Raw genomic sequence first — 137,054 nt, 5'->3', positions numbered from 1 at the left:
TCTCCCCAAACGACTTCCGGAGGTAGAAGCTTCTATGGTTGGGCCCATTGTCCAGATGGGGAAAACTGAGGCCTAAAGAGGTGAATTCTGGATTGGAACTGGGGAGATTACAATTGAAGAAGCCAAACTTCCAAGGGAGGAAATGATGGGAGAGCCCAGGAAGGCGAATTTGGGTGGGCTGAGCCAAATAACTGGAGGCCCTCTTCACCCAACTGTCTGATTTGCACATTTACTTTGCATGCCCTTTCCTTCAGTGCTTGCCGCCCTGAAGGGCAGGCCTGGTATGATTCACCCAGGCTGTCATCCCCACTTGCATTTAGTGGCTGACTCAGATTTTGTGAAGGCTCTGCTCCCAGCCTCCAGAAAGATGAAGTGAAACCTGGGGGAGGAAAACCTGCGATAGGGTTCTGGGGTGGGTGGGGCAGGACGGGGTTTTGGAGGTAAGAGCCAGCTGCAAATAACGACAGTGGCAGCGAATATTTGGCTCATCTGACCAACATTTATTGAGTGCCTGCCAGGATTTTCCCAGGCAGTGGGGTGCAGTTGGAGGTGGAGGAGAGGGGAGTAGTGAGTGAGTCATCAAATAAGGAAGCAAGATAACAGGGCCAGGTGATGGGAGTGTCTCAGGAGAGGGACCTTTGGCCCAGGTGCCAGAGAGGCCTCTCTGAGGACCTGGTGTTGGAGCCAAGATCTGGAGGAAGAGAAGGAACTGGCTATGGAAAAGTAGGGTGGGCTGGGGCGGGGGGAGGGAGGGAGGGTGGGAAGGGAGGAAGGAGGAGTCTAGGAGAGGCAGGTCGTGTACAGCCTTGTGGCCTTGTGGGCTCCATGGAGGACTTGGATCCCGCTGCTCCCCACCCCCGACCCCACCAAGGGAGGTGGCAGCCCTGGAGAGCTGTGCGCTGAGAAGAGCCGGACCTGACAAAGGTGCTCACAGGCGCCCTCTGGGGGCTGCTGTGGGAAGGACAGATGGGGCCAGGGAGGCAGCTAGAGGACTAGGTCAGATGGGCTTATTTCATCCTCCCAACAGCCCCAGGAACCGGAGACTATCATTGTCCCCAATTTACAGATGAGGAGACAGGACCAGAGAGGTAAAGTTACTTGTACAAGGTCACACAGCACATAAGGAACCTTCAGGAGCAGGAGAAAGAGCCAGAGGTCTCTCTTAAATTCTAGCCCATACAGAAACCGAGCAGCCTGTTAGTTCATTGTGTTGATTTTTAAATTCTTTGAAATAATCTTGTTAATTTCATTATTTGTTAACTCACGGTTTCTCCACCACACTGCCCACTCTGAGAGGGCCGGGACAGATCTGTCTTGGTCACTGTGGTGATTTCAGAAGCCAGTACAGAGCATGGTACATATCAAATGGGTGGTAATTTTGATAGTTATTGAGCACCTGCTGAGTGTGAGCCTGTGGGGGACTATGGGTACACAGACCTGTTACCTGCAGTGAGGGAGGAGAATGTTGATTCATCTGTCCACTTAGCCAACCAACATGTATTGGGGTCCTACTTGTGCAGGCCCTGTGGGCACAGTGATGACTGAGTGGTCACCCTGGAGGTGACCCGGGACAATGCTATTCCGTCTGTTCAGCGCATATGGCCCAATGCCAGAGACAGAGACTGTTATGGGGTAATGGGGGCTGTGATGGGGAAATGTAGAGGGCTGTTGGAGCCCAAAAGGGGACCTTGGTCAGCCTCGGGGAATTGAGAAGCTTCTGGAAGGAGGAAGTTAGCTAAGACCTTAGGAATGGGCCGTGGGTTGGGAAAAGAGCACAGCAAAAGCCTGCAGGGGCGGCCATGTAGAATATGGCGACTCCAATCAGGAAGGCCACGTTTCCCAGAGTTGGGGGCTCAGCTATAATCCCTGTTGCACCAGCGCCCCCTGGTGGCCACCATGGCCTGGGTGTTTCCTGGGGACATCCTATGTCCCCTCTAGGCCAAACAGCCTTAAAGAAAAATAGGGAAATTCTCTTGAAATTTTTCCCCTTTAAAAACTGTGAAATGTGAATAAATAACAGATATTTGGTTTTGGAGGTCAGTACTGTGTCCCTGCTTGGAACCATGTCTTTCTGAGATGGTTAGATAGTTTACAGATGTTCTCCCACCTCTGGGCCACAGAAGCTAGTGCTTTACCCAGTGTCAGCACATGCGCAGCTGTGGCTTGGCTTAGGCAGAACCGGGGTGGCGGGGGCTGGGAGGGGGGAGACAGGAGGTGGGCTGCATCTGAATCTCACAAATTTACATATTCAAGTCTGGGTTGTCCCACTGCCTGGTGAGACACAGAGGAGGTGACAGACCTCCCCCCACCTCCCCAATCATCAATGTAGCACTACACACAAATGCACAATCAACAGATGTGTATCTAAGTTTACATTCTGTTGAACAAGGAATACATTCTCATGGTTCAAAATTCAAAAGGCACCAAAGAGGAATCTGGATAAAGTTGCCCTCTCTTCCCTGTCCCCAGCCACCCACTTTCCCATTTCGGAGGCTCTGTTGATTTGTATTCAGCCCCTGCCCTAGCAGTGTGTTCTCCCTGCAGCAGCACCCTCTGAGTACCCAAGTCCGGTCATTTCTCCCCTCTGCCCACAGCAGGGACTCCAGCTCCCTCCCTCAGGATACAAGCCCAAACCTTGCCCTGGCTGATTCGGCTCCGTGGATAGAGCATCAGCCTGCGGACTGAAGGGTCCCAGGTTCAACTCTGGTCAAGGCCACATGCCTGGGTTGTGGGCCCAAACTCCAGTGTGGGGCGTGCAGGAGGCAGCTGGTCAATGATTCTCTCTCATCATTGATGTTTCTATCTCTCTCTCTCCCTTCCCCTCTGAGATAAATGAAAATATATTATTAAAAAAAAAAAAAAAGCCCAAACCTCCCCAGAGGCCCACGAGACCCTGCAGGACCTGCCCCCATCCCCTCCCTGCCCTTACTTTCTCCCTCTCTACCCCTCGCTCACTCCACTCCAGCCACACAGGCTTCCTCACTAATCCTTCAACCTGCAAGGCCTGGTCCTGCCCCAGGGCCTTTGCACAGGCTGTTCCCTCTGCTTGGAATGTCCTTCTGCCAGAAACCTCCATAGCTCCCTCCTCACCTCCTCCAGATCTTTGCTCAAATGCCACCCTCTCAATGGGGGCTTCTCTGAGCACCCCATTTAAAATTCATTTACAGTTGCACCCACCAGATCCCCCTGACTCTGCTCTATTTTTCCATAACACTTAGCACATTTGGACAAAATAAGTCACTTATTCATTGCCCACATTGTCACCTGCCTTCTCCATGAAGATGTGAATTTTGTCTGTTGACTGCACTGCTGGATCCCAGTGCCTGGCACACAGGAGGTGCTCAATAAATGAATGCGAATTATGTTTAAGTCTGTTTTTATCTTTAAAGCATCCTCTTGCTTCCATGTTTCCTTCCTGCCTGCTGGCAAGCAGTTCGTTCATTTATTTATTAAACAGTATATACTGAGCACCTACTGTATACCAGGCTGGTTTCAGATTCAGGGGATACAGTGTTGACTAAAGCAGACTCTGTTCCTGCCCTCTTGGGGCTCACAGCTCTGTGAGGGAGTCAGACATAAGACTAGGTGGTTACAACTTGGGTAGTCCTGGGTGTGATGGGGCACACAGAGGTTTCTGGGGGTGTCAGGGAGGGTTCCTGCAGGGGGCAGTCCAAAAGCCCTGTGGACGGAGAGGAGCCAGTGTGGTTGACCTGGGTACAGGACGTGCGTCTCCCTGACCCAGAGAACAGGATGCTTCCTTTGTGTGGAGTCAGTTGAGGCGATGAGCACTCGTTGCCACCAGGTGGCGCTGACGGCCAGTGTGTCCAGCCTCTCCTGCTCAGGGCTGGGGTGGGAGTATCCTCCCAAGAGAACCCTGAGGGACAGGGACCCCCAGAGAGTGCCCCCTCTCCTGGCTTACAGCCTCCTTAAGGCAGCAGCCCAGCCATATAAATCTCCCCACTAACTGGGTCTTTGGAAATCGTCAGTCTAATGCTGTTGGGGACCAGAGACCAGAGAGGGCAGACACATGCCTTAAGTCACAGAGCAGGTCCTACCCCTGCCCAGCCTACACAGTACCTCCACCCAGCCCAGAGTGCCCCTGGGTGGGGATCTTTTATTTTTAACTTGGTCAATGGACACGGCCTTATTATAGCCCTGGGAGGCGTCCAGGGTTTCCAATTTCCAAGGGAAGTTACTGGTAAAAAGATATTCTTCCCAAGAAAAGGAGCTGCCTGAGACCTCTCAGCTGCTCTGGCCCAACCACCTCTCCTCCAAGGCTTCCTTGGGGTCCCTCAGACCCCCTCACTGGGCTCTGTGCCCCCCCCCCCTGTAAACACTGTCTCTGTGCCTGACTCATCCCTGGGTGTCAGAGTCCCCTTTTGTCGTACGGAGTGTTGATGCTCTTTGGCATCCTCCTGCTGATCCCCAAACTTTGCTTACCTGTCTACTGTCCTCTTATTATTTTTTTTCTACTCCTTGAGTTGTTTGATAATTTTCTTTAAATGAATCTTCCCTCCCCCACCCCTAGAATTAGATAGTGGTGATGTTACACAACCTTGCAACTATACTAAAAGCCACTGAACTGTACACTTTACAATGGTAAATTTTATCTCAGTAAAAAAAATTGTATAAAATACAAACTCGCCTTTAGTTTTCTTTTTAAATATGTTTTCATTGATTTTTGAGAAAGAGGGAGAGAGAGAAACATTGATTGGCTGCCTTCTGCATGCCCCCCATTGGGGATCGAGCTTGCAACCCAGGCATGTGCACTGACCTGGAATGGAACCGTGACCTCCTGGTTCATAGGTGGACGCCCAACCACTAAGCTACTCCAGCTAAGCTCATCTTTATTTTTAAACTTGGGTCATTTGCAGTATTAACATCTGTGAACTCACATGTTGGGGGGAGCTAGCTATGCTTTGTTCCTTAAGACACATGCAAATAAACACATAACTATTTTGAAAATTTAAAACTTTGTCCATGTATTAATGTACAAATGGGTGTGCATATAGGTGCCCTATAACTAGGAGAGCGCTACTGGGTACTTATTGTGTGCCAGGACTTTTTCATGGGTAAACTCATTTAGTCCTTCATACAACGCCAGGAGGCAGCTGCTTACCATTACCCCCTTTTACACATGAGGAGACTGAGGCACAAGGAAGGGAAATGATGATACCAAGGTTATGTGGCCTGTGTACTAACCACTACTCCACACTGCCCAATGAGCATGCCCATTCTCTGAAAGAGGAAACAGCTAAACCAGAGAAATGATTGGTGGGCTGAGGACCAAATCTGGACCCCCACCCTCACCATGTGTTTCATTCAATTTAAACTTAAAAAAAGAAAAGAAAAGAAACGCCCTGGCAGAGTAGCTCATTTGGTTAGGGCCCCAAGGTTGTGGGTTTGGTCCCCAGTCAGGGCACATACAAGAAGCAACCAATGAATGCATAAAGAAGTGGAACAACAAATTGATGTTTTTTTCTTTCTCCCTTCTCTATTTCTCAAATCAATAAACAACTAAAAAAAAATTTAAGCAGCTTTTGGTTTCAATAAAACCTTATTTAAAAAGGATGCTGGATTTGGCCCAGGGACCAAAGCTTGCAGACTCCTGCCATAGATCATGGATTCTCCGTTTTCACTCTCTTCTAAGCATCCAGAGCCCATTTCTCTCTAGCACTGCTTCAGCTGCTGCAGTCCACACATTTCACGTGTTGAGTTTTATCTCAGTTCAAAATATTTTCTAGTTTTCTTTGTGTTTTCTTCTTTGACTGAAGCTGGGCCACAGGTGCCCACCCACCTGTGTTACCTTCCTGTCCCACATGACATCGGAGTTCGAGGTCCTTTAGAAGACAACGCTAAGCCACTTCAGCAACTCACAGGCCTACCTTCCCTGGACTGAGAGCCTCTTATTAGTCACCAAATACTGAGTGCCACTATGCACCAAGCACCATCCTGTGGTAAACAAGGCAGCTACAGGGGGCTCCCAGGAGGCCCTAGCGCCACCTCGGGTCCAGAACTCTGCTCCATTTCTCTCCAGCCCATTAAACAGCTCCACCATCCATCCACCTACTGGCTCTGGCTCAAAACCTAATTGATTTTGACTCCTCTCGATCCCTCTTCTCCATCCTAGATCATCAACAGCTCTTGCCAGCCAACTTCAAACATCTGTCAACCCAGGGCATGACTTGGTCCAGCCTTCTCCCCAGTGCTCACTGGGACACCTGCACAGCTCACCCTTCCACACCCCCGCCCCCCGCCCCTGGTCTCTAGATCCACCCCAAACGTTCCTCCAGCCTCACCCACAGGGATCTCAAAATTGAAAGCAGGTCACTCCTCTCCTTGGCTTGAAACTGCCACGGCTGCCTGTCTCCCTACGGATAACACCCAAACAGCTCCCTGGGGCCTAAAGGCCCTGCACCATCTGCCTGCACCCCCAGCTCCTCCTGCTCCCCCTCACTCACTCTGCTCTGGCCGCACAGGCCTCCTTGCTCTTCTTAGAATGAAGCATGTGAGTTCATTTATTCATTCAGCAAATATTTAAAGAGCTACTCTGTGTCAGGCCTTCTCTCACGCACTGGAACACAGCCCGGAGGAGCCTGTGTAGTGGACATTCCGGGGGAGGGACATGATGAACAAAGGAAGCTCGTAAAGAAAAGATGGTTCTAGGAGTTAAGGTTATAAGGGTTGAGAAGGAAATACTAGTACACGAGGGGGATGTGGTGGAAGATGGCTGGGGCTGTGCCTCTGACAACCGGGGAGGGCTTCATAGAGGAGGTGACGTTTTATCAAGATCATTGCTCAATGGGCTGTAGTAGAGGACATTAGGGCATAAGGCAGGGGGAGAGGGTTGACCTGGGGGATCTCAGATGTCTTCTTGTTCAAAGCCTAAGTTCAAAGTCTCTTCTGTGACCTACAAAAACCACAGGTGCTGGGCCCGGGGAGGGAACGCTTCTCCCCCAGCCCTGCAAGAGGGGTTGCTGCTTGAGTTTGGGCTGGGAATTGCCTAACACATGTTGTGACAACCGCTGGCTGGAACCACCTCTCTGTCCAGCCCTCACAGAATCTCCCACAGGAATCCACACCCCCACCCATTCTTTCTCTGGGCACATGTAGTGCCCTGCTGTGCCAGGGGCTGGTCATCTCACCTTTCCAGCCTGTGATGTGATTCGGAGCTGTGCTATCTTTAACTTCGGGCCAGGACGATCTGATCCCCTCCCCGCCCCTCCCCTCTGGTAAACACTGCTCAGATGACAGTGCTGGAATCCCATGGGGGTGGCGGGTTCTGTGCATGGCCAAGCCATCAGGGCCTGCCCCCTGTGTCCCCTGCTGCTGCCTCAAGTAGTCCAAGGACTGGAATTTCGGGAGTTGACAGGCATTCACCCATTTCCTTCCTCAACACATGGGTGCTGAGGGCATGGCAGTGACTAAGACAGACCCTCACAGGGATCTGGAAGGTCTGGGAAAGGCATTATTAAGCAAGTAAATGAGCAAATGAGCAGAATTTCAGTTCTGTGGAGGCAGGAAGTAAGGTGGGAAGTGACAGTGAGTGGGGGTAGTGGCTCCCACTGGTGAGGTGGGCTGCATGCTTCCTGGCTGAGTGAACTTGAGCAAATCCCTACCCCTCACTGAGCCTCAATTTGCTCAACTATCAGTGAAGTGGGTCATTATCCTGGCTGTGTGGCCTTGAGCAGGCCACTTGGCCTCTCTGAACTTGTTTCTTCACTGATAAATTACAGGTAATAATTTTATCATGTGCTTTCTTGTTTTGTTTTTTGCCTTCCTCCATGGAATCTGTTCCATTTTACAGAACCCCAATGTCACTTGGAGTACAGATGTTTTGGGGAGGCGGGCTCCTCCTCCATCCCCCATTTCTGGGCTGATTGTTCCAATCCAAGTGAACGTGAACGTTAGGCCTTTGGCTGGCAGAAAGATGCCTTCCATTCTGCTGGCTGCCACAGCAGGACACCCGGAGGAAGCAGGGCATCCCCATTTTGAGCTGCTGAAACAACCCTCACCTAACCCGGGGAAGGCTGTGACTGGGAAGTCTGTAAGGAGAGCATTTGGCACAGATCAGTTTTCCTTTTTGGTGAGCCTTCTAACACCCTTTATCACCTCAAAATAGAACGGGCTGTGGTGAGCAGTTAACGAGGCAGCCCACTAAAGCACGTAGAATGGTGCCAGCATACAGTCAGGGCTCAATAAATGCTTCTGCAGTTATGTGTCTCCCAGGACATGGCTTGGAGAGCACCTGTTATTTGAAATCCACTCCCTTAAGGCAAGGATATGTTCATGTTGTACCTGAGTGGGTATAGCTATTGAGGGCTGTTGGGCACCCAGTGAAATCAGGAGAGAGAGAACCCTCCAGCCCAATGAACTGCTGGAGGCAAAATGTCACCAGGGCATGGCATGGTCTTTCCTACAGCCACAGGAGGCGAGAACATGGAAATCATCAGCCTCAGGAATAACAGCTCAAGCCTTAGCCCTAAGGCAGTGGTCAGCAAACTGCAGCTCGGTTTGCCCCTCTGTTGACTAACGAGTTTGCCGACCACTGCCCTAAGGGAACTGGTGAACACTGGGTGCTCAGGAAAAACCCAAATACGCAGTGCTTTGGGTAGGAGTTTGACTGTGCTAATGTGGAAAAAAACAGAATTTCATAACTGAGAGGGCGGTAAAAAAAAAAAAAGAGGGGAGGCCTGGATTTTCCTAAGCTGGAAGCAGCTCCAGGAAACCCACCAAGTTCATGAACAGACCTCTTGGGCCACAGCACTCCACCGGTTCCATCTATGGGTCTCATTGAGTTGGCAGGCTTTCTTGTTTCCTCAGCCATTCCTCGCCTTTCAGAAGGGTCAAGCCCACCCTCTTTCCATGCAAAGTGAGGGGTTTGAACTAAGGCAGGTGGTGTTCACGTTTTCATTTTATGCAGTAATACTCCATTTCTGAATGAAATCTTACACAGAGCCCTAGCACATAAAGAAAAACTCCTGCATGGAGGCATGGAACAGACTGACATACTTTGGTGTGGGGATGGGGGGACGAGAAGAGAAAAACCAAAGAACTTATATACTTATATGCATAGCCCATGGGGACACAGGCAATAGGGTGGTGAAGACCTGGGGGGCTGAGTAGGGGCTGGGAGGAGAGAGGTAAGGGGCAGGGGTAAAATGGGAAGTATCTGTAATACTATCAACAATAAAATGTACATATATATATATATTTAAAAAAGAACTCGTTAGAGATGGCAGCCTGAGGGGATCTCCTTTAAGTGGACTGGCACCATGGCCTTTTACTCTCAGGGGCACCCTTTTCCTCCCTTCTCCCCCACCTACCCCAGCAAGGAACTGTTGGGTGGTTTTCTTCTAATGTTCTTTTTAATGACAAACACCAGCATCAGGACTCACAATTTAATGGCCTCATTTCTTTATTCTGTGCTGTTTCCCACCTGGTCTTGTGAATAAACAACATCCTTAGTAACACTGCAAATCCACACGAGGCCTAGTTTTCTCAGAGGGCAGAGTATCCATGGACCTGCTGTGGTGTCCAAAGCCTCCGTGTAGCTGCCACTTGACAAGGCTGCAGAGGTGTGGGGTAAGGATGCTGCTGTCCTGAATGTGACCTGAGCTTCTGTCCCCTTCTGCTATTCACTCTTGTTCAAATAGGCCAGGAAGAGTCCCCTTTGCCTGTCAGGGCATAAGCAGTACCACCCAAGAAAAACCTCCCTGCAGCAGGTTCTCTAACACAGGCACTTTAAACCCTGAGTGATGGAAAGCCAAGATTTTGTATCATCTCAGCTCTCAGCATTCACTGTCTCATCCAGCTGATTTATGGAGTTAATGCTGCACTTAGGATTTCCTTAGGAAGACCTGAGCGGTGCTAAGAGTAGCTGAGACACTTAGGGTGGCTATACCCACAATACTGTGCACTTGTATGATTTGTGGGGCTGACATGGCCTTCAGTTCTAACTCAGAATCTGTCAAAAACCAAGCCCCAAAACAACCTTGCTAGTTCTCACTCAGTGGGAAACACATCAAGCTCAGCTCCTTGGGCGTCTGGCCTGAACCTGTTTAGAAAAAATACTTCTCTAATGAGGATGGAAATACGAGAGGCTCAAGTAAAAGGCAAATGAGTGAAGTTTTAAGAAACATATAGCCACCTGCATTTTAGGAACCGATACTGCGGTCTTCTACCTCCTTCACCAAATTCTTCACACAATAAAGCTTGCTCCTGAGGGCCTTGGCAATCTCAGGCATGACAAAACCCTTGGTGCACAAAATTATCCTATCAAGTCTTAAAAGAAAATTTCAAATTCTTAAGAAAAAAAAATATGGCAGCAAAACCTCAGATCTCCTGTGATGCCTGTAGCCTGCCCACCTACTAAATAAACAGAACACCAAACCAGCCCAAGTTATGCAAGCAGCAGGCTACCCTAAACAGAGTCCTGCCTGTGTGGGACAACTATGGCAACGTGGGAGGGAGTGGGGTGCAACTGTGCTGTAAGAAGTGAGAAATGGTCTTGCTTCTTGAGTCTCCAACTTTCCACTTTGGGAGCCCCCATTCCTAACACTGCATTTTGTGGCTGGGTTTATCCAGCCACATAAGGGGCAAAGAAGGACAGACCCAATTTTCTGTTTCTTCTTGTTTCTAGTATAGGAAAACAATGGCTTTGATCCCTCTGCCTCTCAGGAAGCAAAATCTTCCTAGACCCAGGCAGATGGGATGTGTAGAGAGTAGTGCATCTTCTCCCAATTAAGGACGGGTGCATGTCCTCCTGGAGAAAGATAGTTCTCTGAGCACATGATCCTGAAGGCTTCTAGCACCAATAGCTAACTCCTTTCCCCACTTTCTGCTAGGTGAAAGGCCATGGAGTTGGGAGAGCCCTTCTTCCTGATTCATGCCACCTGAAGTGCTCACCAAGAGATGGCAAGGACTGGTGTGGGCACCTCTCCAGGTTTCTCCCCTCTCAGAATCCTATCAGTGCAGTTCAATGAAAGCCTCCAGCTCCTCAGGGATGAAGCCTTTGTAGGGGATTTTATTCTTGTCCAGGGTGCGGGCTGCAAGGCACTGCAAGGTTACATAGTTGAAGGGCTGGATGGTGCTCTTAGCCAGCAGCTTCTCATCCAGCAGTTCGTAGGCTGTTTTCTTGAAGGCATTGGTGGCATCCATGTGGGCCCCCGCTTCAATCAGGGCATTCATAATCCCTGGACAATTGTTCTGGGCAGCTATGTGCAACGGGGTGTTGTTGTCAAAGTCCCGACTGTCTGGGTCGGCCCCACAGTCAAGCAGTACCTTGACCACCTGGAGGGAGGGGAATCTGCCCACTGGGTATCGGCCCACGTTTGTGGTGTCCTTGTCCACGGCCATGTGCAAAGGAGTGAAGCCATTCTTGCCCCGGGGGGCACACTTCAACAGCCGGTAGACAGTCTGATGCTTCAGATGCTCCTGTTCGGGCGTGCATTCCACTTTCTCCAACAGATAGAGCAGGTGGAGGATGATGGCCAGGGCCTTGGTGAACTGGACAGAGTCCCCAGGCTCCTTGGGCAGTTGCAGGGCCCGTTCCACTTCCCGGACCCCCTTGCAGAGCACCCCCATGAGATCAGCAAAGCCAATTTGTGTGCCCAGGCTGCCCTTGGCTGCCCGGTCCTGAAGTACATAAGAGAAGAGTTCAGCAAATGAAAGGAAGCTGCTGGCAGTCATGGGGCTCAGAGGCTCCAAGTTGTTCTGTTGCATGTCTAGGGCATATTTCCACAAGCGGATACAGCGCTCAAAATTGCCTGAGTCGGCATACACGGCACCCCTATAACGGATATAATAAGAAGTGTCTGGGTGAGAGGGACCCAGAATGCGCTCTCGGATCAACAGGGCCTGCATGCGCATCTCATCTGGGTCGGTTATAAGTGCTTCCAATTCCTCGGCAGTGTTCACCTCCCTGGAATAATCATAGGCCAGAACCAGCTGGGGGGGCTCTGGTTTGGGCAGATACTCGCCCCCCTGGTGCCGCAGCTCCATAGCCCGTCTCCAATGTTTCAGGGCCCCAAGCAGATCACGCTTCTTATCCACATACGTGGCTCCCAGCAATTCCAAGGCTTCCACAGCAGCTTCCCGGCTGGTGGGGCAGCAGCTCTCATAAGTTTCACTGAGTGGTTCCTCTGGGGAGGAACTGCCACAGCTGGCCCCCTGGGACTTCACGCATCCCAGACTGGAGGGACCTTCTTGGGCCAGCCCTGGCTGCACCTCCATCCCAGCCGGCTGCTCCTGGATAAGGTATTCCACGATGTTGGTGTGGCCGGTCACACTGGCTGCCAGCAACGGGGTCATGCCGTAGCCATCGCGCTCCATGCGAGCGTTGCACCCGAGCAGCAGCTGCAGGATCTCCAGGCTGCCGGATTCGGCGCAGTCATGCAGGGCGGTGTTACCCTTGGCGCTGCGTCGGTTCACCTGGGCGCCCTGCTCCAGCAGGTAGCGGGCGATCTCACGGTGGCCCTTGTAACAGGAGATCATGAGGCACGTGTGCCCGTGCCGGTTAGCCACCTCCAGGTCGGCCTGGTGCTCGCCCACCAGGTAGCGCACTACTTCCAGGTGCCCATCGAAGCAGGCGGCGCGCAGGGGTGTGGAGTTGGTGCGCGTGGTGCGGTTCACCGAGGCCCCGCGGCGCAGCAGGCTCTGCACCACGTCCAGGTGGCCGGCGGCTGAGGCAGCCCACAGCGGCGGCGCACCCTCGATGGTCTCGCCATCGAAGTGCACCGAGCCGCTCGCCTCCACGCTCGCGCCGCACCGGTCCACCAGGTACTCGACCACGTCCAGGTGGCCGTAGCGGGAGGCGATGAGCAGCGGCGTCCCCTCGCCGGCCACCTCGCCCGTCAGCTCGTCCAGTTCCTCCCGGCTCCGGCCGCTGAGCAGCTTTTGAAGCAGCTGAAGCTTGCCGTCGCGGGCGGCATTGTACACGACGGTGCGGAGGTCCATGGTCCGGACCTCTGCCAGGCCATGGGCTGGCCGCCGGGAGACGGGGAGACGGCGGGCTAGAGCCCGGAGGGTCCAGCTGCAACCTTCACCGTCTCCCCCGCCGCCATCTTAGGGGCTCCTTGGGCGGAACAAAATGGTTGCCGGGGCCGGGAGCCGTGGTCTAATGGGAGCTCATAGAGAAATGTAGTCCTCGGAGCCGGCCTGCTCTGTAGGATAGGGAAGGAACTGTGAGGTTTGAGAACTACATCTCCCAGAAGTTCGCGGGCTAGCCCCAAGCGAACTTTTAGCACGGCGCATGGTGGGAATTGTCGTTCCATTTGCCGCCGATTGTAGCGGAAACTGTCAACGGAGGACTACAATTCCCGAGATGCAATGCCATCGCGATAGCTTATGAGACCTAAGGAAGTTTTGTGACTGTCTCAATGCCGAAGCCAACAGGAAACGCAAGCAAGAGCCAAAGACTACATTCCCCAGAAGTCATCGGGAGCAACTTGGCGCCTATTACCGAGAGGGAAAGCTGGCTAAGCCGACCTAGCAGTCTGATTTGGGCTGCTGACAGACAGGGGGCGCTCGGAAAGGCAGGAAAGCCAGCAGGGCGAGGATATTAGGGGTGCAGAAAGTACAGGTGGCCCTAAGGGTCAATCTCGTGCACTCAGTTCTCATGCATTTATTCTTTCACTCACCCTTTAATACTGTCAACTGAAGGTGGTGGCCACCAAGGGCAGTACCCCCAGAAATTCTCGGGGTACAGTAATGAGGGGAGGCTTTAGTGATACATCTTGTGTGTGGACCGGCTGGCTGTGAGACAGCTTAGGTGTGAGGACGCTCAGTCCAGACAGCTCCAGTGAGGGTCTCTCGCTGCTTCAGTGCTGGTGTCACAGGTCCTGCTGAGGGAACGCAGTCTTGGAGGGAAACTGAAAGGGAACTCTGTTGAGGCTGAGGTGAAGCTGGCACACTGAGCGGGCTCTCTCGTGTGTGTTTTTGTTTGTTTGTTTAATTGTTTTAAGGTTCTGAAGGAACTTTTTATCCAATTGGATTATAGGAAAGTCTTTTTCTCAATTTTGGGACTAATTATCCACTATTATCTGGGGAAGCCAGCCCCCATGAAAGAAGTCAAGACCGTCATGCTGGCTAGACCAGTGTAGACCCTCTTGTTCGCCTTACCACCAAGCTGAGCCCTGCCCAAATTCCTGACCTACCGACTCCATGACATGTAAGAAAATGATTGTTTTAAGATTGTATGTTCTGGAGTAGTTTGTGATGCAGCAATAGTAACTGGAACCGGGTTCAATGTAGCTTGTGGCTTTAATTTTACTGTCTATACTTACTAACCAAATCACACAGTTCCCTAAGAGTTTGTTTACTATGTCTGTTTCCCTCTGGGGGACTGCCTGCTCAACGGGAAAATATGCCTTGGCTTCGATTCTAAGAAACAGTCTCATTGTGTTCTTGAAGGGACCGGATAGATCTATGCTGCTTCCCTCAGCCTGAGGTATTGTTATATGTCTTTATATAATTAATTCAGCCTCGTTTATTGATATTCTAAGCACCGACTATGTTTTGGGTTCCTTGCCACAAGCTGGGGGTGTCTCAGTGAGCAGGCAGACAAGTGTTTGTTCTCAAGAACCCAGAATCTGATCGAGGGAGGGAGGCTAAGTCAGGGTGTGTAGTCAGGGATGTGGGAACCCACAGGAAGAATAGGTTAGACCTTGCTGGGGAGGGAAGGAAGTAGTTGGGAGATGTTTCATTGATAGGGAATTTTTCAGGTAAAGTTGTTGAAAGAAGCAGTGTTTCATATCATTCTAGTTATCTGTTTGGCTTAATACATTACCTCAGGCTTGGTGACTTCTGTGGGCTGAATTGCGTCCTCTCAAAATTCGTAGGTTGAAGCCCTAACTCCCAATGCGACCGCATTTGCAGACAGAGGCTTTAGGGGATGTCACCCAGCCTTGACAGTCATCCAGGGGCACTTCCACCTCATGCCATTTTCTGGAAGTAGCTCGCTAAGTCTGACCCACTTCAAGGGGGAGAGAATCAGACACCACTCTCTCAAGGGAAGGGAGTTAGATGTGGGAGAGATGTCAATAAGTTTGGAGATATGTTTTAAAACTATACACAGGCCATGGCTGGTGTTTCTCAGTGGTTAGAGCATCAGCCTGTGCACCAAAGGGTTGTGGGGTCAATTCCTGGACAAGGGCACGTACCTGGATTGCAGGTTTGATCCCTGGACCACTCAGGGTGCATGTGAGAGGCAGCCAATCGATGTGTCTCTCTCACATCAATGTTTCTCTCTCTCTCCTCCCCCTTTCCTCCCTTCCACTCTCTCTAAAAATTCAATGGAAAAAATATCCTTCCATGAAGATTGGCCAAAAAAACACACCCACAACAAACAAATAAAAAAGACCACACACAGAGCAAAGACCCAGGGATAGACCCTAGCATAGGCACGATGCATTCAGTACCTCATTGGATCTCTCACTCCATGCCTACAAGAGAGCCTTTTAGGGGAATTCTTTGACAGCAACGAGGGGACAATCCCTTCTCTTTAAAAGTGCCTAAAACAATTATGCAATTGGTTCTTTTTATAACATACTGGATAAAACATTCAGAGCTATACACATCTATCAAAAGGACATTTCATCAAGTCCTCTTGATTTTTTCTACAAGATAAGACATCACTGAATAAAAAACAGACATTGTCCACACTACTTTCTTAGCTGTCTATGGTGAGGTGTACTTTTTATTTTATTTTATAGCAGAAGTCTGACTTGTGAAGATACCCACGCACACATGAAGTTTGGGGAAAGAGGGAGGAGTCTACCATGGGGAAATTATGTGGGGGCATTTTATTCATTTATTTTTAATGTTTTTATTGATATCAGAGAGGAAGGGAGAGGGAGAGAGAGATAGGAACATAATGATGAGAGAGAATCATTGATCGGCTGCCTCCTGCACACCCACACTGGGGACTGAGCCCACAATCCGGGCATTTGCCCTGACTGGGAATTGAACCCTGACCTCCTGGTTCATAGGTTGACACTCAACCACTGATCCACACCGGCCTGGCTGTGGGGGGCATTTTAGTCACCACTTCTCAAGCAGAGATGACTGATATTGGTGGCATTCAATGATATGTATTTTTTCTTTCTCATTGAGGGCCTTAAAGGCGACCTTCGCTCATTTTTAATAGAAATGTTGTTGAGTAGCAGGAGTGCATGGTTCCCTGTGATAACAAGCAAGAGAGAAGCATTTCTTTGAGTATGTAATTTTAAAAATTGAAACGAGATTATCCCTGTTAACATGTGCAACTCAGTGCATTTAGGACATTCACAATGTTGTACAACCATCACCTCTGTCTAGTTCCAAAATACAGGGGTGGGCAAAAGTAGGTTTATAGTTGTGAGTATTCAAAACAGTTTATTTTTGTATTATTATTTATTGTATTATTTTTCCATATGAACAACTGTAAACCGACTTTTGCCCACCGCTGTATTTTTTTTTAAATATATTTTATTGATATTTTTACAGAGAGGAAGGGAGAGGGATAGAAAGCTAGAAACATCGATCAGCTGCCTCCTGCACACCCCCTACTGGGGATGTGCCCGCAGCCAAGGTACATGCCCTTGACCGGAATCGAACCCGGGACCCTTCGGTCCGCAGGCCGACGCTCTATCCACTGAGCCAAACCGGTTTTGGCCCACCGCTGTATTTTTGTTACCCCAAAAAGAAACCCCTTCCCCATGAGCAGTCACCCCCCAATCTATATATTTATTATATACTAGAGGCCCGGTGCATGAAATTCGTGCATGGGGGTGAAGGGGTCCTTCAGCCCAGCCTGCACCCTCTCCAATCTGGGACCCCTTGGGGGATGTCTGACTGCCTCTCACAATCCGGGAGTGCTGGCTCCTAACCGCTCGCCTGCCTGCCTGATTGCCCCTAACTGCTCCCCTGCTAGCCTGATTGCCTCTAACCGCCTCTGCCTTACCCCGCACCCGGGACCCAGGCTTCCCTCCCTCTGGCCGGCTGCAGGCACCCAGGACCCGGGCTGGCTTCACCCGGGCTGGCTGCAGCCGCAGGGGACCATGGGCGGGCATGCGGCTTGTCCTTCTCCCAGGCTGCAGACGCAGGCACTGGTGCCCGGGACTGTGGGACGAGTGGCTTGTCCCTCTCCTGGGCCGCAGCCTGCCTGGTCCCCATTCCTCCCTCACGAGCTCATTTGTGCCTGGCTGGTCCCCATTCCTCTCTTCCCATTGTTGAGTGTCTGAGCAGTTAAGGCGTGATGGCATGAGGGCGTGATGACCATTTGCATATTAGCTCTTTATTATATAGGATTATATATGTACATAAATGTGATACATAAGTATATATGATACATGTTTATATTATACTAGAGACCCGGTGCATGACATTCATGCATGGGTTATGGTCCCTGGCCAGCGATCAGGTCTAATCAGGTTCCCAGGTTCCCTGCCTCTCCACCTCTCCACCTCCCTGCCTCCTCCTTCCCTCATTTCCTCAGCACCCCGCCTCTGCCGCTGGTCACCTGCCATGTTCCACGCTGCCCCCTGGTGGTCAGCGCACATCATAGCAAGTGATCGAACTCCCAGTCTCCTGGTCAAACTCCCGAGGGGACACTTTGCATATTAGCCTTTTAGATAGATAGATAGATAGATAGATAGATAGATAGATAGATAGACAGACAGACAGACAGACAGACAGACTAGAGGCCCAGTGCACAAATTCGTGCACGGTTGGGGTCCGGCCGGCCTGCCCCGATGGGGGCTGATCAGGCCGGGCCAGTGGGAGGAAGGGGCCATAGGCAGTTGGTCAGCCGGCCCTACCCCCTGGTTGAACTCCCGGTTGAACTTCTGGTCGAGAGGACAATTTGCATATTAGCCTTTTATTATATAGGATAATGATATATCTATAATATAATTTATAACAGAATATAATGTATTATAAATATTACATACATGTATAAGATACATAAAATAAAATGTAATGCATATATATATATACACACACACACACAATGTATATAAAATGTTTTCTGAATAATTTGGGGAAGTAATGTAGAGTCTTTATAACCTTTACTCTTAAATACTTCAGTGAGCATTTCCAAAGAACAAGGACATTCTCTCATGGACCCACAGTTTAATGATCAAAATTGGAAATGTCACACTGATAAGCCCGATCATCTAATCCACCATCCAGATTCCGAGACTTTCCATTGTTCCAATAGTGTCCTTTATAGCTGCCCCCATGGAAGTCAGTGATGTTCACAACCCTTTCCTGCTTTCCTTCTCCTGACCCAGACTGGTTGTCACTGAGTCTGGGCCAGGTGGGATCAAACGAGGATGATTTTTTTCTCCAATTATTGCCTCCCCTGCTCTCTTGTCACATCTCCCTTCTCTGCCCTGAGGAGCACATTCTGTAACGTGACTGATCACTGTCAGTGAAAAAGTCTTGCCTTGTCCTATCCGGTCCTGTTAGCAATTTCCATCTCAGAGCTTTCTTCAACCCCTTGCTGATTCGTGATGTTACCGGGAAAACTTGGGGCAACTCCCCGCTCTGCCTAATCCCTTCTGCCTCACTTTGCACACGTGCCCGGTGTGTTCTGTTTCTGTCCATCCCTCTGCCGCTTGGCTGAGGCAGGGCTCGGGAGAGGGTCTCTGAGTGCACCAGCAGGTGTGAGCTCTGACCACCCACATAGCTGCTCTCTCTGGATCCAGAAAGGCAGGCATGGAGAGCACAGATTCCTGAGGCAGATATGGGTTGGGGGAGGAAACTCAGCTATCTCCTTGTGATGCTGCCTGCCTGTTGTCATGGAAACCCAAGCCACTCGCTTTTGAAGGACCCATTAAGGTGCAGGATATAATCAGCACCCTCTCTGGCAGACCCCCACCCTCCCTGGACAATGCAGCATCTGAGTTCTGCCCTCACCACCCCTCTCCAGCCCTGTCTGGGGATGACTCGCTATGTGATCACAAGTCTCCTTTCCTGTCCGCATCTTGGCCTCCTCCCCCGTGGAAATGACTGAGGGACATGTCGCAATTGCCACATTATCTGTGTGTATCAAACTATGAGAAGGATGTAAGATAGTGGCTGAAAATGCAGACACTGTATGCAAACTGCCAACAGTCAAGTCCTGGCTCTGCCACCCAGGAGCTGTGCAACCTTGAGGAACTTGCTTCAGCTCTCTGAGCCTCGGTTTCCTCTCCTAAAATGGGGAATGATAATGGTACCTACCTCATAGGAGCTAATATATCTACAGCTGTTAAAATAGTATCTGGGTTTTTTTAAAAACCCTAATATATCCATCTGATGTACTATTTTTCAGCTACACAAAAGGAATGAACCATGGACACAAGCTGTAGCATGATGAACCTTGAAAACATGCTGATCCGTGAAGGAAACCAGACACAAAAGGCCACATAGTGTGATTTCATTGATATGAAATGCCTAGAACAGGCAAACCCACAGAGACAGAAAACACATTAATGTTGCCAGGGGCTGCAGGAAGAGGGGCGTGGGGAGTGACTGCTTAACAGGAACTGTGTTCTTTTTGGGGCAATGGAATGTTCTGGAATTAATCAGGTAGTGGTGATGGTCGCAGGACTTTGTGAATGTCATGAAATTGTCACTTTAAAAAGGTTACATGCAAATTTTATACTCTGTGTATTTGCAAGGTTTAAATATTGTTCTGATGGGGGGACACAACACAGTGACACTCACATAGGAGAAAGGCAGAACCCTTTGTCACTTGGAGCTCCAAAGAAGAGGACATAAGGCTCACACCAGGGACAGGGTGACGGTAAACTGGAGCTGTAGGGGGCAGCTCATACAGGGCAAGCCAGTGGGGTTAGTTAGGTTTCCTGGGCTTCCTGAAATGGGCTCATTTGAATAATTTTCCAAATTCCAGGACAATAGGGCTGTCCCTAGTTGCCTGGTTCCTAGCTCTTGGACAATTGAAGGAGGTGTCTAGTGGCCCTTGAGTATGAGAGTGGATAAGGGAAATAGTCCAGATGTGGACTTAATCAATTGCTCAAGAGGACCTGATTGGCCTCTGAAATGGGTCCTTCCCTCTCTCCTTTCCTTCCTTCGTTCTGTGGAAGTAGATATTCATTTCTCTTCTGTGTAAGTCTAGGCATAGAATTGCTGAGTCAAAGGGAAGAAAATAAACTTCTCTTTTGTTTAAGCCACTGTTATTTTGAGTCTGTTAGAGTAATTGGACCATATCCCCATACATTGGCAATCCCTGCTTCTTTGCCTCACTCTCTGGCACCTTTGCTCCTGGAATCACCATCTTGTCTGAGACTCCACTTTCATGAAATCCCAAATGAAGATAATTGGACAGTGACCAGATGTAATAAAAAAGTTGAATGGGTTGTCCCTTCAGTTCAGATGCCCTCCGCTCCATTGCAAATGATGGCTCATCTTTATAGGTGCATGTGGCCTTCATATTTGTGTCTGACAAATGGGCTCAGACTCCAGCATTTATGTCAACTGAATACTTATCAGGTGCTAACACTGATCTGGGCATGGATGGGAGAAGGATGAAACTGGTGAGATTAAATGAGGTGCCCCCTCCCAGAGGTCTCTGGAAGAAATGAAAGGTTGGTGGGTTTTATGTACCTTTATTTTTATTATTTGCTAGAGGCCTGGTGCATGAATTCATGCACAGTGGGGTCTCTCAGGGTGGCCTGCAGGGATCAGGCCCCAGCTCACGACCCCAGGCTCGCAGCCCCACAGTTCCTGCCTGGCACCCCCGCTGTGGCCTGGCACCACCCCCTCACCTGCTCCACCATCCTGCTGCCGCCGTCCAACTGTCAAACTCTCGCCGTCCAGCTCTCCTTGGGGCCCATCAGGGCCAGCAGCACCTCCACTACCACCTACTGCCAGTGCCGCATCACAGACGCCCGCCATGTTCCACACTGCCCCCTGGTGGTCAGCGTACGTCATAGTGAGCGGTCAAACTACCGGTCAAACAATTTGTATATTAGGCTTTTATTATATAAGAAGATTGATTTCAGAGAGGAAGGGAGAGGGACAGAGAGATAGAAACATCAATGATAAGAGAGAATCATTGATCGGCTGCCTCCTGCACACCCCACACTGGGGACTGAGCTTTTAACCCGAGCATGTGCCCTGACCAGGAGTCGAACCATGACCTTCTGATTCATAGGTCGATGCTCAACCACTGAGCCACACCACCTGGGCCATTTTGTTTTTTAAATCTAAGGAAGGATTCCCCTAAATAAGAATCAGTGCGGCCATGGCCGGTGTGGATCAGTGGTTAGAGTGTCGGCCCACACATCACAGGATTGCAGGTTTGATTCCTGGTCAAGGGCACATGCCTGGGTTGGGGGTTCACTCCCTGCCTCCACTGGGGGCCCATACGGGAGGCAACCAGTTGATATGTCTCTCTCACATCGATGTCTCTCTCTCTTCCCTTCCCTCCCTCCCTTTCACTCTCTCTGAAGAGCAATGGAAAAAAATATCCTCAGGTGAGGATTAACAACAACAACAAAGCAGAATCAGTGGGGAAGCTCATCAAAATGCAGATGCTGGGGCCCGCCCACCCCCCTCTGGCTTATTGAAATTGGTAGGTCCTAGGAGTCTGCATTCTCTAGGAGCTTCCTAGAGGAATCCAAGATGCTCCTGGCTGGGCCAGTTGTTAAGGGCAGCTGGTGGGGAAATGACAGGCAATACTCTCAGCAGGATGAGCCAGGCTGTGTTTTGAAATTTGAATTTCATCCTTCAGTCAATGGGAGTCTTGGAAGGGTTAAAGGCAAAGGTGGGACTTGATCAGATTTGTGTTCTAGAACAACCCCTCACTGTATGTGAGAATAAACGGACAGTTGTGTGTGTTTGGAGGAGGGAAGAGACAACCACGCAGTGATTGCGGCAGAGGGCTGGGGAAGAGGCTGGATTTGCCCAGAATGACTTGCCTTGGCAAATACCGGGTTGGGGAAATGGATGAGGAGGGGAGGGACCCTGGGATGTGGAGAGGCTGCCACATTGATGGGGACACGGAAGGAGGGGAGGTGGGGGCTGGGTGGGTTAGGTGTTCAGTGTGAAATGATTAATGTAGAGTGGCTGTGAGAGACCCAGGGGGAGACATTTGTAGAAATACTGGGGCAGAAACTCCTCTTTCCTAGGGGTTCCTAAAAGGCAGTATCCGGATGCCTTTTTAAAAAATCCAAAAGCTCTTCCATTCCCAAAGGGAGATCTATATATAACACAAAAACTCTCACAATTAGCCTTGATCCAGACATTGAACCCTTCTCCCCACCCCATTCTCAAAGTGCCTCTGGCATGTAGGTGTCTTGTAATCATATTTTCTCTGCTTGTTAATGAACTCACTGAGGCAGTACTCCTCGAGAGAGAAAGATTTCATTTGTCTGGGGCTGAGAAGGGAGACGGGGTTGCCAGAGCTAATGAGGAATCAATGCCTCGTAATTGCTAATTAAATGAGCTTGGCTCTCTCCTGGGGCTATTAGTTGGCTGGCTGGCCCTTGATTGTCCACAAATTTAATTATACTCCCCAATAAACACCCGCAGCACCCACCACCCCCCGGTATCTCTGTGGGGGAAACCAAGGAGAAGCAGGATCTTCATGTGTGTGCTGAAACCATCAGTTCATTTATTAATACATTGATTTATTCTCTGATGCCTTTATTGATTCAACCAATGTTTATTGAGCACCTGCTGTGTGCCAGGCCCTGGTTAGGTGCTGGGGCCACAACAGTGAAAAATACAAGTGCAGTCTCTGCCCTCATGGAACTCACAGTGTAATGGGGGTGACAGACAGTCCTGCAAACAGTTAACAATAATGGAGTAAGTGCTGGAGAGAAGACATCCCAGGTCTATGAGAGTGTATAACACAGACTTGATAAGGTGGGTGGTGAGGCAACAAGGAAGGTTTCCCTTGATGCAATGAGGCTGGGATAAGGAGGGAGAGGGAGCTCGTGGGGTGCTCTGGGAGGCAGAGCATTCCAAGATGAGGGAGCAGCAAAGACCAAGGCTCTGAGGCTGGAATGACTTCAATGTAGTGTCCGTGACTTGATTAGGATGTTGCGGAGAACTGGGGGTGAGCCTCGCTGAGGCCACAACTCACCTACACAAGTTTACACCTGTCTTGTAGTTGGTCCATGGAACTGATGGTGAGGTGTGGGAGAAAATAAACTATTCCTGGAATTTTTATTGACAAATCTTAGTAGAATCCTGGTCTAGAGAGAACTTCAAACACCATCCCCTCATTGATTCCCAAGGCCCTGGGTTCAGTCAAATATTTTGTCTTTTCAGGCCTGTGGGGGGCATATGAGGGACATGGCCAACACCATGCATGGCACATTGCTATGTGATCATGGGGTGCATGCCCCTATTTTACTCCCTCCCTTGCTCTTGTCCCAGCTCACTCCCCTGGGTGGAAGTGATTCCTTCCTGGCCTCCCCTGCCCCATAGTTACTTGTCCATCTCAGGTGGAGGTTGATGGGAGTCCGCGCTATGAGGAAGCTGTGACTTGTTGTCATAGTACACCAGAACAACAAAATCACTAGTCTTCCACACAGCACTAGACCACAACTGCTCCAGTCTTCTTTGCCACCCTTTGTTTGCCCTGTGTCTGCGACCCCCCAACCCAGCTCTTTCCCTTCATCTGAGCCAAGTTGTAATATATGGGCTTCTTGCTTCTCCACCACCTCCTGTCTTCCATTCCTGGTCCTCCTGGGGAGAGGACAGGTCTGGTCTGGAAGGGCCCAACTCCCACCCACGAAACATGGAATTTGGAATTGAAAGATTCACCCTTGGCCTGAGACCCCCTTGACCTGTCCCTCTCTGGGTCTCAGTTTCCTCCACTGTCACCTGGATGTAATAAATCCCATGTCCTAAAGTTGAAGATGGCATGATATAATGTATGTAAAACGCCTGACACAATGTTTCTCAAAGAAGTCTGGAAAGAGCACAATAATGTCATCTTGGCAGGCCCCCTTATTCCCCCACAATCCTACAGATTGATCATCGTACCTGTTGGGAATTACAGACTTCTGTGTGTTGTTTCATCTCATCTGGAAAATAATGCATTGAAAAAAATCTGTTAAGTGAGGGGGTAAGTCTCCAGAAACGTCAGACACCCCAGACCACCCTCTGTTCCCCCATCAAGGTACAAGGCTCTCCCTTAACCTGGGGAGCTGTCCGTGTCCTGCTGCTGAAATGAAGTCGGCCGGGACCTGCTGGGAGCTGTCCGGAAGCGTGTGCTGAAGCAGGTCGCGGTTCCCTCCCTGGACCCCGAGAGGCGCTGTCCGGAGTCTCCGTGCTGAAATAAATAGCAATTTTCTTCCGTGGTCCTTGCAGCGCTGTCTCCAGCCTCGGTGCTGAAGAAAACTTAACTTTCCTCTCTTCCAGGCTCAACCCACTCCCTGCCTTCTCTGTTCCTCTGACATTGGGGAACCCGCCTTCCAAAAATTTCTTTCCTCTCCGATCCTCTTCCCTGGGCGCTTCAGAATGGCAAGGGGGGCACTTGGAGAGGTCGCAACTAGGACTCATACGGGCTCCTTACCTCATGGCACGTCCCCAGGACTTACCTCCCAGGTAGTCAGCCTGGTTGGTCTCTGCTTTCCAGACAGTTAAACTTTGCAGTCTTTGTCGCTTTCTGGGAAGATGTCCATGTGCTGACCTGCAAACCCGCCCCATCCCCGAGGTACCGGGTCCCCCAAACCACCCCTACTTCCACGCAGCTTAAGTCCTTCCCTTCCCCTGTGCGTCTCACCTGCTTCCAGTCTTGTAGGCAGATGCAGGTGTCCAGTGACTGCCGAGACGGTGACTGCGCTTTTATGGGCTTTGGGGAAGGCGGGGCACAGGCAACCCAGGGAGGGACTTTGCCAGCCAGCCAATGGGACTCCGCCTCGAATGCAGCTCCAAAGATTACCTCATAGATTGTGGCCTCAGCTTCAGAATAAAAGACTGGCATCTGCCCAAAATCTAGGTTGGGGTTTTCTGGAGGGGGACGGGCCACTCATTGTAGTCCCCAGGATCTACCCACTCGGCCCAACCCCCTCCTGGTTCTCTGAGCTCCCCACCAGTTTAGCAGCTCTGGCTCAGCCAGTACTTGTTTCTCCAGCTTGTGCTGTTGCTAGATCAGGAGAGATAAAGCTGGTAAATTGTGTTGGGGGAGCGTAGAGGGAATAGGGCAGGTTCAGAATATTGAAATCTAGTTTCAGATTGAGAAACTGAGGTCTGTGTGAATGTAGGGCTCAGAGGAGCCTGGAGCAGAGGTGGGACTCAAGCCTAGACCTTCTGATTCCTTGACCTAAAACCCAACTCATAACTTAGTTTATTGTTTTACTTTACTGAGTAGACTCTGAGCCAAAAAACACACAGACTTGGGTTCAAGTCCAGATTTTTCTCCTCCTTGCTGTGGGACTTTGGGCACAGTTGAACCTCTCTGGGCTTCAGTTTCCTCAACTGTAAAATGGTGATGATTGTAGTATTTTCTCAGAGCCTTGCGATGAGGCATTAATGCTATGGTGTGGATTGCATGTTGGAAATAAATAATCAGGGCTAGGACTAAGGTGAGGGAGGCACTTGCCTCAGGTACAAAATTTAAGGGGGCACCCAAAAAAAACCTCAGTAATCAAAGTAAATCATATTTCAATGCAATGTTTTTTAAAAAATCAAAATTAATGAAAAATCCACAATAAGCAAAATATCATTTTAAATAAACACAGAATCTGCATTCCTGATTTTTTTCCTTTAGCCTCAGGCTCCAATACAGCTTGGCATGACATTAGAAAAAATATCTGGACCTGGTAATTTTTCCAATAATGTAGCTATTGTTATTTCCCAAGATGTTCCATCCATTTTCTCAAAACACCTTTACTGTATTAGGCACAGCGTTGGGGGAGGGGCACATTCATGAATTCAGCAACTAACTTTCCTTTAGAGAGGGTGAAGACATGAAAAGGTAACTCTTCTCAAATATAGCATGCATGGCAATAAAGGGATTTGTGTTCTGGCCTGTGCTCTTCCCAGTTTGAAAGTCCCCTAAAAGAGCTGCTTATTTTGTGGAATGTGAGCTCACAAATGAGCTACTGCAGATCACCCATGGATCCAGGAATGTCAGGTAAGGTTTGTCAACAAAGATACCCAAACCAAGGTTTAACTCCATAGATGCACCAGGGGAAAGTTCGGTCAAACCCATGGGGAGTGGACACAGAAGCTGTTTGGAATTCTGACACATAGTAGGTACTCAACAAATTCACTGTCAAGTGCAATACTCATCTGAAACACTCTAACTTCTGCATTATGTCTCCACTCAGAGGCTCGTTCTGGCTTCACAGTTCCAAAAGAGGAGCAAGGAACTTGCTACCAAAGGAAGAAGAAGAAATGGGAATGTAGCCTAGAAATGGCTGCTTTGTCTATTTGCTTCCTTCCTTTCCCTTTTCACCTTTTTATTTTGGGGAAAAAAATTCAAACCCACAGGCAAATAGCAAGATAGTGCAATGCACTTCTGAACATAATCATCTTTACCTAGATTCACCCACCCATTGTTAACATTTTGCCACATTCACTTTATCTTTGTCTTTTTCTCTACATATATCTTTGTCTCTCTTCCAACCATATAAGTGGCAGACACAGTGGCCCCTTCATTCCTAAATAGTTCAGCATGCTTCCCCCATGGTCAAAGACAGTTTCCTATGTAACCATAATGTGATCATCACAACCACAAAGTTAAAATTGTGACAATACTATTGTCTAATATCTAGCCCACATTCCAGTTTGACCGATTGCCTCAATACTGTCCTTTATGACATTTATTTCCAAGTTGGGATCCAGTTCAGGATTGTGCAATGTATTTCATTGTCCTGTGTTTCCCATCTCTTTTGCAAATAGGTGAGCTTTGTAGTAGCTCTATCTTAGACCCCAGGGTTCTCCTCTCAACTCAGAGATCTGACTCGCTCACTGCCTTCAATGAGAGTGTGCCTGGCACCCCTCTGTTACAACACAGTTTTATTTAGAGGATTTTAAAAGTCACTTACTCTTTCAACATTCTAGAAAGACATGGCCAGAAATACACACCTCAAACCTACTTTATGCATTCACTTCACAATGAAAATATTTGCACTGGGGATTCAGCAGGGAACAAAGCCAATCTCATTCTTGTATTCCATTTAATGTAGAAGATGGACAGTAAACAAATATATAAAGGAACAAAATAACCTCACACAATAATGACAGCTAGAAGAAACAGACTTGGGGGGGCGGGTATGATAGAGCAGGAGTCTGCTAACTTTTCTGTAAAGGGCCAGAAAGTAAATATTTTCTGCTTTTCAGGCCAGCTGGTTTCTCTCCTGGCTACTCTATTCTGTTGTTGTAGCTCAAAGGCAGCCTTGGAGCATATATATGAGTGTGACTGTGTTCCAATAAAACTTCATTTACAAAAATAGTGGCAGCTTTGCCCTGGCTGATGTTGCTCAGTGGTTAGAGCATCCGCCCTTGCACCGAAGGGTTGCAGGTTTGATTCCCAGTTAAGGGCAAGTAGCAGGGTTGCAGGTTGGATCCGTGCCCCATGGGGTGTGTGCAGGAGGCAACTAATCAATGTGTCTCTCTTACATCGATGTGTTTCTCTCTCTCTCTTCCCCTACCTCCCTCCCTTCCACTCTCTCTAAAAATAAATGGGAAAAATATCCTGGGGTGAGGATTAGCAACAACAAAAAAATAGTGGTAGCTCTTTTGGCCCAAGGGCCATGTTTTCTAGTCCCTGCCTAATATGTGACTGGAGGGTGTAAGACACGTAGCTTTAGGCTGGGTGGTTGGGGCAGGGCTCTCTGGGGTGGACTCATTTGAGCTGAGACCTGAAAGGTGAGAAGAAGACAACCATGGGAAAATGTAAAGGACAATAGCAGACTGAACAGTGCGTTTGTTGAGTTACTGTTTGTAGGAACAGTTAGTTCCTAGAAACTGTGTGTGTGTGTATGTGTGTGTGTGTGGGTGTGTGTGTGTGTGTGAAAGAGAGAGAGAGAGAGAGAGAGAGAGAGAGAGAGAGAGAGAGAGAGAGAGAGAGAGAGAGGCCCTGAAGTGTGTCTTGGAGGGGACTTGCAGGAGTTACGCTCAGAAAGAGGTGGCCAGGCTTTGGTCATTCAGGCCAGGAGCAGATCATATAGGAAAACCTTCTCCCTTTCTTTCTCTCCCTTCTTGAGCTTTTACTTTGTGTTGGGCTTGGTGCCAAATACTTCACATGCCAACTATTCCGAAGGCTTCAAGACAACCCCATACAATTGCTATCATTGTTGTCCCCATTTTGCAGATGAGGAAACTGAGGATCTAAGGAACTAGTCCAAGGCCACCCAGAAAGCAAGAGACAGAGCTGGGATTTAAATACATCTTTTGCTTGGCTGGTGTGGTTAAGTGGTTGAGCGTTGACCTACGAACCATTGGGTCACAGTTATATTCTGTGTAGGGGCACATGCTTAAGTTGCGGCTTGATCCCCTGGTGTGGGTTGTGCAGGAGGCAGCTGTTTGGCGATTCTCTCTCATTATTGATGCTTCTATCTCTCTCCCTCTCCCTTCCTCTCTGAAATCAATAAAAATTAAAAATAAATAAATAAACACAGCCCTGTCTCTTGGCTCCAAAGCCCATGCTCCTCAGCACTCTCCCACCCCAACATTGCCTTCATTTGTGGTCTCCTTCATACCTTCTGGAGAACAGAGAAAGCCTTTACACCCGGGATTCTGAGATTTTTCAATTCTAAACTGCAGAGCAGATGTGAAATGCCCTGTTTTAAGGACATGGCAGAGGCAAACCCCTTCCCCCACAGACCACAATAATTGGAGGCTGGAGCTGGGATGGGGACCCCGTCTGCTGACTCCATGATCTAAATTCTTGTTAACTGTCCATTCCTTCACCTGTCCTCTTCTAGAGTCCTTATACATATATAACCTTATCCATTATTCTCCTCACGCACAATCTTTTATTTATTTATTTACTTTTTAAAGAATTCAGTTTTAAAGCCAGGTATATTGAGGTATAATTTCTATACAGTAACATTCATATTTTTAGGTGCACAGTTCTGTAAATGTTGATAATTGCAGTTATGTATCCAACACCATAGTCAAGAAACAGAACAGTTCCCTCACCCCGAAAACATTCTCTCCTGCCCCCTGAATAGTCTATCCCCACCCTGATCGCTAATCCCTGGAAAGTGCTGATCTGATCTCCATCATTATAGTTTTGCCTTTTCCAGAACATCATTTAAATGGAACCACATGGTGTGCAGCTTTCGGTGTCTGGCTTCTTTCATCTTCACAATGCATTGGAGATCCATCCATGTTGTTGTGTGTATCGGGAAGTAGCTTCTTCTCATTACTGAGTAGCATTCCATTGTGTGGGTGGAGTAGGGCTTGTTGAGTCACTAGTGCAGGGACCCTGGGTTCAAGGACATCTCTAGGTTTGGGGGATTATGAATAAAGCTGCTAGAAATGTTCACGTACAGGTGTTTGTGTGGACAATATGTTTTCATTTCTCTCTGAAAATACCTAGGAGTGGAATGTCTGGGCCATATGGTCAGGGTATTTTTGACTTTTAAGAAGCTGCCCAACTTTTTTCTCAAAGTGACCACACTATTTTGCATTCCCGTGAGCGGTGGATAAGCGTTTCTGTTGCTCCGCATCTTCATCGGCACTTGGTATTGTCAGGTGTTTTTCTGTTTTGTTTTTTAGCCACCTAAGTAGTGTGCAGTGTCTTTTTCTTTCTTCGGTGTCTTCTTTTAATACGTAAGGTAGCATTCTATATATTCCTTACAGAACGTGCTGTTTTTCACTTAACATTATATGTAGGAGAACACAATCCTATGTAATCATCAGCAAAAAGTCTAGTTGGAGAGACAGACATTCCCTGGTCATTACAGCTCAGAGTGGACAAAGCTGTGAGGGAAGAGACTCAGGGTACTGTGGGAACCCAAGGAAGTCACCTGCCCCAGTCCAGGAAGATGGGGGATAAACCAAAGAGGGCTTCCTGGAAGAGGCACCACTGTATACACTGAGACCTAAGTCTGAGAAGGAGTGAGCTGGGTGAAGTTGCAGGAGTGTGTTCCTGATAGAAGGAACATCATATACAAAGACCCAGGAGAAAACTCTGGATTTGGGCACGTTAGATTCAGGACCCACTTGGCTGCAGAGTCCTTCCTCCTCTTGCCTCTTCTGCCTACTTTGGGGTCTAACTGGACCATTTAAACAGAGGCAGCAACTTTCCCTTGCAAACACTGGCACCTTACAAGGCTCCATTCTGCCTTCCAGAATAATCATAGCTGGTGTTTTTTAATCACTTACTGTGCCCTTGCTAATTTTGGCTCTGCCCTTGTCATCTCCCTGGGAATCTCAGCTTCATGGACAGTCCCCTTTGACTGTTTTCTCCCCTTTGGGTCCCTAGGATCTGCAACATTTGCCTATGTCCCAGGAGACAGGCAGGTGCAGGTGGACAGAAATGAATGAGTCTCATTAGAGAATGTCCCCCACGAGGCTCCAGTTAGGAACAGTAGCTAATTATCTCCGGGGATAATAAGCCAACAATGAGTATTAATTAATAGCTCATCACAGTAGAAAAGAAGGTTTAGGAATAAGGGTCTCCGGTGATTCTTCCTCCCTGTTCCCTGCCTGATACACACACATGCACAGCCCCTTCCTCAACCGTTACTATAGAGACCTCTTTCCTGCCACCCTCATGAGCATTCATAAATCAAGACTGCACAGATGGTGGCCTCAGCAAGCCTGTTGTTCTCTCTTCTAAGGACAGTTTCTGGAGCCCTGAGGATTAAGGAAACAGGACTACTCTGGACAACATCTGCCTGGTTCTGAAACCTGACCCTCCAGCCCAGGCAGGAGGAGATTAATGGAGGCATTTACTTGGAAGGGGCAGAACACACAAACAGGACCACACATAGGCCAACCTCCTCACCTGAGGCCTCCAGGGAATCCCTAATGAAGGTCTCAGCCTCCCCCCAACCCGCCCCCAGTGAGAATCACCCCAGGCACTTTAACACTTCAGACCTGGGGAGAGAGGAGACTCTTGCAGTATCCTGGAATTATTGCAATAATACCAGCTAGTGTTTCCTGAGCATCTATTTTGTGCCCATCATTGCACATTTTATGTATAATAAGTGCACACTGAAACACTATATATAATAATTATAATGCTGATGCTCATTTATTTGTCTAAGAGGTTTATGTATCGTACAAGGGCAAGGATCTTGCCCATTTTAATCCCACTGTATTTCCCAATGCCTGGAATTGATAGTCACTGAATGAATGAATGATTTAATTTACTTCTCACAGCCACCCTGCAGCATAAGTAATAAATCCCATTTTTTGAGACGTGGGAACCAAAGCTCAGAGAAGTGGAGACATTCCCCCCAGGACACCCAGCAAGTATGGGGCAGAGAGGTATCTGAAAGGAGGTCTTCCTATTACAGAGCTCTCTAACCCTTGTTTGGATGAGGCCCAGAGAGGGAAAGTAACTTTCTGCAGTTCACAAAGCATGTCAGGGACCCAGCCAGGACTAGAATACAGCTTTCCCACCCCTCTCTCTGGCCCTCTTTTCCTTGGCTCTCCCCTATTCCCTTGCAGCCTTAGCAACAAGCACAACATCTCACAAACACTGGGTCTCAAAAGTAGATATTAGTGGATGATGCTGTGTGTACCAGAGTCAGGCCTTTCAGAGGCTTCTGGAACCCTTTTCAGGTTATCTGCTCCAATCTCACATCTGTATAAGAGGCCAAGACATAGAGTTTTGTCCCTGAGGGGAAAAGGGAAGCACACAGAGGTCAGATTGCTAGCTGATGATCACACCAAGAGAGGGTGGCTGGCTGGGACTGGATGTCCCCTCCCCCCATGCCATCCTGCTGCTCCCTTGAATGAATCCTCTCTCACACCTGCCAGTTTCCAAAACCAATTTTGTGGCTTTCATGTTGGTTCTCTGACCCTCACAACATCCTTTCAATAAAACCCTTTTCTGTTTAAGTAATACTGCCAGCTACCATTTATTGAGCACCTACTAGGTGAGGGCTCTCTCTGCCTCGTCTCATCCTTACATTAACTTCCCAAGCCTGATGCGATTAGCCCTATTTCTTGGAGTTGTAAGTGGGCACAGAGAGGTTGGGACACTTGCCCAGGCTCACACAGCAGGGAAGCGGTGAGAGCTGTTGTTGGAAACCAGAGCCCCCACTCGTAGCCACAGTGTGTGGTTGGTGTCTGTGTTCTGAGAGGGACCAGCTTCCAGTCTGCCAGGGGTGGTTCTCAGGCTGCAGAGTCTATGAGGAAAGCCACGCCTCTCGGGACCTGGTTTCCTGTCCAGCCCTGAGTACTGGAAGAACCGTGAATAAACACTGAACAATGTGTTCTCCTTTCTCATCTTTTGGAAGTGCTTCATGTATTGACAAAGTTCCTGGTACAACCCTCCCCAGCAACGGTCCTTCCTTTGACTGCACATCCTAGCAGTGGGGGATGGGACAGGAACAGAATTCTTGGCAGCCACAGTGGTGGAAGGGAATAAGATGGGTGTGTGTCAGGGAGGCCACTCAGAGGCTGTGCCATTTGTGTAGACAGGAAAGGTGAGAAAGAGCCAATCAGTGACTGGAACCTGCCAGGCAGAGGGAATAATAGGTGCAGAGGGAGCAGCAGTAGCAAAGGCCTGGAGGTGGGAAGCAGTTTTGGAGAACCTGAAAGAAGTCCAGGTCCACCCTCCTGTCCACTGAGACCCTGGGCCATTCACTGTGGTCAGTGATAAAGTTGGTCCTTGGAGCCTGTGTTCTCTTTAAGGAGGCTGAAGACTCAGACCCACCGCAAGCCAGGTACACAGTAGGTGCTCAATTAATGTTTGTTGATGAAAGAATGAACAAAGCAAAAAACTGGTAGGGATTTAAGAGATCAGACAGTCCAGGAATCAAGAACTCAAATTCAAGCAGGGGTGTTTCATGTTAACATTCCCAATTTGGGCTCTTTAAAAAAAATTTTTTTTAATTGCTGACAGTATTATAGATGTCTCCCATTTTCTCTCTTTTTGTCCCCCTCCACCCAATCTCCCCAATTTGGGCTCTTAAAAAAATCATGCGAGGAAACAAACCCCAGTGGCTGCCAGTCGGAATGCCTACCCAATCTCTTCATTTTACCTGTGGGAGAAACTGAGTTCAGAGCCATTACATGACACTTGAAAGTCTCACAGCTCAGAACTAAGAGCTGGGACCATGATGATAATGAGCTTCTATTTATCCAATGCTTACTGTATGCTTCACATACTTTCTCTCAATAAATACAACTCCTGTGAAAAAATACTGAGATCCCCTATTTGTTTGTTTAATTTTTACTTATTGACTTTAGAAAGAGGAGAGAGAGAGAGAGAGAAACTTGGATCTGTTGTTCTACTTATTTATGCCTTCATTGGTTGTTTCTTTTATGTACCCTGACAGGAGCTCGAACCCACAAGCTTGGTGTATGCAGACTACGCTCTAATCAGCCTGGCCAGGGCCTTTTTGTTTTGTGTTTGTTTGTTTGTTTAATATATTTTTATTGATTTCAGAGAGGAAGGGCGAGGGAGAGAGAGATAGAAACATCAATGATAACAGACAATCATTGATTGGCTGCCTCCTGCATGCCCCATATTGGGGATGGAGCCCGCAACCCGGGCATGTGCCCTGACCTGGAATCCAATGGTGACCTCCTGGTTCATAGGTCGATGCTCAACCACTGAGCAACACCGGTCAGCATCCCCCCCGACCCCCCCCTCGCTTTTTTTTTTAATTGATGAGGAATCAGAGTGCGCGCAAGGAGGGTAAAGGACTCATCTAGAATCCCAGGGCGGTAAATGGCAGAGACTGGATTCGAACCCAATCTGCTTAGAACTAAGTCTTTTTATATACTCCCTTCAAGAGCGCATTTCCCCTATATTTGTACAGGAGGAAACTGAGACAGTGGAATGTGGTGTGTGTGTGTGTGTGTGTGTGTGTGTGTGTGTGTGTGTGTGTGTGTGATTCAATACAGCCAACAGAGATTGAGCCAATCCTTTGAGACCCCAAAAGTTAAGAATTAACCAATTGATTTGAATCGCGCCCCCAACTCCAGATTTACCCAAGCCCGAGGCTGCAGTTTCCCACTCCCACAGCAAGTGCTCCAACCTTCCTCCCCTACAATAAGTGTACGCAATAGGCGCTTAATGAGCTCTTTGATGGAGGTTGTGGAAGCAGCGGCGAAGCTTCAGGAGGGAGAGGGTTCTGCTTCCCCGCCCTCCCCCGCTCAACTCCTGGGGTCTGCCCAGCCCCCAGCCCCAGCCCCAGCCCCAGCGCACCGGGAGCTCTCCCACTGCAATTACGGTAATTAGCTCCGAGCCTCCAGCCCGGGCGGGAGGAGGTAGGGAGGCGGACTTTGGCCCAGGCTGACCTGCTTCCAGGCGGGCCCTCGGATTGGTCCACTACGAGCACGTGATGCGCATGGTAGACTTGTTGCTGGGCATCCCGGCGTTGCCCAGGCAACGCCTGCCGCGCGTCCTCTCTGCCAAGTGCCTGAGAGAAGTGGCTGTGCAGAGGGTCTGGAGACTTGGCAGGAGAGAGAGGAGGGGGGATCGGGAGAGGGAGGCAAGCTGCTTTCCTTCCCTAGCTTTCCCAGGCCCCAGCCCCCCAAACCCCTAGCCACGAGGCCCCCATGGACTTGACATCCAGGTGGGTGCACACAGCAGGTTCAAGGTCACAGACCTGGCCAGGGGAAACGCAGCCCGCCAACACAGACCGGACCCATGCCAGGGACTATCCCATGCGCAGACAGGGTGTAGCGACAGAACACAGATATACAGATCTTGAATTAATAAGTAGTTGCTAAAAAGCCCACCAGGCTCAGAGCTTGTGTTCAGAAAGGTATGATCTTAAACAAGACAGAGATGAGACAGTCCCTGTCCCTGAAATCATCACCCTCATCACAGTTGCCCCTACACCTGACCACTTCCACATGCAGTGCCTCAGCCAAGCACTTTACCTGCATTTCATCTTCATTACATCCCATTTTACAGATGAGGAAACTGAGGCTCAGAGTGGGGCCAGCTAGGAGGCAGGGACCTAGCTAGAAGGCAGGGACTCCACCCTCCAGGAGTGTCTATTAAAGCCCACATTCTTATTCACTTTATAATACTTACTATAATAATCATAATAATGATAATAGTGCATTAGTTAGCTATTGCTGTGTAACAAATTACTCCAAAGCTTAGCGGCTTAAAAAGAACAATATTTAACATGTTAATATATACGCCTTGCTATTGTCACCTTAAGAGATACTGCCTCTAAAAAATAAAGGCTGGGTTTGTGTGTGTTTTTTTTTTAACATAATTAGAATACAACAAATGCATGAAATTGAACACTGATTCAATGTTATTATCCAATATATAAAACCTACTTAAATTTTGTTGACCATCCACATCATGTTCTTCATAGTACTTTTTTTTTTTTTTGATCTGGGATATAATCAGAATCATATGTTGCATTTGGTGTTCCTGTCTGAGTTCATTCTCTTTGACTTCCATACATTTGGAGAGAGCAGAGAAGTTGTTTCACAGATGCTTTTGGTTTGAGTTTGTCCTATGGCCTCTCTAATTCATTTCATTCATTCCACAAACACTTATTGAGCTCCTACTGCATGCCAGATGCTGGCATCCCAGCAGCTAAGAGGAATTCCTGGTTGCGTGATAAAGCCATCAAGTGGGTGGGTAGTAGTGATGTCTTGATATGTCCAGCCCTTCCTGGCCAAATATCCAGCTCTGTTATACACTGGCTGTGTGACCTTGCATTGGACACTTTCCCTCTCTGGGCTTTAGTTTTGTAACTTGGAAAATGTGGCCAATGCTGGTCTTTTTTTTTTATTGCATTTTTTACAGAGTGGAAGAGAGAGGGAAAGAGAGTCAGAAACATCAATGAGAGAGAAACATTGATCAGCTGCCTCCTGCACACCCCCTACTGGGGTGTACCCGCAACCAAGGTACATGCCCTTGACCGGAATCGAACCTGGGACCCTTCAGTCCACAGGCCAACGCTCCATCCACTGAGCCAAACCGATTAGGGCCAATGCTAGTCTTAACTAGTTATAGGGGTTCTGAAAATTGAGTGGCACCACACATGGCTAGACAGGTAAATACCGAATGCACAATAAACAAAGTTAACTCTTATGATTTTATTATTCTGTGAATCTAGTTCACAGTTTCGCCTTCTCCTTGGCTCTGCTGACATCGGGGCCAGATAGTTCTCTGTGGCGGGTCGTCCTGTGCATTGTAGGATGCTGAACACATCTCGACCCACTTTGTGCCAGTAGCAGACTCCCCTAAGTTGTGACAACCACAAATGTCCCCAGATTTTGCCTGGTGTCCCTGGGGGAACAGAATCACCCCTAGGTGAGGATATGTGATATATGATATATGGTATATGACTTTAAAGACGATAATTGAAGCAATGTAACTAGGAGATCAAGCACTTCATTCCCACACAACTAAGGGTTGCGAGATGCTAATGAGTCTAAAGTCCCTTTCTAAGCATCTTGGAACTTAAGATGTCTGGTTTCACAAGGGTAAGATTTCCCATGCTGTGGTCAGACACTTCATTTGCCACCCAGCCTGCCTGGGCCCCCGGAGCACCTCCCCTGGCCTATTCCCTGTGTCTCTGTGGATCTGGGTGCACCTACCCACCCAGCCATGAGAACAGGGACTCAGGTTTCGGCGTAGGACAGCTGCTGGGAGGCCCTTTTAGGCAGGTGAGGGGCTTGGGAGTGAGGCCTCTCTGATGAAGACTGAGCCTGATAATCCTTGTGTCACTCTTGCCCCCAATGTCAATAGTGCTGAGGTAGAGAAACCCTGGTTTATGTTAGGAAAGGGATCAGGACTACATCTCCACACACATACCCATCTTCATCCATGCACATACACACACAACCATTTACCACTGCATTCATTTCATCTTTTCAAAAACAATTTTATTTGTTGTCTTTTTTTTTCTACATGCGTGCATATTCCCTGCAGACAGTTTAAAAATTAGAGAAAAACACCAATGAAGATGAAAGTCACACACTACGTCCCCATGCAGAGAAAATTGCTGCTAACAGTTTTTAATATCCTCCCCCGCCTTTTCCCCAATGTGGCTGTGTTCTCATTCATATATTTACAACAATGGAATCATCCAGCACATTATTTCACTTAATAGATGGGAAACATTTTTTTCATGTTTTAAAATTCTCTCCTACGTTGTATTTCCTGATACAGCTGCCCCACATTTTTAGTAACAAGTGCCCCAACATTGGAATTCCTGGTTGTTCACAGTTTAGGGCTAAAGCAACTTTGTGGTAGAGCTCTTTAGGGTTAAATCTTTGTACATGTTTACATTTATTTCCTTAAGATAAGTGGTTGGAGGCAAAATTGCCATATCAACAAGTGAGCCATTTTAAAGTATTTTTTAATGACAACTAATGAAATTGCATTATCAACTACAATGCAATTTGAAAATGCAGTTTGTGAAAGAACTGAAAGAAGGACACGAAGAGGAAAAGTGTTTTATTTATTCCATCACTTAGTTCAATGTCTCTTGACAGTTTGGAGCACACCCTGCCAGAGGTTTTTCTATATGGACAAAACCTATGTTCATAAATTTCACTTTTCAAAATATGAGATCACCTGTTCTTAACCACAAAATCCTCTTTAAAATGACTAAGATCGCCCAGTTGGCGTGGCTCAGTGGTTGAGTGTTGACCTATGAACCAGGAGGTCATGGTTAGATTCCTGGTCAGGGCATATGCCCCATTGCAGGCTTGATCCCTGGTAAGGGGCATGCGGGAGGCAGCTGATCAATAGTTCTCTCTCATTGTTGATGTTTTTTTTAAAAAAAATATATTTTTATTGATCCCAGTGAGGAAGGGAGAAGGAGAGACAAAAACATCAATGATGAGAGAGAATCATTGATCGGCCGCCTCCTGCACGCCCCACACTGGGGACCAAGCCCGCAACCCAGGCATGTGCCCTGACCGGGAATCGAACCATGACCTGCCAGTTCAGAGGCTGATGCTAAACCACTGAGCCACGCCAGCCGGGCTCATCATTGATGTTTTGATTCTCCCTCTCCCTTCCTTTCTGAAATATATATAAAATGGGTAAGATCATCTCTGTTCCCTCCTTTTTTTCAGTTCTAATTACTTCAAAAGCCTGGACCCACCTGACTCATTTTTCTGTTGGTTATGTGACCTCAGGGTTGAAATGTCCTTATTCACTTGTTCATTCAGCACGTATTCATTGAACATCTGCTCTGTGTCATACATTTTTCTAGATGAGCGATGAAGAAGACAGACAGACATCCTTTTATGGAGTTTGTAACCTAAAAAGAAAGAAGGATAGACACTAACTAAACGAGGAAGCATTATAACACGGGGTGTTGGAGAAAAGCATAGGGCCACATGAGAGAACATATAGCAGGTGACCAGGGTAGGCTTTCCTACAAACATGTGAGCTGAGACCGAAGGATGGATTGGCACAACTAAGAGACACAGAGAGGAAAGAATGTTCCGGGAGGTGGGCACAGCATGTGCAAAGGCCCTGAGGTGCAAGGAAACACGGCCCATTCTAGGCACTAGGTCTGTGTGGAAAAAAGTGTGGGATGGGGTATCCTGGTTGGAGATGTCCCTGCAAGGGTCCTGATTCTGATGCTGGCTGGGACTAAGCTGGGTGTGAGGAGGTGGGATTTGGGTTAGGAGCAGAGAAAGTGTCAAGGAGACTCCCCAAAATTCTGGCCTGTAAGGCAGGATGGATGGTGTGAGGCTTGATGAGGGTCAGGTTTATAAGGGATGGATCATGAGTTCAGGTTTGGATGCATCAAGGTATCTGTTAGTGTTAGAGGTTTAGGGGGTGGTCAAGAAGTCAGGTGGGAAATAAGTGGGGGCAGGCACGGGTAAGGGGCAAGGTATCCCAATGGCCCAAGCACCTGCTATAGGACCCAGTAAGCCATCCCCAAGTTACCCTCCCCCACCACCAGGACCCCCTTCTCCAATACTAGAATAAGGCAGAGCCTGGGGAAGGGTCTGTGAGGGTTACAATTGCAGGCAGGCCTTGGCACAGCCTCCTTCCTCTCCCCCTCTAGAACTTTGAATATATTTCTATGATTATTAAATCCAAAGCCAGAAAAACTTATACCAATGTAAGCAGTGTTTTATTCAAACAGAGAGAGAGAAAAGTGTGGGGAAGGAAGGGGAGAAAGAGAGAGAGAAACTGGCAAGGGCAGACAACATCCTCCTGAAACCATGGTGACCAGCACGACTTAGGAGGGTGGTGCTGATGATATTAATAATAATCTATGTAGACTTTTCCAGCATGAATTATTATATGGGTAAGGCATCATGTGTGTGTGTGCACATGTAAGTGCATGCATGGGTGTGGCTGTGTGTGTGTGCATATTTGCAGAGGTGTCTGAATATGTGTGTGTGAGTGACCCGCATGCATGGGTTGCAGGTGTGATTCTGCATGTGTGTGTTGGGCGTGGGTGTGACTGCAGTTGTGTGCAGTTTTCCATACGAGTTTAAAGCTGCTTATGGGAAGATGGTGAGTCCCATGTGTGTCCCAAGTGTTGCTTTACATGCATTTGTGCAATCAGCTCTGTGCACCCGGGCATGTGCCCACATTCGTGCAGGTATTTGAGTCCACTTGTACATATATGTGCATGCAATGCCGGGTGTGAGCGACTTGTGCACTTGGATGCAGGTGAGTGCTCCCATGTGTGCATGTGTTGGTCATGTGTGTGTTATTCCATCCTTCGGTCTCAGCTCACATGTTTGTAGGAAAGCCTACCCTGGTCACCTGCTATATGTTCTCTCATGTGGCCCTATGCTTTTCTCCAACACCCTGTGTTATAATGCTCCTTGTTTAGTTAGTGTCTGTCCTTCTTTCTTTTTAGGTTACAAACTCCATAAAAGGATGTCTGTCTGTCTTCTTCATCGCTCATCTAGAAAAATGTATGACACACATGATGGGAGCTTAAGGTAAAAACTGGGAAATGAAGACCTATAATACTATTGTAACAATATTGATTTTTCTGATTTTGATAATATTTCTAGAGTTTCGTAACATGGGGAATTTGCAACTTCCTGTAAAACCTATAATTACTTTTAAAATATTTTAAAATCTGGAACTAAGAAACACCATTTTTACACATTTTTCTGTCTCCTCAAAACAAGCAGGAGAAAATGCAAAATATCTAGGCAGCCAACCTATGATTTTTAAAAAAGTAAGATTTCTAACTGAGAACATGATTGATTTTCTAAGTCTCCCAGGCTCCATGTGTGTTGTGAAACAGGGGGTGCAGGTGGGGGTGAGGAGACTCAGACCCAACCCAGGCAGGTGCAGCCATGTGGCCAACTGGTGACTCAGGAGGACCTGGGAGGGGACTGGGAACATATAGAGTGAAACACAGGATCAGGTGCATTAGCAAATGCACGGCACTTCACAGGTGATGACGAGGAAATTTAATCAAGGTGGAGTGGAAAAGCCAGTGGCATTAAATCTCTTGGGGTATCAGGGGAATGAGAGGCAGAGCAGCTAATCCCCAGAGGTGTCAGGTTGTCTGACCACCTGCTGCTATGGGGGTCCTCCCCAAATCCCAGGGTTTGGAGTTGAAAGGGGGTGGAGAGGCAGAGACACGGAGATGCAGAGAGAGAATAAGGCAGGGAGGGAGAGAGACAGAGGCCAAGGGAACTCACGCACACGCACGCGCACACACGCACACACACACACAGACGGAGACAGAAACAGTGAGAGACACAGAGGCAGACAGATAGAAAGACATAGAGAAACACACAGAGAGAGAGACAAAGGCAGACATAGAGACAGAAAGGGAGAGACATAAATGATTTAAACATTTGCTGCCTCTATTTTTTTTCTTTAATATATAACTTTATTTCTGGTTATAGAAACAAATGCTGAGAGGAGAATCAGGACTTCCCCATCCAAATACAATTTAATCGATAAAAGAACAGTTACAATAGCCCTAGCCGGCTTGGCTCAGTGGATAGAGTGTCAGTCTGCAGACCAAAGGGTCCCAGGTTCGATTCCAGCCAAGGGCATATGCCTGGGTTGCGGGCTCGATCCCCAGTGGGGGGCATGCAGGAGGCAGCCAATCAATGATTCTCTCTCATCATTGATGTTTCTATCTCTCTCTCCTTCTCCCTTCCTCTCTGAAATCAATAAAGAAATATTTTTTTTAAAAAAAAAGAACAGTTACAATAAATTGCTGCCTCTATTAAGCCACTGTCTGCTTGCTTAAAAGGATCGATCAATTAATGGTGCATTCAACAGTCTTCTCTCAGCAGGCCAGTAATGTATCAGTTACATATTGCTATGTGACAAAACACCCCAAAACTTAAAGGCTTAAACAACTTCTGTTTCCTCATAGTTCTGTGGTTTTGCTGAGCAGTACTAGCCTGGGCACATTCACACAGCTGCATACAAAGGATGACTGAGCTGGTCTAGAAGGTCAAAGATGGTCACATCTACATGTCTGGGGCCTTGAGCGGTGGCCTGAAGGTGGGAATCTCTCTCTATATGCTGTACTGCTGGGGCCAGAGGCCTCCAAACTGCATTTCCCAGAATTCCTTGCAGCTAAGCTCTGGATGCAGTCAAGTTCTATTAATGGATATCTATCTCTCTATATAAAAGCCTAAGCGACTGTCCAACCATTCAACCACCAGGGGGCAGATGCTCAACACATAGGCATGGAAACATGGAACAGACTGATGAATCTCAGAGGAAAGTGGGGAGGGCAGGAAGAGATTAACCAAAGATCTTATATGCATACTAGAGGCCCAGTGCACGGATTCTTGCACCAGTGGGGTCCCTTGGCCTGGCCTGCAGGGATCGGGCCGAAACCAGCTCTCTGACATTCCCCGAGGGGTCCTGGATTGCAAGAGCACACAGGCCAGGCTGAGGGACCCCACCAGTGCACGAATTCGTGCACTGGGCCTCTAGTATATATATAAAATCCTAAGTGGCCATTATGATTGGATGACCGGACAACTGGATGACCGGCCGGTAGCTATGTTGTGCACTGACCACCAGGGGGCAGAGGCTGGCGCTGCCCCCTGGTGGTCAGTGCACTCCCATAGCCAACCTTCCGTGGTCCCTTCCCCAGCAGCTGGCCCGATTGACCGGGAGGGACCCCACCTGTGCACGAATTCGTGCACTGGGCCTCTAGTAGTCATATAATGGTCTATGCAGAGGCTGTGTTTTTGGCACACCTGCTCTGTATTTCTTGGCAAGCACGGTGGTGATATGGTGTAAATAAAGGTGTGAGGGTATCATTTTTGGAGGGCATTAAAAGGCAGGGCATGGGGGATCCAGTTTTGTTGCTGTCCTCAGCAGTTGTCCACCAGTTAAATCTGTTTAACACCTGCTTTCTGCCACTTGCAATCCAAAGAGTCCTAGCTGAAGATAAAATATTCATGGATGGGTATTTTACGATGAAGAAAGCAGAGAATTTAGTTTAAGGAAAGGAATTTCTGTGAGGTGAGCTTCCCAGCTCAACCAAAGCAAAAAGGCAATAATGCTGGAGCCATGCCAGAGTAGCCCTCAGAAAAAACATTGCTTGAACCACAGTGCGGTAAACTGAGTCCAGCAGGCGCAGAAGCATTTGCCCAGCATCACACCATGGTTTCTGATGAAGCTCTTTTCCTCCCAGTGGCCAGGGGGAGGGGAAAAAGTGTGGGAGGGGTTGGGGGAAATTTCTGGGTGTTCAGGATTGCAACTAGAACAGAAATAAAAAATGAGTCATCAGCAAGACGGTGAAGCAGAGTCTTAAATTGTCACTGGTCTGAAAAGGGCCAACTCAAGAGAGGATGCAGAAATGTACAGACATCAGGGGACAATGTGGCACGGACGATGCTTTTTAAAAACCCTCAACTCAGTCTGAATTTCCGAACAAAGAACACACAGTGGCTGATTTTGCCAGGGTCATAGGGCACAAAAATTATCTCTGCTCAAATGTTTACTTTTCTGTGAGGCCTACTTTGGGCACATTAAGATTTTTTTTTACATCCTCTTACTCTATAGTCACCACCCCTTTTCTCTGCTTTATTTATCTCCTTAGTGTTTAACACCATCTAATATGATATAGTTTATGTACTGCTACTGTTTCCTAACTACCGCTCCACTACAGTGTGAACCCAGCAGGGCAGTGATTTTTTTTAAAAAAATATATATATTTTATTGATATTTCACAGAGAGGAAGGGAGAGGGATAGAGAGCTAGAAACATTGATGAGAGAGAAACATCGATCAGCTGCCTCCTGCACACCTCCCACTGAGGATGTGCCCGCAACCAAGGTACATGCCCTTGACCGGAATCGAACCCGGGACCTTTCAGTCCGCAGGCCGACGCTCTATCCACTGAGCCAAACCGGTTTCGGCAGGGCAGTGATTTTTAATTGCTTTGTGTACTGCTGTATCTCTATAACAGTACCTGGTACATGGCAGGCACTCAATAAATATTGATTAAATGAGTGAGTGGATTCTATATGTGTATATATATAATTACATAAATATCTATAACTAGAGGCCCGATGCACGAAATTCTTGCAAGGGGCTCAGCCCTTGCAGCCCCGGCAAGCCCTCACACCCCGGGCTTCGTCTGTAAGGTTGTCCGGAAGGATATCTGGAAGGTCATTTGGCTGTTTGGTCTAATTAGCATATTAGCTCTTTATTATATAGGATAATAAAAGCATAATATGCAAATCAACCAAACGACAGAACAGCAGAATGACCATCTGGATGACCATGCTATGACACGCACTGGCGCCAGGCCAGCCAAGGCGGGTGCAATCTGATTGGTCAGGGGGCCCACCATTGCCCCACGATCATCCCACAGAGGGAGGCCCAGACCACCCTCTGCAGGGTGATCAATGCGGGGGCTCCGCCATCGCCCCAAAGAGGGAGGCCCAGGCCACTGGCTGGCGGTGCTGCATTGGGTGGGCAGGGCCTCCCTCTGCAGGGCGATTGATTGTGGGGCCCCCAGATGGATCACCCCACAGAGGGAGGCCCAGGCCACTGGCCAGCGACGCTATGGCAGGTGTGCGGGGCCAGCCAGTGATTGCCCCGCAGAGGGAGGCCTGGGCCAGCCAAGCAATTACACCCCATGCCTGTCACCTGCAGAGGGAGGTGACTGGTGGCAGGGGAGGGGGGGGCAGCACCACACAGATGGCAAGCAGTGGCAGTGGCGGGGGCGGGGCCAGCTGCCGGGAGCGGGAGTAAGGAAAGCCCCAATAGGCCCTGATCGCCGGCCAGGCCTAGGGACCCTACCCGAGGGGTTCTGGATTGGGAAAGGGCACAGGCCGGGCTGAGGGACACCCCTCTCCCCCCATGCATGAATTTCATGGACTGGACCTCTAGTCCTATATAATAAAAGCCCAGTGACCATAACGGCAGAATGACTAGAACGACCGCTCAACCAGTAACCATGAGGTGCACTGACCACCTCTTGGTTTCTTTCCCCGGCCTGCAGGCTCCGGTTGCCTGATGGCAAACAGAGACTCAGGGGAGGGGATGTGGTCAGTGCCAGGCCAAGGCCCCCGCCCCGCCAGTAGCCCCACACACAGAGGGCGACTTGAGGTGGGGGTGGGGCCAGCAAGCAGGTGGGAATGGACAACTCTCTCGGTCCCTCCCCTGGCCATCAGGCTCTGACCACCCGATGGTGAATGGAGAACTGGGGTGGGTGGCGGCAGGCGGCAGGGCAGGCGAATGGGCAGAACAGCCAATCTCTTGGGGTCCCTATCCCCAGCCTGCAGGCTCTGATTGTCTGATGGCAAACAGGGAACCAGGGGTAGGTGGCAGGGGATGTAGGCAGGGCCAGACCAAGGCCCCTGCCTCACCACCACCTCCACACCGGTCACCCCCCACACAGAGGGTGACCCGTGGCAGGGGCGGGGCCACAAGCAGGTGGGACCGGCCAACCTCTTGGTCCCTCCCCCCAGCTGTCAGGCTCCAATCACCCAATGGCAAACTGAGAACCTGGTGGGTGGCAGTGGGGGGCAGCAGCCAGGGAAGATGGCCCTGATCACAGGCTAGGCCTAGGGACTGTACCCGTGCACAAATTTCATGCACTGGGCCTCTCTATATATAAAAGGCTAATATTCTAAGTGTCCCTCCTACCTTCCAACCAGTCTCTATGACACGCACTGACCACCAGGGGGCAGACGCTCAATGCAGGAGCTGCTGAGCTGCAGTGACTTGGCAGCGGCGGTTCTTGGGTGACGCACCCCAAAACCAGAGAGGAGGGAGTCCAATTCCTCATGGGGTCACATGATTCCACCTTCGGCTGTGGGTTATGTTGTTGCTGGGGCACTGTCGGCCCCAGATCTGGTGTACTGCACACTTGCATTTGCATTCCACACCCTGTACGACAGCAACTTTACCGAGCGCCTCTCGAACTCCAGGACCCCTCAGAGGATGTTGGAGAGCCGATTTCAGCCCGATCCCTGCAGGCCAGGCAGAGAGACCCCACCTGCTGGAGGGACCCTGTTCATTCTGCAGACACAAGGGAGGAACCACGGGAGGTTGGCTCCAGGGCATGTCCGGCCCAGTCCCACCCTAATGGCCACCTTCTAATTAATTTCCTTTCAATTTGCACAAATCCGTGCACTAGGTCAGCAGTATATATATAAAATTCAGCCATGAGAAAGAAAGAAAATCCTGCCATTTGTGACAACATGGGTGGACCTTCACAGCATTATGCTAAGTGAAATAAGACAGAGAGACAAACAATGTATCATCTCACTTTTATGTAGAATCTAAATGGGCTGAACCCAGGCCCTGGCTGGGTAGTTCAGTTGGTTAGAGCATCATCCCCATCCATCAGACTGTGGATTCAATCCCTGGTTAGGGCACATACAAGAATCAACCAATAAATGCATAAATAAGTAGAACAACAAGTCAATGTTTCTCTCCTCTCTCTTCTTTCCTCTCTAAAAATCAATACAATTTTTTAAAATAATGATTTTTCAACTTTAATATTTTTTAGTTGATTTGAGAGAGAGAGTAAGAGAGAGAGAGATATAGAAACATCAATGAGAGAGAAACATCCATCAATCGGCTGCCTAATGCACACCCCTACTGGCGATCAAGCCCAAAACCCAGGCATGTGCCCTGACTGGGAATCAAACCTGTGACCTTTTAAAAAAAAAAAAATTTAAGCACCTTTATTTATTTATTGTTTGTTTGTTTGTTTGTTTGTTTGTTTTTGTTAATCCTCACCTGAGGATATTTTTCCATTGATTTTTAGAGAGAATGGAAAAGAGAGGGAAAGACAGAGAAACATTAATGTGGGCGAAACACATCAATTGGTTGCCTCCTGCAGGAGCCCTGACCAGGGCCCTGGCCAGAGAGGAGCCTGCAACCAAGATATATGCCCTTGACCGGAGTCGAACCTGGGACCCTTTGGTCAGCAGGCTGATACTCTATCCACTGAGCCAAACCGGCTAGGGCAGTGGTCGGCAAACTGCGGCTCACAAGCCACATGCGGCTCTTTGGCCCCTTGAGTGTGGCTCTTCCACAAAATACCACGGCCTGGGCGAGTCTATTTTGAAGAAGTGGCATTAGAAGAAGTTTAAGTCTTAAAAATTTGGCTCTCAGAAGAAATTTCAATCGTTGTACTGTTAGTATTTGGCTCTGTTGACTAATGAGTTTGCCGACCACTGGGCTAGGGAAAACCTATGACCTTTTAGTTCATGGGTGGATGCTTAACTACTGAGCCACATAGGCTGGGCTAAAAATCAATAAATTTTTTAAAAATTTAAATTAGAAAACTGAACTCACAGAAACAGAATAGAATGGTGGTTACCAGGGCCTGGGGGGTGGAGGGGATTGGAGAGATGTTGTTTGAGGTCACAAACTTGCAGCCAGTAGCCACTAACTCCTGCAGATCTAATGCACGGGCGGCAGAGTGGGTACAGACAACAATGCTGTGCTGTAAACTTCAAAGTTGCGAAGAGACTAGATCTTAATTGTTCTCAGCACAAAAAAGAAATAGTAATGATGTGCCAGGGTGGAGGTGTTAGCTAACTATGGTGGTCATCATACTGCAATACTGTATATAAATGTATCAAATCAACACACTGTACACCTTAAACTTATACAATGTTACTTGTCAATTATATATCGCAATAAAAGTTTTTAAATATTGTTTATTCAACTTTCACTAACTGTCCTATTAATGTCTGGCACAATACCTTTCACCCCCACCCCCACCCCCGCCAGATAGGCAGGTTTTAACAGGTAAGGGAACTTATATACAAGGCTCACCTTGGGCAGCTGAAAGATGAGTAGATCTCTGCACCACCCACCAGAATTTTTTTTTTCCATTTTAAATTCTTTTTTTTTTTAAAATATATTTTATTGATATTTCACAGAGAGGAAGGGAGACGGATAGAGAGCTAGAAACATCGATGAGAGAGAAACATCGATCAGCTGCCTCCTGCACACCTCCCACTGAGGATGTGCCCGCAACCAAGGTACATGCCCTTGACCGGAATCGAACCCGGGACCTTTCAGTCCGCAGGCCGACGCTCTATCCACTGAGCCAAACCGGTTTCGGCCATTTTAAATTCTTTATTGTTGAAAGTATTACATATGTCTCCTTTTTTCCCCATTGACCTCTCCCCAGCCACTCCCACTCCCCAGCACATGCCCTTACCCCACCCCCACTGTCTGTGTCCATTGGTTATGCTTATGTGCATGCATACAATTCCTTTGGTTGTTCTCTTACCCCGCTACCCCCCTGCCTTCCCTCTGAGGTTGGACAGTCTGTTACATGTTTCTATGACTCTGGATCTATTTTTGTTCATCAGTTTATGTTGTTCATTATATTCCACAAATGAGTGAGATCATGTGATACTTATCTTTCTCTGACTGGTTTATTTTGCTTAGCATAATGCTCTCCAGGTCCATCCATGCTGTTGTGAATGGTAAGAGTTCCTTCTTTTTTACCGCAGCGTAGTATTCCATTGTGTAGATGTACCACAGGTTTTTAATCCACTCATTTGCTGATGAGCATTTAGGCTGTTTCCAAATCTTAGCTATTGTAAATTGTGCTGCTATGAACATAGGGGTGCATATATCCTTCCTGATTGGTGTTTCTGAGTTCTTGGGATATATTCCTAGGAGTGGGATTACTGGGTCAAATGGGAGTTCCATTTTTAGTTTTTTGAGGAAACTCCATACTGTTCTCCACAGTGGCTGCACCAGTCTGCATTCCCACCAGAGTGCATGAGGGTTCCTTTTTCTCCACATCCTCGCCAGCACTTGTCGTTTGTTGATTTGTTGATGATAGCCATTCTGACAGGTGTGAGATGGTACCGCACTGTCGTTTTGATTTGCATCTCTCAGATGGTTAGTGACTTTGAGCATGTTTTCATATGTCTCTCGCCCTTCTGTATGTCCACTTTTGAGAAGTGTCTATATAGATCCTTTGGCACAATACATTTTAACTATATACATTGAATTCAAATTTCACCTGTTTTTCCTCTTAATGAAATTAATAGTGTTAAATTATTAATCCTTTATTAAATTAAATTAAACTTATGAAATTAATCCTGTTACATATTAATAGGATTCTGGCCTAGGATCCCACAAAGCATTTAGTCTCCTCCAATCTGAGACAGTTCCTCAGTCTTTCCCTGTCTTTCATGACCTTGACACTTTTGAAGAGAACTGGTGAGATATTCCTCAATTTAGGTTTGTCTGCTATTTGCTCATAATTAGATGGAGGTTATGCATTTTTGGGAAGGAAACCATAGAAGTGATGTGTTTTCAGTGCATCGTATCAGGAGGTACATGATGTTAATATGTCTCATCATCGCTGATGTTAACCTTGATCCCTTGGGTAGGGTTGCAGATGGGGCACCTCCACTGGGAAGCTACCATTCCCCCCTTTGTTATTCATAACCAAGTATCTTGGGGAAGGTACTTCGAGACCATGCATGTGTGTGCATGATCAGACTTCTGCTCACTGAGTTGAGCCTATGATAGATTTGGAAGGTCCAGCCAACAGATGATTCTCACGTTTCTAATTTAGGTGCTGTGGGTGCCCCAGCCATGTCCCCTCAGACCACCGCAGAGGTCACCTGCTATCAGTCCTTGAATCTTGCAAGTAGAGGGTGTTCTCTGGTCAAGGTACTGAGCTTGGCTAGGATGTGTGTGTCTGGGGGAGCGGATGCCCCAGGAGGGACACAGCAACTGATGGATAAAGGGAGGGACAACTCCGAGAACCCACGATGCAGTCTTCCTGTTGCCCATGGTGGTCACGTCCTGCATCACCCCTTCCCTGCCTGGTCTCCTTCCCCACCTTCTCTTGGCGGGGAGATTCCTCTGCTCCCACATCAACTATTTGTCCCCAGACCTCTGTCTCAGGGGCTGCTGCAAAGGGCTGGTATTGAGGGCACGCTCATGAGTTCTAGCTTGGATTTGGGATTTTAAAAAAACAGCTTTATTGAGATATAATTCACATAGCATATAATTTACATCTTTAACGTACTGGTATTTTTTTCTGTCTGTTTTCAGTATGGTCACAGAGTTGTGCAACCATGGCCACAATCTAATTTACTTATTTTTTTAATGTAACATTTTAAAAATATTTTATTGATTTCAGAGAGGAAAGAAGAGGGAAAGAGAGATAGAAACATCAATGATGAGAAAGAACCATTGATTGGCTGCCTCCTGCACACCTTCTACTGGGGGTGGAGCCCACAACTCAGGCATGTGCCCTTGGCCGGAATCGAACCTGGGACCCTTCAGTCCACAGGCTGATGCTCTATCCACTGAGCCAAACCAGCTAGGGCGGCCACACTCTAATTTAGAACATTTCATCTTCCTGGAAGAGATCCCGTCCCCATTGGCAGTCACTTCCCATCCATCTCCCCCGGCCCCTGGCAACTACTAACTCACTTCCTGTCTCTGTGGACTTTTCTGTTCTGGACATTTCATGTAAATGGAACTACACACACACACTGTGTGGCCTTTGGTGTCTGGCTTCTCTCACTGAGCATAATGTGTTCAAGGTCCATCCACGCTGTAGTGAGTGTCAGTGCTTAGCTCCTTTTCTTGGGTGAGTGATATTCCAGTGTGTGGGTGGACCACATTCATGTGCTGATGGACATCTGGATTGCTCGCACTTTTTGGCTGTTGTGAATAGTGCTGCTATGAATATGGTTGTACACATTTTCATGTAGGCTAGGGCCATGGACACAGTCATCCCATGAGAAGTGCCTGAGGCCATGTGCAAGGTCTTTGCACAGGATCTGACACAGAAAAGCAACACCCATTTTCTTTTGTCTTGGATCTAGACAGGAGTGGAATTGCTGGATCACTTGGCAACTTCACATTTAATTCGTAGAGGAGGGAGATGCTCTGAGCCCCTCCCCCCCCTGCCTCCGGTTGTAACCACTGTCTCTCAGTATCTGTTTCTTGTAGAATTGCTGGTTCGCCTTTCCCACTAGAAGGTCAGCCCCAAGAAGGCAGGGACTTCTCTCTGTTTTTTCATTGCTGTGTCCCCTTTGTCTAGTGCTGTGCCCAGCAGGCAGCAGGTGCTGGATAAGTATTTCTTAAGTTAAAGAAAGGCAGTGAGGATGGCTGGCGTGGCTCAGTGATTGAGCGTTGACCCACTCAATTCCCATTCAATTCCTGGTCAGGGCACATGCCTGGGTTGCAGGCTCGATCCCCAGTAGGGGATGTGCAGGTAGCAGCCGATCAATTATTCTCTCTCATCATTGATGTTTCTATCTCTCTCTCCCTCTCTCTTCCTCTCTGAAATCAATAAAATATATATATTTTAAAAGTTTCTTTTTAAAGAAAGGACGCGAGACCTGTGGAGAGCTTAGCACAGTGCCTGGTACACCCTCTTAGACAGACATGAGCAGAGCACGGAGGATGGGCCAAGCACTGCAACTCACCAGGGCAGAAAGCCCCGGATGCCCAGCGAGGGACAAAACTGGGAAAATAAGAACCTCACCCCCAGGGTAACCTATCCTCCCCTCTAGTCATGTGGTTTAGACCCCCTGACCTCTTCCTCTCTAAAGATAGCATCTAGGCCTCAGTTGTATTTCAGCTCCAGGCCCAGAAGAGCAGCAAAACCAGAAAAGTGACACTGTGGCTGCCTCAGGGCTAGCTACATTGACTAACGACCCCCTGCCCTGGCACCCGCCCGTCAGTGGAGACCATAACCCTTAAGGAGCACACCTGGAAAGCTGATGAACATTCTATGGAGACTCTCCCTTGATACCTCCCCTAAGATTTCCACCTGCAAGAAAGAGGTAAATATGCTCAGAATGAAGGACCCAGGGCGTGCTCTTCCTCTAAGGCAGTGGCTCTCAACCTTCCTAATGCCGCGACCCTTTAATACGGTTCCTCATGTTGTGGTGACCCCCAACTGTAAAATTATTTTCGTTGCTACTTCATAACTGTAATTGTGCTACTGTTATGAATCGTAGTGTAAATATCTGTGTTTTCCGATGGTCTTAGGCTCTTCAGGTTGAGAACCGCTAGCAGGGTCGCCTAAGACCACCGGAAAACACAGATATTTACACTACGATTCCTAGCAGTAGCAAAATTACAGTTATGAAGTAGCAACGAAAATAATTTTACGGTTGGGGGTCACCACAACATAAGGAACTGTATTAAAGGGTCGTGGCATTAGGAAGGTTGAGAACCACCGCTCTAAGGAGCACCACCATGCCATTCCCTCCCCCACCTCCTTCCCCACAGGCACCTACCCCTAACCTCTAAGGGACCCCCTGAGACTTACAACCAGGGGAGCAATGGCAGCTAACCCCCTGAACCTATCTCCAGGGGCCCCTTCTCTCTGGCTTCGCAGTGAGCCAAACCAGCCAGCCCAGCCCAGCTTTCCTGTTGCTTCTCTCTGCCCTCCCTCGTTCCGATTCCAAGTATGTTTCTGCTGCCATCATGGACCCAGTGCCCCTCGGCTCAGTGCTGTGCAGCCCTCCCCTTGGGATATCCCCCACCCCACCCCCTTTCCTTAAATAAATTCCATTTTCTTTATTTACCGTCTGAGATGGCTCTGTAGCCTGCCCACACACCATGCACCACCGACTTTAACCTTTCACACGCAACACCTGTAACTGCTGATTTTACTGCCGATGCCCTGGGGGTTGGGAGGGTGGGGTGCCTGGGCCTGGGCCTGGGCCTGGGCCTGGGCTGGGCCTGGACCGCTTTCTCTTTGTAGCTTGGTTGTTTGGGTCTTTCTGTCTCTGTTTCCCTCCCTCTCCTTTCCCACTGCCACCTTCCTTTCTCTGTCTCAGCCTCTGTCTGGCGGCCTCTCTCTCTATTGCTGTCTCTGTCCTGTCTCAGTTCTCCCTGACTCCCTCTGGGCGACTCTGTGCCTACTCATTATCTGTTCAGTCTCTTTCCCTTTCTGTCTCATTTCCCTCTCTCCCTCCTCTCTTGAGGTTCTGTCTGTCTTGAGCTCGATTTTGTTCCCTCCGTCCTCCTTCTATGGCTAGCTCCCTTTCTGTCCCTTTCTGTCTCTGTCCCTTCAGATCTGTCTGTCTCTGCCTCTCAGGGGGCTCTCACTCTCCACTCCCTGCTCACCTCCAGGCCCCTTAAGTGCAAGCCGAGGGACCTGCAGCCTGCAGGTCTGGGGACACCCTCCACTCTCCACCCGCCTCTTGGTTGCCAGGACACTGGGGCCAGGGAGAAGCCTCGGGTTCATTACCCTAATGGTGTCTGCCAAGGGCACCCAGCTGGCCCAGGAAATGGGCCACTTAAGCCTTTTGGAGCTAATGGCAGTCCATGGCCATGTCTCCTGACCGCTTTTTGGGGTGTAAGAGGGGAGAGACGAGGGGAGGAGGAGGAAAGATGGGGGAGATGAGGGATAGGAAGTGAGATGGGGAGGGAGGAGGAGAAGCGAGGAAGGTAAAGTGGGAGGGGCTGCAGCTCCACTTCAGGACTGGGTGTCTTTGGAAAATGCAGAGATGGCTGGAGGGGCAGGAGGCTGGATCCTGGACCCCAGGATCAGGGCCCCCCCACACTTACACACCACAAATTCCCACTCAGAGGCACCTCAGAGCCACACAGGCCCTTAATCACAGGCAGTTCTTGGGACCTCCTAGGACACTGCCCCAGAGCCACACAGGTATACCCCCAGAGCCACAGAGATGCAGGCTGGGGCCATGGACACAGTGATCCTAGAGAAGCCCCTGAGGCTGCGTGCATAGGTCTTTGCAAGGATCCAACACAGAGAAGCAGTATACATGAGACAGCTCAGCCAAGCACACACATAGCACAGACAATGGACACGTATCCACACACGTGCACATACAATCACAGACACACAAAGTACAAGCAAATTGTGCGTCACGCACACACTGCCCAAGAGGCACGGAGAACTCCCAGGACACGCACTCACAGTAAATAACTGGTCGCACACACAGCCACACACTTACACTGCATATGCACCGGAAGCATGTAGCTACCAAACACCAGTGCATGTGGGCGGGGACGTCACCTTCACACACTTTCACACCCATGACCAGGTGCAACCTGTCATGAGGACATACACAGACTCAGATTCACAGACACGCAGACACATGCAGAAACAGACCCGGCAGCTCCAATGACACGCGAAACCGCAGCCAGCGGTATACCAGTCCTCTCAGCCGCCCTCAGGGACACACGCTGCCTGGCGGGAAAGCCAGCTCAGCACGGCCCGAGCCACCAATTTTTTCTGAAGAAGCGAGCCTTCTGGATGTTTATGTGAAATCAGTTATAGAAAGAAAGAAAGAAAGAAAGAAAGAAAGAAAGAAAGAAAGAAAGAAAGAAAGAAAGAGAAATTAACCAAGAAGTTATATGCATATATGCATAACCCATGAACACAGACAACAGTATATGGGTGAAGGCCTGGGTGGGTGTGGGGGTGGGCTAGGAGGGGTCATTGTGGGGGAAAAGGACATCTGTAATACTTTCAACAATAAAGATAAGTTATAAATAAATAAATAATAAAATTGTAATATGCTAATTAGACTGGACGTCCTTCCAGACGACCTTCTGGACGAAGCCAGGGCTGTGAGAGAAGCCCGGATCCCGGGTGCCAGCGGGAAGCCGGTGCCGGCAGCCAGGGGAAGGAAGGCCTACTCTTTTTTTTAAAAAAAAAATATTTTATTGCTTTTTTACAGAGAGGAAGGGAGAAGGATAGAGTTAGAAACATCAGTCAGCTGCCTCCTGCACACCTCCTACTGGGGATGTGCCCGCAACCAAGGTACATGCCCTTGACCGGAATCGAACCTGGGACCTTCCAGCCCGCAAGCAGACGCTCTATCCACTGAGCCAAATCGGTTAGGGCAGGAAGGCCTACTCTTGCATGAATTTCATGCATCGGGCCTCTAGTAAGTGAATAAATAAATAAATATAGTGTGTAGCCCAAACCAGCAGAACTGATGATCTAGATCCCAGCCTCCAATTTGCAAAGGAACTCCAGCCGCCAGTTGGACAACCTCTTGGCCTCTCTGAGCCTTCATCTTCTCTTCTAGGAAATTTTCATCATAGCAGGCCTATTTGGAGGGCTGTGGTATGATGCCAGCTCAGCTAGGGAACAGAGGTGGGGGGTGCTCCTGCCCTCCCCATCTCCCCATGTCTGCCTGCCTCTGTCCCTGGATTTCTCTGCCCTTCTTTGCTGTGGTCTTACCCCATCCCAGTCTTTCTGTCACATGCACACACACCAGCCAGGAGAAGGCAGGGAGGCCTCTTGGCTGAGCTGAGCTCTCACAGGTGCTTTGATTTTGAAGAATCAGAAGTGAAGTGTGTGTGTGTGTGTGTGTGTGTGTGTGTGTGTGTGTGCCTGTGTGTGTGCGCACCGGGTGGATCTGGGTTGGGGCGGGGAGGTTCTAGGTTTGAGACTAGCCTCCACTACCCCAGGAAACCGAACACTTCATTTCTCTAAGTGGCCTTTTGTGTTGAGCTAGAATAAAGGCCTCTTCATCCCTCTTCCACGTGTGGAACCCCCATGCAGGAGCCCCCACCCCCTTTCTTATCTTCTGTGGTTACATTGCCTTGACTTCCAGTCCTGGCTGCCACTTGTTCTTGTTCTGTGACTTTGGGCCAGTCACTACCCTCTCAGTGCCTCAGTTTCCTCATCTGTATTCTCCTAATAGTCCCTATCAGGCAGGGTGGTTCCCTTCCTCCCCGCTCCCCTTTCCCCCTCCTTCGTGGCCCACTCGGTCCCCTATCATCTGTAATTGACTTTTATGGTCCTGAATTCACTGGGCCTCTGCACAGCCCTGCAAGGTAGGACGGGCCACAGCTTCCCCCACCGCCTCCTGCCTAGCCAATCGGAGGGTTCCTTTGTGGAGAGGAGGCCCCCAGGCCCTGCCCCCTCCCTGCCCCTGCCAGCTCACTAGGCAGACAACCCCGGAGCCCATTGTCCTTAAGGGCCTCTGTAATTTTGTCTAATTCAGCCTGGGAGACAGCAATTAGAGCTAATAAACAGACCCCAGACCCCTGCTCCGCTGATTCTCCATCCCAACCCTGCTCCCCTCCCTGTCTCCCAGCTCCTCTACCTTCCTCCAAAACAGGGGAGGGCCGAAAGAGCAGAAAAGCCCTCCAAGCCTCAGTTTTGTCATCTAGGAAGTGATTATAGAATTGGTCCCCAGACTGTGCCCACCTGTCTGTCCTGCTCTATTGGGCTGGATGGCCTGCCGCTCAGATCAGCCTCTTTCCCCATGTTCTTGAGACACCAACAGGCCCCATCCTCCCTCTGGTCACCCTGCCTTCTCTCCCCCCAGCCCAGTCTCTCTTTACTCTGCCTCAAATTCAAGGTCAAGGTTTGTGATGAGGTCGGGGGTGTATTCCAGATGGGACAGGGTCCTGGCAGGAGAGATGGCATGTTCTAAATGGGGACTGGAAGAGAATGCCACACAGGGCTCATGGACTTAGCGGTGTGGGCAGGGCTAAGGGGAACCTACAGTCGGGTGGGGGTCATAGGAGTGAGGAGAGGGAGGGAGCAGATAACAAATATCCAGAGAGAAGCCTAGGAAAGGCCTGCATGCCACCGGGTGTCTGGGCATCCCGTGGCCCAGTCAAGCTGACACAAGATTAACCCTTACATCAAACCACTGTTCATGAGGACAGGCTCATTCAACTCTTCACAACACCCAGACTTCACCAATGAGAACCTGAGGTACAGAGAAGGCTAGTAGTTTATCTGATGTCGTACAGCTATTAAATGGCAAGCCTTAGATTTGAACCCAGGTGCCAGTGCCTGTATGCCTAACCACTAGGCTATAGTGTCTTACTTTTATAGTATGAACTGGAGTCCTGATGCATGAAATTCATGCAAGGGCCTTGGCCCCGGCCCCACCTGCTGCCTCCTCCGGGGCTTCTGCCACCTCTGCCTCGGCTCCCGCCTGCTGTGGCTTTGTCCAGAAGGAAGGAAGGACATCTGGTGTAATTAGCATATTACGTTTTTATTATTATATTTTCTAAAATATGTTTTTATTTATTTTTAGAGAGAGAGGAAGGGAGAGGGATAGAGAGATAGAAACATCATTAACCTGCTGCCTCCTGCATGCACCCCTACTGGGGATTGAGCCCCCAACCCAGGCATGTGCCCTGACCGGGAACCAAACCCACCACCTCTTGGTTCCTGGGTCGATGCTCAACCACTGAGCCACGCTGGCCCGGCTGGCATGAATAGTGAGCAAATGTAGTAGACTCTTAGGCAAGTCAGCCTTACGTCTTCAAACAGAGGAAAAGGATTTCTAGAAGGGAGTCGAGAAACTTCATTCATTCATTCATTCATTCATTCATACAATTAATGTCTTTCTTGAATACCACATTGTGTTCTGTGGACAGACTGATGGCTAAGGCACATGCGCCTGGCTTGGGAAAAAGCAGAAACAGCAAGAAGATTTCTGAAAGGAAGGCCATGGAACTTAGTGTTTCTCTGTCTGAGCGGGGACAAGTCGGGGGCACCTGGGGACAGGACCAGGCTGAGCAACAGGCGAAAGGGCACATCTTCAGCACCACTGCCTTGCTAGGCGCCAGGTGCCTGCCCTGGGCAACCCTCCTGGGCATCGTTGCCCATTTAGTGCTCACGACAACCCCAGAAGGAGGTGCTGTCCAAACCCCCACTTTGTAGACGAGAAAACGGAGGTCAGCACCAGACGCTGTGATGCAGTGGGGCCAGCTGTGATTGCTGGGATGTCCGTCCTCTTGATTTGCTACACGACTCCCCAGTGGAGTGGCAGGGGAAGGGGGCGAGCAGCAGTCTGGTGCACAGATATCCTGCAGCAAAGGAACTGGAAAATGGGGCTGGTGATTTAGAACGTGAGTTGGGGCATGACAGCTCAGCCTGGTCAGCGGTTTGGTGTCAGAGTCTTTTTCCTCGTGGACTCCAGGAGGGCATCAAGGGTGAGGATCCCCACATTGGATCTGAAGCACTGAGAAGTGTCTGTGGGTGACACAGTCAATGGCAGAACCCACTCTAGTGTCCTGACCCAGAGGGGCCCCGGTGCCAAATAAGACTCCCCAGGAGTGCTCTGTGTTGGGCCAAGCCCCAGGGTTAGCCCTTCTTTTGTTTAATCCTCCCACTACCCTCCATGAGATAGCACTGTGATCCCCATTTTACAGATGAGGAAGTTAAGGCTTAGAGGGGGACAGCTTCCTGCCCAGCACCACACAGTGAGGCTGAGTTTGCGAGGACAACCAAGAGAGAATGAGAGAGAGACCCAGTCCTGGGGAAACTCCAGTAGGTTGGGGGGTGGTGCATGGAAGGAGTGGGGGTGGATTCTGATGGGGAATAAGAAGAGTTTTCTCACCCTAACAGGTTTGGCTCAGTGGATAGAGCGTTGGCCTGTGGACTCAAGGGTCCTAGGTTCGATTCTGGTCAAGGGCATGTACCTTGGTTGTGGGCACATACCCAGTAGGGAGTGTGCAGGAGGCAACTGATCGATGTTTCTCTCTCATCGATGTTTCTAACTCTCTATCCCTCTCCATTTCTCTCTGTAAAAAATTAATAAAATATATCTTTTTAAAAAAAGGAAAACAAGAGTTTTCTCATGATGTCCCATCTCTCCCTACATTTAGCCTTCAGATGGGTGATGGTTGGATTGTGCAGAGCTAAGAATACAATGCAGAGTGGCCCTGAGATTCAGGGAGGTGAGCAGCTGAGAGAAGGAAGGAGGCAGGGAGGGAGGAAAGTCTCACCCCTCATGCATGCCCCCCCCCCCCCACAGACTCCCTTCTGTAGCTTCTGCCAACTGCCTGTCTGCTTTATCTACCATTCCTGCACCCCCACAGCAAAAATAACAAGACTACTTTGTTGCCATCTCTTGCTTGAGAAAGCCATTTCTGTATTTATAGGCCCCGGGTTACCTGTGGCCAGGTTTAGAAATGTGTGTTCCCGAGCCAGAATGCTAGCATTAAAATTCCCACTTGCCTGCCCTGGCCAGGTGGCTCGGTTGGTTAGAGCGTCCTCCCCATATACCCAGGTGGTGGGTTTGGTCCCTGGTCAGGGCACATACAAGAATCAACCAATAAATGTGTAAATGAGTGGAATGACAAATCTCTTTCTCTCTCTCTCTCTCTCTCTCTCTCTCTCTCTCTCTCTCTCCCAAATAAAAAGAAAAATCAATAAAATAAAAAAATAAGATTCTGGCTTGCCAGCTAGCCAATTGTGTGGCTTCACTTCTTTGGGCCTCAGTTTTACCATCTGTATAATGGAATTCATAATCACACCTCATAGGGTAGTTGTGAGGATAAAATACATTAGAAGAGTGCCCACTGTCCAGCAGGTCTTCAATAGATGTTATCTATGATTGTGGATATGGTGATTGAGGTGTGTGAGATAGAATTTAAGGATCTACAAATGGCAAGAATGGGGGCAGACTCCACATGGCCTCAGACACAAGGCATCGTTTTATAAGTCAATGAAAATGACCAAGATATGGTGGAGTTGGGAGTTCCCAGCTACTGCAAACCTCGCCTGGTAATCAATCAAAGAACTGTCACCATGGCATTGAGAATAAACATGATTATTGTCGTTTTGACACTAAGGAAACAAATTATTTAACTTAAAAGTAGTTGTCAATCGCAAAAAGTACTCTTAGTTGGCGTAGGGCTGTTGCAGAGGGCCAGTGAAGTGAATGAGATAGTTTACGGAATCTCTTGCTCTCGCTCTCTCCAGTACACAGCTCCTAGAGTAACTTAAATCTGAGCCTTAATTTCCCCAACTGCAAAATGGGCATAAGCATCTCAACCCCCATAGCGTCTGTTATAGTAAAGAAGTGATTGAAACACATAGTAGGGACCTGGCTCCTACTGTCATCATCTTACTACTACTTAACTAAACTCATTATCATTATTTTATATTTATTTGTTTGTTTATTTTTAATCCTCACCAGAGGTTATTTTCCCCCCATTGATTTTCAGAAAGAATGAGAGGAAGGAAGGAGGGGGAGAGAAAGAGAGAAACATCAACTTAAGAGAGACCATCTGCCTAGCTGACGTGGCTCAGTGGTTGAGTGTCGACCTATGAACCAGGAGGTCACGGTTTGATTCCCTGTCAGGGCACCTGTACCAGGGGATTGTTAGGAGGACTCAATGAGTTAAAAAAAAAAAAAAAGGGGACATTTTCTTAGAACAGTCCCAAGCATGCATTTCTAGTATTCCATGCATGTTATTCTCAGACACACACAGGGGTCTGAAGCAGCGAGCCTCTGAGAAAGCTCCCCAGACTGGAGTCATAGGCACTGACCTTCCTTCCTTCCTCTTTCCTCTTTCTCCCTCCAATGTTTGCTGAAGGCTCCTTGATTGGCTTGACACCTGCTAGGGAAGGCCAGCACCCCTGCCTGCTTGGGGACAGACACTTCTGCAAATACTGAGATGTGTGTTGGGGGAGGGAAGTGCCTGACTTTGAGATGCTGAGGTCTGGGCTCAGAGTGGAGATGGAAGGGAGGATGGAGTGGGCAGCAGAGAGGGGTTAGAGTTGGGGGTGAGAGCACTGGGTCATGCTTTGCCAGCTGTGCTCCTGCTGACACCTAGTGGCAAGACAGGATTATCATCGTTTTCATCCCAGCTACCTCTCTGAGTGTGTAGCCTCCGCCAGAATATCTAACTGACTTCATGAGCCACCACACTGTCCATCCGTGGGCTCTGGTGAATCGTGCTGCTGTGAATTCTATGGGAAAGTTTTTGTGGGAATGTATGCCTTCTATTTTCTTGGGTAGATAGGAGTGCACTTGCTGGGTCAGATGGTCATTCTACATGTAACCTTTTGAGGAATCGCAGGCTGTTTTGTTTTATTTTTTGGTCCTCACTCGAGGATATTTTTCCATCGATTTTTAGGGAGAGTGGAAGAGAGAGAGAAAGACAGAGAGAAACATCGATGTGAGAGAGACACATCGACTAGTTGCCTCCTGCATGAGCCCTGACCAGGGCCGGGGCTGGGGAGGAGCCTGAAACCGAGATATGTGCCCTTGACTAGAATCGAACCCAGGACCCGTCAGTCTACAGGCCGACACTCTGTCCACTAAGCCAAACCAGCTAGGGCCACAGGCTGTTTTTTACAACAGTTGCACAATCCTACATTCCTACCAGCCATGGATGAGGGTTCGTTTCTCCACATCCTCGTCAAAACTTGTCTGTCCTCTTTTTAAAAGTATATATATTTTTATTAGTTTCAAAGAGGAAGGGAGAGAGAGAGAGATAGAAACATCAATGATGAGAGAATCCTTGATTGGTTGCCTTCTGCACGACCTCCACTGGGGACCGAGCCCGCAACTTGGGCATGTGGCCTGACTAGGAATGGAACTGTGACCTCCTAGTTCATAGGTTGATGCTCAACCACTGAGCCACCATGGACTGGCTTGTCTGTTTTTGTTTTGTTGATCCTCACCCTTCGATATTTTTTTCCATTGATTTTTAGGGAGAGTGGAAGAGAGAGGGAAAGACAGAGAGAAACATCGATGTAAGATAAATACATCGATTGGTTGCCTCCTGCACAAGCCCCAACCAGGGCCTGGGCCAAGGAGGAAACTGCAACCAAGGTACGTGCCCTTGACCAGAATCGAACCTGGGACCCTTTGGTCCACTGGCCAACACTCTATCCACTGAGTCAAACCGGCTAGGGCTGTCTTCTTGATTCTACTTATCCAGGTGGGTGTGAAGTGGTAAGTCTGGTCAATATTAGGTTCTAAATAACCCTAAGAACAGTCCCCTCATCACTAGTCCCAGCTTGAACTTCTGCCCTTCTCGCCCCCTCTACCACTCCCAAGTTCACCAAGCATATGGTCAGTAAATGCTCGTTCATTGAACAAATGGATAGATGGGTGGATGGACAGATGGAATGTTACTTTAGCTGTCAAAAATAATGTTACAGAAGGATGTTTAATGAGGAGGGAAGTTGTGGTCGGCAGAATAATGCCACTTCCCCAAATCCACATCCTAATCTCCAGGACCTGTGACTATGCCTCTTTATATGGAAAAAAGACCTTTGCAGATGGGATGAAGTTTAGGACCTTGAGATGGGGAAAATTATTTTACATTATCTGGGTAAGCCTAATATAATCACAGGGGTCCTTGTAAGAGGAAGGCAAGAGAGTCAAAATCAAAGAATGAGATGTGACAGTAAGACCAGAAATTGGCAAGGTGCAGGACCATGAGCCAGGAATGCAGTGGCCTCTAGAAGCCAGAACAGGAGGGACCAGATGCTCCTCTGGAGCCTCCAGGAGGAGCCAGCCCTGCCCACACTTGGTCTGTAGCCCCCTAACGCCCATTTTTGGATTTCTGACCTCCAGAACTGCAAGATAACAAACTTGTGTTGTTTCCACACAGTATTTGTGGTAAATTGTCATAGCAGCAGTAGGAAATGAATACAGAAGGATTAGTATATATTCCTATGTGACTGCCCTGCTAGGTCGTACTGGGCTCTGAGACAAAAGGAAAAATGTGTGCCTGTCAACATATGTTTTATATAATTTTTAATTTCCCCCCAGAAGTAGATTTTGAACATGTTATAAAGTGTTAGCTTCCATTACACACAGGAAAGTAAAATTATAATAAGTTCTTAACATTGTGCATTTCAATATACCTACTTTTAAGTTTCAATCTATTTTTAATAATGTTCTGGGAGAAATAGCCATTAAAATACATAAAAAGAGTTATAAAGAGGCACACATTTTTGCACTGATTTCAGACTCCAACATATGGGTTGGCAAGACATTGCCAACACCTGTCTTGATGAAAACTTGATATTTTATTCATTATGGAGTTATTTTGCCATTAATTTGATATTTTATAGTAGTGCATTAAAATATTTATCTCGATTGAGTTTTTTGGAGTCCCCTTAATTTTTGCACCTGAGGCCAGTGTCTTACTCTCCTCACCCTAATTCTGGCCCTGTGGAGGGAGGGAGGGAGGATGGAAAGATTTTACAGCAGTCTGACCTTAAATTCTTGCCATAACCTCCCTCCCCTCTACTATCTTAAAAAAGAGAATGCAAACAAGATAGCTCTGGGTTATGACATGAAAAGTCACTTTAATTAACTCCTTTATATGTCTTTTTTTTTTTTCCTTCAAAATTTCCTGAACGTAGTGTGTAGACAATAAAAATACTTTACAGAAAGTTCTTGTAGAAAGTGGTTTGGGCTGAAGCAACATTGTAAATATCTGTAGACACTTAGGTGATATTTTCAATAAAGATTCGAACATTAGTTTCAGCATGGGTTTGTGAGCAATTTTTGTCTTTGTTTTAATGGGACGTGTGTTGATGATAAACTAATAAAGATGTGTTTATTGGATGTTTTCCTCTTCCCAGCTTCCATTGCATCAAGCAAGTGATGAGCATTTAGGAAAAGCGGAAATCATCTCCGACGACCGCGACCAAATGATACAGTATTCATTTCAGAAACTATAATGTAACAACTTTTGTAACATTGGCTCTGAATAATAATCATAAAAGGTCTTGCCCCCAATGGTTTCCGTATTGTAACTATTACCACGTTCGCCTCACACGCGAAAGATCTCCCAGGCGGAAACACGCTAATTTTGTTTCTTTATTAGAGAATTTTAAAATTTACTTCAAAGTAACTTCATGGAAATTCTGGTTCAGTAATTTTTTTTCTTCTGTATCCCTGTCTTTTTAGAAATGACAGTAGAATTCTAAAAATTATTTCAAAGTCAAAGCAATTGAAATTCTAGCTCGATTATTTTACCATCAAACTTTAGATGGCGAGTAAAGTGAAAAGAAAAAAAGTGATTGATAGGCTTGCGTTGGCCGGGAATCGAACCCGGGTCAACTGCTTGGAAGGCAGCTATGCTAACCACTATACCACCAACGCCCCGGCAAGCCAGCCTTCTCTAAGATCTTTAATAGGAAACGTACTGGATTGGCTGGGCGATACCAAATAATGGGATGTCTCTCCCACGCGTCCCTCCGCGCATCGGAGGACACCGCCCTCGGATGTTCCACGCCGCCATCCGCCCTGCCGCGCCGCACGTCCCCCCAGCGCCGCGGAAGCCTGGGTGCCGGCGCCGGCCGTGGCCAATCCCGGGCCGCCGCCTGGGCCGCTCGACTTCCGGGTCAAAGGGTCCCGAGCCTCGGAGTACCCCGTGCTCGCCTCCTCCGCTGTCCCCCGCGCCCGCCACTTCCGGGGCCGCAATCCCGGGCATGGAGCCGCGAGTCTGAGGCGCTCCGGCCCCGGGACGACCCGGCCAGCCCGGCCGCCGCCCGCGCCGGCCCCGAGCCCTGGTGAGCAGCGTCCCGCGCCCCATCCCGCTCGGCCGCGACCCTGAATCGCCGAGACCGGCCCGTACCCTCCGCCCCCGCCTCCCTGTTCTCGCCCTGCCGCGGACCGCACTCTTGGTCTCTCCAGCCCCTGGTCGGTTTTCTCTCCGCTCCGGCCTCTCCTTCCCCTTCATCCCCACCCGCCCCCTCCTCTGCTGGGCCCCCTCTCCGCCTCTGCCTGGCCAGCCTCCTCCCCACCCATCCCGGCGCTGCATGCCACCTGGCTCGGGCCCCTTCCGGGGGGCCGCACCCGAGCACGCCTCCTTTCCTCGCAGGCTCCGAAGGTCCCCACTTTCTCCATCTCCCACGCAAATATGAGATTGGAGGCCACCTCTCTGACCCGCGTGCTGCCCCTTGCCCAGCGCTGGGCCCTCCGCTTCCACATCCCCGCAGGGTCGAACCCCTCTTCTCAGCTCCTCCCCATCCCCATCCCCATCGCCAGGCCCGTCCGGCCGCCACCTTCCTCCCACACCTTCTCAGACCAGCCTGGACACTTCCCGACCTCGATGCTGCCGCTGAGCCCTCCGAAGCAGCCCTTCCCTTAGCCACCTCCCCTGTCAACCCTCCCTTCCCCCTCCGTGAGGAAGTCCCTGGCCTCCGTAAAAAAAAAAAAAAAAAAAAAAAAAGGCCTGCTTTCGAGGAGCTGGGACTAGAGCCCAGATGTGCACTGTGGTCACCAATCCCCGTCGTCCCTGGCTGAGTCCTAGGGGACTGGGCCCTGGGAGGACTTGTCTCCTAGGCGTGGTTCAGGACCACAGGGCTGTGAGGCTGGCTGGAAACAGCCCCGGTAGAGAGAATCAGGCAGACAATCGGGACTCCCCAGTGATTAGTCAGTCCCTCCGTTAACCCACTGTGTTCCTGACACATTCACTCTGTCAAGGTCTTGTGTCCCGCACCTGCAGCTGGAATGGAGGCTTTCTGGACCCTTTAGAAGGTCAGTTGTGCAGAGGTGGGGTGGCTAGGCAGGCTGGGTGTGGGCTAGTGGGATTCATCTGCCTGTTCCGGGATATAGAAGTTGGCAGGAAGTGGTTTTCTACAACCCTGGGGTAACTGGCCGCAAGGACAGTTGGCTGGGATCCAGGCCAGTAGCTGCGGTTTTGCGTGCTTTTGCTGGAGGCTTTTCTTCCCATCCAGCATCCCGGTCCAGCTGCCCCACCCTCCACCCCGTATGTACCCCCTGAAAGACCAGGGATGAGGAAGTGGAGAGTGCTGATTCCAGCGGAATTTGGCAGAGGTGTGGCTGCAGTCTCCCACACCTAACACAGTGCCTGGTATTTGGTCAGTGAATGGTGGGAACTCTGGCTCTGAAAGGGACTTCAGTCCAGTTCTCCCCTAGGTGTGATTTTAAATAACTTGCTTAGTCAACAATATTAGCTGTCATGTAGTTTCTACTATGCCAGGCCTTGCCCTGTGCAATCTCATTTAATCCTCACAGTAGCCCCACTGCAGTCCCATTTTATTGCTGGGGAAATTGGAGCCCAGAGAAGTTAAGTGACTACCCCAAGGTCACACAGCCTGGCTGTGGTAGAGCCAGGATTTGAACCCATACCTTTCTCATGCCCAGAGCCCACTCTTCACACTGCACTGAGAGTGAAACCAGTGCTTCTTGTGATGACATGTTGCTTCACCTCCTACATGATCTCTGTTCTGCTTTTTCTTTAAGTATTTGGGCACCTGCCTGTTGTCCTGGGACCCAGTTTGTTGAGAAGGTTGTTGGGTGGCAACCAAACCAGAGGTCCCTTCAACTTTAGATAGTGTTCAGGTGAGGACAGGGACAAGCTCACCCAACCCAAAATGCTTATTGAGTGCTTCCTATGTGCGAGGCATGGCTGGGATCAGGACACAGCAGGAATAGGACAGCTGTCCTGCCCTCTTGGAGCGGGCATCCCAGTAAGGAGTGCTCACTCACTCAGAGCAGGGGTTCTCAGCCTCAGACTAGTGATATTTGGGGCCAGGTCATTCTTTGTGGGATGGAGGGAGAGGGCCATCCTGTGCATCATGGAATTGTATCTCCACCAATCAGATTGCTAGTAGCATGCCTTCCAGCAGTGACAACCAAAAATGTCCCCTGGGGGCCAGAATTGGCCCTGGTTGAGACACCCTGGATTAGGGGATCCCATTTACCCCTCCCCCCAGGAGATACTGCGTTCTCTAGTCATTTGGTTTGCTGGGGTCTTAGAATGCTGCACACATTTAAATTCGTGAACTGAGTGGGGAGGGAGAGAGAGTGACTCACAGCCACTGGGGGTCATTCTGGTTTATATCATCAGGGATTTTATTTTATTTTATTTTTTCAAATATATTTTATTGATTTTTTACAGAGAAGAAGGGCGAGGGAGAGAGAGTTAGAAACATCAATGAGAGAGAAACATCAATCAGCTGCCTCCTGCACACCCTCTACTGGGGATGTGCCCGCAACCAAGGTACATGCCCTTGACCGGAATCGAACCTGGGACCCTTGAGTCTATCCACTGAGCCAAACCGGTTAGGGCAGGGATTTTATTCTGGTGTCTATTGTGAGCCTAAGGATCTAACTCAAACTTTTTCTCCAAATAATGAATGCAGAGTTTTCCCCTCAGCACTGCTGACACTGGGGGCAGATCATTCTCTGTTGTGGGGACAGTCCTGGGCATTGTGGGGTATTGAGTCTCATTCCTAACCTTCACCCCCTTGATACCAGTTGCACCCCCACCCCCATCAATGGTGACAACCAGAAAATGTCTCCAGACATCACCAAGGGTCCCCTCGTGAGGCAGAGTTGTCCCCTTTGTGAACCACTGTCCTAGAGCAAGTGCTGTGCAGGAAGACCAGGTGTTGTGATGGGGGTGACAAGTTAGCAACTTTGGATTCAGTGCCTAGAAAGACCTTTGAAGAGGTGATATTGAGACCTAAAGGATAAGAGCAAGCAGGTCATACAAAAAGGAGGGAAAGGGTATCCCAGGCAGAGGGACTGGCAAGTGCAAAGGGCCTGGAGTGGGAACGAGAGTGGTGTGTTTAGGGAAGAATAAGGCCAATGTGCTGGAGATCATGGTCAAGGGCAGGGGAGCAGGAGAGGTCAGGCGGGCCATCAGGGAGCATCCACAGTGGGGAATTTGGCTTTATTCCATTTCTGGCCAGTGTGTGAGTGGGATCCTCGGAGTCATTTGATACTCTCATCTTCTCAGGGACTTCTCACCTTGGGAGAGCTGCTAGGCAAAGAGATGCTGTTTTCTGGCAAATGTCAGGCACCCTCTCAAATTTCAGGCCAGGGCATTAGAATGGCCTTGGCATTGAGTGTTCCCCAGAGGCATGGAGGGCTGCCTGAGGAAGTGAGAAGTGGGAGAAGAAGGGGAGAGCTTGCACCCCTGGATTGCCTGCTAGGAGTTGCAGCCCTGTGGTCTCTCTCTTTGCAGGCTCCCCCACCTTCCTGATCAGCCAAGTGGTTAATGCGGACGGTTAAGAAGCTTCGCCTGGACAACAACTCAAACACAGGAAGTTGGAGGAGGTGAGGCGCATGGCTTTGGGAGCTCTGATTGCCAGAGATGTTGCAGAGTCTTAGGTCTGGGAAGATTCCTTTGCACCCTCACCCCCCTACGTTCCTGCATTTCTCTAAGGTGAAGTTCTGGCTGTTTTGCGTGAGGTGACAGTGTGGGCTAGCACAGGGTTTCTCAGCCCTGGCACTGCTGGCATTGGGGCCAAATCACTCTCTGTGAGGCTGTCCTGGGCAGTGTGGGTTGTTCAGCAGCATCCTGGCCCCCATCCACTTGATGTCAGGAACACCCCCAGTCACGACAACCACACAAGTCCCCAGAGATTGCCCAGTGTCCCCTGGGGACAGGATCAGCCCTAGTTGAGCACTGCTGGCCTGGTGGTTAGGATGTGAGTTTTGAGTCCAACAGACTTGGGCTCCCCTCCCCTGGGGGTGACATTGGTCAGGCCATTTGACCTCTTTGAGCCCACTTTGCAGGCTCTCAGATGGAGCTGAGCCTGAAACTCACCTCCCAAGCTTACAGTGAGGACTAAAGGTAATTACACACACAAGATTCTTGAGTTTGGTAAATTCCACGTGTGGGGCCTGGAGTGAATTGAAGAAACTATACGAATTTCTCGACCAAGTTGACCTATGTCAGTCTCAGTTATCTAACAATCTCAGGCTCATTTGCTTTTGGGGAGGCAGGAAGGTATCAAAGATGATTCTGGAAGACGCTAAACATGGTGATTGGTCCCAAGACACAGGCTCTGAGAACATGCAGTCCCCATGTCTGATGGGTGAACGTATCAGGTGTCAGATAGTGATGGGAACCCATGTCTCTCTTCTCGCGTGCCTTAGGTCCTGGGTGGGCACAGGCTGGACTGCAAACTGACTCTGTGTGAGACTGGTCCTAAGAGCTAGGGGCCTGGGCAGAGAGTAGCCTGCTGCTTCTGGGGACCCCCAGCTTCAGGGACATAGGGAGTGACCTGAACGCCACTCCCATGGGAGTATGCCCTGCCCCTGCTCCCGGCTCCTCACCTACCCTTGCCCAGCACCTGCCTCCCTTCCTGCCTTATCTGTGGTTGGCCTGAACTTTCCCAGAGCTCAGGATCCACGGTTTCTTCTTGCCTTCCACCTGCTTCCCTCATCACAGGCCCCACTCGGGTCTCTGGTTGATGCCAGGTGGTGGCCCCAGCTCTTGGAGCACCAGCTCAGGCAGAGATCATAGAGCTCCCGTCAGGCTGAACCGGATGTCCTGCCCTGTTTGCTGGTGGTGTCACAGGCTGTGAAGGCGCCCTACCGATTGGCCGAAAGAAAGTGGAGGTGGACATGACCTAAGAGGCTTGCAGTCCACTTTCATTTCCCAGCTGTGTAAACTCTTGACTCAAGAAGGCCAGCATAGGCTGGCGCTGGATGGTGAAGGGCCGGCACAGACTTGCTTCACCGGGGCCCCATTTCTTCCACCTGTCCCTCTTCCCCAGCCTCTTCCTGCACTCAGGGGAGAAGAGAGGCGAGTGGAGAGCCTGACTTAGCACCAAGCCTTCGCCTGTCTGGGAGCTCGGGCTGCCCCACTGCGTCTAGAAGATTCTTAGAAGTTTCTCCAATGTTTCATTTCATTTCTCATCTCCTGGATCGCATTTTCCCTCCTTGGACTCTCTGTAGCGATTGGAGGCAAGATCTTTTTTGTCACTCTTTGCTTTGGAGATAAGCCATTCGACTTTGTGAGTGCTTTCTCCAGGCTCTTTGCTTCTGGGGTTCCCTTTGGGGACCCTGGAGGTCACGATCTGTTTTCTGCTGTGAACAAGGCTTGAGTTGTGGTAGCAGAGTTTGGGAGGGCTGGATGGTGAGAGGAGTCGCCCTGGCTTGGCTTTCTGGGCTTGTTGCTGGTGGTGCTTGGGTCCATGTGGGTTCTGGAATGCTCAACCGGTCCCACCTATCACCCCTCAGTGAGTCTCCCGCCATCTCTGGGTTTGGTTTGTTTGACCCGAGGGCTCTGAAGGCTCTATGTCTTCAAAGCCAGTCTAGGAGGAGCTGAACTGACAGCTCCTTCTGACTAAGGGGCAGGACACCCCAGCTCATTGCGCTCGTTTTGGATGGCCTCATGAGATGGTCCTGGCTCTTCCACAACTGGGTCACCATGTTTGTGTTTAGATTTCTCTAAAACAAATATTTGCCTGGCCAGGCCAGTTTGGTCAAGAAGTGTGCTCAGCAGTGTGGGTGGGAGAGGGAGGGAGGGGGCCTCTGCACGGCCACAGCTGCTCTGGAGTGGAATGGCCTCTGAGGGGAGGGTGTGCACATGCACACTCTCACCGAGTTCTCACGGTCCCGGGGAATATCTGCCTGCTTCTCTGAGCGCCTCCGGTGAGGCACAAGTTTTTCCTGCTGGCCAGCAAGCTGATGGCACAGGTGATGAGGTTTGGCAATTAATTCTCTGTGCTCAGGCTTCTGTGCATGGGCCAGTGGTCTTCCATGGCTCTCTGTGGAATGCCCGCTGTGCCAGAGTCACGTGAGGTTCTGGGGACACAGCCATGAATAGGACAGACATGGGGGAGCCAGGCGCTTGACAGGCCATCATTGTGACGCATTCTCTGTGGGTGGCATGTGAAAGATTAACGGAGAGGCCAGCTTTGGTATGATGGTCATAGAAAGTTTCTAAGGACCTGACAGATATTTAAGCTGAGATCTGATTTGATGTTACTTGAGCAAAGAGAGGAGTTTAAAAAGTGTCCTGGCAGAAGGAACAGCATGAGCAAAGGCTCTGGGGTGGGAAGGAGTCTGGGCTGTTTGAGGAGCTGAGAGAAGGCCAGTTCGCCTGGGGCATAGTGATGACAGGCATTGAGGTTCGAGAGTGGCCGAGGCAGAGGACAGAGCTCTGAAGGCTAATATGAGGACTGGCTTTCACCGAAGGGAAAACCCCCAAGAAAGGGTTTTGAGTTGGTAGACAGTTACCATCATTCAGCTGAGAGGTGACGGTGGCTTGGATCTTAGCCGTCATGGTGTTGGAGAGAAGTGTAACGATTTAAGAAATATTTAGGGGACAGGGAAAGTTGCACAGTGTGGGGTTTGGCAGAGGGAATTGGAGTGTCTGATGAGGAGGCAGCTCGTATATGGAACTCGGGTACCACTTCCCTTCTCATTTTCTTCCCGCTTGTCCCTTCCTCCTCATAGCTTCTCGCTGAATTCTGAGGGGGCGGAGAGGATGGCCACTGGGGCGCCGATGTCCGACCCAGGCGACCCGGTCGAGATGGAGGACCCGGCAACCCACTTCCAGGTGCAGAAGCACTCATGGGAAGGGCTCCGGAACATCATCCATGGCAGCCGCAAGAACTCGGGCCTGATCGTCAACAAGGCTCCTCATGACTTCCAGTTTGTGCAGAAGACAGATGAGTCAAGCCCCCACTCCCACCGCCTCTACTACCTAGGTAAGCCTCCCATGTCCCTGCGGGCCCTCTAGCTCCTTTGGGCCCGGGGGCTGCCCTTGAGCAGGACAGTGATTCTGAGATGGCTGTTACTAAGGCCTCTAGTGTCCACAGGTCAGCTGGTCCTCGTAGTTAGAAGGTCCAAATAGATGGGCCTGGCCCTGCGCAAACTGCCATGCCCCCACAGACATCTGTTCACAATGAAGGTCTGGCCCAGGGTCCTCAAGTGGGTCAGCTGTGCAGGTGAGGGGGGCAGAGGCCAGTGGGCCCTGTCTGTGCTGCAGGGTGCTATGGTTCAGGCCTGGAACATGGGCCTGAGCCACTGAGATTGTTTCAGTACCAGTCAGTTGGGCCTGCCCCTGGCCTGGGCTTGGGAGCTGTGGGACTCCCTCTGCAGCGGGAGCCACAAGTAACTCCAGTAGGCTCTGGCTATGGAGTGAAGTGTTAAGAAGGCCCATGGAAAGCCCTGGCCAGGTGGCTCAGCTGGCTGGAGCATCATCCCATACACCAAAAAGGTTTCCAGTTTGATTCTTACATTCCTAGGTTGTGGGTTCGGTCCCCGGTCAGGGAGAGTATGAGAGGCAAACAATCGATGTCTGTGTCTCTCCCTTTCTAAAAATCAGTAAAACCATATCCTTGGCTGGATAGTTAAATAAATAAATAAGGCTCATGAAAGCTCCGTGATTGCACAGTCGTACGCCCTGTGGTCTTAACAACAGAGGATGGCCTGCCACATTTTTGCGCGGCTGCCCCAGATACCTGGATAAGCATGTTAACAACTAATCACTTCCTTCTCCTCCGGGTGTGCGCCTGTGGAGCAGCATTCTACACATCTGCAGTTGTTCACGTGTGTGTGTTCCCCACCAGGCCAGGTGGGAAGCTTCAGGGTACCCTCGGCAGCCAAGCCCTAGCCTGGCTCCCAGGAGGCAGACAGTTAATATCTGCTGAGCAAGTGAATGTTGCCCTACTTTACCTAAAGGTGTCACGGAGCAAATGCAGTTCCAAGTGTGTTTGAAAGCAGTATGACACATGATTGTTGACCCAAGGCAGGTTTCCGTGCTCAGCACTCTCAGCTTCCGGGGCCCAGATCAGTCTCTCTGTATCCTCAGCTCCTGGGACAGTGCCCATTCCTGGTCATGCCCTCCGCCCTCAGTCAGTATCGGAGTGAGTGATGGAATGAATGAATGAATGAAGGTCATTCTGCCTGAGGTTAACCCCATGCTAATGATTGTGACTGTGACCTAGATGGACAGCAGATGGCTCGCTGCTTCCCACAGTCAATGCAGGCCCTCCTCATAGAGACCCACGTGGAACCCAATGGCGGTTGGGCAAGCACAGGGTCAGAAAGGGGAATGAACTAGCATGGGGGTCATCAAGCGACAGCCGGCTGCTTTTGGAAATCTAGTTTTACTGATGCCCAGCATGCCCACTCGTTTATTTCTGTCGATGGCTGCTTTTGAATATAGGTGTAACAAAGGTCAGATGGCCTGCAAAGTTGAAAATATTTACTGTACGGCCCTTTACAGAAAACAGTTTGCCAGGTCTAGCCTAGGAGAAATTAGGGTTGGATGTGTGTGCTTCAAGCTTCATTTAGCCAAGGAATTAGCTTGGCTGTTAGGACTAAAAGTGGCCAAGATTCAGGGAGACTGGTGAGCTGTTGCCTCTTTTTCCTGCAGTTTCCTGGCCCCCCTCAATCCCCTTTTCCACTTTCTTTGGTCACTCACTCAAGTTCAGATTCCATCCAGGTCAAGGTACTTATATGAGTTTCCTAGGGCTGCTGCTGTAACAAAATACCACCAAGTAAGTAGGTGGCTTAAAACAACCAAGATTTATCCTCTCACAGTCAGGGCATCAGAACTCTAAAATCAGTTTCTCTGGGCTGAAATCAAGGTGTTGGCAGGGCTACATGGGGCTCCCTGCTCTAAGGGAGAATTGTTTCTGGCCTCTTTCAGCTGCTGGTGGCTACTGCCATTCCCTGGCTTGTAGCTACATCGCTGCAGTCTTTGCTCCATGGTCACATCACTGCCTCCTCTGTGTCTGAAGGCTCTCTCTGCCTCCTTATAAGGCATGATTACATGTAGATAATCCACCCTAATCTCCCCAGTTTAAGATTCTTAACTTAATCCCATTTGCAAAATCCCTTTTGCTACAGAATGTAACATATTCACAGGTTCTGGGGATTAGGGTGTGGACATCTTTGAGAGCCATCTACAGAGCTGCTGGAAGGGACAGAAATCCTCTGAGCTCCTTTGAGCCACCAAGTACACCTTGTAGTCAGGTCGCAGGGGCATCTCTGGGTACCCCGCCCCCCTGCCCCCTGCATGTGTTCTTCTCCATGGGTCCACTTTTACTGCCCTGCCGTCCGCGCCCAGGGTTACTCGTCTAGGGTTCTAGCCAACAGCGGAAATGGGTTTCTGGGAGAAGGAATCAGATTGGTTCAACATAGGTCAGATGTCCACTTGTCCAATTGGTCACAGCCTGTGGGTATGTCTGTAGCTGGGGTGGGCCGGTACCCGAAGTCCACAGAAGGCTCTGAGGGCCCATCCCAGTGAGTAGGGGTGGCTTGAGACAAGGGCTGTGGGCCCGGCAAAGACCCCAAAGTGTGCCTAGAACAGTTCAGATCTGTACTGCCTCTTTCGGGGTGACACTGCTCACCCTTGAGCTGATCCAGTCTGAATCACTCAATATCCTCAGGGTACCCTTGATACCCTTGACTTCACTTCATGTCCAAGTTTCTGGGGCAGCCCTCTCCAGAGCCCCCCAAGTATTTATAACATGGCTTTGCACTAGCCCAGCACCTGAGCATGCTGGCAGTCAGCGACTCTGTGGATGAAACAGAAGGGGCCTCCAAGGGCGATGCCTCACCTGCCGCTCTATGCGCCACCTCCCCCTGCTTTCCCTGGGACCCCTGCCTCCTCGGTGGGCACCAGGCTTTGCCAGTCAGGGCACGTGGAGCCAATCACTGAGTCCTTAGGGAAGGCTCTTTCAGATGCGCCTGATGAAGCCCAGTGCACTCAAGATGGATCAGAGAAGGGACTGTGCCGGCTGCTGCTGCCAGGCAGATGGGGTGGCGGTGGCTCAGGTTCCAGGGCTCAAACTGCAATGTCAGGAAAGCCTCTCCTGGCTCTCCTCTCCCTCCCTGGGCACATAAGCCTCTCATATAGGACAGGGAGAGCGCAGGGCCCCAGGCAGCTTTGGGGGCCCTTTAGGCAGGAGATACAAGACCACTGTGTCCTTGTGTCCTATGTCCAGATCCAGGGTCCTATGCCCCACCAAGCCAGTCACCCAGGCCACAGTGCATGGTGGTAGAGATGGTGGTTGCATTGGAGATGGGGTGCTGTTCCTAAAGAGGGGACAGAGCTGGAATGAGAAGGCAGAGGAGGGGCAGTGAAGGCAGAAATCAGCGGTAGTCATTGGTCATTTCAGACCCCTGCCTTGCACGCCGATCATCACCGACACTGGTGCTGAGGGCAGCTCATCCAGGGAATGTGCTAGCTTAGGCCATCAGCTAGGAAGAAGGTGGTTCCAGTATCCTTGGCAAGGCCACACCCTTGACTTCCCATTTGGAAAGCTCCAGCTGTCCCACAGAACTCTGCAGACAGAGGTTGTCCAGTGCATGTGCAGTGGGCAGCATGGCCGGGCAGTATCATCCCCAGCTGGGGATGAAACAAATGGAAGCAGCTTAAAGGGTCCTTAGGCATCGAACTGTGAGTGCTATCCACCTGCCCATCTAAGTTAACTTCGTATTTTCCTTAAATCTACTTTTAAAGGAACCCTTATTAACCTAATAATTCTCTTTAAATATGCTTTTATTTTGCTAACTATACTTGGCGAGCAACTTTATCATAAGTGGAAAACCCATGTCACTTGCTGTATCGAGAAGCTACCTATAAAGATAACTGTAAACAGATAACTGTAATCATTGGTTAATCCTCCCCCAATGATTTTTTCCCATTGATTTTTAAAGAGAGTGGAAGGGAGGGAGGGAAGGGAGAGAGAGAGAAAGAGAGGGAGAGAGAGGAGGGGTGGGAAGAGAAACATTGATGTGAAAGACATTCATCAATTGGTTGCCTCCCGCACACACCCCAGTGGGGACCCAGAGATCAAACTTGCAACCCCGGGGTGTGCCCTTGACTGGGAATCAAACCTATGACTCTTGGGTGCACGGGCAGCACTCTAACCACTGAGCTACTGGCCAGGGCTCTGCCGTTAACTTTATTAACAGCAATTGTATTGTCATCCATCCAAAGTAAAGACATTACCGGTTGGAAGATCTGCCATTGTTTTATTTACCACTAAGAACAGGACAGCACCTTCAACAATAAGACACATCTCAACATCAGAGATGTAAGAATGTGAAAAATTACAACTTACTGGAATTAGGTTGATGTCTCTGAGTGACATATGCTAAGTGCTTTGTATTTCTTACCTCATTTAATGCACACAGAATCCTCACTGTGCAGCTGCTGTAATTTTATAGATAAGGTTAGGTCAGTGGTTCTGTCGGGGAGGTTCTGCCCTCCAAGGGACACTGGGCAACATCTGGGGACATCTATAGTCATCATGACTAGGGATACTCCTGGCATTGAGTAGATGGGGCCAGGGATGCTGCTCCACATGCCACAGCGCCCAGGATGTCCCCCACAGAGAGTGACCAGGTCCCAGTGTCACCAGTGCCAAGGGAAGAGATGCTTGACTAGACACACACTTGCTCTAATCCTAGAGCAATTCCTGGCCTTTGCAAAAGCTTTTAATAAAGGACATTGAAGACCGGAGCCTCATCTGTTGAGAGCTGGATAGCCCTGACCAGCCTTTTTTTGTTCTATTGTGTGTGTGCTGTTTCTTCAGTAATTTAGTCCAAGAAATTCAGCACACACATCTCAGCCGTGGAGGATCTGGTACTACGGCTGACATGCTTAAACCTGGGTTCGTAGCTTCTCTGGGGAGGGGTGTGCAGCCAGGTTGTACTGGCAGGATGACATAGAAGCAGAAGGAACCAGCTGGGCCCAGGCACGGAGAGCCTGAGGCTGGCTCGGCCCTGTGCTGGGCCAAGTTACCCATTCTGTTTTACTCCTCTTCCCCCAAGGGATGCCTTATGGCAGCCGAGAGAACTCCCTCCTCTACTCTGAGATCCCCAGGAAAGTCCGGAAAGAGGCTTTGCTGCTCCTGTCTTGGAAGCAGATGCTGGACCATTTCCAGGTGAGCTGCACCTTTCGGGTCCTGCCTGTGGGTGAGGGAGGTGACCAGGTCCTCAGACTGTACACCATTTCCGTGGGTCCTCAACTCCCGAGGGGCCCAGGCCAGCCACACAGTTCACGCACACTGCAGAGCAGAGCTTCCCACTCACCGCAGCCCTCCCCTCTCCCCCCTTCCTCTTCCCCCCTTTCTTTTTCCCCTCTCCCTCCTCCCTCTTCTTCCCGCTCCCCTCTCCCATCTCCCCCTTCCCCTCTCCACTCTCCCCTTTCCCCTCTCCGCCAGTCTGTGCTCAGCCCCAGAGTCTAGGCTTCTGATAAGAGTGCTTATCAAAGCATCTCTTCCTTTTAAATGCCTCACCAAAGACTTGAACTGACTTGGGCCCAGGCCTTTTTATGGAGACTTGGCTAATAATTAATGTCATCCAGAGTTGACTCAGTTCTAGGGAGAAGGATGGCGGGTGAAGAACGAGAGCGCCTTTTTCATTGGTTGGTTTAGTTCTGTAAAAGGAAGTTGACAGTAGGGTGTGGGGGGATGACACACTCTGAGTTTCTCCATGCCAACGCAACAGCTCTCCCTTTTGCCTGCCCCATTTAGTCCCCAAGCCAAGGAGCTGTATTCACAGCTTTTGTCTCAGCAAGGGGGTAATTTTGCTTTGGGTTCTGCTTTTTTTATTTTATTTATTTAAGTATTTTTTTTATTGATTTCAGAGAGTAGAAACATCAATGAGAGGATCATTGATTGGCTGCCTCCTGCACACCCCCTACTGGGGATTGAGCCTGCAACCTGGACATGTGCCCTTGACCGAAATTGAACCCAAGTCCCTTCAGTCCACAGGCTGATGCTCTATAGGGCTTGAGTTCTGCTTTTTTTTAAAGGCATTTCTTATCATTAGTGTTCCTCTCCATCTCCATGTCATCTTCAGAACTCTCCTTGCCCACAGTATTTTAGCTGCCCAGACCCGCCAGGGTTGGATGTGTGGGTGGTCAGGTGGTCTGGAATTTGCCCCAACCCCCATCTGTGCAGAAAGTATGACTGATGTTAGGTGGGTTCAGATCGAATGCTCTTGGCAGGAAGAAGGGGTGAAGAGGGTGGAGGCATCTGTAGGGTTGGCCTTGGGGACCTGGGAAGAGCAGTCCAGCAGTGTCTCTCCGTGCTGTGGGGCAGAAGACAGTCCTCTCTGCCTTGGAGTTTCCATGGGAAAGGGGCACAGGGAAGCCCAGAGGCAGGCAAGAGAGGAGGAGCTCCATGTAAGACCTGAAAAGGACTCTGCCACCCGTTCTCGGTGCAGCGCTGCTCATCAGAACATTCTCTCTAGCCTGGACCCAGGTCAGATAGTCAGGTCCCTCCTGGTAGTGCCCAGGTGCCAGGGTCTCTGGCTGCTGACACTGGCATCTGTCTCCCATGTGTCCCCAGGCCACGCCCCACCACGGGGTCTACTCTCGCGAGGAGGAGCTGCTGCGGGAGCGGAAGCGCCTGGGCGTCTTTGGCATCACCTCCTATGACTTCCACAGCGAGAGCGGCCTCTTCCTCTTCCAGGCCAGCAACAGCCTCTTCCACTGTCGGGACGGGGGCAAGAATGGCTTCATGGTAAGTGCTGGTCCCTCGCTGCGGTGGGGTGGGCAGGTGGGCGGCATCCTGCCCCCCCCCCTGAGCCAGGCCTCTCTGTCCCCAGGTGTCCCCCATGAAGCCATTGGAAATCAAGACCCAGTGTTCTGGGCCTCGGATGGACCCCAAGATCTGCCCTGCCGACCCCGCCTTCTTTTCCTTCATCAACAACAGTGACCTGTGGGTGGCCAACATTGAGACAGGCGAAGAGCAGCGGCTGACTTTCTGCCACAGGGGTAAAGCGGGCAGAGGGCGCCAAGTCCTGGCCAGGGTGGACAGGAACCTGCACCCAGGGGTGTGGTCTGTTGGGCCAGGCCCAGTTCAGCACTTTCCAGGCACAGTCATCAAAGGCACCAGTCCAGCTTCTAGAAAATACCCTGCCCCCACTCCACTCTCCCTGACCCCAGGCACCTTCCTGAACCCAGCTCTCACAAGCCACCCTCCTGTGTGGCCCTCTGTGGCCTCCCTCCACCAGACACTTATTCTGCACCTCTGCTCACTCGGCCCCTCCCACCTCTGCTCTCCTTTCTGACTCCATGGTTCAAGCTCAGCTCTCACCTACTCTCCGAGTTTTCCCTCATGCCCCTCCTCATTGGAAGGTGACCTTCCCCTTCTAAAGATGTTTTCGGAACTCTGCACCTGGCGAGGCCTCAGACCTGCCCCCCTGTCCTGCCCCACAGCCCTGGTGCCCTCGCTCTAAACCTGAGCAGCTCAGCCGGGGGCAACTCAGACACTGGCCGTGTCCAGGGACACTTTTAGTTGTCATAGCTGGGTGGGGATGTCTTGGGATCGAGTGGGTGGGATTTCAGAGATGCTACTCAACACCCCACAGTGCTCAGAACAGCCCCCCACAGAGAATGTGCTGACCCCAATGTTAGCAGTGCCAAGGGCGAGAAACCTGCTTTAAATAAGACTCCTCACCTCTCGTCCTGCTTTCTCCTTCAGGCTTATCCAACGTTCTCGAGGACCCCAAATCTGCAGGCGTGGCCACCTTCGTCATCCAGGAAGAATTCGACCGCTTCACCGGCTACTGGTGGTGTCCTACAGCCTCCTGGGAAGGTAGGTCCCTTTCCATTTTTAAAAAATGCTTCTATTGTCCTGGCCACTGGTTAAGTGGTTTGAGAATTGGCCCGTGCACTAAAGAGTTGTGGGTTCGATTCCTGGTCAAGGGGATGTACCTGGGTTGCAGGTTTGATCCCTGGCCCAGGGCAGGTGCTAGAGGCAACTAATTGATGTGGCTCTCTCCAATCGATGTTTCTCTTTCTCTCTCTTCTTTCTCCCCCTCCCTCCCTTCAATTCTCTCTGAAAACCAATGGAAAAAATATTCTTGGTTGAGGATTAACAACAAAAATGCTCTGTGTACACTTCTTTTATTAATAGATTCTATGTGCTTTTCTGCTCTTTGCACTTTTCACTTTAAAGAAATCTCAGCAACCTTTCTATTGATATCAGTGTCTCAGTCCATTTGGGCTGCTATAACCACACCGCAGTTTGGGGGCCTTATAAACAGCACTTACTTACATCTCATGGTTCTCAAGGCTGGGAATTCAAGATAAAGGCGCCAGAAGATTTGGTGTCTGGTGAGAACCTCTTCCTGGTTCACAGATGGCACCTTCTTGCTGTGTCCTCATGTCGTGGGGTCTCTTTCATAAGGACACCCCACTCATGAGGGCTCCACCCTTATAACCTAATCACCTCCCAAAGGCCCCATCATGTAATGCCATTATATCGGGGATAGGCTTTAACATTTGAATTTGGGGGGACACAATCCATTGCAGTCAGCACACAAAGAACTCTTTGGAGCGTGAATGTGCCATGGTTTATTGAGCTAGTTCTTTGGTTGTTTCTAGTTGTGGGTTTTCGTTTTATTTTGGTGTCGTAATCAGTACTCCTACAAATACCTTTATACACCGATCCTGGTGGGTGATCTTCTGGGCGTATATCAGTCGTTCTCAGCTGGGGTGAACCTGCCTTTAGGGGACATTGCACAATGTCGGGAGACACCTGTTTGTCACAGCTGAGTCGGAAGCACAGTGCTGCCACTCCCAAGCCACATGGCCTCGAGCAAGCCACTCGGCCTCTTAGGCATCCAGTGGTCCGCCCTAACGCAGGTGTGGAGCAGGCAGGGTGCTTCTGGAGACATCTTTGGTCTGTCCATAGTGACTCTTAGGGGAGAACAGAAAGCAGAAGGAGAACCTTCTCAGTGGCTAAGGAAGGAAAGGGCCTGCTGAGGAAGGAGCGGCCACGGGCTCTGTCCCTGTGACATCAGCTTGGCCAGTCACCCCATTCCTTCCTCAGCTGTTACCACCCAGTGATCTACGTATTCTCACAATGATCTTTATTGTAATTCTTCTTCTGGAGACAGGTGTTAATTAACTTGGGCTGCTGAACCTGCTCCCACAGACTGAGGGCCTACCTGATAGACATTTGTTGTCTCACAGTGCTGGAGTCTGCAAGTCCGAGGTCAAGGTGTCAGCACCTTGGCCCCTCTCCTTGGCTTGTTCTCCATGTCTCCTCACAGGTCTTCCCTCTGTGCATGTCTGTTCTTAATCTCTTCTTATAAGGACACCAGTTATTTTGGATTAGGGCCCAACCTAATGACCTCATTTTACCTTAACCACCTCTCCAAAGACCCCTTCTCCAAATACAGTCACATTAAGAGGTCCTGGGGTTAGGGCTTCAACGTAGGGATTTGATAGGAACATACACACTTCAGCACACAAACCCCCTCCATAGCCATTTCCCACACCATTTTGTGCTGGGAATAGTTCAGGCCTTGTCCCCATTGTGCAGTAAGGGAACTGAGGCCCCAAGAGGAGGTGTGACTGGCTGAAGGTCTAGTAAAGGGCAGCCCCGGGTTCCAGCCCAAAGGCTCATGCTCTTGCCTGGGCCCAGCTGTGGCACAGCAGTCCCTCATGTGCACGGGATGGGGTGGCCTCCTGGCACCCTCAGTGGTGTCCCCTGCCTCCTCCCAGGTTCAGAAGGCCACAAGACACTGCGAATCCTGTACGAGGAAGTCGATGAGTCTGAGGTGGAGGTCATTCATGTGCCCTCTCCTGCACTAGAAGAAAGGAAGACAGACTCGTACCGATACCCCCGGACAGGTGAGTGCCCAGGACAGGTGGGGATGGCTGGGCAGTGGTCTGAGTTCTCATAGAGTAAGGTGAGGCACCAGCTAGGATGGGCCCCCAGGACTCAGGAGCAGGCCAGGCTCAGGAACAACAGCAGGGCCCGCACCGCTTCCGGGCCCTGGAGACAGAAGGAGCTAGCGGGGGAGATTGTTATGGGATGTGGGCCCCAACCTGAGACGCATCAGACATTCACCACCTTGTGAGGATACGGACTCGAGTTTGCCTGTTTCTCAAGAGAAACTGTAAATCCAGACTCATTTGAGAATCACCCAGTTCTTTTTTTAAAATATGTTTTTATTGATTTCAGAGAGAAGAAAGGAGAGGGAAAGAGAGAGAGAAACATCAGTGATGAGAGAAAATCATCGATCAGCTGCCTCCTGCACACCTGAGAATTGAGCCAGAAACCTGGGTTTGTACCCTGACCAGGAATCAAACCATGACCTCCTGATTCATAGGTCGATGCTCAACCACTGAGCAACACTGGCTGGCAGAAATCTCCAGTTCTTAAATGTTGCTCGAATTATTTGAAAATACTTAGTAAGCCCAGCCGGATGTGGCTCAGTGGTTGAGCGTCAACCTATGAACCAGGAGGTCATGGTTTGATTCCCAGTCAGGGCATATGCTTGGGTTGCAGGCTTGATCCCTGGTGAGGGTGTGCAGGAGGCAGCCAATTGATGATTCTCTCTCATCATTGATGTTTCTATCTCTCTGTCACTTTCCCTTCCTCTCAAAATTAATAAAAATATATTTTAAAAAGATAAAAATAAAAATACCTAGTAAGCCAAACAAAATACGTGACGGGCCAGGTTCAGCCTGCAGGCCTCTTGTTTGCCGCCTCCAAGGAAGCAAATAAAAGAGTTGTTCTCACTACCTGCAGCGAGCAGCACCTCCTGTCTGCTATGCTGGCAGAGCCTCCTAGAGGATATTTCCAACCCCCAATGCAAATGGGAAAGTCAGTCTCCTCCCTCCCCATTTGACAAATGAGAGCACTGAGGCTCGGAGACATTCCCTGCCTGGGGTGCTAGAGCTCTGAGTGCCAGAGTTGAGATTCGTCATAGAAATACCTGGAGCCTGAACCAAATCCCACCTCTGGGAGCACGCCTTAGTTCCAATCTATAAGCCACCTGCCTCCCCCGGGTTGGATGTGGGCCACCTTTCTGCATTGTTGGTGGTTTTATCATAGATCTGTCCGGTCTTCACAGCCAGATTTCAAGCTCTCCAAAGGCAGCAGGTGTCTTCCTCGTGTATGTTCCACCATGACCTCCCCATCAACTAGAGGTTGTACATCACTCTGTCTGGAATGAGGTCCTGGCCCAAAGTCAGAAAGTCCTGCTCAAGGACTTTGTGCCTGGACCAGAGAGGGAGACCTGCCCATGGAGAGACCTTTGGACACCCTTCCTCCCCCTCCCCCATGCCAATGTGTCACCTTTCTGTGTCCCCCTGCACCCTCCCCCCAACACCTGCTCTCACCCTACATGGTCGACACCTGCCAGGCTCACCTCACTTTTCATTTCTGTAGGTAGCAAGAATCCAAAGATCGCCTTGAAGCTGGCCGAGTTTCAGACTGACAGTCAAGGCAAGGTAAGAGGGCCAGAGAGCCCCGAGGAGCTTCTGGATGAGAAGAGGGGTCAGGGTGTGTGTGTTGAGCTGGGTAGGTAGTTGGGTAGCATCAGCAGGCTGCTCACCCGCTTCCCGCGGCAGGTGCTCCTCTTGGCCAACTGAATGCAAAACAACACCGTCCAGAGCTCTGCTTCCAGGCTGGGCCCTGCTGCCCCCTGTCACTCTGCACCTCACTCTTTTTTTTTTTTTTTTTTTGATATATTTTATTATTGATTTTCCACAGAGAGGAAGGGAGAGGGACAGAGAGCTAGAAACATCAATGAAAGAGAAACCATCGACCAGCCGCCTCCTGCACACTCCCCACTGGGCACGTGCCCGCAACCAAGGCACATGCCCCCGACCGGAACCGAACCCGGGACCCTTGAGTCCGCAGGCCGACACTCTAGCCACTGAGCCAAACCAGTTAGGGCTGCACCTCACTCTTAAATGACAAGAGGCCCTCATCACTTAGGGAGTTGTTGCTCAGGCCTCCTTAGGAGGGCAAGAGCAGCTGTGACTGAGAAGGGCTTTGGGGACGTCAGGCCCCACACGTTAGAGGTTAGAGTTCAGACAAGCTGAGAAAGCCCTTGCATATTTTTGCCAAAATGCATCCTTGTGTAATGTTTCAGAAGAAAGCATATGATAAACTACACTTACTCTAGTAATTGAGTCAGTTTTTGTTCTGGGCAAAATTCGGCCCTAACCAGACCCCTTCTCCACTCTTGACCAGAGTATTCGTGCAGATTTAACACAGATCAGCCCCAAGTGGCTTTGTTTTAAACAGTCCCTGGCTTTGTCAGACAAACAGGGTCCTGCAGTGGTATGGGTTATACCAACTGAACAGGCAGTTGGGGATGTGTAGGGGGTTGGCCCGCTGGGGTGTGGGGCATGCTAAGGCCCTGCCTGCCTTTTCCTCCTGGGGAAATGCCATGCCAGCCCTATCTAGGCTCCAGGAAACTGTGGCATCCGGAGACTATCTTGCCCAAGGGCACCTGGCTTTGCAGTGACAGTCTGCACCAGAACCCTGGGTTTCCAGCCAATGAATGGGCTATCATAATAAAGTCCCACAGATGGGGTGGCTTAAACAACAGAAGTTTATTGTCTCACAGTTGTGGAGGCTGAAAATCTGAAATCAAGGTGTCGGCAGTGCTGGTTTCTACTGAGGCCACGAGAAAGGACCTGTCAGGCCTCTCTCCTTGCCTTGAAGACTGTCGCCTTCTTCCTGTGTCTCGTCACAAGACAGTCTACCCATGTGATACCTGTGTCCACATTTCCAACACTAGTGCTGTTGGATTGGGGCCACCCTACTCCTGTATGACCCCATCTAAACTAATGACATCTGTAGCCACTTTATTTCCAAATAAGGCCCCATTCGGAGGTACTAGGGGTGAGGACTTCAACATGTGGATTTGAGCGGGGGGACACAGTGTGCCCCTAACAGTGACTGTCTACTCCTGGGTAGCATGTAATGAGGCCGGAGTGTGACCCGAGTCTGTTTTCCCTTTAGATTGTCTCGACCCAAGAGAAGGAGCTGGTGCAGCCCTTCAGCATGCTCTTCCCCAAGGCGGAATACATCGCCCGGGCCGGGTGGACCCAAGACGGCAAATAGTGAGTCTCTCTGTCAGACAGGATCTAAGTTATTTATATTCAGGACCTAAGTGGGCCACTCCTCTCTACCCCCCTACCTCCACCCCTATCTTAAGAATCATGGAGTCACCAAATAGAAGGATTCCCATTTCACTGGCTTTCTAGCCCTTCTGCTCAGATCAGAGACAAACATCTCTAACCGGGTCCTAAATCATGGCCCGGAGGCTCAATCTTCACCACCCACCTTTTTTTGTGAGGCCCAGGAGCCAAGAATGGTTTTTATAATTTTAAATGATTTGAGGGCGGGGGAATCTAAAGAATAATATTTTATCATACATGAAAGTGATATAAAACCCACAATTCAGTGTGTGTAAATAAAGTTTTATTGGCACAGAGCCACACTCATTCATCTACAGCTTGTCTGTGGTTGCTTTCACATTACAAGAGCAGGGTTGAATAGTTGTGAAGGACACCTGTGGCCCACAGAATTGAAATACTGACTCACTGGCCCCTTTACAGAAAGGGTGTGCATCCCCCGCTCCAAACACTTGCCAGACTCCCTTCATAACAGAAACAGCTAGACTCAGACCATGGGCTCTCGCTGGAACCTCCCATCCCTATGATGTTGCTCTTTTTTAATATATATATATGTATTTTAAAAAATTTTATTTTATTGATTTCAGAGAGGAAGGGAGAGGGAGAGAGAGATAGAAACATCAGTGATGAAAAAGAATCATTGATCAGCTGCCTCCTGCATGCCCCACACTAGGGATCGAGCCTACATCCTGGGCATGTGCCCTGATCAGGAATCGAACTGTGAGCTCCTGGTTCAACCACTGAGCCACGCTGGCTGGGCTGAAATTGCTTTCATTTGGTTTTAGTTGCTTCCTGTTTATTTTGAGATGTTGCCTTTCCACTTACAGTACTGATAGGTCCCCATTTAAAATATATTTAAGTTAAAAAAATTGTCATGTTACAGCAAAGTATGAAATCAAGGATGGTGTGTGTAGGTGAGGATTTGACAGAAATTATGGCTTTCTCAAAACTGCTCTTTGATTTAATGATGTAAGACGTTTCCAGAAGTCAGGTTGTGGAGTTCTGTCAGCCCTCCTGAGCATGCATTCCAGCCAGGAAACTGTGTGTCATGCGGTTACTTGGTCAGGTATCGGTGACGTTGACAAAAGGGGGCGTTAGTCACCAGTTTCCGTCTGCTGGCCCCTGAGGCCCTTGGCTTCTCTTTTGCCCTCTCAGCGCCTGGGCCATGCTCCTGGATCGGCCCCAGCAGCAGCTCCAGCTCGTCCTCCTGCCCCCAGCCCTGTTCATCCCCACCACCGAGAATGAGGAGCAGCGGGAGGCCTTTGCCAGAGCCGTGCCCAGTAATGTCCAGCCGTACGTGGTGTACGAGGAGGTCACCAACGTGTGGATCAATGTAAGGGTGGGGAGGTGCTGGGTGTGCATCCCGGGTCCCCCATGTGGAGAAGTGAGCTCAGGCAGGCCTCCCCCTGGCCAGGGAGGGAGAGTCCACAGGGGCTGGGTTTGACCTCACCTTCCGGGCAGGGTGTGGCCTCACCTGACGTGTCTTTTCTCTTCTGCCCGGACAGGTTCATGACATCTTCTACCCCTTCCCCCAGTCAGAGGGTGAGGACGAGCTCTGCTTCATCCGCGCCAACGAAAGCAAGACCGGCTTCTGCCACTTGTACAAGGTCACCACCGTGTTACAGCCTAATGGGTACGACTGGAGCGAGCCCTTCAGCCCCGGGGAAGGTGAGCAAAGCCTGACCCACGCCATTGCTCATCAAGGCTGCCGGCTGAGGTTCACTGCACCTTTGTTCACTGATCCCATCCTTTGACTAAGACGCCCACGGGAAGGAAGCTTAGCCTTTGCTACCCGTCATACACACCTGGCAGGGGTTACCATAGCTAGCTGTTCATTCATTCAGTCAACAGTAGTTATTGAGCACCTGTCAGGTGCCAGGCCCTTCTTACACCAGGGGTCGGCAAACTATAGCTGCAGGTCAATCCCAGCCCCTCTGCCTGTTTCTGTAAAGTTTTTTTGACACATGGTCACGCCCAGTCACTTATATGTCCTCTGCGGCTGTATTTGTGCCACGATGGTAGAGTTGAGTAGTAATCCAAAAACTATGAAAGATGCTGTCCCGGGAATGATGAGCATGAGGGGCTTTCTTCCTAGAGCTGGTGGTTAGGAGAATGTCTCTGGATAATGTGCCATGGAGCCAGGGACCTGGAAGATGTGGTAAAAATGGCAGAGGCAGCAACACAGAGCTCCAGGCCTCATGAGCAGCCCATGCAAAGGTCCTGGGGCAGGACCATGTCTGCATGTTAAGGGAACAGCAAGGAAGCCTGTGTGACTGGAGCAGAGTGAGTGAGGGGAGAGAGGGGGCAGGTGAGGGCAGAAAGGGGGTGGGGCAGGTCGTGTAGGGCCTTGTGAGTCTCGGAGAGAACTTGGGCTTTTACATTGGTCTTCCACCTGTTTAAAATGATTCCTGAGGTTGCCATGTGGAACGTAGCCTGAGTGGTGAGGAGAAGGACAGGAACAGGGGTCAGGCAGTGGGGCTGGGCTGACCCAGGTGATTCGATGCACTCTGCACTTTGACCGCTAGCTGACATGGTTTGCCTGTGGATTTGGATGTGGAGCCTGAGAGAAAGAAGACGGCACAGACACCATTTGTTCCATCACAGGTCTATTCTGAGATGGAAAGACTCTGAAAGCGACAGTTTTAGGAGAGAACAATCCAGAGGTGGGTTTTGGACGTATCCAAGGTGAAGAGCTCAGTAGTGGGAATGCTGCGTGGGCAGATTCGTGTGCTCGGAATTCTGGGGAGAGAACGTATTATGATGGGAGTGTTGCCGTCCTCACACTTGGATGGCATCTCAGCCCCTGGACAGGACAGAGTGCCACAGGGCCGAGCCTGGGTAGGGAAGCAGTGTGGCCTGCGAGTTAAGCCGGGCTCCTCAGCTTGGAGCAGGGTCTCCCTTGTGGGCACTGCTGACCTCAGGGCCAGGTCATTCTCTGCATGGTCATCCTGGGCAGCATCCCTGACCCCCGCCCACTCCCCAGTTGTGATAACCATAGATGTTCCTAGGTGTCACTCAGTGTGTGGCTGCCTCCGCCAGGATTGCCCTACAGTTTAGAGGTAGAGCCTACAAATGAGCCTCAAGCAGCCACCTGCACAGGGGTCAGAGACCCGAGTGAGGATGTGTTCAGGGTGCCAGGAGCCGAGGGGGGCCCAAGTGTCAAGAGGCAAAGCCACAAGCTCCGAGGGGTTGGGTAAGGCAGGGACTGAGGAGTGACTGCTGTCTCAAGGCACTGTCACTCGGGGTTTGATGGGGCCCCACATGCCGCCTGAGCCATCTCCAAGGAGAGTTTTCTTTAGCTCTTTGGTGTTGCTGCTTTTTGGCTTGTCTGTTGACTTACTGACCCCACCTGGCTTTGGGAAATGTCACTTGAAAAGTCCTCATTTCTGCCTCTTGAAATGGGCCAGCTGAGCTCGATTCTCACCTGGTGGTAGAGTGGAGCTCAAAGCAGGTGCCTCTCAGGAGACCTGCTTTTGAGTTGGGCACACCTGGTTTCCCATGCACCCTGTGTGTGGGCCTCCGCTGCATCCCCATCTCACACTCTTGTCACATGTCTTCCACCTGCTCAATGGCAGTCGGACAGATGAGAGGGCATGGCCTCATTCACTTTATAAGTACCGCGCGCTAACCGATTGCGCCACTGGAGCTCCTCATTCACTTTAGATCAGAAGGAATGAGTTCTTTAAAGGCAACTTTCAGGCATCCTGTGCAGTCAAGTGAGGCCAGCAGCCTGTTGGAATGCACGAGCGCAGGACAGTGATGGTGCTGGCACTGAAGTGTCCGTGTGACACATGCTTTCACAGAGGACAGTCCTGGTGGAGAGGCCCAGCAGGCGTGCTTGGCAGGGCCCTCTGGGCCAAGAGAAACATGGGCTTGAATTTGGATAGCCAAGAAGACTCAAGAGCGAGAGCAGGACATAGAGCTCAGAATGGGTTGGAGTGAGACAGGGGGACCAGCCAGCTGCTCCATAGTCCATGCCTCAGCGGGAAGCCTCAGGGGTGGCTGGAGAATTGAGGAGGGGCAAGGCTGGCCTGGGACGCAGAGACTGTAGACTGGCATTTGACAAGTTGGTAGGGGCTGGTCTGGATAGTGTAAGTCTGTTGTGGTGCAGGTGGGTCTCAATGCTTTGTGTCCCCATCACAGCTTCCTGGGGCCCCTTCACCTCTTTTCCTTTCCTTATTTCCAGATGAATTTAAGTGCCCTGTCAAGGAGGAGATCGCGCTGACCAGCGGTGAATGGGAGGTTTTGGCCAGGCATGGCTCCAAGGTACCAGCATCTCCATGCACACTTGTACATGCACAGGCTCATAGACACACACTTCTGGTCCCTCTCAAGACCTCTTGTGCTTGTGGCTCCCTGCCCCCACCTGACTACTCTTCCCTCCTGCCCTGCCCCCTCCACAGCCCCAGCGTGCCCAAGGCCGAGGCTGGAGGCACACTGGGTCCAGGATCAGGGCCCCTTCTGAGCACATTCTCAGGGCCACAGGGAGCTTTCTGTTATCCTCCTTCCACTCCATGAAACCACTCAACCCTGGAAGAACAGTTTGTGGGACACTTGGGGTGTCCACTGTGGGATCGTCTTGCAGCTTCCAACCAGGGCCCACCCCCACGCTTGCCCGAGGGGAGGTTCAGGAGCAAAGGATGTGGCCACAGGGAAGACTAGAGGTGTATGTTCTATTCCCCCCAAACACACCTCTTGAAAACACAGCGCGACTTTGCCTCTGGCTACAGCATCTTCACAGGGTCCAGGTCTACAAAATTCTAGATTTTACAAAGGGTCCCCTTAATCAGACTTCCTGGTCCCTACTTCACACCAGCATAAATGCCTTGTGGACCAAAGACAGACATGTTAGCACACGTGTGTCCCTCACAGTGCTCTTCATACGGTGAGAAGTAGCAGTCAGTAAACACTAGAGTGAGCCAGTGGTGACAGGTAGGTCCAGGCTCCGTAGGGAACCGTTTTGGTTACAGCAGAACCACACCTGACAGAAAGACCTGTCACCGACTTGTGAAGCCGTCACTGCATATTGTTGGGAAAGAAGTTGTAAAACCATGGAGCACAGTCCCAACTCGATCAGATTTTACATAGTCATCTTTACGCATGATGCAAGAGGGCCAGAAAGTTGGGCACCCAGAGGTTCAAGGACAGTCACCTACTCTTAGTGGCTGTGCTTGGTTGCAGTCAGTTTTGCTGGAGGTGTTCCCCCTCCCTATCCCCGACCCAGCTCTTAGCCTAGCCCTGCCTCCACCCCCCACCCCCACCCCCCGAGGAGTAGCTGGGTACTAATACTGCGTTTCCTCATCTGTGAAATGGAACCATCTAGTAGCTCTAATTCTTTCTTCTTGACAGCTGGTCTCTCCCCCTTGTTATTGCTGACTTCGGGGCCAGATGATTCTCTGTGGGGGCGTCCTGGGCACTGCAGGGTGTTGAGCAGCCTCCCTGACTCCCACCAGAAGTACTCCCAGTTGTGACAACCACAGCTGTCCCCAGACATAGCCAAGTGTCCCCTGGGGGCAGAACCACCCTGGATGAGGACCCTGCTTTGAAGTACTTTGAAGCCCTTGGCATACATAGGGTTTGGCTCACACATAAGCCCGCATCATTCCTTTCTCTATCACTGAACATTACTGGCCATGCCTTATCTCTTTACCCAGAAATTAAAAAAACAAAAGGAGCTAGAGTGACCCTATAACATCTCTGCCTGAGGTCATGTGCCCCCCGGCCTATTTCTGCACTCCCTCTGGAAAGACGTGGCTCCCTCGCCTGGAGAACGCCGATTTCCCCATTTGAGTTTTCCAAGGACATCCTCTATTTCTAGAAAATCTTTATTTAAAAAGTATGGTAACAACACGTTAGTGTTTGTTACAGTAACTGAATCATTCTAGATAAGACGCACATCGGAATCCCCTTCCACCCTCACCCTGCACTATGCAGCCTCTGCCCCTCCTTGGCGGTGACCACAGAGGGAAATCCCTGCAGACCTTTCCTGTTTGCACACATCATTTTCGGGGATTTCTAGAGGTTTTTTAGAAAATACAGGTTTTTTTTGGACACACGAGAATTGTGCCATAGTTATGGGAACAATTCCACCTTTTTGGACACGGCAATTGTCACCTTTTTTTAGTCTTAAGAGCACTTTGAGCATCTTTGTCCCTCCATTTTGAAATCTCCTGCTGGGTGAAGTCCTCAGGAACAATTCCCAGAGGCCTCATTGCCAGGTCAGAGGACACACTTTTTTGTTTTGCCTCCATGTTGCCAGGTTGGCCCCAGAGAGGCAGTACCTGTTCCCATCCCCAGAGCAGGGTTTTCCCTTTCCTCCTGAGGACATCACCTAAGAACCCCACAGCGCCCTAACCGGTTTGGCTCAGTGGCTAGAGCATCGGCCTGCGGACTGAAGGGTCCCAGGTTCAATTCCGGTCAAGGGCATGTACCTTGGTTGCGGGCACATCCCTAGTAGGAGGTGTGCAGGAGGCAGCTGATCGATGTTTCTCTCCCATAGATGTTTCTAACTCTCTATCCCTCTCCCTTCCTCTCTGTAAAAAAAATCAATAAAATATATTTTAAAAAAAAAAAGAACCCCACAGGGATATAGGTGGGGCAGGGAGTGCCACCTCTTCACCCCATGTATCTGAGTCTCAGAGGTGGGCTGACCCCACCCGGGACCAGGGCCTGGGGCTGGCAGGCCCTTGGGCCCAGGATGGCCCCACCCTCAGCCTCTGTGGGAGGCTCTGGGCATGCCCAGAGTAACTGTCCAGGGTTCTGATTCTAAGTTGCCCCTGGATGTGCAGCCAGCCCAGCTAGATCGAGATCTGCTCCCGGCCCACAGGGTCTGAGAAGTGCATCTCTTCCAGACACTTCTCCGGCCAGCTTGGGGGATAACAGGTCCCCTGCTCACAGAACACTGGGCCCTCCCTGTGGGGGTAGGGAGATGGGCGGGGTCATGGGAAAGCAGACCTGGGAAGTGTTGGGCAGCCTCACAAGGAGCCCCTGTGTCCCCACAGATCTGGGTCAACGAGGAGACGAAGCTGGTGTACTTCCAAGGCACGAAGGACACACCCCTGGAGCACCACCTCTACGTGGTCAGCTACGAGTCGTCCAGTGAGATTGTGCGCCTCACCACGCCCGGCTTCTCCCACAGCTGCTCCATGAGCCAGGTGGGCACTCCCCTGAGTCCGGATGCACTTGATGGCACTATCCCTGTACCTGCCTTAGCCTCTCAGAACATTCTAGAACATCAGGCAGCAGCCAAGCACAGGGCCACTCCCCATCCAGGGCAAACAGTTGGTAGCAGTTCGCTGACTATAGAACCAGAGAGATGGCATAGGAAGGATCTGAGTTTGACCACCTGGGACCCCTGGCCAGGGGACAGAGTCCTCAGGGCCTCAGTTTGCTTATCTGAAAAATAGGGGTAACAATAATAGTAGCCACCCGAAATTGGTGGAGTTTTGAGGTTTAAATGAGTAGTTATACCGGGTAAGGATGGTCAGTATCAGTGAAGGTTGGCCAGTGATGGGATAAAGGGTGCAGAATTGGGGGGTGGGGAGAGGTGCTCAGCGCCCCCGTCCTACCCGCAGAATTTCGACATGTTCATCAGCCACTACAGCAGTGTGGGCACACCACCCTGCGTGCATGTCTACAAGCTGACCGGCCCCGATGATGACCCTCTACACAAGCAGCCTCAGTTCTGGGCCAGCATGATGGAGGCAGCCAGTAAGTAGCCCCAGATCCTCTGGGACTTGACCCAGACTTTCCTCTTGGGAGCCTCAGCTTGCCTGTCTATAAAATGGATTGGGGTCCCATCAAATAACACTGGTGAGAGGAGGTTGTCCTGGAGGGTGTGAGGCAGCGAGCAGCCTGGAGCCCTGCCTGCTAGGCCTCCCCAGCGCCCGGCCTCTCCCGGCAGCCCTGAGAGCTCCTCTCGAACATGACCACTGGCCCCAGCTTTCCTGTGGGCTCTGCCCCCTGGGACAGTCTCATTTCTGTGCTGCAGTTAAGGCCTGCACCTCACAGAGCAGACTGGGTTCAGGAGCTGACTGCCTGCCAGCAGGTCCCTGAGGCATCCTCGTCCTCAGGGGCAGCGTCTCCAGGGCGCAGAGCAGATGCTTGGAAGCCTTTGTAGAAGAAGGCCTGGAGGTCAGGCATGGGTGGAGCCTCAGGAAACAGGAGGCAGCTGTCAGTTTGCCCAGGAGCCAGGAGGGCGGCCTTCATGCTGCTGGGGTGACCCGAGGTTCCAATTCTGGCTGCGGAACCAAGAGCAAGTCAGCTTGTCTCCCTAAAATGTTCCTTTATCTGCAAAGTGATGCAATGTCTATTCTTAGGATGAAAATCAAACCCTTCCAAACACACAAGAATCTCTCCCTATGAAGGACGCCTTTCCCTGACCCAGACCTGCCACTTCCTAGATTTCCCGATGTTCTGGGAAATGAGAAGCCCTGGCATTTGTAAAGCATTTTATGGGCTAGAAATATCTTCTTATGTCATCACCCCCTGGAACCTTAATAGGTAAAAGGCCTTTCCACCTAATAGCTTAGTCCATGACTCTCTGCACGTCACCCACCACAGGACATGACGGAGCAGGACCCTCAGCCCTGGTTTCACAGATGAGGAAGGGTCTTGCACAGCAGCAGGGGAGCAGCGATGGGAACTTGGGTGTCCTGATACCCAGCCCTGAACCTGCAGGCAGGAGGACTAGGGTACTGTTTTCCAAAACTGCTGATCTTGCCATGTTTGCAGACAACCTCTGTGAGCAGTTGGCCAGCTGTAGCCAAATCCCACCACGCTCCATCATTTGCATTGTCTGTGGCTGCCTTAGGGCCACAACAGCCAAGCTTAGTTGTTACTACAGAGACACAGAAAGTCTTTTCGGCACTTAAAGCCAAAAATATTCTCCACCCCTTTCCAGTAAACACTCCACAACTCCTGACCTACATTACCACTTACTTATTTAACTATTAAAAGTTATTTTCTTATTGATTTTAGAGAGGAAGGAAGAGGGGGAGAGAGAGAGAGAGAGAGAGAGAGAGAGAGATTGATCAGTTGCCTTCCATACACACTCCGATTGGGTATCAAAACTGCAACCTGGATACGTGCACTGACCAGGAATTTGAACTGGTGACTTTTCAGTACACAGGACGATGCTCAGTCAACTGAGCCACACCAGCCAGGGCACCTTATTTAACTTTCAAATCTTCACTCTGTTTATCTGAATAAAATCATCTTAGAGACTTTCCTCACCATCATGATCCAAACACCAGTGCTGCTTTGCAAAAATGAAAGCAATTATAAAAATTTGAGAGAAACAGACCATGAAATTGTCTGTCAAATCCCAGAAGTGATGTCACTTTCCTCGGGGAATCCGCATCAGGGGCTGCTGGAGCCGGTTCTGGGCCAGGCTGCAGCCTGGCGCGCACGTGCACGCCCACAGAGTGCAGAGTCACTCCTGGCTCTCTGATTTAAAAAACCTTAGAAAAGCAGAGGATGGGGTGCCTCCAGCTCACCCTCGGCGGGGGGAGGCCAGGCAGTGGAGTGTGGGTGTCAGCCAACTCTGGGCTCCTGTCTGAGTAGCCACGGCTTCTCTGTCTATAGGCTGTCCCCCCGATTATGTGCCCCCGGAAATCTTTGACTTCCACACGCGGTCTGATGTGCGGCTCTACGGCATGATCTACAAGCCGCATGCTGTGCAGCCAGGGAAGAAGCACCCCACTGTCCTCTTCGTGTACGGAGGCCCCCAGGTGGGTGCTGGCCCTGTTCCCTGCACCCCCTCCCTCCATGCCAGGACTGGAATGCCCCCTCTGACCACACAAGGTTCTGGGGTCCCTGAAGCTTCTGCCTCTGGCTTTCTGTACACCTTATGACCACTGCTCCCCCTTTTTCTGCTGATGCTCCCTTCCTTGTCCCTTTGGGCAGCCCCCCTCATCCTGTGTGTTCCTTTGGGCCACCTGCCCAATAGTGATCTACTCTAACCCATGGTCACCAGCGTGGGGACAGAGGTGGCCATGGGCCCTGGGCCCAGTTCTCTGAGAAGCGGACATCTAAGGCAGTGGCTCTCACTTGGGGGAGTCCTGTCCTTCAGGGGATACTGGATGGTATCTGGGGACATGTGCAGTTATCACAACTCAGGGGAAAGCACTCCTGGCATCGATGAGTGGAGGCCAGTCTACACGCTCCAGTGCCCACTACACGCCCCTCCCACACACACACAGAATGATAAGGCCCCGAAGAGTATCAGCGCCGAAGTGAGGAGCTGGTTTAAGTCAGAGAAAGCAACTGCTGCCACACCATCCATTCCCGCACCAGCATTTGTGTCTGCTTTTTAGAGATAACTGAGGGTAGAAAAGAGGCAGAACATGGCTGAAGCAAGAAGAGAAGATTCCAGGGAGGGCGTAGCTGAGAAGAGAGCTTGGCTGGAGCCTTCCTTTCTGTAGCATGCTGTAGGAATAAGGCTTGATGCAGCATGGGCCCCTCTCCCTTTCCACTCCCCCACGTCCAGAACCCTTCCAGGCCATTCATAGTCTTTACAGTCAAGTACAGGGTCCTTACTAGGCTGGAAGACCCCCGCCCCTGTCCCTCTGGCATCAGGGCCATCTAGCCCCGTGGTCGGCAAACTGCGGCTCGTGAGCCACATGGGGCTCTTTGGCCCCTTGAGTGTGGCTCTTCCACAAAATACCACGGTCTGGGCGAGTCTATTTTGAAGAAGTGGTGTTAGAAGAAGTTTAAGTTTTAAAAATTTGGCTCTCAAAAGAAATTTCAATCGTTGTACTGTTGATATTTGGCTCTGTTGACTAATGAGTTTGCCGACCACTGATCTAGCCCATTCTGTCTCATCTCATGCTGGATTTCTTACCACTTGCCCAAAGCCCCACATACTCGCTTTGCCTTCCCCCACAGGTGCAGCTGGTCAATAACTCCTTCAAGGGAATCAAGTATTTGCGGCTCAACACACTGGCATCCCTGGGCTATGCTGTGGTTGTGATTGATGGCAGGGGCTCATGTCAGCGAGGTCTTCGGTTTGAAGGGGCCCTGAAAAACCAAATGGTAACTTTTCTTCCCAGTCCCTCCCGGGCCCTTCCTGTGTAGCAAAGGGAGATCTGGGTTTTGTTGGCTCATGGTTTGGGGCAGCTCCGGGTCACCTCCTTCAAGGACCGTCATAAGTAGAGTGGCCTTTTGGAACCAAGGGGAACATCTGCTTTGCTGCTCAGCTCTGAGTTTCGTCTCATGGGGACACAGGTATACACCCATCCCACCTGGTGCCTGATACCAGACACAGCCAGATAAGTCAGTACAGGCCCAGGTGGCAGGAGGTGCCAAGGGCTGGGCTGGACAGGGACTGGTGGCTACAGAAGGGGTGCTCACGGTGATGGTGGTGACCGTGATGAGGATATGATGATGATAATGATGGTGGTGATGACGGATGTGATAATGATGGTGAGGGTTGTGTTGATGATATGATGATGATGGTGGTGGTGATGGTGATGGTGAAGATGATGATGGTGGTGACAGTGGTTGTGTTAATGGTGGTGATGGTGATGATGGTGGTGGTGTTGGAGATGTTGACACCAACTATTCATTGAGCCCTAGCATGTGCCATACCTCTGAGTGTAGGATACTCACCATCTCATGTTACCCTCTTGTCCACTGTAAGATGGGTCCTATTCAGGTTAACACCCTCGTTTTGGGGTGGGAAAACTGAGGCCCAGAGAGAGGATGTGACTTTCTCAAAGTAACAGCCAGGAGGTAGCAGGGCAGGGTTGGTGCCAGGCCTGTCTGACCACTGCCCCAGAGAGCAGGGAGAGTGTGAATGGAGCTTCGATCTGAGAGGGAGAGGGCTCCTCACAAGGGGCAGAGGTGGGACAGCAGTAGGAGGAGCCACTGAGAGGTTCCCGGCCTCGTCCCCCAGGGCCAGGTGGAGATTGAGGACCAGGTGGAGGGCCTGCAGTTCGTGGCCCAGAAGTATGGCTTCATCGACCTGAGCCGGGTGGCCATCCACGGCTGGTCCTACGGAGGTTTCCTCTCGCTCATGGGGTTGATCCACAAGCCTCAAGTGTTCAAGGTGGGTCCTGCCCCCGCGCCCTCCCTCTTGTCTGCTAGCACCCGCCCATGCCCCTTGAAGCCCTTGGGGGAGGCATCTCGGCAGGGGCTTTGCCACGTGGCTGTTTCTCCCCGCAGCAGCCCCACGGGGCCGAGCCCCCCTCCTCATTGCCCGCCACTGCTGACCCCAGGATGGCATCCGGCTGCACAAAACCCCGCCAGCAGCTCTCTGTGGGAGGCTGAGCCTGGGACCCCGGCCTCGGATGGGCAGAGGTGGGGCATGGTGTGAAGAGCATCGGGGGAGGGGCCCCCAGGCCGGCAGCACTGTCCGGGCACCGCGGGGCGGCGATGAGGAGGAGGAGGCAGAAAGGCAGTGGGACCAGGGAGGAGCTGATCCCGGCCTAAACATGCCCGTTCAATTCACCCTCCCTCGACAGCACACAGGCCACGGGGGACACACGGTCTGAGGGCCCCTCCCTGCCAGCCCCCCCACTCCCGTGTGCATGCCCACTCCTCATGTCCTCCGGGGGAGGCCCCGGGACAGCCAGTTGAACGAGGGCTCCTGAAACCTGACCCATGTGCATGTGTCTCTCCTCTCTCTCTTTTTCCATCCACTGTGGCCCTCAGGTGGCCATCGCAGGTGCCCCGGTCACAGTCTGGATGGCCTATGACACAGGGTACACGGAACGTTATATGGACGTCCCGGAGAACAACCAACTTGGCTATGAGGCGGGCTCCGTGGCCCTGCATGTGGAGAAGCTGCCCAACGAGTAAGGCCCCTCCCTGCCCTGGCAGTTCTGAGTCACTGGGCGCTCCTGCCTCTGACACTGCTCCCTGGCTTCCACTCCTCCCTCTCCCCGCTTCAGCCTCGTGTCCCTGCCCTCAGCCTAGTCTCCTCTCCGCTCCTCCCAGGAGGTGGGTGTCTGGGTGCTCTGGGAGGGAGGCCCCTGGCCCTGCCCTCAGAATGCCCTAAGGAAAGTTCTAGGTTTGTACCACTGCACATATGGACACCCTCCTTACCCAAGCACATGGCCCTGCAACATGAACAGCCTTTGTCTTGTGGGTTTGGGCACTCTGTGGTTTGGGACCCAGGTCCACATAGTTGTAACACTGGATCCATTGGACCAGCTCAGATGTCCCATGGCATGCCTTTGGCAATGGCATCTGATTCTCTGATTAAAGAAATCAGTGTTGCCACTTTCAGCTGTGGCTCTGTCTGAACGTATGCCGGTCTCCCATGCCTTCCATGCTGGGGTTCCCTTTGCCTCTAACCCCGCCTGGGCTCCCTGGGGAGGCCAACATGCAGCCAAACGCGGAACCCCCTGCTCTATATCTGTGCCATCTACTTAAGATCATATTCACGCACATCCACTGAGATCATCCATCCATCGAGACAGATGCAGATTGCTGGTTGCCAGGGTGTGGACATGATGATGATGCCGTGGGGTTTTGCTTTGGGGTGTTGGAATGTTCTGGGACTAGATAGAGGTGATGGTTGTACAACCTTGTGAATACACAAAATGCCCCTGAAATTTTGCTTTAACTTCAGGCTATGTGAATTTCACCCCAATAAATTACTTTTTAAAATCAAATGTGGCCACTTTTGCCACATTTCAAGTGCTCAGTAGCCATGTGTGGTGGTGACTTTTGGGCTGGGCAGGTCTGTAACCTTCCATCATCCCAGAGTGCCTCGGGCAGCACTGCCCTAAAAGCTTTCCTGTGGCTCAAGCCATTGCATAGCCAAGAATACCCTTCTCCCCTCCATGCCCTGAAGTGAGGTCTCCCTGACCCACCAGTTAGGCCAATGTGTTCCCCTCCCCCCAACCGTCTCCTTCCACTACCTGTTACTTCCGCCCTCGCTGCCCCTGGGCTGGAGAAGGACACTGGGACTAACTGCCTCTGGGCGGGAGAGGAGTGTCCCACCTCAGACCCTCACCCCACATTGTCTTCCAGGCCAAACCGCCTGCTCATCCTGCACGGCTTCCTGGATGAGAACGTGCACTTTTTTCACACAAACTTTCTCGTCTCCCAGCTGATTCGAGCCGGAAAACCTTACCAGCTCCAGGTGAGTGGCTCCTGGATGCTTTGGGTCCCTCCCGGGAGTTGACAAGGTGGGCAGTGGCAATCCAGGTGGCATCACCTCTCACTGCACTTGCCACCTCTCCCTGGGCTCCATTTGTCCTTGATGCAGCAGTCCTGGGTTGATTGCTCTGGGTTCATGCTGCCCCAGTGCTGGGAACACAGACTCACCCCAGCCCAGAGCATGGTGGAGGGTGGTCATGCAACTGAAATTATCACACAGACATAGGTTTTAAACCAAGAAACTTGGAGGAACTGTCCAGGGTTCTGCAAACATCTAGGTGGGGTATTGCTGGGGTGTCAGAAAATTCCCTAAAGCGGTGGCATTTAAGGGAACTAAAGACTAAGTGGGGAGTCAGCCAGGCCCCAGGGTGGGGGAGGTGTGTGGAGGACACCAGACCCAGGAAACCAGCTGGATGGAGCAGCTTGGACAGGAGACGAGGGTGGCTGGGGGAGTAAGCTAGAGAGGAGTTGGAGACCAGGGCAGGCCCAGGTGGCTGGGGCCTTAGGTGAAAAGTGGGGTATTGGGAAAGGGATGGTGCTTTAGTAGTAAGGGGTGGGTCTTGTGGGAGGAGGGCAGCTAAACACTGGCATTTAGGGGGTGAATCTTGGTTGAGGGGGCGTGGCCTTGCCTGGATTTTGTTCTAAGGAAGAGGTGTCCAGCCCTGAGAGCAGGACTGTAACTGTTTTGCTTGCTATGTGACCAGCATCCCTCTGGCTGCCCTGTAGACAGGGGCCAGTAGGACATGAGCCATAGTCAGTTGTCCTGGCAGGAAAGGGGTCAACAGTGGAGAGCAAGAAGCCCAGTGGGTTGTGGAGGAATTCTGGAGGCAAGAGGGACAGATTTGATCACATGCCGCCACGATGTATTTCTGCTTCCCAGACACCTCCATGCGCTCTGTCCTGTCAAACTTGGCAGGAGGGAAGCAGGCAGAGTTGTTGTTGTTTTTTTTAATCCTCACCCAAGGGTAGGTTTATTGATTTTAGAGAGAAAGGAAGGGTGGGAAAGAGAGAAACATTGATCAGTTATCTCCCTTATGCATCTCATCTGGAGATCGAACCCATAACCTAGGTATGTGCCCTGACCAGGAATTGAACCTGCAACCTTTTGGTGTACATGACAACACTCCAACCAACTAAGCCTCCTGGCCAAGGCAAGGGCAGAGCTTCTGTGGGGGTGAAGAACTGTTAGAGTACCTCTCGGCAACCCTATCCCCAGCCACACATGCTTCTCACAAATAGGCCAGAGGCAGCTGCAGATCAGGGCAAAAGTCAGGCGGGCCCAGGATGGAATCTCAAATGTCCCTCTGAGCCTGAAATCATGACCAGGTAGCTGGGATAGTTGTTCCCTCCTATGTGATCATAGGTGGCAGGTCTGTTAGCCGTGGGCCTCACTTCCTCATCTGTGAAATGGGCAAAAGTACCCCCTGCCTCCCAGTGAGGCTGTGAGAGCCAAATGAATTTTCTCAGGGAAAGCATTTAGACCCTGCCTCCCCAGGAGAAACTGGAAGTGAGATAACACTCTGTTGGGGGTGGGAGCTTGGCTCACGCTCTTTTGTCTCCATGCAGGAGTGGGTGGTAGCACAGGCCCTAAGGGGTGATGCCCTGAGCCAGAAAGGGGGAGGGACTCCAGAGTGCCAGGGTAGGCCAGCAGGGTCGCTCGGTGCCACCAGCCCTGCCTTCTCTGTCCACCCAGATCTACCCCAACGAGAGACACAGCATCCGCTGCCCTGAGTCCGGCGAGCACTATGAAGTCACGCTGCTGCACTTTCTACAAGAATACCTCTGAGGGCCATGGCCCTCGGCTGCACACTTAGAGCACAAGTGGTTTCTCCGCTGCTGCCACCACCACTACCACCACCACCACCAGTGAGACCAGGCGGGAGGACCGAGTGGCCTTACAGCCCCCACCCTGCAGTGCCCTCACCACAGCCCCTGCTGGACCGCCCAGGCCCAAGAGCCACCGCCTTCATGTCCCGACGTCTTTTATCATTTTTAAAAACGCTCCTGGGTTCTTTGCCTGTTGCTTCTTGGTTGCCAAGACGGAGAGATATGGCTGACACCCACGGGGCACTTCCTGAAGCCATCCCCTCTCCCCATTGTCTGGGAGCAGGACGCCTGAACTCCGCTGGGCACTGGAGCCGTTGGGTCTGCCTCCTGCACCCTGGCCTCCTACTGCGCCCAGCCCGGAAGCATGCTATTGGTTGCCTTTTCTCCTAACCAGCCCCATTTCCTACTTGTGTTTTGTTTTTGGGGACGTTTTCATAATTATTTAAAAGACAGAAAGCAAGGGGTGCTGAAATCTAGAATTGGGGTCTATCGCTGAGTAACGGGGTTCAGCCCAGCCAGCACCCAGTGAGCCCCGCCTCTTTCGAAGCCCAGAGTGGGGAGTGGTGGCCAGCAGGTATGAGCGATGCACACGGTGCAGGGCAGCCTCCTGGGCCCGCCTTTCCCCAGCTTTTAGGCAGGCTCTGAACTTGTTCAGCTTCGGTCTCTGCTGGCCAGCGGCTGCGGCCACCCCATCCCTCCAGCCACGTGTCTGCCTGGCCCACACAGACCACAGATTCCGGGGTTGGGAGTGGAACCATCCCCACCTCAGGGTTATCTTTACTCCTTCCTTTCCCTCCCTGCCAAGAGTTTTGCCAGGGGCGGGCAAAAAAACAAAAAACAAAAAAAAAAACAACCCAGAAACAAACCACCTCTACATATTAAGGAAAGAAAATATTTTTGTCAATTCTTATTCTTTTATAATTATGCGTGTAAGAAGTAGGCTCATTAAACGATTCCAGATGGAAGCGTTGCCACCTGCCTGCGTTTCCTTCTAAGCCCTGGGGAAGGGGATGAGGGCCTTTTGGAATGTGCAGGGTCTAGGAGGTGGCAGAGCCAAAGGCATGGCGGGCTTTGTAGTCAGCCCTGGACACCTTGGCACAAAAGAGTGAGGGACACCATGCCCTGGCTGTAAGATTCCCTGCTCCTCAGAGTGGTCTAGTGAAGACAGTGCCCACAGTCCTGATGTGTCACTTGAGATCCAGCATAGGATGTGGAGGGCGGTATAGCCAGCCCCCCAGGCTTCCCCAGGGCAACAGCACAACCCAAGGTACAGCATCCTTCTGGCTGAATGCTCTGTGGGCCACCATTACTTCCTTTTGCACTGTGCTTGTCCAGAGACATAAGTCCGTGTTTCAGGCATCAGGAAACCCCCCCTTCACGTTTGTCCCAACAGCAGAGAGATCCAGGGGGAATGGAGACGGTGCCTGTGTATACGGCACACAGGATATTTGAGTTTCTGACAGCAGAATGGCCTTGCCGAGTGCAGTCATCCTCTCCATCCTTTGGGAAGCTCTACCTTTATTTTTAATTGCTTAAAAAATAAGTACAAAAGGCTATAGGGAGGAAAGATGCCCTTCGTCCCAAGTCTCTATTTTTAATAGCTGCATTCTATTCAGCTTTGTGAATGTTCTGTAAGTTATTTTGCCAGGAACCTATCAAGGAATAATAAAAGTTATTCTGGACTTTTTATATTAATTAGTATAAAGGTCAGCTGGTCTCCTCTGTAAAGAGCCAGATAGTAAATATTTTGGACTTTATAGGCCAGATAGTCTGTGTTCCAACTACTCAACTTCACCCTTGTAGTTCAAAAGCAGCCACCAATGATATGTAAAGTGTAGGTATAGCTGTGTGCCAATAAAACTTTATTTACAAAACCAGGCATGTAGCCAGATTCAACCCACAGGCTGTAATTGAACAACTCCTGGTATAAATGATACCACAACCAATAGCTTTGTACATATTTTGGGCATATGTTTGAATTTACTGGGTAAATTCCTAGAATTATCAAAGGCATATTCATTTTTAATTTTTGAAGAATACTGCCAACTTGCCTTCCCAAGAGAACGCCTCAGTGTGCACTTTGCCAAGAGGGAAGAAGAGTGTCAGTTTCTCCACTCCTTCACCAGTATTACATGTTTCCAAACATTTTTATCTTCAATCTTAAGAGGTGAAACATGGCATCTCACTGTAACTTGAACTAAAAATTTTTTTATGTGTGGGAATATTTTCATGTTTTAAAGACACTAATTTACTAGTAATAATTTGCCCCCTTTTTATCTATTAACCTCATTGATTTGTAAACACTATATATGAAGGAAATTAGTTCATTGTCATACATGTTGAAAATTGAACTATGTTGCTGATTTCAAAATGTTTTACGGGTAAGATGGCTAAAATCATCTCAGGAACAAGATGTCTTTTACTTAACCCACTGTGAAATAAAATGGAGAGGAAACCAGTCATAAGTCACAGAATGATAGAAACTGGTGAGAAAAGGGACTCAGGTTGCCCCAGGAGACTTTGCAGCTGGCAACCCTCAATCATGTCAAAGCAGGAACTCTTCATCATAACCTCCTACCCCTGCCTCACCCAGTCAACATCCAGATTGTCATGAGACAGCATCTGATGGCCAGACTTCAGTTAGTCACATTGCTTCCCTGATAATGAGGTCTGGAAACAAGTGAGGTGCCAACAGGAAGGGGGAATGAATGGTGGGCAGCTACAAAAGGACAAGTGTGACAGAAGGTCTCAGTATCTCGAGGTGGCAGGTTAGAGATGTCTGTTTCTTCCTGTTGATACATGGCCACTGTTTCCTCCACCTGATGGGGATTCCATGAGTGGAAGGGTCCCTGATGCTATTTGAGGTTACTTGTGCACGTGCTTGATTCCTTTCCAAGTATAACTGCTCATCTCTTCCCTAACTGGCAAGAACCCATATGTGGTAGACATAAAACCCTGTCATATCGATTGCAGATATTTTCCTGGTTTGTCATTTTCTTTTCAAACATGTTTATGGTATTTTTCAAAAATAACTAGACACAGCCCAGCCAGTGTGGCTCAGTGGCTGAGCATCAATCTATGAACAAGGAGGTCACGGTTTGTTTCCTCAACAGGGCACATACCTGGGTTGCAGGCTCAATCCCCAGTCAGGGATGTGCAGGAGGCAGCCGATCAGTAATTCTCATCATTGATGTTTCTATCCCTTTCTCCCTCTCCCTTTCTCTGAAATTAATAAAAAACATTTTAAACAAATAACTATAGGAAGTTGCAAAAATTGCACAGAGTCCCATGTACCCATTACCCTGATTACATCTTACATCTTAACCATAGTACATTGTCAAACCAGGGAGTTGACAGTACAATGCAATTAACTAGACTAAACCTTACATTTTAACATCTTTCACATGCACTCATTTGTGTGTGTGTGTGTGTGTGTGTGTGTGTGTGTGTGTGTGTGTAGTTCTGTTCCACTTTGTCACCTGAGCAGATTCCTGTAACTACCACCACAATCAAAACATAGAATTGTTTATTCACCACCATGGAGCCCCTTCGTGTGACCCCTTTATATCCACACCTACCCAGTTTATGGTGTCCTGACAGAAAAGTCTGTGATATCTGAGTCATCAGTTGTTTCTTTTAGCACTGCTAGGTTTCATGTCATAGCTAGAAAGCAGGACCTTTGGAATGATGGCTTTTTCTTTAAACTTTAGTGTGAATGATGGCTTTTTCTTTAAACTCCTTTAGTGTGTGTGTTGTGTATGTGTGTTTTGAGGCAAAAAGGAAAAACAAGAGTCTTAGGGCTCAGTCTTTCTAAACACACACACCTACCCCTCTTTAGTAGGATACCCAGTCAGCTCGTAATTGAAATACAATGTGTTGTTAACAACAGCTCTTGGCCACTAATTAAATTCTTCACAGTGACAGGCTGAAGGTCAGACGCAGGTGAGAATAGGAAAGACATGAATGGAACCATGCTGTGTAAAGCACCAAAAAAAAAACAGGAGAGCAGAACCAATTTATGGAACCAATTTCCAATGAATCCAGGAGGAAATTTCTTAACACAAGCAGGTATCTCTATTTAGGACAGGCTGCCACTGCCAAGGAGCGTGAGTTCTGAGGTCAAGGTTGTCTGCGGAGCAGTCAGCCTTCTATAGGAGCCTCCTGACCTCCGGAAACTGACCTTCATCCTCGGGAAGGGACGGGCGGCTGAGGGGCTGCAGTAGAGATTTGAGTGTAATACAGCCCAGCTTAAGGGTTACCTGTGACATTTTCTCTCCTCATTCTGTTCTTTCAAGTCAGGAAGAACTAGGAAAAGAGGCTTAATTCTGGACACTCCTGGCCATCGGGGGTTTCTTGAAATGCTAAGCGATTTGTGACCTGCCCCCACACACAGACACACACAAAATGATTCCTTCTGTAGTTGAAAATCTGGGATTTCTTCATTGGCATCTAATGCTAGTAGCACCTAGAATTTAGAGTTCTAACCTGCAGTCCCTCCATCAATCCTCCTGGCAACTCCTGAGGTAAGGATTATTTTCTCTTAGATTTTTTATTTTGAAATAGAATTCTCTAATGTCCCTTGCTCATCTTCCCCTAATGTTAACATGGCACAAGCCAGGTATTGAAGCCAGGAAATTAACATCAACACAATCCTATCATATACACAGACATATACAGACCTTATTTGAATTTCAACATTTCTCCCTGTAAAGTCATTTTTCTGGTCCAGGACTGTTATGGGTTGAACGCTTATGTCTCCCCAAATTCGAGTTGAAACCTAACCTCCAACGTGATAGTATTAGACGGGGAAGCTGGGGGTTGATTAGGTCATGAGGGTGGAGCCCCATGAATGGGATCAGCGTCCTTATACAAGAGCCCCAGAGAACGGGCACCTCTTCCCCGCTGTGAGGACAGGCGGAAGACAGCAGTCTGAACCAGGAAGTGGGCCCTCCACAGACTCGGAAAGCTGCCAACGCCTTGATCTTGCCCTTCCCAGCCTCCAGAAGTGTGAAAAGAAATGTGCTTTTTTGCCCCCGCAGTCTGTATTTTGGGGATAGCAGCCGGAATTAAGACAAGTATCCAAGCCAGGACCCTCACGTTGCAGCTTAGTGGTCCTGATCTCCTTATTCTGTGATGGTTCCTCAGCTGTCTTTCATGACATTTTTGAAGAGTACCGCTGGTTATCTTGTAAAACATCCCTCAACTTAGGTTTGTCTGATGTTTGCTTATAATTAGATTGAGATCCAGCATTTTGGGCAGGAATTCCAGAGGTGCATCCTGTGGGTGGCTCCATGATGTAACAGTCTCATTTTTGGTGATGTTAACTTTGATCATTGGGCTAAGGTGTTGTCTCTATTGTAAAATTACTCTTTTTCTCGTTGTAATTAACAAGTATCTTGGGGGAAAATACTTTAAGATTATGCAAATATCCTGTTTCTCATCATAACTTTCCACCACCAATTTTTAGGATCTTAGCTGCAACAATTATGAGGTATTTTCCCAGTGGTCATCTTCCATTTCCCTCACACAGCTTACGTTCATTCGTTTAAATTTTAGTGGCTATCTTTTCTTTCCCTCATTCCTTGTACATTCACTAATTGGAAGAGCTGAGTTTAGTTAGGGACGACGGAACCAAAACCACTCACCGCGCGGATTCTCCCTCTACTACCAAGCCCCGCCCCAAGATGGCGGTCAGAGCGGGACAGGGCGCTCCTGGTCACGTGATCGCGTCGCCGCTGACGTGTCCTCCGGGGGACGCGCAACGTGTCCCTCGCCGCGCCCCGTCCGACGTCTAGGCCCAGCGGACCCGATCTCAAGATGGCAGCGCCCAGCGGAAGGAGGAACGGCGGCAACGGTGCGAACTTGTGGGCTGCGCTGCTCCTGGCGGCCGTGGCGCTGAGGCCAGCAGAAGCGGTGTCCGAGCCCACGACGGTGGCGTTTGACGTGCGGCCCGGCGGCGTCGTGCACACCTTCTCCCAGAACGTGGGCCCTGGGGTAACTGCCGACGCTGAGCCGGAGGCTTGAGCAAAGGGCCCGCGGGGACGGTTTCTGGGGAAGGGTTGCTGCCTGAGGAGAAGGCTCAGACTTAGGGGGTGGGGCCTCAATATGAGTGCGGACGTGGGGGCGCTGGCGACTTTGAGGGAGCTGGGTCACTGTCCTCAGACCCTGCCTCCTCTCACGTGCCCAGCGTGCGCAAGCAGACCCAAGCGAGTTCCCAGCCATCGGAGGCAGGGCGGACACAGGTGGGGAGAGAGGAGTTGGAGCCTTCGGGTAGGCGGCTCCAGGTCCCGCAGAAGGTCGGTCCCCTTGCAGCTATGACTAGGAAGTGGACAGACGTTGCTCTTCCTGCCATTGTACAAGGTCCCCCATCTTTCGTATCACTGAAGGGTGAGGCCAGGCCCTCCGTTCCTGAGGCCGCAGGCCTACGTCTAGCCCAGCCTTGTCCCCAACTTGTTGGAGAAGTCGCTGCCTCTTTCATCCTCCTCCGTGTCTGTGATAGTATCGATTGCAGCTGTTTGTTGAATGCTAACCTACAGCCTGGTACTGTGCCGAATGCTTTATATGTTAGGCCTATTTTGCAGATGAACGAACAGAGGCTCAGAGAGGTTTGCACCTCTCCAAGAGCCACAGCAGCGCCGATATGAATCTCCAGGTGTTTCAGCTTCCAAAGGGGGGCTGCGGGTGTCCCAAAGCACAAGCTCCTAGAGGGGTGGGTGTTAGAGGGGGTGTGACCTCCTCCTTCCCTTTTTTATTCCCAAGAAGCCACAGGCACTCACTAGTAGGGAGGCAGGAAGGGCAATTCTGGGTTGTCAGTCACTGGGAGGCCTTGCAGTGCTGGCTTCCAGGGACACCCACCAGCGCTCTCTGCCTCCTTCCCCTTTAATGTAGATTTTCAAAAGCCGGATCTTCTTAGACATCCCAAGATCTTGCCCCTTAAGAACTAAGGATTACATCCTACCAAGCCTTCTTTTCCATTCCATTTTCTAGGACAAATATACTTGTGTATTCACCTATGCGTCTCAAGGAGGGACCAATGAGGTGAGTTGTACAAAATTCCATGTAATTTAGTGTGACAGTACCTGTTGTCATATAGAGATGCTTTCCCAGGATAATGGGGTTATCATGGGTGGGTTAACTTACACTCATCGAATTCTCTTTAACCAATAAACACGCGAGTGCTCATGTTAAATAGTGGCGGTAGTTCCACTCATAATTCCACAGAGTGAAGGGATGTCAGGACAGAAGGAGGGACATGAGCTGTGAATCTGCCATTCCCAAGAGGCTCTATTAGAGGTGATGCATTTGTTTTCTGTGCTAACAAATCACCATACACTTAGCAGCTTAAAACAACCCCCATTTATCATCCCTCAGTTCTGGAGGTCAGAAGTCCTGGGGCTCAGGTGGGTGCTTCATAAGCTAAAATCAAGGTGTCAGGTAGTCTGGCCTTTCATCTTCCAGGCTTGATTTGTTGTCAGAATTCAGTTCCTCACAATGTAGAACTGAGGTCCCCCTTTCCTTGCTGGCCATTTGCTCCATCTGATGGCAAAAGAGGAAGTGAAATAAATTCTAAGCACCAGAAGGGCGCGTTGCACAAGAGGTGCCAGTGGCCTTTACACTAGCGGCCACCAACCTTTCGGACCTCGCGGCCCACCAGTGCTCCGCGGACCACCGTTTGGCGATTGCTGCTTTAGACGGTGAGAGCGGCCTCTGCTGGCAGCAAGGACACAAGGGCTTCAGTCCTACAATCACAAAGAACTGATTCTGCCACCACCAGTAGAGTTGGAAGAAGACCCCAAACTCCAGTGGGAATACGGTCTGGCCTTCACCTTGATTTTGCTTGTGAGAGAGCAAAGGAGCAGCCCCACCATATCCAGACTTCCTTTTTCCCCCCCATGTACCTCATCCGCTCCCCTTTGGTAGCCATCAGTTCGTTCTCTATGTCTGTGGGTCTCTTTCTGTTTTGTTTTTTTTAGATTGCACAAATAAGTGAAACCGTATGGTATTTGTCTTTCTCTTTCTGATTTATTTCACTTAGCACAATTACATTCTAGGTCCATCCTTATTGTTGCAAGTGGCAAGATTTCATTCCTTTTCAGTGCTGAGTAATATTCCATAGTGTATACATACCACAGCCCCATGAGGCAGCCTTGTGTGAGTACGCAGCTGCACATTGCTAGTTCTGCACCTTCTCTGGGTGGGGCACACCCACGTACACAGCACTGCCCCACTCACTCCGCATGGGGCAGTCCTGTGTGGGTACCACGACATTTTGCTAACTCCGAATTTTCATTGGGTGGAGAAGCCCCATGTGAGCACACAGTAGCACTTCACTATCTCTGTACTTTCTCTGGCCAGGGTAGCCCTATAGGCAGGTACGACAATATTTTGCTAGCTTTGCACTTTCACTTTGGGAGGGGGCTCCACGTGTACACACAGCCCAGTGGGACACCCTATCATACCTGCTGGGTCAATCTCAGGGTGGAGGGGCCCCTTGTGTGCATGCTATGGCACCCTCCTCTTCCTGTTGGAGCTAGCTGGAACTGGCTGAGAACCTGCTACAACACCCTACAGTTTGGCCAGAGAACCTGGATAGAGAGGGGAAACATAAATAACTAGAAACCTGGCGCATGAAATCTGTGTGCGGTACAGTCCCTAGGCCTGGCCTACGATCAGGGCCATCTTCCCCAGTTGCCTGAAGCCGGCCCTGCCCCCCCTCCCCCACCCCCTCCCTCCTCCACCTCATCAGGTGATAGGTGCCTTACGGCTGGCCGGGGAGGGGGAAGGGGGGACTGAGATGTCACCCCACCCTCCTATTCCCCCCGCCCCCCGCCCCGCTTGCTGGCCCCGCCCCCACCTTGGGTGGCCATCAGGCGATCAGAGCCTGCCGGCTGGGGAAAGGGACCAAGAGGTGGTCAGTACGCCTCATAGTGACTGGTTCAGTGGTTGTTCTGCCGTGAGGTTTTGAGACTCTCAATTTGCATATTACCCTTTTATTATATAGGATGGCACCCACTGGTTCCTCTGGTTCTGGGCTTCTCAGCTTGCAGAGCTTTCTCAGCCTTCTCTGTGTGGTTTCTATGTCTTGGTTGTGCAGAAGCTGTATAATTGGCTCACAGTTGTCTCTCAGGAGGAAGTGCGCTAAGTATTTCATGTGCTCTTAGGAGGGATGAGCTCTGTGTCCACCTACACCTCCATCTTGGACCTGCTTTTTGAATTACACACTTTAAAAGGGTGAATTGTACAGTATGTGTAAACTAGTAATTTGTTCCTTCATGGGTGCTCCAGGCAAAAGGCATCTAAGTGACCATTTACTCCCATTTAATTAACATAAAAATGGCCTTGTTCCCATTAATGAAAAAGCTTTGATGTTAAATGGGGAGTACCAGTAATCTGAGTCCATTATTACTCTTGGGAGAGATTGTAAACTCATTTTACTAACAAACTATGAAAGTAAGTGCCTTAGGCAGCCTGGAACATAAGAGTGCATTTTCCATTTCCTTTTGGCCAGGTTTCCAGAGGCCATAAAAATTAGAATACACAGGTAGTGGGGTGTTTTGGAACCAGTTTAAATTTTAAATTTTTTTAAATATACACTGAGTGGCCAGATTATTATGATCTCTGAATGCATAATAATCTGGCCACTCAGGGTGTGTGTGTGTGTGTGTGTGTGTATATATATTAGAGGCCCAGTGCATGAATTCGTGCATGGGTGGGGTCTGGCCAGCCTGGCCAGGAGGAGGGGACATGGGCAGTTGGCCGGCCTGCCTGTTGGTCAAACTCCTGGTCGAGGGAACAATTTGCATATTAGCATTTTATTATATAGGATATACACTGAGTGGCCAGATTATTATGCGTTCAGAGATCATAATAATCTGGCCACTCAGTGTATACTTTTACTGATTTCAGAGAGGAAGGGAGAGGGAAAGAGAGAGATAGAAACATCAGTGATAAGAGAGAATCATTGATCGGCTGCCTCTTGCACACCCCACACTGGGGATCGAGCCTGCAACCCAGGCATGTGCCCTAACGGAATCGAACCGTGACCATCTGGTTCATAGGTTGATGCTCAACCACTGAGCCACTCCGGCCAGGCTAAAATTTTAATTTTTAAATAGCTAATACATTCACATCATCCAAAAAGAAAAACATATAAAAGATGGACAGTGTCTTCTACTAGTCTAGTTCCTGCCCACATCCTACAGGTATCCACAATTATTAAAATCTTGTTTTAGAAAGCAATTCAGCACTTTTCCTTTAGCAGAGCAGACACTAGATAAACAACATAGCTGAGTAAAAGAAGTAAAGAGCTAGAGTAGTTTCACTGCCCCTGAGCAGAGCGTGGGGCACCTGGAAGCCAAGCTCCAGCAGGGGGTCCAGGAAAGGTTCACTCACTCTGCAGAGCTGGAAGTAGACGGGCAGCTCTCAGGGCCACCCTGCGCTCCCCAGGCTGTGTGTTCTGGACTGACCCATGTCTTTCTCCTCTCCCCAGAAGTGGCAGATGAGCCTGGGGACCAGCGAAGACCACCAGCACTTCACCTGCACCATCTGGAGGTGAGCTGTGGGTCCCAGCAGTGGGGTCTCCTGGGCGGAGTTGCCTTGGCTCAGGCTGCTGGGGGTGAGTGCACTGCTGCTCTGGGCAGCAGGGAAAGGGAGGGGCAGACACACCACCAGGGTCCTGCACCCCTGGAGGGGCACACAGGGAGTGCCACAGAGGGAGGACTTCTTTATGCTCCTGCCAGCAGGCATGAATGCACTGTCTTATCTTCTTTTTTGTTTTTATTTTTTCTTAGTAGACATTTTTTTTAGAGCAGTTTTAGGTTCACAGCAAAATTGAGCAGAAAGCAGAGAGATTTTGATGTATTTTCTTGCCCCTCCCCACATGCACAGGCTCCCCTATTGTCTGCATCCCCCTCCAGAGTGAGACATTTGTTGGCAGGGACCGGAGAGCTCCCCGGGGAAGCGCACTGACCCTGAGGCCAAGAGGAGGTTATGGGGATTGAGGAACTGCAGTCTACGCAGTAGCCACAGCACCAGAGAGAGGGGTCAGGCTCCCCAGATGCTCACCTGCCACTGTCACCCTCAGTCACACTCATGGTTCATGGGCTCAGTCTCCCTGCCAGGGACTGATGTCTTGTTCACCCTTCTTGTTACCCCACTGCTGTTGCCCAGCTTGAGCGAGTGGTAAGCCAGGGAAGGGATGGAGGAAAGGGAGTGCGTAGCCCTGGGTGGGGAGGAGGAGGATGGGACATCATGGAATCGTGTCCCTTCTGTCCTGGGCTCTTCTGCCTCAAATGTGTCACCTCAAGCAGAGCCAAGTTCTCAAACATTTATTGTGTGTCCAACAGCAAGTCCAAGCTGTGGCTTCACCCTCAGTAGCCCGGGGTCCACACGGGACAGATCAACAAATGGGACACAGTGGGAGAGCCATTAATGAAAGGAAGTGGCGCATTTTTAAGTTTGACATATACAATAAAGACACGATGCTTTTTTAATGCATTTTTAAATGTTTTTATTGATTTTTAGAGAGAGGAAAGGAGAGGGACACATAGAAACATTGATGGATCATCAGTCAGCTGCCTCCTGTATGCTCCCTAATGGGGACCAAGCCTGCAACCCTGGCATGTGCCCTGACCAGGACTGGAACCAGGGACCTCTTGGCATATGGGTCAATGCTCAACCACGAGCAACACTGACCAGGCTTAATGCATTCTTTTTTAATCCTCACCCGATGATATGTTTTATTGATTTTTAGAGGGGAAAGAGAGAGGGGAGCATTGATCATTTGCCTCCCGTATGTGCCCCAACTGGGGATTGAACCTACAGCCTTTTTTTGGTGTACAGGATGATGCTCCAACCAACTGAGCCACCCAGCCAGGGCGAAACAGCACGTTTTAATCACACTTGCAGTGTCATCCCACAGTCTCAGTGCTAAGCAAGCAGCAGGTACTTACTAAGTGCTATTGGGAAGATTCTTGGCTTTCTGCTGCACTGCCTGCCCCAGGGGCCAGGAGCCCAGCACCCTCATCAGGTCAGACCCTGCCTGAGCCACATCTCCCGGCCTCATAAGTATCACAAGGAAGGAGCCTGGGACAACCTCATTACGGGGAAGGCTCGTTACAGGGTTGCATTAACCGTGTGCAGATCGCTGCCTCTCACAGGGTATCTGAGCCACCAGCCCTCAGGGGCACAGACCCAGGCCATGCAGGCCCAAGGACTCACTGAGCCCGACACCTGCTCACCATGGAGCCTCCTGCTCAGCCGAGGTCCAGCCTAAATGGGCCCCAGCCTCCAGATTTCAGACATGGACTGACCCTCCATCCATGCAGAGGTTTTGAGAATCTGGGAGACTCCCTGGATGCCTCCTCTTTATCCCCACCACCTTCTCCCCTCACACCCCCATCCCACCACCTCCTCCCCCCATACCCCCGTCCCTAACACCTTCTCCCTGGCCTCCCTGCTGCCTTCTCTATTCCCCAACCCATTACGTCTGCTTTTCACACATGGCCAGTTGGAGCTCTTCACACTGCAGACATCATCATCCCCTTGTTGGCACCAGTCCTCCTCTCTTTTCTTGTGTGTGTTAATTCTCACCCGATATTTTTCTATTGATTTTTAGAGAGGGGGAGAGACAGAGAGAGAGAAACATCGATGTCAGAGATCACATCGATCAGCTGCCTCCCACACATGCCCTGACCAGGGCCAGGGATCGGGCCTGCAACTGAGGTTCGTGCCCTTGACCGGAATCGAACCTGGAACCCTTTAATCTGCGGGCTGACGCTCTATCCACAGAGCCAAACTGGCTAGGGCACCAGACCTCCTCCCTTGGCTCCTCTCTCAGCTCTGGCCATACTGACGTTGTGTTTATCAAATGCCCCCACTTGCACCTTCTGAGGGCCCTTTGTAGCAACCATTTCCTCTGCCTGGGCCAGCCCTCCCCCTCTCCTTCCTAGTTCACTCCTATATTTCTCACCCTCCAGGATGCTGCGGCCCCCATGAAATACCTGATGTCGTTGGCACTCAATAAAAAGCATTTGGTGAATGAGCATGAGGGTCCCTGCCCTAGAACAGCTTGCCTTCAGAAGGGGACAGAGGCTTGTCAGTAAACCAGCCAGAAGAATGTTGTGGAAAAGGAAAGGGAATGATGTTGAGGGGCCCCGTCCATACTTCCCAGTCAGCAGTGCTTGGAAACACGCAACCCTGGGCTGATCCCTCGCTGACCTTTCTCTGCAGGCCCCAGGGCAAGTCCTACCTGTACTTCACACAGTTCAAGGCAGAGGTGCGGGGTGCCGAGATCGAGTACGGCATGGCCTATGTGAGTATCAGCTGTGCACTTTGGGGTGGTTGCCTGAGGTGTCCCCTGGGAAGACAGGCAAGAGGAGGAGGTGAACATAACTTGGAAGAACATGGGACACTGCCAACCCCAGGTTTGGGGGCGCAGGGGAAGAGGCGGTGGTGGTGCCCAAAGCAGAACCCTGCTGACCTCCAGAGACAGCAGGCAGGTGGGACAGGAAGTGGACACCTGGCATCACTCTCCTACTGCCTGCCAGTCTCCTGCTGGTGCCCCCATTGGAAAAGCCAGCAGGAAGCTAGAGGGCAGGGTGGCCTGGATGCTCAGCTCTGAGACACGAGGAGGGACAGCAAGGGTGGCAGTGGCCGGGGCAGGTGTGTGGCTCACTGGTATGTGTGTGGGGTGCCACATCCCTTGGCCCCAGAGACCTGTGGTTCACGGGCTGGGCAGTGCCTTCTGCGCACTCCTGACCCCCACATCCCTTTCCAGAGGCCGACCACACTGCAGAGCCTACCGTGTTCCTACCACTTTCATCAGTTCAGGTTCAACCAAGAAGCAGAACCCCTAGGAGACGGGCAGCGAGGCAGAGATTGTTTGCCAGGAATTGGCTTCTGCCACGGGGACTGACCAAGCAGCCCTGGAGTCCAGAGGCCAGGCAGGCTGAGGCAGGGCTGGCACTGCAGTCCTGGGGTGTGATTTCTTTAGGGAAGCCACAGCTCTGTTCTGAAGATCACTCCCAGTAATTGAGTCAGGGCCACCCAGGTCATCAAGGAGAAGAACCCTCTCAGGATGGGCTTTTATCACATGCACAGAACACTTCACAGCAGCACCTAGCGATAGTCATTGCGTAACTGCAGACATGGCTGCTCCAAGGTGACACATCAGACAGTCACACTCTGAACTAATGACTCTCCAGGGTTCCTTTAAAACTGTTTTAGCTCATTTGAGAGCACAATTCTAATTTTTAAAAATTACATTTCAAGAGACTGCTGTGCTTGTCCCATTTCCATAAATTAAGAAAAAAATTGAATTAAATACCTTCTTACTAGGATTTGCAGTGAAGGCACGAAGTTTTAAGCCAGTTGACAATCTCTTAAGTAGATTAGCCAGCCACTTCTCCTGGATTCTCTATGTGCTCAGAAAAGTGTCACCCAGCTCTTCAGTAAACGCACAATGTTTTAGTCTTTGCCTCTTGGGAAAGCAAACCAAATCGTGTTCTTTCCTGATTAGGGAAGTTTCCACTTTTTCCCTTTCAGTCTAAAGCTGCGTTTGAAAAAGAGAGTGACGTTCCCCTGAAAAATGAGGAATTTGAAGTGACCAAAACAGCAGGTGTGTAAGAGTGGATTGTGGACATGGAACCCAGATACTGGGGGAGGTGGGGGAGAGGTGACAACAGAGGGCCATCAGGGGGCCAAGCGGTGAGGGAGGACAGTTGCAGGGCACATCCGGACTACAGGCCAGGCATCCGTAAACTGTTCCTGTAGGGCCCCATGGTAAATATTTTCAGTTTTGTGGGACCAGTGGCCTCTGTTGCAACTGCTCAACCTGCCCCCATCAGGCAAAGGGCACACCACGTGTCAGTGAGTGGATGTGGCTAAGTTCTAACAAGACTTTCATACTTTATGAACTTGGAAATGTGAATGCCATGTCACTTTCCCATGTCACAAAATACCATTTTCTTTAGATTTTTGTTAAAATGCCCTTAGCTCAAGAGTGGCGGGCCACACTGTGCCAATCCCTGATGGATAGCTCGTGGTCTGTGGGAGCGCTGTGACCTCCATATGGCCTGGCTGTCCTGGGCTCTGTGACCAGGAACAGCTTCAAGATTGGGGCCTCCAGCCCTGGCCGGTGTTCTCAGTGGGTAGAGCATTGCCCGCACACCAAAGGGTCACAGGTTTGATTCCAGATCAAGGCCAAGTACCTGGGTTGCAGGTTGCATCCTCGGTCCCGGTTGGGGCATATGCAGGAGGCAACCAATCGATCTTTCTCTCTCTGTGTGTGTCTTCCCCCCTCTCACTCTCTCGGGTGAGGATTAACGAAACAAAAAGATTGGGACCTCCTGAGCTCCTGAAAGCCACCCATCCCAGTCCTCTGAGCTATGTTTAGCCACAAAGGGCAGATGCTGAACAGAAAGGGGTGGGGAGCTCTGAAGTTGGGGGTTGGTGTTCCAGAGCAAGGGTGGACAAGTGAGTGGTTAGGATGATGGACATGGGAGCTAGCCAAGGGGGGAAGCCCTGAGGGTCCTGGGCTTCAGGGGAAAGATGAGGTGAAGGAACCCATGTGGCTATGGATGTCACTAGGCATGAAACCCTGGGAAGAAGATGGCATGGGCATTGCTTTAGGGAGGAAGCGCCTGAGTCTGGATGGAGCCCTGCTTACAGGCCCTTGAGGACATGGGGACCATTCAGAGTAGAGGCCAAGGACAGAGGATGTTAGGTTTGGGGCAGACCCTGAGCCCTAGGGCACACAGTAGAATTGCACATGGAGTCAGGGTCTGGCTAGGTGTGGCGATGGCGTTCGCAGATTCCCTGGCCCTGCTGTAAAAGCATCATATGGTCCTTGAACAAGTTTGCCAGTGTTAGCAGGAGGTGATACAGCCTGGCCCCCACGCCATTCATTTTCAGTGTGGCAAAAATGACCATGATTTTTCCCACCTTAAACTTTCCTGTGGAATCCCACTGCCCTCAGGAAAGGCCCACCAACCTCTTCAGGTTTTTTTCTGTCTCTCACCCATAAGACTTTCAGGGCTGGGGTTCTTTCCACATGCAGTTAGCTTTGGGGACTGCTCCCCTGCTCTGCCAGACCCCACCGGGCCCTACCCTGGCCCAAGGGTATCTGGGCAGTCTCAATGGCACTACCGTGCATTTCTTATTTTGCAGTGTCCCACAGACCCGGGGCGTTCAAGGCTGAGCTGTCCAAGCTGGTGATCGTGGCCAAGATGTCACGCAGTGAGCTGTGACCAGCAGCCCCATTGAGGGCGGCTTTCTCTCATCTCTACTAAAAGGGCGGTGCCCTGTGAGATCTGGCGCATTATTGGTTTTCTAGGGGGCACTGGCTGATGTTGCCCTCCTCAGAGGGGTTCCCAGGGTGGCTGAGGCCCTGGGACGAAGTCCACGGGGCCAGGACGTTGAGCGGTACTGTCTCCCCCCCTCCCCCCCGCCAGTTCCCCATCTTCCCCAACACCACCACCACACCCCCCTGCCCCGCTCTTCTGAACACAGAGTCTGGGTCTGAGCCCGCTGCTGCTTGTCTTACCAGGAGAGGCATCAGCACAAGGTGGGGGGTCGCAGCTTTCCTAGTGCCAGCATGTCCCCCTTGGGATCAGGCCAGACTCCGGATGCTCCGGAAAGAGTAGTCCTGCTGTCCTCTGACCTCAAGTTGACTGTTTTCTTACCATTTCCCCAGGAGACCACCTTCCAGACTAACTGGAAAGACATGAAATGTCCTTTTGTATTTAAATAAATAAATAAGAGTTAAAAGGAACTGCATAGACTGGGTGTCTGGTGCTGGTGCCCTCCTGGCAGGGCTTGAGGGGCAGGGGCCCAGGGGTGACAACCGTAGGAGGCTGGCTGCCCTCACTCCCCTTCCCTGTATCCCCCAAGACACGGAATTTTAGGCACAGTGTTTCTGTAGGTACAAAAGCACGAGATCTGAGGGAGGCAGCCGCGAGCCTGCTCCTAGGCCCGGGCACTGCAACTCCCTGAACACGTCGGGCAGACCCCACCACATCCAGTAGGTCACACAGGTGGCCCTGGTGGGGGTGAGCGCTCCACGGCCGACCTGCTCTTTTGACCCAGGTGGTAGGTTTGCTTAGTTTTCTAAAGTCAGGTTGTAGTAGGGTGATTTAAAAAAAAAAATCACAGCCGAAACCGGTTTGGCTCAGTGGATAGAGCGTCGGCCTGCAGACTGAAAGGTCCCGGGTTCGGTTCCGGTTGAGGGCACGTACCTTGGTTGCGGGCACATCCCCAGTGGGAGGTGTGCAGGAGGCAGCTGATCGATGTTTCTCTCTCATTGATGTTTCTAGCTCTCTATCCCTCCCCCTTCCTCTCTGTAAAATATCAATAAAATATATTTTAAAAGAAAAATCAAACAAAAATAAATGAAACCCAAATCAGAGGTGTCTTGGTCTCCTGGCTGTGGCGGGGCTGGGAGCCTGACCTGAGCCTAACTTCTGACAGTGTCTTCACGAGCAAACAAGAGGAAAAGAAACCGTGTGGCTGTGAATTGGGTCCTTCTTAAATGGAATCACCATGTTGGATCAACGGAGGCCTCTCTGTACCTTTCACCCACCTGTGCCAACCTAAGGACCTGGACACTGCTATGCCCCACTTGCCAGAGCAGCAGTGAGCTGGGAGCATTTGGGGTCCTGTCCAAAGTCTCACCTGTAGGCAGCAGAGCAAGGCTCTCACCTGTCCACACCCCTGGCGGGCCCTGCAGTCAGACAGTTTCAGATTGGGGTCGTCATGAGCGTGAAGAATAACTTCTCAGAACAAATAACCATCGAAGAGGGACTGTGGGCCCTGACGATGTTCAGGGAAACAATCAGCCAGCCTTGGCTTCTCCACCTCAGGAGAGAAGTTCTGAAGGCTGCACATCACAGGGAGGGTCCGCGTCCAATGATGGCCCAGCTTCAGTCTGGTGAGTACAGCCAACCCCAGGTCACCACAGCCCAAGAGATGATCGTCCAGGGCCTCCTGCCACAATGGACAGTTGGACACGGCCCTGAGGTGTCAGCGGAGGGAAGGGGATTTTTCTAGTCAGCCTGCAGGGGTGGGCAAATTTTTTGATTCGAGGGCCACAATGGGTTCTTAAACTGGACCGGAGGGCCGGAACAAAAGCATGGATGGAGTGTTTGTGTGAACTAATATAAATTCAAAGTAAAGGAGCGGAGGGGAGAGCAAGAGAACCGGATAGAACAGCCAGATCCGGCCCGCGGGCCGTAGTTTGTCCAAGGCTGGCCTAGAGTCACCGCTACCAAATTCCTGGGTGTCTCCAAGGATGCGGAACAGTGGGCACCAAGCACCAGGACATGGGAGGGCATCTCTGGACACACAGACACTTCCCCTTGCCCCATGTGACACATGCGTGCATCTTTATGTAGCTATTAGGTCCTTTCAAGAACAAAGCCACACAGGCAACCAGGACCTTTCATCAGGAGGAGCGGCTCAACTAAACGCTAGTTTACGCGTGCAGAGCCAAGCTCTGCCACTCCACCACACCATCATCACAGCACGAGGTGCAGCAGAGACCACACCTCTCGGCAAGGGCCACAGACGCGCCACCTTCACCTCCAACCTCGATTTAAAAGGCAAAAACTGGCCCTGGCTGGTGTGGCTCAGTTGGTAGGAGCTTTGTCCTGTGTACCAAAAGGTCACAGATTCGATCCCCAGTGGGGACGTGCAAGAGGCAGCCTATCCATGTTTCTCTCCTCCCTCCCCTCACTCTAAAAATCAATTAAAATGTCCTTGAATGAGGATTTTAAAAAATAAATGAGGCAAAAACTGGTCAAACTTCTGATCAAGATGGCAGAAAAGGAAAACACTACTCACCTCCTCCCACGACCACATCAGTTATAACTAAGTTACAAAACAGCCATTCTTGAGAACCACCTGCAGACCAGTTGAACAAAACTATAACAGGCTATAAAGAAGCCATGCTGAGACTGGTAGGGAGGGCGGAGCTGAGGAATGGGCAGGTTCCACACCTGTGTGTAGCAATTAAGAATTGGGAGGCCTCAGCCAGTGTGCTCAGTGGTTAGAGCGTTGGCCCATGCACCGAAGTGTCGCAGGTTTGATTCTTGGTCAAAGGCACGTACCTGGATTACACGTTCTATCCCTGGCCTCAGTGGGGGCCTGTGTGGGAGGCAACCAATCGATGTGTGTCTATCACACTGATGTTTCTCTCTCCCCTCCCTTCTTTCCTCCCTTCCACTTTCTAAAAGTCATTGAAAAAATATCCTCTGGTGAGGATTAACAAAAATGATAATAATTGGGTGCCCCCTCGCAGCGGGCACCAGTGTTTTTACATCTGGCTGTGAACCAGCAGGGATTGCCTCCGGAAGAGACGAAGAGACTGCTTAGAAACTGAGGCATTGCTCTTACAGGGCTTGAGAACAGACTCATTGCTCACAAACTCACTCACTAAGCCCCAGCACAGGGGCAGCAGTTCAAAAAGCACCAGGGATAGAACTGAGTTGATTAATTCCCGGCAAGGACTCCAGGGAGTGGGGCAACTGGAGACAGAAGTGTTGGCAGACACCATTGCTTCTTTGTTGAGCCTCCCCAATCCCACTGACAGGCCCAGGCAGGCACCAAATCTATGTTCTCCGTTAACCTGGCTACCACCACCCCTTCCGTAATACTCAGACCTTTCCCCACCCAACTCACCCAGCCTGAGCTGCTGCTAGCGGCTTTTCCACACAAGCAGCCTGCCTCAGTTCATGCTGCAGAGTCCCCCCTGAATCCACACACCTCGCACGAGTGATGGCTGCCCTAAGGCTTGTGCTGTCGATTTCTCAAAGTCCCCCAAATCCCAAACAAGCACTGGCCAGCCTAGCGGGCATCATAGCAATTGCCAAGTGGCTCCAATTCCAACACACGTTGTGATCAGTCTCAATTTGAGTTTTAACTCCCATCAGGTAGCTGCAAGCCTGGCATAGATGGCAGCCAGGCTATGCTTGGAATGTAGCTTCCACTCAGCAGTCACAAACCTGACGAGTGGCGCTGACCTCAGCTCGCACTGTAACGCCCTCCAAAGGGTCCCGAGCCCGGCACAGGTAGCAGCCAGCCTCCGTTCACAGCATAACCTCTCCCAAGTGCCTCTAAGGCCAGCACAAGTGGCAGCCAACCACAGATCACTTGGCAGAACCCGCCACATAGCCCAGAGCCTGGCCCAAGTCACAACTGAACTCGGCCTGTGCTAGCATCCCTCTCAAGAGGCTCCAGAACCAACACACCCAGTGGCTGGCTTCAAACTACACCAATGCCCTGCAAAAGTGACTCCTGCTCCATGGGGTCATCCCTCACACAGCTCATCTGCTGTACTTGCAAACAGTCCTCAGAGCCCATCAGTCTAAAGGGCAACTCCACCCACTGACATGGCAGCAGCAGTCAAGGCCCAGCTACAACAGGAGGGCGCACTCAACCCACTCAGGACACCCCAGAGTACTCCGCTCAGGTGTCAAAGGAGACTGTGCCACTGGGCACCACAGGACACCTACTACATAAGGCCACTCTGTCAAGAACAGGAGAAATGGCAGATCTACGTAATACATAGAAACGGACATAGGGAGGCAGCCAGACTTGAGACGATGAAGAAACATCCCAAATGCAAGAGCAGGACAAAACTCCAGAAAAAGAACTAAGTGAAATGGAGGCAACCTATCAATACAGAATTCAAAACACTGGTTATAAGGATGCTTAGAAACTCAGGGGAAGGACAAACTCAGAACTTCTAACAAAGAGATAAGAAACATTAAAAGGGGGTTGAAAACAACAACAAGAACCAGTTAGAATGAAGAATGTAACAGCTGAAGTGAATACACTAGAGCAGCAATTATCAACCAGTGTGCCACAATAATTTTTTAAAACATGCAATACCTGACTATTTAGTCGGGCACTGACTTCTTTTCCCTTCGACTGTAAAAAGAAAAAAACAACAGCCAACACAAACAATAGCCGCCTGGTGTGAGTGAATCAAAATTATACCTTTTTTTTGTCAGATGGGCAAAAATATATTTTTTGGTGTGCCACAGAATTTTAGTAATTAGTTTATGTGCCATGAGATGAAAAAGGTTGAAAATCACTAGGGCAGTGGTCGGCAAACTCATTAATCAACAGAGCGGCAAACCGCAGCTTGCGAGCCGCAGTTTGCCAACCACTGCACTAGGGAGAACCAACAGCAGATTAGATGAAGAAGAGGATCAAGTCAGCGAATGGAAGACAAGGTAGTGGAAAATACCCAATTAGAACAGCAAAAAGAGAAAAATCTTTTAAAATGAAGGTAGTTTGCCCTAGCTGGTTTGGCTCAGTGGATAGAGCATTGGCCTGCAGACTGAAGGATCCCGGGTTTGATTCTGGTTCTAGGTTCGATACCAGTCAAGGGCACATGCCCAGGTTGCAGGCTTGATCCCTGGTAGGGGGCGTATAGGAGGCAAACGAATCAATGATCCTCTCTTATCATTGATGTTTCTATCTCTCTCCCTCTCCCCTCCTTTCTGAAATCAATAAAAATATATTTTTAAAAATAATTTTAAAAAATGAAGGTAGTTTAGGGGACCTCTGGGGAACCTCAGGCGTACCAACATTGCATCATCAGGGTATCAGAAGGAGAGCAAGGGGTTGAAAACCTACTTGAGGCCTAGCCAGTTTGGCTCAGTGATAAGAGTGTCGGTCTGCTGACTGAAGGGTCCCAGGTTCTATTCCAGTCAGGGGCACATACCTGGGTTGCAGGCTTGATCCCTGGCCCTGGTCAGGGCATGTGAGGGAGCAACCAATCGATGTGTCTCTCTCACATCGATGTTTCTCTCTCTCCCATCGATGTTTCTCTCTCTCCCCTTCTCTCCAGAAATCAATGGAAAAATATCCTCCAGTGAGGATTTAAAAAGGAACAGAAAAGAAAACCTATTTGAAGAAGTAATGATGGGAAACTTCCCTACTCTGGCAAAAGAAGCAGACATACAATGCCAGGAAGTGCTGAGTCTCAAAGAGGCCCACACCAAGACACATAATAATTAAAATGCCATATGTTGAAGACAAAGAATCTTAAAAGCAGGAAGTTACCTACAAGGGAGCTCCCACAAAACTATCAGCTGAGCCCAGCTGGTGTGGCTCAATGGTTGAGCATCGACCTATGAACAAGCAAGTCTTGGTTTGATTCCCGGTCAGGGTGCATGCCCAGGTTTCAGGTTCCATCCCCAATAGAGGACGACGTGCAGGAGGCAGCCGATGGATAATTCTCTCTCATCATTGATGTTTCTCTCTCCTGCTCCCTTCTTCCCTGAAATCAATAAAAGACGTGTTTTTTTAAAAACTACAATGAGATCTCATCTCACACCTATCAAAATGGCTATCATCAATAAATCAACAAATGACAAGTGTTGGCGAGGATGTGGAGAAAAGGGAAACCCTCATGCACTGTTGATGGAATTGGAAATTGGTACAACCACTATGGAAAGCAGTATGGAGGTTCCTCAAAAGATTAAAAATAGAGCAGTCATACCATCTAGCAATTGCACTTCTGGGTATTTATCCAAAGGAAACAAAAACACTAATTCAAAAAGATATATGCTGCCCGGCCAGCGTGGCGCACTGGTTGAATATTGACCTATGAACCAGGAGGTCACAGTTCGATTCCCAGTCAGGACACATACCTGGGTTGCTGGCTCGATCCCCAGTGTGGGGCATGCAGGAGGCAGCCAACCAATGATTCTCTTTCATCACTGATGTTTCTATCTCTCCTTCTCCCTTCTTCTCTGAAATCAATAATAAACAAAAAGATATATACTTCTCTATGTTTACTGAAGCATTATGTACAGTTGCCAAGATATGGAAGCAGCCTAAGAGCCGATCAACAGACAAATGGATAAAGGTGTGATAGATATATACAATGGAAAAAGAATGAAATCTTACCATTTACAACAACATGGGTGGACCTAGAGGGAATTATGCTAAGTCAGACAGAGAAAGACAAATACCATATGATTTCACTTCTATGTGGAATGTAAAAGACAAATGACCCTGGCTGCTGTGGCTTGGTTGAGCATCCTCCCTTGCACCGAAAGGTTGCCCGGGAGTTGCCCGTTCGATTCCCAGTCAGGGCATATGTCCAGGCTGTGGGAGGCAACCAATCCATGTTTCTGTCTTAGCCATGTTTCTCTCCTTCCCTCTCCCTTCCTATAAATAAATAAATAAATAAATAAACAAACAAACAAACAAATAAATAAAATAAATAAATAAATAAATAACAAAATGAACAAACTCATAGATACAGAGAACAAACTGAAGGCTGCCAGATGGGAGGAGGTGGGAGGCCAGGTAAAAATGGTGAAGGGATTGAGAAATACAAATTGCCAGTTACAGTAGTCACAGGGGTATGAAATACAGCCTCGGGAATATAGTCATACTATTGTAATAACTGTGTATGGTGCCAGGTGAGTACCAGACTTACCAGAGTGATCACTCTATAAGGTACATGTGTCTAACCACTATGCAGTACACCTGAAACTAATATAATATTGTATGTCAACTGGAATCGAAAAAATATTTTTTCCCTTCCAGTCCTCACGGAGGACATGCCTATTGATTGGGAAGAAAGGAGGGAGGGAGGGACGTGAATGTGAGAGAGAAACATAGATCAGTTGCCTCCCGTATGCTCCCCAACCAGATACCAAACCCACAACCTAGGCATGTGCCTGACCCAGAATTGAACCCACAACCCTTCAGTGCATGGGATGATGCCCCAACCAACTGAGCCACACCAGCCAGGGAGGGCTCAAGAAAAATTGTTTTTTAAAAGGCAAAAACCCCAAGGAGAAAACTCAGCACCAAGCAATTCAAGTCAGTTTCACATAATGACATGTGCTTTTATTTAAATTGTTCTGTAGTGCTCTTTGGTTTTTCAAAATTAAATCCCAAACTTATAAAGAGTCAAGAGGCAGAACAGCCCATCAAGGAACAAGTACAAGCATTATGCATATTGATAAATTCAGCAGAGCTGAGGGCAAAGAATTTCATCTGGGGCTTCTCAGGATACTCAAAATGCACGTTTGCTCTGAAATATGAAGATCTGTCTCTTGACTGGAGAGATAAGTGGGGAAGTTGGCCTTAGAGCGGTGACGTAGGAGGTAGGAACAGCTGACTCTCAGGTAAAAGGCTTTGGCTTCTTCAAGGAAGCAGAAACCAAACCACAGAAAGGCTGACCTGAATCTGGGGGCATAATCTTATCAGCCAGCACAACAGGCCAGGGAGAGGCAAAAGGGAGAGGTGGAGACTGTGGCAAAGCAGAGAGGGACAACCTCTATGCAGCTTCACCAGCAGGCAATTCAGGCTTAGCCGGGTTTTTGAGAGAGACTCCAAATCTAGATTGGCACATGCAATTCCCCAGTTTTAAATGTTGTCAACTGTTTCCAGATGGCTCAAACACGGGATAGGGGCAAGCAAACCCATCTTCTCACCCAATACAGCCCGCAGGCTTCCTGTTTGCAACCTTTGCCCTGAACGAACTAGACCCAGTTCTGTGATCTGTCACAGATCACTCCCCCTCTCCCTTGGGCACCCAGAACAACCTTCCTGGCATGGCGGGACCTGTAGCCCTGTTTTGCAGTCTATGCCCCCTTCTGACAAAATTTGCAAATGTGCTCCCACACCCCACATATCTGTCGATACCCCGAGTTGAGAATCACTGCATCTTTTGGGTGTCCCCAAGACCAAGATTTGTGAGCTTTGCTTTCAGAGGTCTGAAAAACATTTGTTAGTGTGTTTTTCAAACATGAAATGATGGTTGGAAAATGTGCATGCCTCTCAGATGTCTTTTTCCTTGTGCCCGGCATGGAGAAGGCACTCTGTCCCATCCATGTGGGAGTCAGAGCTAGGATTCCAAGCAAATCGAGGTGTCCTCACCCACACACCAGCGCCCGGCAGCCCTCTTCATGGCTCCCTGTGCCCACTCCCTGGGCTGGGCAGCTGGAAGGAGACACTTGTTTCCTCTCAGTCACGGAGGCCAGAAGTCTGAGGTCCAGGCTTCCGCCAGGCGGCTCCTTCTCAAGGCTGTTCCAAGCCTCCCTCCCAGCGCTGGGGGTTGCTGGCCATCCTTGGTGTTCTTTGTTTTGTAGCACATCCCTCCAATGTCTGCCCCACCTTCACATGGCATTCTCCTCTTGTTCAAATGTCTCCCTTTTAGAAGTGTCCCGGTCACACTGGGTTAGGGGCCCACTGTGCACCCGTGTGATCTCATCTCAACCAATTATGTCAGCAGCGACCCTGTTTTCCAAATTTGGGTCACACTTGGAAGTCCTGGGGTTAGAACTTCCACAAAGTGGGGGAGACTGCTCACCCCATTACTTCCTTCCAGTTCAGTGTGACTCCTTTCTGAAGGGATTAAAAAGCCCAGGTTACAACATGAAGTGGGCAGCACCAGCTGTCAGATGGCATCTAGTGAGCTGAGGGGTGCCATCGGTTATCACGGTTCAGGACAGGTGGACCTGAGCAGAGCGCGGTCTTGAGGTGTGTGAGGAGGCCACTGGCCTCGCAGGCTGTGCCCGTTTCCACGCTGAATTCCTCTCCAGAGAGATTAGGTGGGAGAGGTGACAAGGGTCCATAAAACTGCTGCTTTAAACCGTTTAGCAACCTCTGAAAGGGGGCAGGTCACCTGACTGGGGAGTTTGGCTAGAATCAGACTGGGGATAAAAGAGGTCATAAAATATAATAAACCCACACACCCCCAGGCCCCAGCAGGAAAGCTGAAGCCGGGGTCATATGCTGTCCTCGTCCAGCATCCTGGTGAGCCCCTCACAGATCCGGCGCAGGTGGGAGCAGTAGGGCTCAGCCGGCCCGTAGAGCATGGCCAGGAAATCGCAGTTGGCAAAGTGGCCGAAGACGTGGTTGATGCGGCCGTGGGACTTGGCGGTCAGGTGCGGGCCCACGGCCTGGTGCAGCAGATCCCGGCACTCGAGGAGGGCGGTGGCCAGCACACGCCGGTCGAAGGTGAAGTCCACCTGGTGGAAGCTGACGGCCGTCATGGCCAGGCGGCGCGCCCTCTGGCGGAAGCGCTGCAGGAGAACCAGCTCCTCCCCGGCCAGCTGGCCGCTGCGGAGCAGGAGGCCCAGCTTCACTGCCACCTTGATGAGGTTCTTGAGCACCTTCTGGGCCTCCTTGCGGCTGCGGGTGAACTCCTTGGTGGCGCGGTACAGCTCGTCCAGCACTTCGCTGCTCGTGTCGTCGATGAACACGGCCACTGTCGCCTTGGACGCCACCTTGCTCAGGAGCTTCTTCTGGGCCTGCAGGGCCAGGCTCTTGGTGCTGAAGGTGTCCATTAGCCCTTCTGGGGACAGACAGACCAGCATCAGTTCCCACGGCCCCCGGGCCCTGCCCCTGTCCTGGTGGCCTCCTATACGTCCTGCAATGCCCTGGCCCCTCAGCACCTGCCTCTCCCCTGGTAGACTCATCCCTCAGCTCAGCCTGGGTATCACCTCCTCCAGAAAGCTATCCCGGAACAGTGAAACCAAGGGGGAGGCACCTCCTCTGGGCCACACATGCCCCAGGCACCCCCATCACTGCTCTGCTCCCCTGGCTTTGCTTCCCCAATGTTCTGCCCCGCCCCAGGCCACAGTGGGGGCAAAGGGCCTGATTCCTTACCCACTGTGTCCTTGGAGATCCAGAAACATCTGCCGAATGAGTAAGAGGAACCACCCCCAGCCCTCATCCGCTGCCCCAGGGCCTGGTGAGAATCCACCCCCACCCTGGCCCCAGGCTGGCCAGACCAGGCATGTCATGTGGGCTCCCACTCACACCCCAGGGCTCCTACAAAGCCTGTCTTTGTGGGAGCTCAGACCCCCAGAGAAGGCCAACCCTCCCTCGGCCGCCCTCGCAGAGGTTAGGGTGGGCACAGAGATTCCTGGAGCAGCCTTCCCTGCCCCCCACACCAGTCACCAGACCTCAGGGCTACACAGGCCGGGGCCACAGTGAGGGTACCACTGACTCAGCAGCGTGTGGCAGGCCCTGCGCTGGCACATGTGCCCGTTTTGTCATTCCACCGGGCATTGGGCAGGTTGCCCATTCTGCAAAAGAAAGCACAGAGGCTGAGCCACTTCCCAAGGCCACGCAGGAACACAGTGCTCCCGCAGCGCCGCTGCTCGTCAGCCCCTCCACCTTTCCCAGCTGACACCGCAAGTCACCCCGAGTCCTGGAGGGTCGGGAGCTGTCCCCCATGACAAAATCAACCCTCTGACCACTAGGTCAAGAGACATAACTGCCTATGCCTCAGTCTCCCCAGTTATAAAATGGGGAAGAACTAACTCTGCCCGGGAGCAGAAGCTTGTGGCCAACCCCAATGCCCACCAGACTGTGCCTGTCCCCTGGGCAAGTGGCTGGACCTCGAAGCCATCCAGCCACCTGGATGTGAAGGCCTCTGTGACAGCAGCAGCATCAGGCTGGCCACTTGGCACAAGTACCCTACCCTCCCACCAGTTTCTCTAGAACATTCTATTCCGTTCCCTTTACTCTTCCTATAAACTCCTGCTCATCCTTCAAGTCTCAGCATCATTGTCAACCACTCCTGGAAGCCTTCACAGAGGTCCCAGGCTGGGCCAGGTCCCCCTTGGCTCCCACGACGCCCTGGGCATCCTCTGTGGCCCCGAGACCTTGGTTGCCATGTCCACCTCGCTGATCCAATGGCACATGTAGGGGTTGTTCACACCGCGTCTCCAGTGGCCAGCCCAGGGCCTGGTACTACATAGCAGGTGGCTCGTGCTTGTTGACTGTATAAGGGAAAGGATGTCTGCAAACATTGGAATGAGAGAGTACTCCCAAGGCCTGGGTCTAATCTCCCCAGTTTACAGATGGGCAAACAGGTTCAGAGAGGAACTTTCTCCGAGTCCAGGGATGAGGCCCAGGCTCTGGACCCCAAGGGCCCTGGAGCCCAGTTCCTTCTGCCTATTTTGGTTGCTGTGTGAGCCCAGGCAGGGCTCTGCCCCTCTCTGGCCTTGACCTTCCCATCTGTAGGTCCTGGGGTGAGGCGTGCTGGTTCTAGAGGAGAGTTGGGCCTACTTAGAGTCTTTAGAAAGGGCCTGGGCCACCACAGCACCCCTCCCCAAGCCAGAAAGAAAAGGGGTGGGAGTGGAGGCAGCTGCAGCCTCCCTCCCCAGCCTCCACACTTCTAGCCCCTCCAGCCAGTCCCCAGATCCGCCACACCTGGGCCAGCCCAGCTGCATGCCCACCCCTCCTCCCCGACCCATTGTTCTGCCAGAAACACTGCAAACAGCCGGGTGAGGGGGAGGGGGTAGGGAGCAGGTCATGGATCAAAATAAACCCTGGCCTTCCTTCCTGCCTGCTGTGCTCACACAGGTCCGAGGGAGAACAAGCCAGGAGATGGCCAGGCTGCGCCATGCCAGCCCTTCTGAGTCAGGTCTTTCCAGGAACTGCCCAGAGGTTCAGGGGCCAGATGGCTAGTGTCCCTGGCTCCTGCCCACCAAATGCCATAACCCCACAATCATTACAAGCCAAAGAAGCCCACTAACGTTTTAGAGGCTTTGCCAGAACATTCATTCAGTTGCTCAATGAGCATTTATGGAGCACCAACTGTGTACCAGGCATTGGGAATACACCAATGACAAAAAAAAGATCTGGTCCCTGCTCTCCTGGGGATCCCTACCCTCTAGACCAGCCGTGGGCAAACTACGGCCCGCGGGCCAGATCCGGCCAGTTCAGCTGTTCTATCCGGCCAGCGGAGCTGAAAGAGCGGAGGGTTCTCTTGCTCTCCCCTCCGCTCCTTTACTTTGAATTTATATTAGTTCACACAAACACTCCATCCATGCTTTTGTTCCGGCCCTCCGGTCCAGTTTAAGAACCCATTGTGGCCCTCGAGTCAAAAAGTTTGCCCACCCCTGCTCTAGACCCCACGCCAATTCCTTATTACAAAATTATTTGGGTGCTCCAGTACTCCTCTGAAATGGACTCCACAGGCCCTATCATCTACCTCTACCCGCCAGTTTAAAAGTAAAATTAATAGATGGTGAAACAGGCCACCATCTGAGGGGATTGAGGGCATGGGGTCTGAGATGCTTCATGTTCTGTTCAATCTGGGGCCATACGAATATAGAATACCATTGAGTTAGATGGATGCACTAAAAACCAGTGAAGTGTACACTTTAAAAGATGAATTTTATGGTATGTGAATTATCCTATATAATAAAGATGTAATATGCAAATTGACTGTCACACCCTCACAAGATGGCTGCCTATGAACAGGCCAGCAGGGGGGTTAGTGAGGGACAACCAAATGACTGAACAAGCAGGCTGTGTGGGGCGACCAGGCTGGCAGGGGGGTTAGTGAGGGATGACCAAATGACTGAACAAGTAGGCTGCATGGGGCCACCAGGCCGGCAGCTGGGGGGCGGGGGGTGCAGGTAGGGGTGACCAGGCAGGCAGGCAGGTGAGCGATTAGGAGCCAAAGGTCCAGAATTGTGAGAGGCATGTCCGACTGCTGGTTGTCGGACTGAGGGATGTCCTGGGGATCGGGCCTAAACCGGCAGTCGGACATCCCCTGAGGGGTCCCGGATTGGAGAGGGTGCAGGCTGGGCTGAGGGGACCTCCCCCTCCCATGCAGGAATTTCGTGCACTGGGCCACTAGTATTTAAATAAAGAATATCTAACATTTCCCCAAAGAAGATATACACATGGCCAATAAGCAGCTGAAAAGGTGGTCCACATCCTTGGCCACTAATGATCTATCACTTCACGCCCAATAGGATGGCTCTTATAAAAAAGACAATATCGCCGAAACCGGTTTGGCTCAGTGGATAGAGCGTCGGCCTGCGGACTGAAGGGTCCCGGGTTCGATTCCGGTCAAGGGCATGTACCTTGGTTGCGGGCACATCCCCAGTGGGGAGTGTGCAGGAGGCAGCTGATCGATGTTTCTCTCTCATCGATGTTTCTAACTCTCTATCCCTCTCCCTTCCTCTCTGTAAAAAATCAATAAAATATATTAAAAAAAAAAAAAAAAAAAAAGATAATATCACCCTGGCCAGTGGTCTCAGTGGTTAGATCACTGGCCCAAGCACCAAAGGGTCACAGGTTCAATTTCCAGTCAAGGGGATGTACCTGGGTTGCAGGTTCAATACCCAGCCCCCAGTCAGGGCATGTGCAGGAGGCAACCAATCGGTGTATCTCTCTCACACACCTCTCTTTCCCTCTCACTCTCACACACACACTCTCTCTCTCTCTCTTTCCTTCCTTTCTTCCTTCCTTCCTTCCTTCCTTCCTCCCTCCTCACTTCCTCCTGCCTCCCTACCTGCCTTCTACTCTCTAAAAATCAATGAAAAAGCATCGCTCAGTGGTTGAACTAGGAGATCATGGTTCAATTCCCAGCCAGGGCACATGTCCTGGTTGCGGGCTCTGCCCCTAGTGGGGGACGTGGCAGGAAGCAAAGGATCAATGATTCTCTCTCATCATTGATGTTCCTATCTCTCTTTCCCTCTACCTTCTTCTCTGAGATCAATAAAAATATATTTTTTTAAAAATCAATGGAAAAAATATCCTTGGGTGAGGATTAACAACAAAAGACAGTATCAAGTGCTGGTGAGGCTGTGGAGAAACTGGAACCCTTACACACACAGATGGTATGAAAAATGGAAAACAGTTTTGGCAGTTCCTCAAACACAGAGTTACTGCATGACCCAGTAATTCCACTCATAAACATCTACTCCCCCAAAATGAAGACATACGTCCACACAGAAACTCATACGCACATGTTCAGAGCAGCACAATTCATGTGACCCAAAGTGAAAACCCCAATGCCATCAACAAATGAGTAAACAAAATGTGACTCACACAGTGGAATATCACTCAGCCATGAAAAGGAGTGAAGCCCTGACACTCACTACAGTGTGGATGGACCTTGAGCACATGGTGCTCAGTGAGAGAAGCCAGACTCAAAAGGCCACAGTGTGTGATTCCATTCATGTGGAATGTCCAGGACAGGCACATCCACAGGGACAGAAAGCGGTTGCCAGGGGCTGGAGGGGGGTGAGGACTGACTGCTGATGGAGAGAGGGCTTCTTTTAGGGGTGGGAAAATGTCCTGGAATTTGAATACTTTAAAACTGTGAGTTTATATCTCATCAAGCGGAGCACTTACTATTAAGTGTATATACCCATATCTTTATGTCCCTCACTATATATATTTTATAGCTCATTTTTTTATAATGCTAAATGAATTTAAAAGTGGGATTTGGCCCAAACTGTAACACAAACAGAAAGTAAGGTAATGCCACAGGATTTGTAAATCACTTTCACATCGACAGGCACTCAGTGGGTACTCAGGACAGGTCTGTTTGTTTTTTAATTGATTTTAGAGAAAGAGAAAAAGGGAGAGGGACATTTGTTGTTCTACTTATTTATGCATTATTGATTGATTCTTGTATGTGCCCTGACTGGGGATCAAACCCGAAACCTTGGCGTATTGGGATGACTTTCTAACCAACTGAGTTGCCTGGCCAGGGTGAGACATGTTTGATTAAAAAGAATTTCCCTCCTTAAAAGCTCAAGCTCACTGCACTCAAGGATGGAGCAAATCTATCAGAGGTTTGCCCATATGGTGAACATCCTATAAAATAAAAGGCTAATATGCAAATAGACCGAATGGCGGAACAACCAGTCACTATGACATGCACTGACCACCAGGGGGCAGACGCTCAACACCGGAGCTGCCCCCTGGTGGTCAGTGCACTCCCACAGGGGGAGTGCCTCTCAGCCAGAAGCCCTGAGCTGGGCTCACAGCTGGCGAGTGCAGAGGTGGTCTAAGCCAGCAGGTGGACATCCCCCGAGGGGTCTCGGACTGCAAGAGGGCACAGGCCGGGCTGAGGGACCCTGCCCCCCTATTGCATGAATGTCATGCACCGGGCCTCTAGTCCTATATAATAAAAGCCTAATATGTTAAGTGTCCGTTCATTCAACTGGTCACTGTGATGCTCACTGACCACCAGGGGCAGACACTCCAGTAGGTTAGTTTGCTGTTGAGGTCCGGCCAATTGGGACTGGGTGAGACAGGCTGGACATGCCCTGGAGCCCTCCTGCGGTCCCTCCCTGGCCCCAATCATGCACCAGTGGGGTCCCTCGGCCTGGCCTGCCCCCTCTTGCAATCCGGGACCCCTCGGGGGATGTCCACCTGCCAGCTTAGGTCCATGCACTGGGCCTCTAGTATAGTTATAAATGCCTATCAAAAGAGTTCCATCTCCCCTCAATTTACCCAGGAATATTCACTGAATATTAAAATGGTGAAAAAAAATCACCCCCACTCATCAGCTTATGTTTTTGGCAGGACATTAGGAAGTGGAGGCCAAGGGCTGCCCTGAGCATGGCTGGACACCTAGTGTCCCTGGTCCCTGCCCCCAAACACTAGAACATCCTGCTATTATCAGAAGCAAAAAAAAATAGAAGTTTTCCAAATTTCCAAAATGGCCCCCTAAGAGATAGATGTCGCCCACACTGGAAGGAGGTGCCAGAAATCAATGAACATGAAAATAAACAGGATAATTTCAGGGTCATGGGGGCAGGGAGGGAAGTGACAGGGACAGGCAGGTGACATGGGCTGCGGTTGTTGGGAAGGCCTTTCTGAGGCGGCGCCCCGGAGCTGGGACTGAAAGGACAAGGTCTGGGGGAAGGCTGAGCCAGGCAGAGGGAGCAGCCTGTACAACGGTCCTGGGGCAGGACCTGTCCGCTGTTAGAGGAACAGCAAGGCCACAGGCCCATTCACAACCCCTCACAGGCCACAGTGGCTCCAGACAAGCCCCATGCCCTCAGGGGCAGCTTTCCCTTCTGTGAACTGGGTGTCCAGACACCCAGTGGCTCGATTGACTCCTACCCTGCCCCCCACATTCTTCCCCAAAACACTGGAGCCTGGTCCATGCTTCGGACTTTTGCTCTCTGCCAACCCCATTTCAGGTTTTGGACTCCAACCTTTGTCCTCGGTCCCATTTTGGACACTCCAACTCCCACTATTCCTGGGAGTCACTCCCCATCCCCCTCCTCTTCTCTCCCAGGCAACCACAGATCCACTTCTTGTCTCTGGATGTGCCTGTCCTGGACATTCCACACAAATGGAATCACACGCTGTGTGGCCTTCTGTGTCTGGCTTCTCTCAATGAGCACCATGTGTTCAAGGCCCATCCCCATTGTAGTGAGTGTCAGTGAGTGCTTCCCTCCTTTTTATGGCTACATAATATTCCATACCTTATTTCTAATACAATGTAATTAACCATAAGTTCATAGTCTGCCATTTTTAATAAATGACAAAATTCCTGAAAATACAGCAAGGGGCTCTCGTGAGCTGGGGTGAGACTGCTCCAGCATGCCACCGGCCCACGGGCAGCCACCACATGAATTCTTCATGCCCCACACAAAGGGTGTCAATAATTGATGCACCCGCTTGGCAGGTCCAAACCAGCCACTCCTTCTCTCCTCTCTGTCCTGGCTGCAATGGCCAAGGACGGCCTCAGGGCGCCGCCGCCTCTGCCCACTGTGGCAATAGACCTTGTTCCCACACAACATCAGGTACCCACTACATGGAGCCCTTTATTAACCATTGCTCACACTGCTCAGTCAGTGCTCATTTTAAATATGGCCAAAGGGAAAGGGGAGTCTGCCTGTCTGAGGTTGGGGAGACACCAGTGGTTATCAAACTGGGTTTCCTAGAGCCCTTGGGGGCCACCCCAAGGACAAGCAGGGTCTGGCCACCTGCCAGGCTGCAGTGAAAGCCAGGACACTTTCAACTGTGGTCAGATTTCTACCGAGGAAGAGCTTGGGGGCCAAACATGAATGTTGGAAGACTACTGCCAAAACCCATGCAAGGAAGTACAGGACCGGCTGGGGCTAGGCTGAGCAAAAGATGTTTAACAGCACGCGGAGGCTTCAGGGCCACATGGCAGGGAAGTGGATGCAGCTCCTAAATGAGTTCTGGATTCGCACCTTTCTCACCTACCCAAGGCCTCATCCCGGGCCAGGGCATCCCATGCTGTCCTCCCTGAAGCAGCCACCAGAGGGCGCCAGTAAACACCTAAGTGGGGCCCCAGCCCTCCTTTGCTCACTTCCCTTCAGGCTATCCACCTCCCCTAGCATTTCCCTGCCCTCACCACCTCCTCCTCCTCCTCCTCTTCCTCCTTTTCCCCCTCCCCCTCCCCCTCCTCCTCCCCTTCTAGCTCACTCTGCCCCAAGAGGCTTCCTCCCTGTTACTCCACACACCAGGCAAGGTCCTGCCCTAGGGCCATTGCTGGGTCTGTGCCCTCGGCCTGGAATGCCCTTCCCCCCACGTAGCTGTTTCTTCCTTGTCGTTCAGGGCTTAGATCAAATGCCGCCTCCTCAGGAGGGCCTCTCAGAACCCCCATTTACACTAACTTCCCCATCCATCTGACTCCCCATTATCTTCATGCAGTTACTACTAAGTGTAATGATTTTTCTGGCTGAAAATACATGTCTTCCAACCCTGAAGCTTGGCTCACAGTAGGTGCTCAGAATCTGTTTGTTGAATGAATAAATGACTTCTCAGAGGGTCATAGAGATCTCATTCATGGGCCCCACTGTTCAGCCAGGAAAACTGAGACCCAGAGACAGAGTTGTCCCAAGGTTACATAGTAGCACAGCACGAGCCTCTCTGGAGGGGGGCTTTCCCAGGTGGACGCTCCCAACCTCCACCATCGCACTGGACATAAGGGGAAACTGAGGCCTGGAGGACAAGGCCTTAGAAGCTCTCAAGGACTCAGCCTGTGGTCCCTCCATGAAAGCTCAGGAGGGTGGGATTCCAGGCAGGTCATCTCATGGAGGGTGCAGAGGCATCCCAAAGAAGGTGGGTATACTGTGGAGCTGCGCCTAGTCCTGCCAGCTCTAGGCTCCTACCGACAAGCAGGAGTTATTACTCAGCATCTGCCTCTAAGTGTGGCTGCTTCCATGCCAACAGCTGGTTTTTCCTAGGCACCGTCTTGTGGCCCCATTTGACAGGGACGCTAAGGCCTCCTAAATCCACCTCATTAGACCACCAAGCAACCAAAAGGCCCCTTACCTGCCCAGGCCTCAGAGGAGGAAACTGAGGCTCAGGGCCTCAGACACACCCAGGCTACACAGCAGGAGGCAGCAGGAGGGGACACCATGGGGCCTCAAATCTGCACCTGCCTAATTTCTTCTCTTAGGGACCCCCTGCCGTGCTCCCCATCAGAATGGGATTCAAGACCCCCATGGGCCGGGGCACTCACCTACCGCCGGTGTCCCAGGCCAGGGAGCCTGCCAAGTGGAAGAAGCACAGCCCAGGTGTTTGTGTGGCTGGGGCTACAGCTCTTTGTTATGGTTTCCATAGGTACAGCGTCCCTGCCCTCCTCCACCCTCCCAGCTGCCCAGCCCTTGGCCCAGCCCATCTAGGCAACTTGTTATGTTTTAAAATTGACTTTGTGGACCTGGCAAGGTGGTGGAGGAAACAGCCTGTACACAGGCCCTGAGGCAAGACGATGCCTGGGTGTGAACATGGAGGCTGTGTGCCTGGACAGTTAGAGAGAGGGAAAGTGGGAGGGTACGAGGGCCAGGAGAAATGTCTCTTTATTCCATTTTGCAGGGGGAAACTGAGGCCCAGAGAAGGGAAGTGAACTGCCTGAGGACATGAAGGAGACTCACATTCCTGCATTTAATCCTGGAAGCAGCACTTAGCCCCAGGAGTTATGTTCCTTCCATTATACAGACAGGAAACCGAGGCTGGGAGAATCAAATCATCTGTGAGTGGCAGGGTGGGAACGCAGGTTTGTCAAATTCCAAGATCTGTACTCCCTAACCACTTGCACAACTGCTCTCACCCATAGGCAGCCCCTCAGGGCCTTCACCTCCTTCAGCTGGGCTCAGACATACTCAGGAGGTAACCATGGAGACCTGTTTACACCTGGGGCTGCCCCTCCTCCAGGAGGGGCCCCAGAAGAGAGGAGGTAGTGAAGCCGCAGATCTGGGTCAGCTCACCTGCCAGTTACCCCAGCGGGTGACAGTCCCAGTTCACAGCTGGCAAAACTGAGGCCAAGGCTTCAGGCCACTGGGGAGCTCCTAGGTGGCCAGTGTAGGTGGGTCTGGCCTTGGCTCTCCCAACAGCCTGGAATCTGGCCCCAGCACCTGGCGCCAGGTGAAAGGAGTAGAGTCCATCAGAGTCCCCATGGGGGGTTAGTAGGGCGCTCTCTGGTGCCAGAGCACCGCCCCATGCCAGTGTGGGCAGTTCAGACCCACTGTGCCTTCTCCTAACGCATGTAGCAAAAGAGTGTCAGAGACCGAGGGAAAGTTAGAGGGAGAGGGAAACTCAGGCAGGAACACAGGCGGATGGGGAAGCCGGGTTTGCAGGGGCACGATGTGGCGGGAGAGACGGAGGGCGGCCAGGTAGCCCCCGAAATATTCCCCGGCATCGCTCTCACCTGCTCTTCGGGGCCCGTCGTGGATCCGACAGCCGGGATCCGGTCCCACCGCCTCCGAGGGGCCGATGCGCGCGCCGCGGAACTCGCGCTTGTTAACTAAGCGGGTGGGGCGCGAAGCTCTTGCCCTCCGGTCGCCAGGCCCCTCGTGGGCCCCGCCCCCGCCCTGCCCCCGCCCTCTCGGAGGGGGATGGGCCAAGGACATGGACTCAGCCAATAGCAGTGCGGGCGGCGTACAAAAAAGCCAATAGAAGCAGGTCACCGCCGCGGGAGGGGCGGGGCTAGGGGCGGGGGCAGGCGGCTCGGGGGATTCCTCCGGAATCGCGAAACCAGCCGGATGCTGGGGGCGCCGCGGCTCGGGGCCCGTCGGAAGAAGGGAGGAAGGGGACAGAGTCAAAAACAAAGAGACCCAAGGGGAGAGAGGAAGGCTCAGAGTCAAAGAGCAAAACATCAACCGTGCAGTTTTGGACAGGACCCTTTCTCCCTATGGGACTCAGTTTACCCACCTGGGTAATAGAAATTTGGGTAGAAGCTTGTTTCTTACAGTACAACCATGGAACCCTTTACATCAGAATCACCTGGGAGCCCCTTAAAAATGCAGATTCCAGTACCCCCAGACGGGCTGACTCTGACCCAGGGTGGAAGATCTATCGTTCCGGGCTGCTCATAAACTCTCTAGGTGAGGTTTGGGCAGTGGCTGGGTGGACAGGCCCTGGAGATCCCACCAGGGGACTCCCAGAGCCAGCCTCAATTTCCGTGGGAATGAGCCTCCTGGCCGCCAGCAGGTGGGGCGGCAGGGCCAGCTGGGCAACCCCCCACCCCCGTGAGGATG

The 137,054-nt window shown here is 50.6% G+C and overlaps 4 protein-coding genes and 1 long non-coding RNA gene across 9 annotated transcripts; 2 read left to right on the top strand and 3 right to left on the bottom strand.

The window, feature by feature from the left end:
- Window positions 1-9,362: 9,362 nt before the first annotated feature.
- Window positions 9,363-13,081, bottom strand: FEM1A (fem-1 homolog A). The gene has a single exon (XM_080674525.1). The coding sequence runs from the start codon at window positions 12,955-12,957 to the stop codon at window positions 10,969-10,971; it is 1,989 nt and encodes a 662-aa protein (XP_080530651.1). The 5' UTR covers window positions 12,958-13,081; the 3' UTR covers window positions 9,363-10,968.
- Window positions 13,082-22,640: 9,559 nt separating this feature from the next.
- On the bottom strand, window positions 22,641-24,277 carry LOC308251343. Of its 2 annotated transcripts, XR_013960916.1 has the most exons (4): window positions 24,142-24,277; window positions 23,986-24,026; window positions 23,078-23,151; window positions 22,641-22,773 (listed from the first exon to the last, which is right to left on the bottom strand). It is a non-coding gene; the product is annotated as an uncharacterized lncRNA (long non-coding RNA). The 2 variants fall into 2 exon arrangements; XR_013960917.1 differs by lacking the exon at window positions 22,641-22,773 and having other exon boundaries at window positions 22,981-23,117.
- A 39,283-nt stretch (window positions 24,278-63,560) lies between these two features.
- Window positions 63,561-100,771, top strand: DPP9 (dipeptidyl peptidase 9). Of its 4 annotated transcripts, none has more exons than XR_013960914.1 (22): window positions 63,561-63,742; window positions 67,171-67,262; window positions 70,398-70,651; window positions 75,735-75,847; window positions 77,258-77,431; window positions 77,517-77,685; window positions 78,395-78,508; window positions 80,425-80,553; window positions 82,100-82,161; window positions 83,687-83,787; window positions 85,018-85,195; window positions 85,368-85,530; window positions 88,049-88,128; window positions 90,864-91,016; window positions 91,437-91,572; window positions 93,448-93,593; window positions 94,750-94,896; window positions 95,759-95,911; window positions 96,028-96,162; window positions 96,517-96,659; window positions 97,843-97,954; window positions 99,665-100,768. XR_013960914.1 is itself a non-coding variant. In XM_080674508.1 (22 exons), exons 3-22 carry the CDS (start codon window positions 67,204-67,206, stop codon window positions 99,755-99,757), a joined length of 2,679 nt encoding a protein of 892 aa, XP_080530634.1. In that variant the 5' UTR covers window positions 63,644-63,742; window positions 64,659-64,712; window positions 67,171-67,203; the 3' UTR covers window positions 99,758-100,770. The 4 variants fall into 4 exon arrangements, 2 of the variants coding, with proteins under 2 accessions (XP_080530633.1, XP_080530634.1); XM_080674508.1 differs by lacking the exon at window positions 96,028-96,162 and adding an exon at window positions 64,659-64,712 and having other exon boundaries at window positions 63,644-63,742; window positions 99,665-100,770; XR_013960915.1 differs by having other exon boundaries at window positions 63,651-63,742; window positions 96,081-96,162.
- Window positions 100,772-105,544: 4,773 nt separating this feature from the next.
- On the top strand, window positions 105,545-117,161 carry MYDGF (myeloid derived growth factor). The gene is made up of 6 exons (XM_080674559.1): window positions 105,545-105,792; window positions 106,786-106,836; window positions 110,288-110,349; window positions 113,029-113,110; window positions 114,343-114,415; window positions 115,966-117,161. Exons 1-6 carry the CDS (start codon window positions 105,616-105,618, stop codon window positions 116,043-116,045), a joined length of 525 nt encoding a protein of 174 aa, XP_080530685.1. The 5' UTR covers window positions 105,545-105,615; the 3' UTR covers window positions 116,046-117,161.
- Window positions 117,162-123,644: 6,483 nt separating this feature from the next.
- TNFAIP8L1 (TNF alpha induced protein 8 like 1) lies at window positions 123,645-136,317 on the bottom strand. Its single transcript, XM_080674558.1, has 2 exons — window positions 136,226-136,317; window positions 123,645-126,124 (listed from the first exon to the last, which is right to left on the bottom strand). The coding sequence occupies exon 2, from the start codon at window positions 126,114-126,116 to the stop codon at window positions 125,556-125,558; it is 561 nt and encodes a 186-aa protein (XP_080530684.1). The 5' UTR covers window positions 126,117-126,124; window positions 136,226-136,317; the 3' UTR covers window positions 123,645-125,555.
- Window positions 136,318-137,054: the final 737 nt, after the last annotated feature.

Source organism: Plecotus auritus, assembly GCF_963455305.1.
Source record: "Plecotus auritus genome assembly, chromosome: 6".
NCBI classification, from domain to species: Eukaryota; Metazoa; Chordata; class Mammalia; order Chiroptera; family Vespertilionidae; genus Plecotus; species Plecotus auritus.
Note: the sequence above shows the minus strand (reverse complement) of the source record. Positions and strands in the feature narration are given on the sequence as shown.

Coding starts and splice junctions, on each gene's coding strand:
- FEM1A (XM_080674525.1), bottom strand. CDS start 12,957: ATGGACCTCCGCACCGTCGTGTACAATGCCGCCCGCGACGGCAAGCTT.
- DPP9 (XM_080674507.1), top strand. CDS start 67,204: ATGCGGACGGTTAAGAAGCTTCGCCTGGACAACAACTCAAACACAGGA. Junction 80,554..82,099: donor GTACCGATACCCCCGGACAG/GTGAGTGCCCAG, acceptor TCATTTCTGTAG/GTAGCAAGAATCCAAAGATC. Junction 91,573..93,447: donor CAGCATGATGGAGGCAGCCA/GTAAGTAGCCCC, acceptor CTCTGTCTATAG/GCTGTCCCCCCGATTATGTG.
- MYDGF (XM_080674559.1), top strand. CDS start 105,616: ATGGCAGCGCCCAGCGGAAGGAGGAACGGCGGCAACGGTGCGAACTTG. Junction 105,793..106,785: donor CCCAGAACGTGGGCCCTGGG/GTAACTGCCGAC, acceptor TCCATTTTCTAG/GACAAATATACTTGTGTATT. Junction 113,111..114,342: donor TCGAGTACGGCATGGCCTAT/GTGAGTATCAGC, acceptor TTTCCCTTTCAG/TCTAAAGCTGCGTTTGAAAA.
- TNFAIP8L1 (XM_080674558.1), bottom strand. CDS start 126,116: ATGGACACCTTCAGCACCAAGAGCCTGGCCCTGCAGGCCCAGAAGAAG.